The sequence below is a fragment of the Tachypleus tridentatus genome, chromosome 5, assembly GCF_004210375.1.
Source record: "Tachypleus tridentatus isolate NWPU-2018 chromosome 5, ASM421037v1, whole genome shotgun sequence".
Lineage (NCBI taxonomy): Eukaryota > Metazoa > Arthropoda > Merostomata > Xiphosura > Limulidae > Tachypleus > Tachypleus tridentatus.
Window position 1 is genome coordinate 49,925,223 of NC_134829.1, and position 135,209 is coordinate 50,060,431.

At 32.3% G+C, this 135,209-nt stretch overlaps 1 pseudogene across 1 annotated transcript; it reads left to right on the top strand.

Annotated features, from left to right (window-relative positions):
- The first annotated feature begins 63,097 nt into the window (after positions 1 to 63,097).
- On the top strand, positions 63,098 to 105,231 carry LOC143250356 (metabotropic glutamate receptor-like; annotated as a pseudogene). The gene is made up of 5 exons (XR_013028149.1): positions 63,098 to 63,258; positions 86,995 to 88,709; positions 95,221 to 96,280; positions 100,988 to 101,055; positions 104,955 to 105,231. The product of XR_013028149.1 is annotated as a metabotropic glutamate receptor-like (transcript).
- The last annotated feature ends 29,978 nt before the right edge of the window (positions 105,232 to 135,209 follow it).

A 135,209-nucleotide genomic window follows, 5' to 3' on the forward strand; every position in this document is an offset into this window, starting at 1 on the left:
TACAAATATGTCTAATGAAGACAGGTAGTGTATTACACACTTTATAAATATGTCTAATGAAAACAGGTAGGGTATCACACACTTTATAAATATGTTTATAAATATGTCTATATGAAAACAGGTAGTATCACACACTTTATAAATATGTCTAATGAAGACACGTAGTGTATCACACACTTTATAAATATGTCTAATGAAAACAGGTAGCGTATCACACACTTTATAAATATGTCTAATGAAGACAGGTAGTGTATCACACACTTTATAAATATGTCTAATGAAAACAGGTAGCGTATCACACACTTTATAAATATGTCTACTGAAACTGGTAGCGTATCACACACTTTATAAATATGTCAGGTAGCTTTATAAATATGTATCACACACTTTATAAATATGTCTAATGAAGACAGGTAGTGTATTACACACTTTATAAATATGTCTAATGAAGACTGGTAGTGTATCACACACTTTATAAATATGTCTAATGAAAACAGGTAGTGTATCACACACTTTATAAATATGTCTAATGAAGACAGGTAGCGTATCACACACTTTATAAATATGTCTAATGAAGACAGGTAGCGTATCACACACTTTATAAATATGTCTAATGAAAACAGGTAGTGTATCACACATTTTATAAATATGTCTAATAGGTGGGCGTATCACACACTTTATAAATATGTCTAATGAAGACAGGTAGCGTATCACACACTTTATAAATATGTCTAATGAAAACAGGTAGCGTATCACACACTTTATAAATATGTCTAATGAAGACAGGTAGCGTATCACACACTTTATAAATATGTCTAATGAAAACAGGTAGCGTATCACACACTTTATAAATATGTCTAATGAAGACAGGTAGCGTATCACACACTTTATAAATATGTCTAATGAAAAACTGGTAGTGTATCACACACTTTATAAATATGTCTAATGAAAACAGGTAGTGTATACACATGTCACTTTATAAATATGTGTAATGAAGACAGGTAGCGTATCACACACTTTATAAATATGTCTAATGAAAACAGGTAGGTATCACACACTTTATAAATATGTAATGAAAACAGGTAGTGTATCACACACTTTATAAATATGTGTAATGAAGACATAGCGTACACACACTTTATAAATATGTCTAATGAAAACAGGTAGTGTATCACACACTTTATAAATATGTGTAATGAAAACAGGTAGTGTATCACACACTTTTATAAATATGTCTAATGAAAACAGGTAGTAGTGTATCACACACTTTATAAATATGTCTAATGAAAACAGGTAGTGTATCACACACTTTATAAATATGTCTAATGAAAACAGGTAGTGTATCACACACTTTATAAATATGTCTAATGAAAACAGGTAGTGTATCATCACACTTTATAAATATGTCTAATGAAAACAGTATGTCTAATGAAAACAGGTAGGGTATCACACACTTTATAAATATGTCTAATGAAGACAGGTAGTGTATCACACACTTTATAAATATGTCTAATGAAAACAGGTAGCGTATCACACACTTTATAAATATGTCTAATGAAGACAGGTATCACACACCTTTATAAATATGTCTAATGAAAACAGGTATCACACACTTTATAAATATGTCTAATGAAGACAGGTAGGGTATCACACACTTTATAAATATGTCTAATGAAGACAGGTCGTATCACACTGTTATAAATATGTCTACACTCTTTTGAAGATGTCTAATGGTAGTAGCGTGGTATCACACACTTTATAAATATGTCTAATGAAAACAGGTAGTGTATCACACACTTTATATGTCTAATATGTCTAATGAAGACAGGTAGTATCACACACTTTATAAATATGTATAGCGTACACACTTTATAAATATGTCTAATGAAGACAGGTAGTGTATCACACACTTTATAAATATGTCTAATGAAAACAGGTAGTGTATCACACACTTTATAAATATGTCTAATGAAGACAGGTAGTGTATCACACATATAAATATGTCTAATGAAAACAGGTGCATCACACACTTTATAAATATGTCTAATGAAAACAGGTAGTGTATCACACACTTTATAAATATGTCTAATGAAAACAGGTAGTGTAATCGGCCATTATCTTATAAACATGTCTAATGAAGAAAACAGGTAGCGTATTTCACACCTTTATAAATATGTCTAGTGAATGAAGATAGCGCATCACACACTTTATGCATATGTCTGATGAAGACAGGTATGTATCACATTATCTTTATAAATAGGTCTAATGAAAACAGGTAGCGTATCACAACACCTTTATATAAATATGTGTAATGAAAACAGGTAGTGTATCACACATTTGGAAATATGTCTAATGAAAAACAGCGCAGTGTGAACATCACACACTTTATAAATATGTGTCTAATGAAAACAGGTAGTGTATCGTTTACCACCCTTTATAAATATGTCTAATAACATTGTAGTGTACTACACTTTATAAATATGTCTAATGTTAACAGGTAGTGTATCACACACTTTATGTGTATGTCTAACGAAAACAGGAAGTGTAATCACACACCTTTATAAATATGTCTAATGAAAACGGTGTTAGTATCACAATACCCTTATAAAATATAAAATGAATAATGAAAACAGTGTATCATATCACACACTTTTATAAATATGTCTAATGAAAACATTGAGCGTATCACACACTTTTATAAAATATGTTCTAATGAAGACAGGTAGCGTATCACACATTTTATAAATATGTCTAATGAAAACAGGTAGCGCATCACACACCCTTTATAAATATGTCTAATGAAGACAGGTAGCGTATCACACACTTTATAAATATGTCTAATGAAAACAGGTAGCGCATCACACACCTTATAAATATGTCAATGAAACAGTAGCGTATCACACACTTTATAAATATGTTCTAATGAAGACACGTAGTGTATCACTACTACTTTATAAACATGTCTAATGAAAAAACAGGTAGTGTATCACACACCTTTATAACATATGTCTAATGAAGACAGGTAGTGTATCACACACTTTATAAATATGTCTAATGAAAACAGGTAGTGTATCGCACACTTTATAAATATGTCTAATGAAAACAGGTAGGATATTATCACACACTTTTATAAATAAATATGTCTAATGAAAACAGGTAGTGTATCACTACTTTATAAATATGTCTAATGAAGACAGGTAGTGTATCACACACCTTTATAAATATGTCTAATGAAGACAGGTGGGGTATCCACACACTTTATAAATATGTCTAATGTAGGGTACAGGTGGTGTATCACACACTTTATAAATATGTCTAATGAAGACAGGTAGCGTATCAACACCATTAACTTTATAAATATGTTCAATGAAAACAGGTAGCATCACCACACACCTTTACAAATATGTCTAATGAAAACAGGTAGCGTATCACACACTTTATAAATATGTCTAATGAAAACAGGTATATCACACACTTTATAAATATGTCTAATGAAGACAGGTAGCGTGTATCACACACTTTATAAATATGTCTAATGAAAACAGGTAGCGTATCACACACTTATAAATATGTCTAATGAAGACAGGTAGTGTATCACACACTTGATAAATATGTCTAATGAAAACAGGTAGTGTATCACACATTTTATAAATATGTCTAATGAAAACAGGTAGCGTATCAACACACTTTATAAATATGTCTAATAGAAGACAGGTAGCGTATCACACACTTTATAAATATGTCTAATGAAGACTGGTAGGTATCACACACTTTATAAATATGTCTAATGAAAACAGGTAGCGTATCACACACTTTATAAATATGTCTAATAAAAAACAGGTAGCGTATCACACACTTTATAAATATGTCTAATGAAGACTGGTAGTGTATCACACACTTTATAAATATGTCTAATGAAGACAGGTAGCGTATCACACACTTTATAAATATGTCTAATGAAGACAGGTAGCGCATCACACACTTTATAAATATGTCTAATGAAGACAGGTATGTATCACACATTTTTATAAACAAGTGTAAAATGAAAACAGGTAGCGTATCACACACTTTATAAATATGTCTAATGAAAACAGTGGTAGCGTCATCACACACTTTACAAATATGTCTAATGAAAACAGGTAGCGTATCACACACTTTATAAATATGTCTAATGAAAACAGTAATATCACAACTTTATAAATATGTAGGTAGGTATCACACACTTTATAAATATGTCTAATGAAAACAGGTAGTGTATCACACACACTTTATAAATATGTCTAATGAAAACAGGTAGCGTATCACACACTTTATAAATATGTCTAATGAAAACAGGTAGGGTATCACACACTTTATAAATATGTCTAATGAAAACAGGTAGCGTATCACACATAAAATACACAGGTACTTTATAAATAAATATGTCTAATGAAAACAGGTAGCGTATCACACACTTTATAAATATGTCTAATGAAAACAGGTAGTGTATCACACACTTATAAATATGTCTAATAAAAACAGGTAGGGTATCACACACATTTATAAATATGTCTAATGAAAACAGGTAGGGTATCACACACTTTATAAATAATATGTCTAATGAAGACACGTGTAGGCATCACACACTTATAAATATATGTCTAATGAAAACAGGTAGCGTATCACACACCTTTATAAATATGTCTAATGAAAACAGGTAGTGTATCACACACTTTATAAATATGTCTAATGAAAACAGGTAGTGTATCACACACTTTATAAATATGTCTAATGAAAACAGGTAGCGTATCACACACCTTTATAAATATGTCTAATGAAAACAGGTAGCGTATCACACACTTTATAAATATGTCTAATGAAAACAGGTAGCGTATCACACACTTTATAAATATGTCTAATGAAAACACAGGTAGCGTATCACACACCTTTATAAATATGTCTAATGAAAACAGGTAGTGTATCACACACTTTATAAATATGTCTAATGAAAACAGGTAGTGTATCACACACCTTTATAAATATGTCTAATGAAAACAGGTAGCAGTATCACACACTCTTTATAAATATGTCTAATGAAGACAGGTAGTGTATCACCACACTTTATAAATATGTCTAATGAAAACAGGTAGTGTATCACACACCCTTTATAAATATGTCTAATGAAGACAGGAATCAACACGCAGTGTATCACACACTTTATAAATATGTCTAATGAAAACAGGTAGTGTATCACACACTTTATAAATATGTCTAATGAAAACAGGTAGTGTATCACACACTTTATAAATATGTCTAATGAAGACAGGTAGCGTATCACACACCTTTATAAATATGTCTACTGAAGACTGGTAGTGTATCACACACTTTATAAATATGTCTAATGAAAACAGGTAGGTATATCACTCTTTATAAATATGTCTTATGAAAACAAAAATATGTCTATCCACACCTTTATAAATAATGAAGACAGGTAGTGTATCATTACACACTTTATAAATATGTCTAATGAAGACAGGTAGCGTATCACACATGTCTTTATAAATATGTCTAATGAAAACAGGTAGCGTATCACACACTTTATAAAAATATGTCTAATGAAGACAGGTAGCGTATCACACACTTTATAAATATGTCTAATGACAGGTAGCGTATCACACACACTTTATAAATATGTCTAATGAAAACAGGTAGCGTATCACACACTTTATAAATATGTCTAATGAAGACAGGTAGTATCACACACTTTATAAATATGTCTAATGAAGACAGGTAGTGTATCACACACTTTATAAATATGTCTAATGAAGACAGGTAGTGTATCACACACTTTATAAATATGTCTAATGAAAACAGGTAGCGTATCACACACTTTATAAATATGTCTAATGAAAACAGGTAGTGTATCACACACTTTATAAATATGTCTAATGAAAACAGGTAGTGTATCACACACTTTATAAATATGTCTAATGAAAACAGGTAGTGTATCACACACTTTATAAATATGTCTAACAGGTAGTGTATCACACACTTTATAAATAGTCTAATGAAGACGTATCACACACTTTATAAATATGTCTAATGAAGACAGGTAGTGTATCACACACTTTATAAATATGTCTAATGAAGACAGGTAGCGTATCACACACTTTATAAATATGTCTAATGAAAACAGGTAGCGTATCACACACTTTATAAATATGTCTAATGAAAACAGGTAGCGTATCACACACTTTATAAATATGTCTAATGAAAACAGGTAGCGTATCACACACTTTATAAATATGTCTAATGAAGACAGGTAGCGTATCACACACTTTATAAATATGTCTAATGAAGACATAGCGTATCACACACTTTATAAATATGTCTAATGAAAACAGGTAGCGTATCACACACTTTATAAATATGTCTAATGAAGACAGGTAGTGTATTACACACTTTATAAATATGTGTAATGAAGACAGGTAGCGTATCACACATTTTATAAATATGTGTAATGAAAACAGGTAGCGTATCACACACTTTATAAATATGTCTAATGAAGACAGGTAGCGTATCACACACTTTATAAATATGTCATGAAAACAGGTTTATAAATATATGTCTAATGAAAACAGGTAGGGTATCACACACTTTATAAATATGTCTAATGAAGACACAGTGTAGTCTAATGAAAACAGGTAGGGTATCACACACTTTACAAATATGTCTAATGAAGACAGGTATCACACACTTTATAAATATGTCTAATGAAAACAGGTAGCGTATCACACACTTTATAAATATGTCTAATGAAGACAGGTAGCGTATCACACACACTTTATAAATATGTCTAATGAAAACAGGTAGCGTATCACACACTTTATAAATATGTCTAATGAAGACAGTATCACACACTTTATAAATATGTCTAATGAAAACGTATCACACACTTTATAAATATGTCTAATGAAGACAGGTAGCGTATCACACACTTTATAAATATGTCTAATGAAAACAGGTAGTGTATCACACACTTTATAAATATGTCTAATGAAAACAGGTAGCGTATCACACACTTTATAAATATGTCTAATGAAGACAGGTAGTGTATCACACACTTTATAAATATGTCTAATGAAAACAGGTAGGTATCACACACTTTATAAATATGTCTAATGAAGACAGGTAGTGTATCACACACTTTATAAATATGTCTAATGAAAACAGGTAGGGTATCACACACTTTATAAATATGTCTAATGAAAACAGGTAGTGTATCACACACTTTATAAATATGTCTAATGAAAACAGGTAGTGTATCACACACTTTATAAATATGTCTAATGAAAACAGGTAGTGTATCACACACTTTATAAATATGTCTAATGAAAACAGGTAGCGTATCACACACTTTATAAATATGTCTAATGAAGACAGGTAGTGTATCACACACTTTATAAATATGTCTAATGAAAACAGGTAGTATCACACACTTTATAAATATGTCTAATGAAGACAGGTAGTGTATCACACACTTTATAAATATGTCTAATGAAGACAGGTAGTGTATCACACACTTTATAAATATGTCTAATGAAGACAGGTAGTGTATCACACACTTTATAAATATGTCTAATGAAAACAGGTAGGGTATCACACACTTTATAAATATGTCTAATGAAGACAGGTAGTGTATCACACACTTTATAAATATGTCTAATGAAAACAGGTAGTATCACACACTTTATAAATATGTATCACACACTTTATAAATATGTCTAATGAAGACTGGTAGTGTACTTTATGTATCACACACTTTATAAATATGTCTAATGAAAACAGGTAGTGTATCACACACTTTATAAATATGTCTAATGAAGACAGGTAGTGTATCACACACTTTATAAATATGTCTAATGAAGCGTATCACACACAGGTAGCGTATCACACACTTTATAAATATGTCTAATGAAAAACAGGTAGGGTATCACACACTTTATAAATATGTCTAATGAAGACAGGTAGTGTATCACACACTTTATAAATATGTCTAATGAAGACAGGTAGTCTAAGACAGGTATCACACACTTTATAAATATGTCTAATGAAGACACAGGTAGTGTATCACACACTTTATAAATATGTCTAATGAAAACAGGTAGGTATCACACACTTTATAAATATGTCTAATGAAGACAGGTAGTGTATCACACACTTTATAAATATGTCTAATGAAAACAGGTAGGGTATCACACACTTTATAAATATGTCTAATGAAGACAGGTAGTGTATCACACACTTTATAAATATGTCTAATGAAAACAGGTAGGGTATCACACACTTTATAAATATGTCTAATGAAGACAGGTAGGTGTATCACACACTTTATAAATATGTCTAATGAAGACAGGTAGTGTATCACACACTTTATAAATATGTCTAATGAAAACAGGTAGTGTATCACACACACTTTATAAATATGTCTAATGAAGACAGGTAGTGTATCACACACTTTATAAATATGTCTAATGAAGACAGGTGAAAGCGTATCACACACTTTATAAATATGTCTAATGAAGACAGGTAGCGTATCACACACTTTATAAATATGTCTAATGAAGACAGGTAGCGTATCACACACTTTATAAATATGTCTAATGAAAACAGGTAGCGTATCACACACTTTATAAATATGTCTAATGAAGACAGGTAGCGTATCACACACTTTATAAATATGTCTAATGAAAACAGGTAGCGTATCACACACTTTATAAATATGTCTAATGAAGACAGGTAGCGTATCACACACTTTATAAATATGTCTAATGAAAACAGGTAGCGTATCACACACTTTATAAATATGTCTAATGAAAACAGGTAGTGTATCACACACTTTATAAATATGTCTAATGAAAACAGGTAGCGCATCACACACTTTATAAATATGTATAATGAAAACAGGTAGTGTATCACACACTTTATAAATATGTCTAATGAAAACAGGTAGTGTATCACACACTTTATAAATATGTGTAATGAAGACAGGTAGCGTATCACACACTTTATAAATATGTCTAATGAAAACAGGTAGTGTATCACACACTTTATAAATATGTGTAATGAAAACAGGTAGCGTATCACACACTTTATAAATATGTCTAATGAAAACAGTGGTAGCGTATCACACACTTTATAAATATGTCTATACAGGTAGCGTATCACACACTTTATAAAATGTCTAATGAAAACAGGTAGTGTATCACACACTTTATAAATATGTCTAATGAAAACAGGTAGTGTATCACACACTTTATAAATATGTCTAATGAAAACAGAAATACCAAATACCACTGAAAGACTCATATTTGACTTTCCTTTTTAACTGGTTGTTCCTTATCTGTTAGATTTGTTGGGTTTTTTTGTTTTTTTTACTTTTAATACGCCTGTTAAGTTTACTGCTTATAGTGTTTAAAATAGTTTTCATCATTACTACTTACGCTGACGTCCCCCGGTGAGACAGCGGTAAATCTTCGAATTTGCAACGCTAAAATCAGCGGTTCGATTCCTCTCGATGGACACAGCAGATAGCCCGATGTTGCTTTGGTATAACAAAACACAAAAACACACTTACGCTCATGAAAATTATTTTGCATTATTAGTTCATTACGTAAGTTTAGCAATAACCCACTTTTCCCAAGCTAGTACGAACTCGCGAGATACAGATGGAATTACCCCTGAAAACACCACTAATAACGGGTGTATCCTGTTGAGAGGTTACAGCTGGAAACACCACTAATAACGGGTGTATCCTGTTGAGAGGTTACAGCTGGAAGCACCACTAATAACGGGTGTATCCTTGTGAGAGATTACAGCTGGAAACACCACTAATAACGGGTGTATCCTGGTGAGACATTACAGCTGAAAACACCACTAATAACGGGTGTATCCTGTTGATAGGTTACAGCTGAAAACATCACTAATAACGAGTGTATCCTGTTGATAGGTTACAGCTGAAAACACCACTAATAATGAGTGTATCCTGTTGAGAGGTTACAGCTGGAAGCACCACTAATAACGGGTGTATCCTGTTGAGAGGTTACAGCTGAAAACATCACTAATAACGAGTGTATCCTGTTGATAGGTTACAGCTGAAAACACCACTAATAACGAGTGTATCCTGTTGAGAGATTACAGCTGAAAACACCATTGATAACGAGTGTATCCTGTTGAGAGGCCCCTGAATTACAACGATTACCAGTTTTCTTGGATTTTGACTTACGACGTTATGTACTTCATTTCATATATGATTCTGACGGAACATAATAACTGATGAATAAACTGTCACCTACCAGTAATATGGATAAAATAACCCATAAATGCACTACAGACTGCTTCATAATGTTTTATGAAGATTTCCTAACAAATATCATAATGACGAAAGTAGAATAATTAACCATGAAACTAGGTGTAAAAAGTGTAAAAAATATGTTTGTAAGTTGATAAAAAATGTACAAATATGACTTGAAAAAGTGTAAAAAATATGCTAGTGAGTTAATAAAATGTGTAAAAATATGTTTTTGTAAGTTGATAAAAATATGTTTGTAAGTTGAAAATGTAGGCCCCAAAACATAACTAAACCCAGCAGTTTCTCTGTTTTCCTCTAAAGAGGGTTGGCCAAACACTGATGCATACAGTAATGTATCTATAGGAACCTTTTAACTATGTGGAGGCTTTTGATCATTTCTGTACGACTACACTTTGTGGCCGAGTGCGTTATTTTAATAAGCACACGTAACTTTCTTTACATGTATGCAGTCCTCAATAATAAAGTATTTACTGACAATTCCTTTCGTTGTATTATCGGTTAGAATGTGTGAACCGAAATCAAAATTGACTCGATAATTAGATACACATGTGGTTGCATGAGCTGGGACTGAGAACTTATCTGAACTTAATCTTTTTTCAAGATTATGCGTAAGGTTCACTATTATTGATTATTTTGTGTGTTTTTTCTTAAGCAACGTTTCACACAACTGTTTGGTTATGGTTTTGTTGAATTTCGCGCAAAGCTACACGATGGCTATCTGCGCTAGACTAAAGGGAAGGCAGCTAGTCATCACCACCCACCGTCAACTATTGGGCTACTCTTTTGCCAACGATTAGTGGGATTGACCGTCCCATTACAAAGCCCCCAGTGCTGAAAGGGCGAGCATGTTTGGCGCGACGCGGATGCGAACAGGCGACTCTCGGATTACGAGTCGAGTGCCTTAACCACCAGGCCATGCCGGGCCTCACACAATAGAAGAGACAGAAATGTTCGATCTCAGTTCATACGTAATTTGTCTTGAACGTATTTATAATCATTTCTAATGATGACAACCAACACATTCGATAATGTAATGCGAATCACTTCTGGCGATTATAACCTTCACAGACTATACTTCAGGGCCCGGCATGGCCAAGCGCGTTAAGGCGTGCGACTCGTAATCCGAGGGTCGCGGGTTCGCATCCGCGTCGCGCCAAACATGCTCGCCCTCCCAGCCGTGAGGGCGTTATAATGTTACGGTCAATCCCACTATTCGTTGGTAAAAGAGTAGCCCAAGAATTGGCAGTGGGTGGTGATGACTAGCTACATTCCCTCTAGTCTTACACTGCTAAATTAGGGACGGCTAGCACAGATAGCCCTCGAGTAGCTTTGTGCAAAATTCCAAAACAAACAAACAAACAAACAAAAACTATACTTCGATGTCTGCCATTTCGTTTTTCTGCTATAACGGTCACAAATTTTTTCCACGTTGTTTTTTACGTTTTCTAACCACAGGAAACGATGCACAAGCGCAAGTGCACATAGATAAGTAAAAATACCCAGGTGCACATCCTAAGGGTCTATTAATTATGGGTGTAAAATTTCAGTTTCATAAATTTGTTACTCTTAGAGCTATGTCGGATACACACAGACATGCACGTGTATACCTGTTTTTGTGTGATTGCTATTTGTAATATAAGGAACCACTTCTTTTCAATGCGGTTTTTCCTTAACTTATCTCATTAACAAGATGCGCACGCGCACGTAAAGAAGATAAGTAACAATACCCAGGTGCACAACGTCGTGGCTCACTTAACAAGGGCACAAAATTTCAAGTTTATAAGTTCCTTTCTCTTTGTGTTATGATGACAGTCACATGCACTAACATAACGTTTTATTATTTACTAACGAAAGTACCCAGCTTCGCTCGGGTTATTAGATTGACTTATTTTAGAAGACTATGTCAGTGTGTGTATTTTGAACCAATTTTACCATAAAAGTATGATCTATATACTTTTCTTGTTCCTTTACGGAAAGAGACCTGTTAATAAAGGTAACCTTTCTTCTGACTTGTGCTCCGATTTTTAACGTAAATAATAAAAACAGATATTAAAGACAAACCTCTTTAATTAAGAAACCTCTAAGTTAAAACAACAACAAATATCCTGTTAATTATTTTTAGGTTATACATTTTATTTTATACTTTCAGTATATCGCTTCTTAACGACAATATTAAGTTATATTTGTATTGCTAAGCAACATGCTACATATTATGATCTGTTATATAAGGAACCACTTCTTTTCTGTGTGGTTTTTCGCAAGTTTGTCTCACAAAAATATGCTCATGCGGTTGATAAATAATACCTAGATGCATACCCTCAGGGTCAACTTAATATTAGTGCGAAATTTCAGGTTTCTAGCAAGCACATTCTATTATATGAGACGAATCACTTCAAGCGATTATAGCCTATACCCTTTTAACGTATCAGGTGTATCACGTTTTAGCTCCTAGAGTTATGACGGTCGTATATTTCGTTCTGTCCAAAACTCTGCTTGCTTACGTCACAAAAAGACGCGCACGCACGCGCACACGTTGATAAGTAATAATATTCGGGTGCAAACCCACAGAGTCCACTTAGTATGTGTGTAATATTTCTGGTTTCTAGATTCTTTCTTCTTCGAGTTAAGGCAGTTACACAGACAAGTCATTTTATTATTATAGATAATGTTTGTTTTTTTGAATTTTGCGCAAAGCTACATGAGGGCTATCTGCGCTAGCCGTACCTAATTTAGCAGTGTAAGGCTAGAGGAAAGGCTGCTACTCATCACCAACCACTCTTTTACCAACAAATAGTGGGATTTACCGTCACATTATAACGCCCCCACGGCTGAATGAACGAACATGTTTGGTACGACGGAGATCCCAACCCGCGACCCTCAAATATAGATAATGAAGCAAGCTAGCAAAAAAAAAAGACACATAAAAAGAGGTAGTCACAATACGTGAGTGTTTCTGCGTGTGTGTGTTTGACCATCTGGAATCTACAAAGAAATAACCAACAAACCTTAAATTTTGCACCTATATATGTATGCGCATCTCCTTAATGAGAAAAGCTAACAAAAGCCATACAGAAAAGAAGTGGTTCGTTTTATAACTGATAGAAATAACAGATAGCTATGAATGTTTGTGTGTGCGCATGCGCATGTACATCTTTTCAATGAGGCAAACTAGCGAAAATCCACATGTAAAGAAGTGTTTCTTGGCCCGGCATAGCCAAGTGGTTAAGGCACTCGACTCGTGATCTATGGGTCGAGGGTTCGAGTCCCCGTCGCACCAAATACGCTGTCCCTTTCAGTCGTGGGGGCATTATGTGATGATTAATCCCGCTATTCGTTTGTAAAAGAGTAGCCCCATAGTTGGTGGGAGGTGGTGATGACTAGCTGCCTTCCTTCTAGCCTTACAATGCTAAACTAGGAACGCCTAGCGCAGATAGTCCTCGTATAGCTATGCGCGAAATTCAAAACAAACCAAACCTAATATAACAATTTGAAATATATAGAAAAGACAGTTCATTTTAGTAACAATAAATTCGAACAATGAGTTTTATATCATACTTCTTAGCATGGCAGGACGTTTATGATAAAGTGAGTTTAGAATACACACACTGGCGGAGGCATCTAGAATGTATCTACCTAAATACTCGAGCAAAGCCAGATATTTTGGCGACTCTATAATTATAAAAGAGAGTATATGCATATGTGTTCGTCATAACTCTAACAGAAAAGAACTCAGAAACCTGATATTTTGCACGCATTCTTTGTTGACCCTGAGGGTGTGCACCTGGCTGTTATTACATATTCAAGTGAGTGCGCGAGCGCATCTTTTGTGAGGCAAGCTAGCGGAAGAAAAACCAAAAGAAAGAAGTGTTCGTTGACATAACACCTAAAATATAGAAAAGTCAGTGCGTTTACGTAACAATGCGTTCCAACAATGGCTTTTATGCTATGTTGCTTAGCAACAAAACATATAGATTATATTTTTTTGCTAAGATGTGTGCAGAATACACACATTGTCAACCGGGTGCTTTCACTAGTTGCAAATAAATATTCATTGTTGTTCCAGACAAGATTTTAGACTGACCTGTGATTTTATGTAATACATAGAATCAAAATATGGAACTTTAGGGTGTTTGCAATCACGGAACAATAACGAAAGGGCGTAATTTATAGGTATAACTTGTGAAAACCTGAGAAAGGCTACATATTTACTCGTTTATATTTAAATAAAATTTAAAACAAAGTGTTTTGGTTAAACACCAAAATAGCTGATATAGTAGGTTTTGCCTAAACAATGACTTTTTTAACTTTGATTATTATTGAAACAAACTTATATTTAACCCTATTACGCTGCATTGATAAATCAGAGAAGAAATAGATGTTACATTTTTTTTATGTTAGGTAGATGCACTCTCAACGTGCGTCACGAGCCTAAGCAACGAAGTTTAAAACCTTGTTAATTTTTAGTTACGGAACCCGATAGCTCGGGGTTGTCTCTTAACGTTCCATTTCCCCCATTTGATTATGCTCGTTCGAGTTCCTCCGCTGATTAAATGAAATGGCAAATGATTAATTATTGTCTATCTCGACTCGTCAAAAGCCCCATCAGATGAGACTTCTAGACGTATCTGATGAACTACGCACATTCAGACCTGTACTTCTTTCTCAGCTGGAGATGACAATTCGTTCTTACTCATATCTGACACTGATGTAGTTATCAAACCGTTTCAGACGCGATCTAATGTTTCATAAAATTTTAATGTATTGTAGAAAAATCGTTTATATTATTTAACGTTACGAACAGTGAAATATCTCTTGAAATTTTAAACAAAAATAAACTGTGAATATTAGTTGTATTATTTTAACATTTCTGCGCTTTATTAGTAAACGGTAAACTCAAATTAGTAAGCTGTTGTCACAAAAAAAAATACATAAAATATAGTATAGAATACGACCAATCAGGGAATGCACGAGATCTCTACGTCACAGAATGTTTTCATTTAACCCAAGCTAATAAGCTGTTTTCACAAGAAACATGAAACATAGCAAAGGATAGGGCTAATCAGGGAATGTGTTAGGATTTACGTCACAGATTATATTTTCACTTTCCCATTTAGTAAAACGAAAATAAATCTGTAATATACAAATATTAAACATTTTTATTACACTAACACGTAGTTTAAATCCTCTTTCGAGTTCAGTATACTTTGAAACAAAATATAAGCTGATGCATTATGAAAAACCAAATGCGAAACGTAAAAACATCATTGGAAGCTAAATGTCGTAATACTTTTGGACTTTACCACAGACTGACAGGCGAGACTCCACTCTTCAAGAGTGCGGAACTTGGCGGTTTAATCATCGCGGGAGTTTTCTGACTTCGAATTGGCAAAAATGAAAGTTTATTATGAACTGGTCGTGTTTCACCAGGATTTTCAGAAATCATAAAATAAGTATATTTGAAATGGTTCCATAAAAATGCCATTTCCTCCACGGCATCCCAACTTAACGAAATAATATCTGCTTCTACTCTATAATGAAATAACAAAATTTAATCTTCTTACAATCTAGATCTCCCAATGGTTCGGTAGTGAACCTGAGGGCTTAAAACGTTTAAAAATATGACTTCGATACCCGTGATGAACACAATACATATGGTTCATCGTGTAGCTACGCTTCACAACAATCTATTAAACGTACAATGCAGACATGTTTAATTGTTATTACCAGTCTGAAGAAACAGTTTAATATGTAATGATAGATAATTGATTCTAAGTGAATCTTTCACTGCAATCTTAACATGTAATTAATATACGTTTGTTGTGTTTTTTTTTTAATTTCGCTCAAAGCTACTCGAGGGCTATCTGTGCTAGCCGTCCCTAATTTAGCAGTGTAAGACTAGAGGGAAGGCAGCTAGTCATCACCACCCACCGTCAACTCTTGGGCTACTCTTTTACCAACGAATAGTGGGATTGGCCGTCACATTATAACGCCCCCAAGGCTGGGAGGGCGGATTACGAGTCGAACGCCTTAACACCCTTGGCCATGTCAGGCCCATTAATATACGTAAAACAACTAAAACGATTAGGTTGAACTCGACGATAACTTATGGATACAGCTTCGTATTTAATCAACAAGAACTGATTTAATACCTCACTTCCTCACTTCAGGAGTTTCAACATGCTGAACAAGGAAAAAAAACTCTTTTATTACGTGAGTTGTATTTGCGTTCGTAAAACGAGACGTGTATTTGGAAAGCTGTGCCGTATGACAGTTGTGTCGAATTGGTTTGGTCTACGTCTGGAAACTTGAAATGAAATGACATTTAATTAAATGTGGTTTGTTATCGTTGTCTTGTACAATAAAATGGTTCGCCTTCATAGATCCAACGGATGGAGTTGGATTCTTTCGTTAATTAGAGAAGATAGAATGACAATAAAACTCTTTTCAGAAGACATAGCTGTGACAACTCGCTGTATGAAATACGTGATAAAATATTGTTCTTTCTCTGGTACACGTGCGCATAATCACGTGGAAAAACATTGAGTGAATGAAGATGTGCCTAAGGAATCGTTTGTTTTCCGAGAAACTGTTTGTTCGTATGTATTACTACTTTGATTATAGAAACACAGAACTAGTTTAATGCATAACCTGATGGAGACGTGGATCACGTATATTTCATCAATGATGTGATTCAACTTGTAACCTTTCAACTGCATATAAAAGCTGTAAATGGTTTAGTTTGAATTTCGCGCAAAGCCACAAGATGGCTATCTGCGCTAGCCGTCCCTAATTTAGCAGTGTAAAAAAGCAATTAATCATCATCACCCACCGCGAACTCTTGGGCTACTCTTTCGGCGTGACGGGGAATCGAACCCGCGATCCTCGGGTCACGAGTCGAGTGCTTTAACCACCTGGCCATGCCGGGCCGGTTATATATGATAAACTTTCCTCCGGCTGTTCTTGTTTGAAACACTACATTTGGCAATATTACAGTGTGCGTCCGTCATATAATCTTTCTTCTTATAAGACGTATTTCACGCGTATAACGGTGGATCCATACTTCGTAATATTAAGTGTTCAAAACATACGTGTTACCCGTTTTATGCCAAGACAAATTGATTTTTGACAGCTCACCTTCGTTTGTTCCAGTATAGAAGTTTGTGGGCTGTACCCACGCGCCGTCATTGCTTATACGACTGTAACAACGAACGTCAGCTGACGTGTATTAAAATGATTGATTAGCGCAAGATAGTTTTAACAACAGCTCTTATAAGAACTCTAGAATCACTAGAGAGAATAAGGGAGCTTTAATTTTAAAAAAATTCTCTTTATTAATTCGGATGAGGACATAATTCAATAAGTTAACGTTCTATAGTAAATGACTAAAGTAACTTTAAGACCTATTTATAGAAATTTGTGGCGACTTTAGAGACCATATGAATTCTTACTCTATCTTACTTTAGAATACAGACAAATTGTCACCTTTACTTTATTAGATCGTAAAGTACAACGAACAGTGACCGTATTCGGATGGTGCATATGTATGTATATTCACAACCAATTTGAGACATTTGTTTTGTACTTGAAACCAACTCATGCACAAAATATTGTCATTTAATTGGTGTATTGTAACAAAATTGAAATGAACATGTGATCTGCACGTGTATCAACCCAGTGGTAAGTTTTCCTATCAAGTTAATTACTTGCAGGTAATTCTCTTATTTGTTTGAATTTCCTCATACGTCAGTGATTTACATAAAACTACCGTAAAGTTATATATGTATAACAAACCAGCAAAAGACAAAATTCGACAATAGGTTTATTACAAATAAACATTCTCATGCACGTGTCAAGTGTGATACGACTAATTTGATTATTTTTATAAGGTGGCCAATTGTGACCAAATGGTTGGCGTGACGGACCACGAATGAAAAATTCCAAGGTTTAGCTAGCGATAAGACGCTTGACGCTTAATACACTTTTAAACTTGGGACTTTACGTCAATCCTGCTGTTCAGTTAATGATTAGCCAGGAAAACAATAGATGATTCTAATGGTTGAGCACTCTTTCCAAGGTCAGTATTACCAAGTAAATGATGGCTACTCCAGAGGTCTCTGACGAGGTCGTTTAACCCAAGTATTAAATGAAACACCGGGTACTTGTTTTTTTTAGAGTATTCGAGTTTCTCTGAATACTTTTTAAACCTTAGACACTTCTATGTTTTTAACTTCCATATATTCTAAAAGTAGAATGGATTTCATGTTGTTAACCTTTGCTATGTGATAAAAACATAATGAATTATGTTTTGTTAACCTTCACTATCTGGTAAAAGAATGGGTTCTATGTTGTTAACCTTCACTATCTGGTAAAAGAATGGGTTCTATGTTGTTATCCTTCACTATCTGGTAAAAGAATGGGTTCTATGTTGTTATCCTTCACTATCTGGTAAAAAGAATGGGTTCTATGTTGTTATCCTTCACTATCTGGTAAAAAGAATGGGTTCTATGTTGTTAACCTTCACTATCTGGTGAAAAGAATGGGTTCTATGTTGTTATCCTTCACTATCTGGTAAAAAGAATGGGTTCTATGTTGTTATCCTTCACTATCTGGTAAAAAGAATGGGTTCCATGTTGTTATACTTCACTATCTGGTAAAAAGAATGGGTTCTATGTTGTTATCCTTCGCTATCTGGTAAAAAGAATGGGTTCTATGTTGTTATCCTTCACTATCTGGTAAAAAAAATGGGTTCTATGTTGTTATCCTTCACTATCTGGTAAAAAGAATGGGTTCTATGTTGTTATCCTTCACTATCTGGTAAAAAGAATGGGTTCTATGTTGTTATCCTTCACTATCTGGTAAAAAGAATGGGTTCTATGTTGTTAACCTTCACTATCTGGTAAAAAGAATGGGTTCTATGTTGTTATCCTTCACTATCTGGTAAAAGAATGGGTTCTATGTTGTTATCCTTCACTATCTGGTAAAAAGAATGGGTTCCATGTTGTTATACTTCACTATCTGGTAAAAAGAATGGGTTCTATGTTGTTATCCTTCACTATCTGGTAAAAAGAATGGGTTCCATGTTGTTATACTTCACTATCTGGTAAAAAGAATGGGTTCCATGTTGTTATCCTTCACTATCTGGTAAAAAGAATGGGTTCTATGTTGTTAACCTTCAATACCTGGTAAAACAATTTGAATTCTATGTTATTAACCTTCACTATGTGGTAAAAACAGAATGGATTCTATGTTGTTAGCCTTTGCTATCTGTTAAAAATAGAATCATTTCCATGTTGTTAGCCTTTGCTATCTGTTAAAGATAGAATCATTTCCATGTTGTTAACCTTCACTATGTGATAAAAACAGAGTGGTTTCCAACCTTAATATAAAATATAATTATGTGAGACACACTAACACTAATACATATATTTTAAACTTTTTGTTCCACATCTCTGTTTACTACAACATGGTTATTTCAAGTTAATATAGTTTTGTATTGAATCTTTTATTATTCTCTATTTTAAATCTAAAAGCCACTTAATGTTATGCATAAACTAAACGTTCAGATTACAGACTTCAAAGCTCAGTTATATCCATTGCTAACTTAGAACTGCTAGCCAGAGAAAGAGAGCAAGAAATTAGAACACCCATCGCAATTTGATACCTTGGACATTCCGATACACAGGTCGACACGTTAACTCGGTCATTCCTGGCTCTTATGTTGATTGAGAACACTGCATTTGTTCCTGGAAAGATATTCAAGTTCTTTATGATTATTATAAAATATAATGTATATTTTTTAATATAAATTATACCGAATGATTACCTGTAAAAACAGCTCTTTTAAATATTAACTAAAAGTTTTGTTTCTACTAACCCTCTCTAGCTTAAATCTACTCGAATTTAGCGTAATGAAAAGTTGAATAAATCTACAGTAGTGCACTGAATGGTTTTATGTCAACGCGTGAAATTTTATTGTTTGGAAACGTTGTAAGAAACAACAACAACAAATGAACAATTATAAGCTGAGAAATCCTTGAATGTCATCTCTAATATCTTGATAAAGCTATACTACTAATATCTTGATAAAGCTATACTACTAATATCTGGATAAAGCTATACTACTAATATCTCGATAAAGCTATACTACTAATATCTTGATAAAGCTATACTACTAATATCTTGATAAAGCTATACTACTAATATCTCGATAAAGCTATACTACTAATATCTCGATAAAGCTATACTACTAATATCTCGATAAAGCTATACTACTAATATCTTGATAAAACTATACTACTAATATTTTGATAAAGCTATACCACTAATATTTTGATAAAGCTATACTACTAATAATGCGGAAAAATAAAACATTAAAACAATTTATAGTAACAATTTGACATAGTTTATTATAAATCCAAACATTTCAAAGTAGATCAAACAGTATATATATATATATGTATAGATATGTTTTGTGTATATATATATAGATAGATATACTTTGTATACATGGAAATGGATATATGTAGATACATTTTGTGTATATATGTAGATATATTTTGTGTATATATAAAGATATGTTTTGTGTGTATATGTAGATACATTTTGTGTGTATATGTAGATACATTTTGTGTATATATGTAGATACATTTTGTGTGTATATGTAGATACATTTTGTGTATATATGTAGATACATTTTGTGTGTATATGTAGATACATTTTGTGTGTATATGTAGATACATTTTGTGTGTATATGTAGATACATTTTGTGTGTATATGTAGATACATTTTGTGTATATATATATGTATGTATCTTCTCACTGTTGCTGCGATCCACTAGCTTCGATAAATAGAGAAATCTTCAAGATTTTATATTCACTTGTGTACATTCAGTATAGAACATGTATAAACATATTTAATATTTCATTATAAGTAAAAGTTAACAGTAGAAAACAGTATTCCAGTGAGTCCGGTGTTAGAGAATGTTTACGGATATTTTATCTGAAAACGTGCTCGAATTTCTTTTTGTCGAACAGTAACTAAAGACGTTTTGTCTTTTTATTTTACGTTTTACCAGACATAGATTCCTAGTTGAAAAAATTATAGTTTGTAATGGATTCCTCTTCAGTCCGTGAGACAAGTGATGGAAGCGAATACGTAATTTTAGGATTGTGGGTTGAATCCCCGTCGCAATGTATCAGCCGTGGGGGTGTTATAATGCAACGGTCAGTCTCACTAGTCTTTGGTAAAAGAGCAGTCGACGGGTTGGCGGTGGGTGACGATGACTAGCTGCCTTCCCTCTTGTCTTACACTGCTAAATTAGGAATGGCTAGCGCAGATAGTCCTCGTGTAGCTTTGCGCGAAAATCAAATCAAAATAGAAACGCAACACATCGTCTTGCAAAACATGCAGTGCAATAAATAAACCATTGCACGTATGTCTATATATATAGAATGCAATTCATTCCACTACACTATCCATTGTTTGTTTTAGGGCAAAACGGGCCATCTCCTGTATTCAGCGAACATTGGGTTTTAGCGTCCGTAATCTTACCACTGATCTATAATGGGAACTTTCAATAGTAAAACTATAAATGACTGATTACTGGTTTTTAGAAAATTCTAACTAATAGCTAGAGTTTAAAGTTTTTATTTTTTTAAGAACGAACTTGGTCATTTTCGTGCTAACGTAATTTCTTAGGAATCGTCAAGGATGTGAACATGTATAAGCCTTTAAAGTTAATTTGTATATCTGCATTTCTTGTCTATAGCTCGCTTTATTCCTTTCCAGCAACATTATAACTAAGTTTTGTAACATCAAATAACCACTCAGAAATCAGCTTTAATAATGTACAATTTTATACGTTAATATCGTGTTTTGAACGTTTAAAGATATTTATTTTAATAACTTTAATCATTTAATATCCTGAAGAAGTAAAAAAAAGAACAAAACAGTAAAATTAATTGTAGTTAATGAGCTTGGAGCCTTTTATATTAATATATCGGGAATAATAAAAATATCGTAACATCTGGTCTTTCGGAGTGAGCTATTTTTCTTTAATACAACACGCAATCTAAAGTTTTTGTGGGACTTACCGATAATCTTCGCTAGATAGACAAATGTAGTCGCCATCGTTGAGAGATTAAGCTAAAGTGTTCTTTCCTACAGCAGCTGGGCACGAAAAGGAAAACAGCTTCTATGTACTCAACACTTATGCCTCGTGGTTTGGTTAGGAAAGGAACATTAGGCGTTTCGTGGTCTACAAGTATTAAAATCTCAGTGGGTGTTTTGGTAAAATATTATAGAGGAAGAAGCAGAACACAGAGCTTAGTTGTTTACGTTAAACATGTTGCAGTAAAGGAACTTATACAAAGTTGAATATACAATTTCGGTGTGAAAATGAACGTACTTGAAATAACGATATTATATAGTAAAAATATATATATTATTAAGAAAGTGTTTCTATATAAACAAATAGGGCATAAAGTGAAAACGCACATGAAAGAAAAAAATATTAAAATTCAATACAATTCTGTTGTTGTTATTTGGCACAAAGTTACAAAACGAGCTATCTATGTTGTTCCAACCGCTAGTATAGTAACTCAGTTTTATCGTTAAAGTTCTCAGGCGTTCTGCTGAGACACCAGAAGCAAAAGGAAATAGAAAACAGTCTTGGTTCAGGTCATTAAGTTACTAGAAAACAGTCTTAGTTCAGGTCATTAAGTTACCAGAAAACAGTCTTAGTTCAGGTCATTATGTGACTAGAAAACAGTCTTAGTTCATGTCATTAAGTTACTAGAAAACACTCTTAGTTCAGGTCATTATGTTACTAGAAAACAGTCTTAGTTCAGATCATTATGTGACTAGAAAACAGTCTTAGTTCAGGTCATTAAGTAACTAGAAAACAGTCTTAGTTCAGGTCATTAAGTTACAAGAAAACAGTCTTAGTTCAGGTCATTAAGTTACAAGAAAACAGTCTTAGTTCAGGTCATTAAGTTACAAGAAAACAGTCTTAGTTCAGGTCATTAAGTTACTAGAAAACAGTCTTAGTTCAGGTCATTAAGGTACTAGAAAACAGTCTTAGTTCAGGTCATTAAGTGACTAGAAAACAGTCTTAGTTCAGATCATTAAGGTACTAGAAAACAGTCTTAGTTCAGGTCATTAAGTTACTAGAAAATAGTCTCAGTTCAGGTCATTATATTACTAGAAAACAGTCTTAGTTCAGGTCATTAAGTGACTAGAAAACAGTCTTAGTTCAGATCATTAAGGTACTAGAAAACAGTCTCAGTTCAGGTCATTAAGTTACTAGAAAACAGTCTTAGTTCAGGTCATTAAGTAACTAGAAAACAGTCTTAGTTCAGATCATTAAGTTACTAGAAAACAGTCTCAGTTCAGGTCATTATATTACTAGAAAACAGTCTTAGTTCAGGTCATTATATTACTAGAAAACAGTCTTAGTTCAGGTCATTATGTGACTAGAAAACAGTCTTAGTTCAGGTCATTAAGTAACTAGAAAACAGTCTTAGTTCAGGTCATTAAGTAACTAGAAAACAGTCTTAGTTCAGGTCATTAAGTTACAAGAAAACAGTCTTAGTTCAGGTCATTAAGTTACTAGAAAACAGTCTTAGTTCAGGTCATTAAGGTACTAGAAAACAGTCTTAGTTCAGGTCATTAAGTGACTAGAAAACAGTCTTAGTTCAGATCATTAAGGTACTAGAAAACAGTCTCAGTTCAGGTCATTAAGTTACTAGAAAACAGTCTTAGTTCATGTCATTAAGTTACTAGAAAACAGTCTTAGTTCAGGTCATTAAGGTACTAGAAAACAGTCTTAGTTCAGGTCATTAAGTGACTAGAAAACAGTCTTAGTTCAGATCATTAAGGTACTAGAAAACAGTCTCAGTTCAGGTCATTAAGTTACTAGAAAACAGTCTTAGTTCAGGTCATTAAGTAACTAGAAAACAGTCTTAGTTCAGGTCATTAAGTTACAAGACTTTATTTCGTTCTATATCTTTCATTCGTGATTTGTTTTCTGATCATATATCTATATTTTATATATATCTATTTTTGATAAATGATCAAAGGTTAAATAACCAAATTAATTTCGGTAAGATCGTGCTAACACTTTTGGAGTTGAGGTCTATATTAAAAATTAGCAAATATGATTTTAATTGAGACGTTTCATTATCCCCACTAGTATCAAGGCCAGTAAAACGTCTGGCAACAATAAACCTTTTACTGAACGAACGGAAATTTAAACATTAACCTTTGAATTCTGTTTCCTGACTACAGAATTGCATATTAGACGAGAAAACAATTATAGTTCTGTGAGTGTGTGTGTAATAATTAACTTTCAAGTAAGTGTAAAATCGTTGGTGGTCCGGCATGATCAGGTTGTGTTCGACTCGTAATCTTATGATTGCTAGTACGAATACCCGTCACATCAAACATGGTTTCCTTTCACCCGTAGGGTCGTTATAATGTGACTGTAAATCCCATTATTTGTTGGTAAAAGAGTAATTTAAGAGGTGGTGGTGGGTCGTGTTAACTACCGGCCTTTCCTCTAGTCTTACACTTCTAAATTAGGGACAGATAGCTCTCGTGTCGCTTTGCACGAAATTCAAAAAGCAAATTTTAGGTGTGTTTGTTTTCATCATATTTACTATACAGTCTTAATTCAGGTCATTAAGTTACTAGAAAACAGTCTTAGTTCAGGTCATTAAGTTACTAGAAAACAGTCTTAGTTCAGGTCATTAAGTTACATTAAGGTCTGCGGACTTACGATGATAGAAATCGGGTTTCGATACCCTTGATGTGCGGGGCACAGTTAGCCCGTTGCGTAACTACAAACAAAATTACAACACAACTCGGCAAACACTAAATTTAACATTGTTCTCTTTCTAACCTGTTTCAAAGGAAAAAAAGTGATAAATGTGTGACTAAACCCCTAGTGTTAAAAAAAATAAAAATTCGTAACTGGAAACATATACAATTAACACGTAAACTTGTTTGGAGCTGCAATGACTTGTGGCTTGTATTTACACTGACTTGTGGCTTGTATTTACACTGACTTGTGGCTTGCTCGGTAACAGCAAAAACAGAGAAAAACAAGTTATTCTGTCCGTGCAATGTGTCAGTTAATCAGTCAGTGTAGATTAGAAGACTTATTTCACTTACAACCTTTAGTTTAATGTGAAATTAATAACAGTACTTAAGGGTCTGACAAATAAAGATATTAGTGAAAGAAGTAAAAGTTTTTTGTTATTGTTTTCTTCTCGTTATAATTAGGTTAGTGCCCATTACTCTGATGATTTTCTACGGTGTTAGGGTCAAGGTGGACCAACTATAGTACTGGTCAACTTTCTGTTGTAATCTTGCTTCTAAATCTTTTTCTAAAGCGTTTTAGAAGACTGTTGGACAGTTCAGTAAGAGAATGGCTATAGACGGAAGAGAGGTTGCTCCAGTGACCGCTGAACTTGGCAGGTTTCCAGAATTAGGAAATGTGATTTTATAGTAAAAATGTGGTGAAGATGGTTCCGAAGCGCTCCATGTATAAAGATTTATAATGCAGCAGGCACGTGCGTCTCACTGTCCGCAAGATTTTCCAATCCAAATTAATTTCGAAGACATAAAATGATAAACTAATCTTCAGGACTGAATTTCCAGTTTTGTCAGTGGCTGTAATTTAAATCATCTTATTTCAATTAAGTGGATAAACACCCATCAGGGGCAAATATATATATCTCAAAATGTAATAAATACTGTTTAATGAAACGTATTTGATTTTATATAGTGAAACTTATGATTTCATATCTGTAGAAGTGCATATAATTTTATGTAGTGAAACTTATAATTTCATATCTGTAGAACCGCATATAATATTATATGGTGAAACATTATGATTTCATATCTATAGAACTGCACATAATTGTATAGAGTGAAACTTATGATTTCGTATCTGTAGAACCGCATACCATTTTATGTAGTAAAACGCATGGTCTCTTATCTGGTTTAATGCATGAAATATTACGTTAATATTTACTTATGAAAGACATTAGAACCGTTACAAAGTACAATACAATGAAGAAACCAGCGAATACATGTAGTGATTCCGATAATCTGATAACTGAATATGTCTACTGTTTTAATTCCGACAACCTGATAACTCAATATGTCAACTGTTTTGATTCCGATAACCTGATAAACTCAATATGGCTACTGTTTTGATTTCGATAACCTGATAATTCAAAATGTCTACTATTTTGATTCCGATAACCTGATAACTCAATATGTCTACTGTTTTGATTTCGATAACCTGATAATTCAAAAGGTCTACTGTTTTGATTTTGTCAACCTCATAACTTTTAATTCTAATAACCTGATAACTTAATATGTCTACTGTTTTAATTCCGATAACCTGATAACTCAATATGTCTTCTGTTTTGATTTCGATAACCTGATAATTAAAAATGTCTACTGTTTTGATTTTGTCAACCTCATAACTTTTAATTATAATAACCTGATAACTGTTTTGATTCCGATAACCTAATAACTCAATATGTCAACTGTTTTGATTTTGTCAACCTCATAACTTTTGATTCCGATAACCTGATAACTCAATATGTTTACTGTTTTGATTTTGTCAACCTCATAACTTTTGATTCCGATAACCTGATAACTCAATATGTCTACTGTTTTGATTTTGTCAACCCCATAACTTTTGATTCCGATAACCTGATAACTCAATATGTCTACTGTTTTGATTCCGATAACATGATAACTCAATATGTCTACTGTTTTGATTCCGATAACCTGATAACTCAATATGTCTTCTGTTTTGATTTCGATAACCTGATAATTCAAAATGTCTACTGTTTTGATTTTGTCAACCTCGTAACTTTTAATTATAATAACCTGATAACTTAATATGTCTACTGTTTTCATTCCGATAACCTGATAACTCAATATGTCAACTGTTTTGATTTTGTCAACCTCATAACTTTTGATTCCAATAACCTGATAACTCAATATGTCTACTGTTTTGATTTTGTCAACCCCATAACTTTTGATTCCGATAACCTGATAACTCAATATGTCTACTGTTTTGATTCCGATAACATGATAACTTAATATGTCTACTGTTTTGATTCCGATAACCTGATAACTCAATATGTCTTCTGTTTTGATTTCGATAACCTGATAATTCAAAATGTCTACTGTTTTGATTTTGTCAACCTCGTAACTTTTAATTATAATAACCTGATAACTTAATATGTCTACTGTTTTCATTCCGATAACCTGATAACTCAATATGTCAACTGTTTTGATTTTGTCAACCTCATAACTTTTGATTCCGATAACCTGATAACTCAATATGTTTACTGTTTTGATTTTGTCAACCTCATAACTTTTGATTCCGATAACCTGATAACTCAATATGTCTACTGTTTTGATTTTGTCAACCCCATAACTTTTGATTCCGATAACCTGATAACTCAATATGTCTACTGTTTTGATTCCGATAACATGATAACTCAATATGTCTACTGTTTTGATTCCGATAACCTGATAACTCAATATGTCTTCTGTTTTGATTTCGATAACCTGATAATTCAAAATGTCTACTGTTTTGATTTTGTCAACCTCGTAACTTTTAATTATAATAACCTGATAACTTAATATGTCTACTGTTTTCATTCCGATAACCTGATAACTCAATATGTCAACTGTTTTGATTTTGTCAACCTCATAACTTTTGATTCCAATAACCTGATAACTCAATATGTCTACTGTTTTGATTTTGTCAACCTCATAACTTTTGATTCCGATAACCTGATAACTCAATATGTCTTCTGTTTTGATTTCGATAACCTGATAATTCAAAATGTCTACTGTTTTGATTTTGTCAACCTCATAACTTTTAATTATAATAACCTGATAACTTAATATGTCTACTGTTTTCATTCCGATAACCTGATAACTCAATATGTCAACTGTTTTGATTTTGTCAACCTCATAACTTTTGATTCCAATAACCTGATAACTCAATGTCTACTGTTTTGATTTTGTCAACCTCATAACTTTTGATTCCGATAACCTGATAACTCAATATGTCTACTGTTTTGATTCCGATAACCTGATAACTTAATATGTCTACTGTTTTGATTTTGTCAACCTCATAACTTTTGATTCCGATAACCTGATAACTCAATATGTCAACTGTTTTGATTTTGTCAACCTCATAACTTTTGATTCCGATAACCTGATAACTCAATATGTCTACTGTTTTGATTTTGTCAACCTCATAACTTTTGATTCCGATAACCTGATAACTTAATATGTCTACTGTTTTGATTTTGTCAACCTCATAACTTTTGATTCCGATAACCTGATAACTCAATATGTCAACTGTTTTGATTTTGTCAACCTCATAACTTTTGATTCCGATAACCTGATAACTCAATATGTCTACTGTTTTGATTTTGTCAACCTCATAACTTTTGATTCCGATAACCTGATAACTTAATATATCTACTGTTTTGATTTTGTCAACCTCATAACTTTTGATTCCGATAACCTGATAACTCAATATGTCTTCTGTTTTGATTTCGATAACCTGATAATTAAAAATGTCTACTGTTTTGATTTTGTCAACCTCATAACTTTTAATTATAATAACCTGATAACTGTTTTGATTCCGATAACCTAATAACTCAATATGTCAACTGTTTTGATTTTGTCAACCTCATAACTTTTGATTCCGATAACCTGATAACTCAATATGTTTACTGTTTTGATTTTGTCAACCTCATAACTTTTGATTCCGATAACCTGATAACTCAATATGTCTACTGTTTTGATTTTGTCAACCCCATAACTTTTGATTCCGATAACCTGATAACTCAATATGTCTACTGTTTTGATTCCGATAACATGATAACTCAATATGTCTACTGTTTTGATTCCGATAACCTGATAACTCAATATGTCTTCTGTTTTGATTTCGATAACCTGATAATTCAAAATGTCTACTGTTTTGATTTTGTCAACCTCATAACTTTTAATTATAATAACCTGATAACTTAATATGTCTACTGTTTTCATTCCGATAACCTGATAACTCAATATGTCAACTGTTTTGATTTTGTCAACCTCATAACTTTTGATTCCAATAACCTGATAACTCAATATGTCTACTGTTTTGATTTTGTCAACCTCATAACTTTTGATTCCGATAACCTGATAACTCAATATGTCAACTGTTTTGATTTTGTCAACCTCATAACTTTTGATTCCAATAACCTGATAACTCAATATGTCTACTGTTTTGATTTTGTCAACCTCATAACTTTTGATTCCGATAACCTGATAACTCAATATGTCAACTGTTTTGATTTTGTCAACCTCATAACTTTTGATTCCAATAACCTGATAACTCAATATGTCTACTGTTTTGATTTTGTCAACCTCATAACTTTTGATTCCGATAACCTGATAACTCAATATGTCTACTGTTTTGATTCCGATAACCTGATAACTTAATATGTCTACTGTTTTGATTTTGTCAACCTCATAACTTTTGATTCCGATAACCTGATAACTCAATATGTCAACTGTTTTGATTTTGTCAACCTCATAACTTTTGATTCCGATAACCTGATAACTCAATATGTCAACTGTTTTGATTTTGTCAACCTCATAACTTTTGATTCCGATAACCTGATAACTCAATATGTCTACTGTTTTGATTTTGTCAACCTCATAACTTTTGATTCCGATAACCTGATAACTTAATATATCTACTGTTTTGATTTTGTCAACCTCATAACTTTTGATTCCGATAACCTGATAACTCAATATGTCAACTGTTTTGATTTTGTCAACCTCATAAATTTTGATTCCGATAACCTGATAACTCAATATGTCTACTGTTTTGATTTTGTCAACCTCATAACTTTTGATTCCGATAACCTGATAACTCAATATGTCTACTGTTTTGTCATATCATTTTGGTGCTATGATATTGTTTCAATTTTTAAATCAGATTACAACGTGATTGTGCATGTTTTCAAATTTAGTACAAACTCTCGCGCACTTTTAACTAGTTTCAATTTACTAGACGTTGTCTTAAACTAATGAAATATTATGAAACCACTGATCCATTTAAACTTGTTACGTGATAGTTCTATTAATGTTGCGATTGAAACTCTCCTATCTGCATGTTATACTCACTGGTTCTCTTCTAAGTGGAAACTTGTCAATACACTTACTGCTGAAGGGTTCGATTATATAAATTTTATGTTACATTAAGAACAGGGTAAAGTTTGAAAATTTGCAGGTTGGATTTCAAGAGAAAGAGTCCTGTTAAAACGTGAGATGACAGAGCTGTAGTTCATTTTATAATGCATACGTATTATTGTAGAGAACTGGTTCCCATTATTGCCATAAGCAACCAAGAAATTACTTTCAAGGTTCGTTTCATAAGGAATTACTGAGAACTTTTTCCAGAACTATAATTTGGCTTTTTCAAATTTGATCTGGGATTTTCCAAACTGTGCTTTGAAATTTTCAAAGCTATGATTTAACATTTTTAAACTAAAACACGCTTTATGTGACACGTGAACTAAACAACCAGGTCAGAGGTACAAAGGTTCAAGCATGGCCATTCTTTATTTGAGACTGTTCACCAGATGAAAAGCAACAGGTCAATAACACACTAAATTTAACTACTTTTACGTATTTAACAAGATTGACTGTTATTCATATAACGACAAAACTGAAAACGATACATCGTAACTCAGGCCTTTGGGTACGCAGGCGAGCACGTTAGTCATTAGGCCATTTTGTGCCCTTTTAATCCAAGATTGTTCTTACCTCATTCTTTAAAATTGGCATTAAATAGGATTTTTAATTAAAGTCAACACACATTGATAGTCAACAAAGTTTAATAGAGGAAATAGACGTATCCGTAGTGGATCAGCGAAGAGCTGAAAATACTCAAATCCTGGCTTCGATTCTCCGTGGTGGATACAGCGCAGACAGCTCATTTTATACCTTATAAATAAAACCAACCAATCGAAAACAAATGAATCATGAAGAGAAGCAAATAGTTCTGAACGAATTCTAGAGTTGAAGTGAGATTAAACGCGATTGGTGCCATTGTCTGTGTACGTACGTGTGTGCAATCAATGTCAGTGTATGTACAAAGCATAACGTTCTTTCCAAATCCATTTCTTATGTGACACTTGATTTGAGGAAGGAAATAATCAAATGGTTTCTCGAAAGTACAGTTAGTCACAACAAAACTTTCGTCTTCCTTGGACAAGTGGTTGCAAAGAAGGAGTGGAATGGACTGTATACATCAGTGTTTAATTACCCACAGTTTTTATTACTTTATAATTCTTATGAAAACCTATGTGTAAAATTCACTTACGTGTATTGTAATAGTGCGCATGTTTCTCATGTAATTTTAAAAAGCGAATTTTAACTTTCCTACATACATGTTTTAGATTATTATCCTTAAAACGGTTTCTCTCAAACGAAAATAGTGGACGTTTGACAGACATTTACAGTTAAAAACATACCGCGACTAAAACTTTGTACGTGTATATATGTCAGCTGTTTCCTTTCGAATTACTCTTTGTGAATAAAATGTATATGCATAGACTGAAGATTATTCAGGTTTCGAGTTAACATTTCTACATGTTGTATGTGATTTTTTTTTCTTATAGCAGAGCCATGTTGGGCTATCTGCTGTGTCCACAGAGGTAAATTGAACTGCTGATTTTAGCATTGTAAATCTGTAGACTTACCGCTGTTCCAGTAGGGTCCTTCTACATGTTCATAGAATTGCTACTTTCAACTATAAAACTAACAGAGCAAACTTTGTAAACACAAGTGAATTCTACGTTTGGATATTGTTATTTGTGTTTACATATCTTTCAGGTAGTGTCAACAGATATTGTTGTGTGTGTTCTTATGTCGTTCAAGTAGTGTTGACAGATATTGTTTTATGCGTTCTTATGTCATTCAGGTAGTGTTGACAGATATTGTTGTGTGTGTTCTTATGTCATTCAGGTAGTGTTGACAGATATTGTTGTGTGTGTTCTTATGTCGTTCAGGTAGTGTTGACAGATATTGTTGTGTGTATTCTTATGTCGTCCAGGTAGTTGTTGACAGATATTGTTATGTGTATTCTTATGTCGTTCGGGTAGTTGTTGACAGATATTGTTGTGTGTGTTCTTATGTCGTCCAGGTAGTGTTGACAGATATTGTTGTGTGCGTTCTTATGTCGTTCAGGTAGTGTTCACAGATATTGTTGTGTGTGTTCTTATGTCGTTCAGGTAGTGTTCACAGATATTGTTGTGTGTATTCTTATGTCGTCCAGGTAGTTGTTGACAGATATTGTTGTGTGTGTTCTTATGTCGTCCAGGTAGTTTTGACAGATATTGTTGTGTGTGTTCTTATGTCGTTCAGGTAGTGTTGACAGATATTATTGTGTGTGTTCTTATGTCGTCCAGGTAGTGTTGATAGATATTGTTGTTTGTGTTCTTATGTCGTTCAAGTAGTGTTGACAGATATTGTTGTGTGTATTCTTATGTCGTCCAGGTAGTTGTTGACAGATATTGTTATGTGTATTCTTATGTCGTTCAGGTAGTGTTGACAGATATTGTTATGTGTATTCTTATGTCGTTCAGGTAGTTGTTGACAGATATTGTTGTGTGTGTTCTTATGTCGTCCAGGTAGTTTTGACAGATATTGTTGTGTGTGTTCTTATGTCGTTCAGGTAGTGTTCACAGATATTGTTGTGTGTGTTCTTATGTCGTCCAGGTAGTGTTAACAGATATTGTTGTGTGTGTTCTTATGTCGTTCAAGTAGTGTTGACAGATATTGTTGTGTGTGTTCTTATGTCGTTCAGGTAGTGTTCACAGATATTGTTGTGTGTATTCTTATGTCGTTCAGGTAGTTGTTGACAGATATTGTTGTGTGTGTTCTTATGTCGTCCAGGTAGTGTTGACAGGTATTGTTGTGTGTGTTCTTATGTCGTCCAGGTAGTGTTGACAGATATTGTTGTGTGCGTTCTTATGTCGTTCAGGTAGTGTTCACAGATATTGTTGTGTGTGTTCTTATGTCGTCCAGGTAATGTTGACAGATATTGTTGTGTGTGTTCTTATGTCGTTCAGGTAGTTTAGACAGATATTGTTGTGTGTGTTCTTATGTCGCTCAGGTAGTGTTGACAGATATTGTTGTGTGTGTTCTTATGTCGTCCAGGTAGTGTTGACAGATATTGTTGGGTGTGTTCTTATGTCGTCCAGGTAGTGTTGACAGATATTGTTGTGTGTATTCTTATGTCGTTCAGGTAGTGTTGACAGATATTGTTGTGTGTATTCTTATGTCGTTCGGGTAGTTGTTGACAGATATTGTTGTGTGTGTTCTTATGTCGTCCAGGTAGTTTTGACAGATATTGTTGTTTGTGTTCTTATGTCGTTCAAGTAGTGTTGACAGATATTGTTTTATGCGTTCTTATGTCGTTCAGGTAGTGTTCACAGATATTGTTGTGTGTGTTCTTATGTCGTTCAGGTAGTTTTGACAGATATTGTTGTGTGTGTTCTTATGTCGTTCAAGTAGTGTTCACAGATATTGTTGTGTGTATTCTTATGTCGTTCAGGTAGTTGTTGACAGATATTGTTGTGTGTGTTCTTATGTCGTCCAGGTAGTGTTGACAGGTATTGTTGTGTGTGTTCTTATGTCGTCCAGGTAGTGTTGACAGATATTGTTGTGTGCGTTCTTATGTCGTTCAGGTAGTGTTGACAGATATTGTTGTGTGTATTCTTATGTCGTTCGGGTAGTTGTTGACAGATATTGTTGTGTGTGTTCTTATGTCGTCCAGGTAGTTTTGACAGATATTGTTGTTTGTGTTCTTATGTCGTTCAAGTAGTGTTGACAGATATTGTTTTATGCGTTCTTATGTCGTTCAGGTAGTGTTCACAGATATTGTTGTGTGTGTTCTTATGTCGTTCAGGTAGTTTTGACAGATATTGTTGTGTGTGTTCTTATGTCGTTCAAGTAGTGTTCACAGATATTGTTGTGTGTATTCTTATGTCGTTCAGGTAGTTGTTGACAGATATTGTTGTGTGTGTTCTTATGTCGTCCAGGTAGTGTTGACAGGTATTGTTGTGTGTGTTCTTATGTCGTCCAGGTAGTGTTGACAGATATTGTTGTGTGCGTTCTTATGTCGTTCAGGTAGTGTTCACAGATATTGTTGTGTGTGTTCTTATGTCGTCCAGGTAATGTTGACAGATATTGCTGTGTGTGTTCTTATGTCGTTCATGTAGTTTAGACAGATATTGTTGTGTGTGTTCTTATGTCGCTCAGGTAGTGTTGACAGATATTGTTGTGTGTGTTCTTATGTCGTTCAGGTACTGTTGACAGATATTGTTGGGTGTGTTCTTATGTCGTCCAGGTAGTGTTGACAGATATTGTTGTGTGTATTCTTATGTCGTTCGGGTAGTGTTGACAGATATTGTTGTGTGTGTTCTTATGTCGTTCAGGTAGTGTTCACAGATATTGTTGTGTGTGTTCTTATGTCGTCCAGGTAATGTTGACAGATATTGTTGTGTGTGTTCTTATGTCGTTCAGGTAGTTTAGACAGATATTGTTGTGTGTGTTCTTATGTCGCTCAGGTAGTGTTGACAGATATTGTGTGTGTTCTTATGTCGTCCAGGTAGTGTTGACAGATATTGTTGTGTGTGTTCTTATGTCGTTCAGGTAGTGTTGACAGATATTGTTGTTTGTGTTCTTATGTCATCCAGGTAAAGTGGAGAATTGTGAGATTCCTTTCGTATCTGTGGCCACAGGATACTTCAGTTTTGAGTTAAAACCCACTGTATGAACAACAAAGAGTGTTCGAAAATTTATTTGTTACATGTTTGTCCTACAATATTTTAGTACCGGATTAGTAACTTTAAAAATTGTGTCTTTCTTGAACAGGTTACACCATAACTATTTAGTTTTATTCAAAGTGTTTTGAATAAGTCTTATATATATATATATATAACAGCTCATGCATCCCGTTGCCATAACATACTAGTGAACTATTATTAAAAGATATATTACTAGAGGTTAGGGTTGACTATGTCAACATTGAACAAGTTACAACACGTTCAAAAGACATCTATAAGTACAATTACGACTGTTTCGTAATAAATAAAGAGTGCGCGAAACAGTTAGCATGTAATTCAAAAATCGAAATAGGTTTGTCTTTGTTCTTGAATTTCGCGCAAAGCTACACGAGAACTATCTGCGCTAGCCGCCTCTAATTTAGCAGTGTAAGACTAGATGGAAGGCAGCTAGTCATTACCACCCACCGCCAACTCTTTGGCTACTCTTTTCCAATGAATTGTGGGATTGCCCGTTACGTATTAACGCCCCAACGGCTGAAAGGACGAGCATGTTTGGTGTGACGGGGATTCTAACCAGCGACCCTCCGATTACGAATAGAGCCGTCATTCTTTAAAAGTATTGCTCGGGTCAGGGCCATGATACTGTCAAGACAATGACAGCATAAAAATGTGTAATATTAAAAGTACTTCTCAGATACTGCTGAGGTCAGGGCTATGATACTGTCAAGACAATGACTGGTCAGCATAAAAATGTGTAATATATTGTTAATTATTATTATTAATCTTGGACGAATCTTCGATTTATTCTGTTACTTATTACGATGTCAAATAATTGGAAATTTGAATTTTGAACTTAATTCATTGTTAATACGTATTACCAAGACTGATTACCTCTTTTTTTCTCTTAACAGAAATATAGTTTAAAATACAAACAACAACATAATTAATAATAACGGTTATTACAAATCATGTTTTTATAGGAAAGTTTTACAAACTTACAAACATGATTGAGTCTTTTATACAATTTGAAACTAAATATTTTACCAATTTTTCACGGAGAGCAAATTAATTCTAATTTATATGCAGAATTTTTACAAACCTACAAACAATATTAAGTGATCTATCCGGTGAGGAACTGAATACTTTGTCGACTGTTCATGCACCGAAAATTACTTTCATGCTGATACACAGACACACTTCACTTGACTGGAATGCTAGCTGGCTCTATTCTTCATACATGAGGGTTTTTTTCCCCAAAGACAATATCTACTGTCCTCGTAGGAATAGTAACGTCCAAAAGTAGTTCATTGAAGTTTGTAATGTTAGAAACCTATAAACGTTTCTTGTCAATTATCTGTAGTTTTCCGTTTTTCACACTTATAGCTGTTACGACCAAACAATATCCTAAACCTGTCTCTTGGCGCGTCTATTTATAATATTTAGACGAAGTTCTAGAAAGTTTAGTTGACTCGACAATATTCGATGATACGCTAGTGTTTTCGCAAAACATATATTGTTGATTCTTACTCTCGAGAATGTTCTACAGGTTTAGAGGATAGGCGGAACTTGCGCAATACTCAATTAACAAAGTTAACAAGTTGTATACATATCTAAATGTATAAATATATTAAACTGAAACAAAGATAAATAATATTAAATCCGTTACCATATGCTATTGGAAGTAAACAAACTGACATTTTTCGCTCCTTGTATCGTGTGGCTCCTCAAGTTCTTGCAAATAATTAAAAATGATTTTGGTTTTTCTTCAAAAAATGTATACGTTATTGTAACGTCAATAGCAGGTAGGATATTTGTAATGAATATCCAAGCCTACTCTGAAGCATGGTCGTTAGTACATGAGCCAACACCGTGAATATTTTAAAATTCTTTAATAGCTGGTATAATGTTCTTACACAAATAAATAGATAATCTGTAACTGTGAGAATTAATGTGAGTTGTAAGCTACAGCAAACGTTACGTAAATGTAGATAAAATGGTTTCAGAGGTGCTACAATGAGGAGAATAATTATCAGCTGTTACAGAATTACCGACGACGAAAGAAACGTAATGCTAGTTACGAATCTGAATATACCAATCACTGATAACCAAGAACTGTTCAGAAATAAATACGAGCCAATGACAGATACACAAGAAAGGTTCAGAACTAAAAATGAGCCAATGACAGATACACAAGAAAGGTTCAGAACGAAAGATAAGCCAATAGCTAATACACAAGAAATGTTCAGAACAAAAGATGAGCCAATGACAGATACACAAAAAAGGTTCAGAAGAAAAGATGAGCCAATAGCTGATACACAAGAAAGGTTCAGAACAAAAGATGAGCCAATGACAGATACACAAGAAAGGTTCAGAACTAAAGACGAGCCAATGACAGATACACTAAAGATGGAAGTTTTGATACTGATTCTTCTTTGCTGTAATGGATAAAACTATAATGAAATTGGATTTGTGTTTTTCAATGATTACATGTCAATATTTTTACCCCTCTGCGACTTTAAGCATTTTAAAGTTCAGAATACAAGAAAATGGTAAATCCGAACATGTGTTTAGTTGTAGTTCTATTTAGCTGAGTCAGATGTGAAAAGAATTGATTTATCGATTGGACTTGAAACTCCAACTACAGTTCTCTAAGGGTCGTTTGACGTTCTTGGAACACCGAATTTTTTTTTGCAAAAATAGCATAGCAGCAGTATATCCGTAGGGACCATGGAGGCACTGGGGCCATATGAGTCCAAATTTGACCCGGTAGCGAAATGTCCCTTTAGATGGACAATAGAATCTTGTGTGTAAATAACTTGAAAAATCACCATTCAGTTTTAAATTCAATAAATACTGTTAACAGAGCAAATAATGGAAGGCTTCTACCAGTTCGTATATATTCCGTCACTTTTACTGCACGTTTCACTGTGTAAGTTTATCTCAGATTGTTGTATAGAGATTAGTGACTGTTGCATGTGATCTGCGAATTTATTTTTCAAAGTCGAAATAGTTAAAACTTATCTGAGATAATTGATGTCTGGAAATCATCTCACAAGGTTGGCCACGCCCTCTATCAAAAGGAAAGTTGCAAGACGGCTGAATTTCCAGTAAGTTGTCGAATAATTTGGCGGCAAAAGAAATAAGAATTATTTTATTTCAATTACCACATGAAAACATATTCGCATATATATATATATTTCTAAGTATGTGTTTTTTGTGCTTCAGAAAAACGTTACACAGCGTGCTATCTGTGCTGTGACCACCACGGGTATCGAAACTCGATCTTCAGCCTTATAAATCCACAGATTTACCATTGTGCTATTGAGGGGCTTTATGCAAGTAAGAAACTTACCCACCTTCGTACGACATTTATTGGATGAAAAGAGGTTGTACCACAGTGGGTCAGCGATAAGTCTACCGACTTACAATGATGAAATCCAAGGCTCGATTCTCCGCGGTTAATACAGCAAATAGCCGCCTGCGGCTTTACGTAAATAAAACACGCAAATAAAACGGAGAATATAATTACATGATGATTACATGAGTTATAATTTCTGTCCGACAACAGTATCAAATTATAAATACTGATATTTCTTGTTTGTGGAAGAAAAAAGAGGAAACCATCCTTCGAACTTTCTGACATACCTATGAAGTTGATTTTCAAAAGCCGTTAGCCTGTCAATAGTCCCTATAAACCTAACAGAACAAACCCTTCCTTTATTGTCATGACAACTTCGTTAAAACTTTAAACAATACTAAAGGCAAAGTGAACAAAGGTAATTATGAAATAGTTTACTAAACCTTATTTATACAATATATAAAATGAGGGTACTTATGGTAGTTTTTACAATAACTATACGTTTAAGTCCCATAAAACAAGGGTGAATCATGCATATTATTCAAACTATTCAATAATTTCAATAATTAGAGATTTTATGAGTCGAACGTGCAGTATTATAAATTTGCTGGTCTGTAAAAACACAAAAAAAACACAAAATGGTTTCCGTATTTAGGGCCATGAAATGCGTTGTACGAGTGACAGTTAAACCTTATTTTTAATCAGCCAGATTAATCAGCCAGTATCCTAACTGTTTACATTGGATGCTGTTCACTAGTTATTAGTTCAAAATTATTTGCAGCTAGTGTATATAGTTATTGGGTATCTTTGCTCGAACATCCATAAGAAAACAAATTAATATTTTGCATCTCAGAATGTCTGGTATGGGTATTAACACTTTTACTAATAAGGAGAGAACAACGTTTCGACCTTCCTAGGTCATCTTCAGGTTAACAAAGAGAGAGTTTGAATGTGACCGTTGACGGACACATGTCTTAGGGACGAATGTATAAACGGGTACCGGATTGTAGGGGCGTTGCAGGTGGATGTTGAGTTATTAATTAGTTTTGGTATGAAGGTGTTTCTTTCTATTGGTTTAATTTTGGTTTTAGTTACTGTATAAGTAGGACTTCTTTGATCTTACGTTTGTTTATATTTGTTTCCCTACTTACTATCTGGGTGTTTTCTATGGTTATGTTGCGTTTATTTGATTTGCTGTGTTTAAAAACGTGTTCCTGGTTTTTGAATAAATTTGGTGTTTACTAGAATGTTGTGTTTTGTTATAAGTTTTTTTTCCAAAAATTAACATTTTTATTAATTCGAATGCTTGTATTCGTATATTATAATATTAACTACAATTTTCCTTATATATATTTATTATTTATACAAGTAAGTGTAAGTAAAGGAGTACAACACAAGTGGTATTAGATACACGTGCTTTTAGTAAAATGACGTCATGAGTTTCAGAGTATTTTATAAATTAAAGTAGATCTTAAAATGATCTACACCAAACCTTATTTCACCTGTTTCCTCTCCAATTACTACTCAGTGATGCAGTGGTTAGCTTGAACGGGCTTATGACACCAAAATTCGAAGTTCGATCATAGCACTAATGCAGTACAGGTAGCTCAATACGCAGCTTTATAAATTGTACACTGTACCAAATGTACAATAAAACAATTATCCAAAGCTCTACACAATGACTTACAATATGTAAAACTTAACAAAATGTAGCTGTCTCTAAAACCAGGAAGGTTCTAAGATCTTTAGAGAACGAAGAGCTAGAACTTAACACGTCCTTTTTAGCCGCGGCATATCGGCTCATAGAATGACTCAGAGTTTTTCAAGTACAAACATTTAACTCATAGCTCCGTCATCTCTTAACCGATTTGAAATCTAATTACAGTTTTGAAATCAGGAGGTCAAACCCTTTCGATTGATTTATTGGACCATTGATCTAAGGGTAGGCTGGTAGAGATTCTAATGAGCTATATCGAATCGAGTAAACGCAAGCTGCACGCTTGATGTTACTGAAGGATAAAATGTAACTGAATAAAAGGGAGAAAAAAGGCCTCAGATATTAATTTGAAAACTCCGTCTTCTTAGTTGTTGAATATAAATTACAAACAGAAAGATTTTGCTCTAAAGTTAAACATTTCTCTTGCTGTGTTAAAAGTTAACTTATTTGGATCCTAATGTGTGTGTAGATCCAGAGAAGTCGTTTATGACATAATAACCATCACAAAATGCTTGAACACCATTATAATAAACTTAGGATTATATTTTATATTTTAGCCAGTTCGAAAAAATTACTGTAAACTTAATATATGCAGTATTTAAATACACACCATAGTTTTCGAGGAAAATGTCGTCAAATTTGAAGTTTTAACCACATCAGTAAACAATAAAGATTTAAAATAAACCACAATAAGTGTTAAACAAACAAAGACAACAGTGTAACAAACTGGGTTTAGTCATTTACTTTGTTGTGAACAGGTATAGAGAATGTTCTCGTGGAGCCATTTGAATAAACTACAGTCAATTTTCTTACTTAAGTCGTTTAGAACTTGTATTGAAATTTACTGATTTTCTTAAGTATTTACGTCATGACATTTCCCGAGATTTATATGTATATTATTCTTTTATCAAGAATTCAAACCATCGGGGAATGTTGCCTGTTTTCAATGTGCAAAATGAGAGATACGTTATTTGTACTCAGAAGGAAGGGTGAAGATTCACCTTGCACGGGTCCCCAACATACACGTTAAATCTATGTAAGAAGGCGTTACTAGGAAACAGCTGTTTTGTTTTATTCTGAGGACCAGCACGCGAAGTGAACATTAGAGTTTCGTTTCTCACTCGTAGAACGATAGTTCTCAGGTTTTGTCGTTGGTCATAAACTGATGCGTATGTCTCGAGCCTAAAGCAATCGCTACTGTGACAACTATGAAAAATATTCAGAGTGTTTCTTCGTACTCTAGGGAAACGGTTAAGTTTAGTATGTGAAGTTTCAATATATAATTATGTTCTCCAACCAAGAATAATACACATGCGCTGTAAGGCACACGCAGAAGTAATGTAAGTAATGACGTGAGCACTCGTGGATAGATAGATAGTTTGGTTTGGATTTATCTCAAAGCTACACGAAAACTATCTGCGCTAGCCCTCCCTAATTTAGAAATGGTAGAATAGAGGGAGCAACTAGTGAACACCACCAACCGCCAACTCCTGAGCTACTCTTTTACGAAAGAAGAGTGAGATTGACCGTAGCATTATAACGTTCCCCATGGCTGAAAGAGTAAGCATGTTAGATAGATAACCATACACTGTCACTGTATTAAAGTAGGACTCTCGCATCATTGTGGCAAAGAAGTTCACACATAGAAATGTATATTTTAGGCTTAGTGTTACTAATGTACTAGTAGTGCTCTCTTACACATAATACGGTGGTAGTTAATACATGTAAGTGTGATAGTCACATTAGCACCCGTCAGAGTTATAATCTAATGCATAACAGCATGATAACCATATTGACGTATACTAGCTTGATAATGAGGTTAATTGATACCAGTATTATAATTAGCCTCACTCTCACAAACATGATACAAAGATTAACATGTACCAGTGTGCTAGTTCAGATCTCGATTTATTTCTAATCTCTATACTAACACTATTGGTGTTTTAGTGAGGTTCATAAGCATAACGTTTGAACACGTGTGCTAGCTCAGATCTCGATTTATTCTAATCTGTGTATTAACACCATCAGTGTTTTAGTGAGGTTCATCCACATAGCACATGAACACATTTGCTAGCTCACATCTGAAACCACGTGGCTCTTCTAACTTCATGGATTAAGTTATTACAGAAACAGACAAATTAGTTTTTATGTCCGTTTTATACGACATAACGTCTATAATATGGCAAGGTATTTCCAACAGTAATATCATTCAATTTTAAACTACAGATGTGTTGTAGCAGCCATAAAACAACAATAGATCAAATAAAACCACATAAACAGATACAAATAAACGATACATTAACACATTTATGAGTACAATGTTCGAAGTGATTTTGACATGTAACTCAAAACAATCAGCTGGTGCATCATCAATAACTTTAATTGTGATATCTTTAACATGTTAAAAGTTCACTCAACCCAATGAGTAGCACAATATTTTCAACCCGAAGTATTTCATTTTTAACATAACCACCACAGTTGCCTTTCTAAACATTATTACAGCAGATAGATAAGAGATACTTTTTTAAAATCGTAAGCTGATTTTATTCAATAAGTCAACTCATTTCAAACCTAAAAAATATTAAATTACTTCGTTTAGATTCTCTGCCAATACAATGAGTTTAGTGAACAATGAAATTGATTTTGTAATAGATTTATTTAACATGAGTGGACGTACATTGGAAAAAGTTAGTGATTTTAAATTGAAAGTATTTTTTGTTTTAGCGAGACCAAGCATTGGTTTCCAAGAAGTTAAAGACACAATCCAATTGAGTTTGCCAGGAGAAACGAGAATTTTTTTTCTTCTATTGATCTAAAACGGAAATGGTGTTTGAGATATTCTAAACCAAACTAAATCGTGAAAAACAGTACAAAAAATTCAGCTTGATGTTTGTTACGCTAGTGTTTGTTTCAGAGGGGCAGAAAAAAATATTTCCAAAGTACAAGTGAAAAACAAATCACAACTTCAATAGTTTGAGTACTTTTCATAAATGCGTCTTTGTTCTCTTTTATGTTTTGTTTTTGGACTTCTCTCAAGTCATCTTAACCTATTTGTTAACTTATTATACCTGATGCTATAATCATAGAATTCTGAAATTAGGGCATCAGATATAATAACTGGGAACGAGATCGTATTTTTCACAGTACTGACTGGTTATCGCGAACGTATTTTTCACAGTACTGACTGGTTATCACGAACGTATTTTTCACAGTACTGACTGGTTATCACGAACGTATTTTTCACAGTACTGACTGGTTATGGCGAACGTATTTTTCACAGTACTGACTGGTTATCACGAACGTATTTTTCACAGTACTGACTGGTTATCACGAACGTATTTTTCACAGTACTGACTGGTTATCGCGAACGTATTTTTCACAGTACTGACTGGTTATGGCGAACGTATTTTTCACAGTACTGACTGGTTATCGCAAACGTATTTTTCACAGTACTGACTGGTTATCGCAAACGTATTTTTCACAGTACTGACTGGTTATCACGAACGTATTTTTCACAGTACTGACTGGTTATCACGAACGTATTTTTCACAGTACTAAGTTGATATAGGAAATGTATATTTCATAATGTTAGATGGAAATAGAGAATACATTTTTGTAGTGTTAATTGATCGTCTGAAGCATATTTTCCGTCCTCATCTATAGCAGTGGCACAACTGTACATCTGCGAGCTTACAACGCTACAAACCTGGTTTCGATACCAGTAGGTGTGTAGGTTTTGTGCTTAACTTCAAACATGCAAACGAACAAACGTATTCTTCACAGTACTAACCGTTTATTGGAAACGTATTTCACTGTTAGTTAATTTAGCACTGCCATATAAAACAAATACATTGATTAATCCATGTATAAACACGGTGTTATATAGTTAATTTAGCACTGCCATATAAAACAAATACATTGATTAATCCATGTATAAACACGGTGTGTCACATAGTTAATTTAGCACTGCCATATAAAACAAATACATTGATTAATTCATGTATAAACACGGTGTCATATAGTTAATTTAGCACTGCCATATAAAACAAATACATTGATTAATTCATGTATAAACACGGTGTAATATAGTTAATTTAGCACTGCCATATAAAACAAATACATTGATTAATTCATGTATAAACACGGTGTCATATCTTCCCACATCCATTATTCAGGGTGTTTCACACTCCATCTTTGGAAAAATTATGTTAAAAAATGCCACACTACGGTGCAATTTGCTCTTATAACACAATATAATATTCTAAAATGTGTGTTTTCCTGAAGTTATTACGAATATGAAGGAATATTTTTAAAATAAAAAATCACAGTTTGGCTTTAATTTATAATAAGCTCAACTTACAGGAGTCATGAACAGGGTAACATTAGGAGTTTTATAACCTATTGTCACACACTACAATATCGTCATATTTATGTGATACGTAATAATTCTGGATTCACAAGTTGTGGTTGAAGGATATGTGATGTGTAAGTTACATCTTGTATTAAAGTAATAAACGCCTCAAACATAAGTGCCACTGGGCTGGACAGGGAAGACTTTGTAACGCCCTACAGAAGGATTTATAAAGTCCCTACTTTCTATTAACTTTCTCATTGTCTTCTTCAGTGGGCCACAGGGACATTACTACAACCTTTCCACCGCCTCGGTTGACATAAAGACGATTCTCGAATCACAGCAGAATTAGAGCAAAGACAAAATAAACTGACCCCGCTGCTAAACAAGAAATTGACACACAAAGTCACGTGCTTCCTCTTTCCTAATAAAATACGTTTTTTCAAAATGTTTTCTTTGTATGTGTTTTTATTGTTTCTGTACGTTTTAATTCGAGTTACTTTTCCCCATCTAATTTTATTTTCCCTTAGTTTTTATTTCCCTCGTCGCTTCTGCTTCATAAATTCAGTGAAAACCTCGTGGTCTGTGTTAAACAAAACACGAAGGGAAACTTCACGAAAGAGAACAAGTGGTAAATTTGTTGTTAATCTTCAATACTTGACAAATATCCGTTTCAGTTGTTCTTACAAAGCGATCTCATTGTTAGCTCCGTTTCTCTCTCTTGTCAAAATATACAAAATTTCTCTGCTTAAGCCCTGAGGTCCCTACCAAAAGCATTATTATATCGCTAAGGAAATTGCGAAGTTTCTTTAGAAGGTCATCATTTATTGCCTTAGTGGGTAAAGGTTAATAATTCTTCGTGAAACGACTTTTTAAAACACGTGAGAGTATTTCTACTTATACTAGTGTTAAGCCTTACAAAGCTTCTATATTATAACAAACGATCTGGCCCGGCATGGCCAAGCGTGTTAAGGCGTGCGACTCGTAATCTGAGGGTCGCGGGTTCGCATCCCCGTCGCGCCAAGCATGCTCGCCCTTTCAGCCGTGGGGCGTTATAACGTGACGGTCAATCCCACTATTCATTGGTAAAAGAGTAGCCCAAGAGTTGGCGGTGGGTGGTGATGATTAGTTGCCTTCACTCTAGTCTTACACTGCTAAATTAGGGACGGCTACCACTGATAGCCCTCGAGTAGCTTTGTGCGAAAAATAAACAAACAAATGACTTGTTTGTTTATAAGAACAAAGCCACAGAATGTACTCAGAGCGGCAAAGAAACTTTCAATTTTCATCATTGTAAGTTATTAAGCTTTCTACTCAGTCAACAGGAAACATCAATGATTTTTCTATAAATGCATTACTCATACTTATCTGTAGACATCAGAAAAAAACAATTAATAAGTTGACAATAAATGTTTACAGAATCATAAACTGCAACTTTTTTGTCATTAATTAGGTGATGAGTTTCAGTGATGTTTTTAATGTTTCAACAAACAGGATACATATGCCGAATCGGGCCCCAGCATGGCCAGGGGTTAAGGCGCTCGACCTATAACCTAAAGATCGCGGGTTCGAATCCCCGTCACACCAATTACGTTCGCCCTTTCAGTCGTGGAGCGTTAGAATGTGAGGGTCAATCCCACTATTCGTTGGTGAAAGAGTAGCCCAAGAGTTGGCGGTGGGTGGTGATGACGAGCTGCCTTCATTCTAGTCTTCCACTAGAATGGAATCGGACAGTCAGTATGTGTTAAACATTACGTATAGCTCGCATATGTAAACACGTATTTATAACACCACACAAACACACTCATGTAGAGACAAATACACTTTACTGTCTGAGAAACACGAATATATTTATAAACACTTAAACTCTCTCTTCCAGGGGCCCGGCATGGTCAAGCGTGTTAAGGCGTTCGACATTCAGATTACGAGTCGAATCCTGGTCGCACCCAAACATGCTCGCCCTTTAGTTTGTTTATTTTGAATTTCACGCGAAACTACTCGAGGGCTATCTGCGCTAGCCGTCCTTAATTTAGCAGTGTAAGACTATAGGGAAGGCAGATAGTCATCATCACCCACCGCCAACTCTTGGGATACTCTTTTACTAACGAATAGTGGGATTGACCGTCACATTACACCGCCCCCATGGCTGAAAGGGGCGAGCATGTTAGATGGGACGGGGATTCTAACCTGCGACCCTCCGATTACTATCCGAGCGCCTTAAACACCTTGTCATACCGAGCCGGACCCGTAAGTACGGAACACAATTTTGTGGCAACGGGAATCGAATCACGAACGCTCGGATTCCCAACCCAGAGAATTATACAAGAACGGCTATTCTCAGCCGAAAAGTTTGTTTGCTGTTGAATACAAATGTTACACAATGAGCTATCCGTACTGTGCCCACCGCGGGTATCGAAACCAGGTTTGTAGTGTTATATGTCTTCAAACTTATCCACGAGCCACTAGATGGCAGTCGAAACATCGTGAGAAAATAATCTTCGTTTTTGTTTGTTTTATCATTTAGTATTGCTGATTTTTCAATGTTTTCTGCAGCATTCAGTTTTATTAAGCCTTCATATGTTAATTATTTATGTCACTTCGTTGAGAAGCAATTATGATTACAACGCTGGCGATGTTTGCAGTGTTACTGCAAGTGTCTGTTACAAATATTTATCATGTTTAGTTAATAAGTTATAAGTATATAAATACATATGAGTATCTCTCAACTAATAATAGCACTTGTGTTTCTGTTTTAACTCAATATAAAACACCTCGGCATAACCAGGTGGTTAAGGCGCTTGAGTCATAATCCGAGGGTCGAGAGTTCGAATCCCCGTCACACCAAATATGCTCGCCCCTTCTGCCGTGGGGGCGTTATAATGCGACGGTCATTCCCACGTTTCGTTGGAAGCCTAAGACTTGGCGGTGGGTGGTGATAATTAGCTGCCTGACCTCTAGTCTTACACTGCAAAATTAGGGATGACTGGTGCAGATAGCCCTCGTGTAGCTTTGCTCGAAATTCAAAACAAATACAGTAGAAACTACACAAAATTCTTTAAATTCCTAAAATGTGTTAGCTCAAAAGCAACACAACAGTTAAGCCCTTCTATGAAAACTTTTCCACAAAAACGGTTTGTACTAGAAATATCTAAAACTTTAGGCCCAGACACATACAGTTAAAATAACTGTGGAACTACAAAATTTCACGATTAATCGATGTGGGATTGTTTCTTCCAGACGAACCTTTCCAATAGAACTCACCGACTCCATTCTATACTCTCGTCGTCAAGGGCTAAACAACTGATCACGTGCTACACCAACAATGCAAACAAATTGAAACTATTAACAAGTTCCAACTTAACAAATGTTTGTTTTCCGATCGAAAGATAGGCTAAAATATTTTGAACCTATATTTATAAATAATGATATTCATGTACAGAAATTGGTTAGAATAGTAAGTTTCAATTTATCTATTAGCTATTATGTGAAAACTGAAAGTTATAGTTTGTTAAATAACAACGAAACTAATAAACAGAGTTCTGTTTAGAGTTTCTTTGAAAAATGTGGCACATAACAATACTTTTACTGTTTTCACAAATCAGTCTCGACTATTTGCATTTTACTCGTTCTAATTGTGTTATAAAAATCACATGTTAAGCAACGGTATCTTAAAACACAGTTTTCGGTTTTCTTACTGCCGTAAGAGAATAAATAATTTACTAGTCCAGATCCAATTTAAGCTAGATCTATTAAAGTAGATCCGTTATCAAAACGACATATCTATTTTCAACTGCAACATATCCGTTTTCAAGTACAATATAAATCTGCTATCATGTATAACATATCTGTTATCAAGTATACCATAAGTGTTTTCAAAAGCAACATACATGTTTCCAGGTACAACGTATCTGTTTTCAGATACACAATATCTGTTATGACGAACACAATATCTGTTTTCGGTACAATATATATGCTAGAAAGAACATCATATTTTCTCTCCTTGCTGTCTTGTATTGAGGAGAAGAGAACCAACCAATAAGAAATCTTCGTGTCTCTGACCTGTATCGTGGTTAGAGTTACATTCCAAATAAGGTAACATCATAACAACATCAACTCATTACTTGATGTTTATGTTGTTAAATTCTTCATTATTTTGTGGTAAAACTATCTGGTGATTTAATTATAAATGTTTTACCTTAATCCAATGATAATCATTCTTTGTAACTTTTATATTAGTATCTTAGTTTAGTGTTTCTTTTACGGAGTTTCTTTTTAATTCAGTTTTCATACAATTTTATAATAAAAGGTAGAAACTAAACATTATGTGTGGTGAACACTCCTAATAACTGATAATTAACAGTAGAAAGTAAACTTTCTGTGTGATGAACACTCCTAGTAACTTATAATTAACAGTAGAAAGTAAACATTTTGTGTGTTGAACACTCCTACTAACTGATAATTAACAGTGGGAAGTAAACTTTCTGTGTGATGAACACTCCTAGTAACTTATAATTAACAGTAGAAAGCAAACATTATGTGTGGTGAACACTCCTAGTAACTTATAATTAGCAGTAGAAAGTAAACATTATGTGTGATGAACACTCCTAATAACTGATAATTAAGAGTAGAAAGTAAACTTTCTGTGTGATGAACACTCCTAGTAACTTATAATTAACAGTAGAAAGTAAACTTTCTGTGTGATGAACACTCCTAGTAACTTATAATTAACAGTAGAAAGTAAACTTTCTGTGTGATGAACACTCCTAATAACTGATAATTAAGAGTAGAAAGTAAACTTTCTGTGTGATGAAGACTCCTAGTAACTTATAATTAACAGTAGAAAGTAAACTTTCTGTGTGATGAAGACTCCTAGTAACTCATAATTAACAGTAGAAAGTAAACATTATGTGTGGTGAACACTCCTAATAACTGATAATTAATAGTAGAAAGTAATCGTTCTGTGTGGTGAACACTCCTAATAACTGATAATTAACAGTAGAAAGTAAACTTTCTGTGTGATGAACACTCCTAGTAACTTTTAATTAACAGTAGAAAGTAAACTTTCTGTGTGATGAACACTCCTAGTAACTTATAATTAACAGTAGAAAGTAAACATTATGTGTGATGGACACTCCTAATAACTTATAATTAACAGTGGGAAGTAATCGTTCTGTGTGGTGAACACTCCTAATAACTGATAATTAACAGTAGAAAGTAAACATTCTGTGTGGTGAATAATCCTAATAATTGATAACTAACGGTAGAAAGTAAACTTTCTGTGTGATGAACACTCCTAGTAACTTATAATTAACAGTAGAAAGTAAACATTATGTGTGATGAACACTCCTAGTAACTTATAATTAACAGTAGAAAGTAAACATTATGTGTGGTGAACACTCCTAGTAACTTATAATTAGCAGTAGAAAGTAAACATTATGTGTGGTGAACACTCCTAATAACTGATAATTAATAGTAGAAAGTAAACCTTCTGTGTGATGAACACTCCTAATAACTGATAATTAAGAGTAGAAAGTAAACTTTCTGTGTGATGAACACTCCTAGTAACTTATAATTAACAGTAGAAAGTAAACTTTCTGTGTGATGAGCACTCCTAGTAACTTATAATTAGCAGTAGAAAGTAAACATTATGTGTGGTGAACACTCCTAATAACTGATAATTAATAGTAGAAAGTAAACCTTCTGTGTGATGAACACTCCTAATAACTGATAATTAAGAGTAGAAAGTAAACTTTCTGTGTGATGAACACTCCTAGTAACTTATAATTAACAGTAGAAAGTAAACTTTCTGTGTGATGAACACTCCTAGTAACTTATAATTAACAGAAGAGAGTAAACATTATGTGTGGTGGACACTCCTAATAACTTATAATTAACAGTGGGAAGTAAACTTTCTGTGCGATGAACACTTATAATTAACAGTAGAAAGTAAACATTCTGTGTGGTGAATACTCCTAATAATTGATAACTAACGGTAGAAAGTAAACTTTCTGTGTGATGAACACTCCTAGTAACTTATAATTAACAGTAGAAAGTAAACATTTTGTGTGTTGAACACTCCTACTAACTGATAATTAACAGTGGGAAGTAAACTTTCTGTCCGATTACCACTCCTAGTAACTTATGATTAACAGTAGAAAATAAACTTTTTGTGTGTTGAACACTCCTAATAACTGATAATTAATAGTAGAAAGTAATCGTTCTGTGTGGTGAACACTCCTAATAACTGATAATTAACAGTAGAAAGTAAACTTTCTGTGTGATAAACACTCCTAGTAACTTATGATTAACAGTAGAAAATAAACTTTTTGTGTGTTGAACACTCCCCTAGTAACTTATAATTAACATTAGGAAGTAAACTTTTTGTGTGATGAACACTCCTAGAAACTTATAATTAACAGTAGAAAGTAAACATTATGTGTGGTGAACACTCCTAATAATTGATAACTAACGGTAGAAAGTAAACTTTCTGTGTGATGAACACTCCTAGTAACTTATAATTAACAGTAGAAAGTAAACATTATGTTTGGAGAACACTCCTAATAACTGATAATTAACAGTAGAAAGTAAACTTTCTGTGTGGTGAACACTCCTAATAACTGATAATTAACAGTAGAAAGTAAACTTTCTGTGTGGTGAACACTCCAAATAATTGATAACTCACTGTAGAAAGTAAACTTTCTGTGTGATGAACACTCCTAGTAACTTATAATTAACAGTAGAAAGTAAACATTATGTGTGGTGGACACTCCTAATAACTTATAATTAACAGTGGGAAGTAAACTTTCTGTGTGGTGAACACTCCTAGTAACTTATAATTAACAGAAGAGAGTAAACATTATGTGTGGTGGACACTCCTAATAACTTATAATTAACAGTAGAAAGTAAACTTTCTGTGTGATGAACACTCCTAGTAACTTATAATTAACAGTAGAAAGCAAACATTATGTGTGGTGAACACTCCTAGTAACTTATAATTAGCAGTAGAAAGTAAACATTATGTGTGATGAACACTCCTAATAACTGATAATTAAGAGTAGAAAGTAAACTTTCTGTGTGATGAACACTCCTAGTAACTTATAATTAACAGTAGAAAGTAAACTTTCTGTGTGATGAACACTCCTAGTAACTTATAATTAACAGTAGAAAGTAAACTTTCTGTGTGATGAACACTCCTAATAACTGATAATTAAGAGTAGAAAGTAAACTTTATGTGTGATGAAGACTCCTAGTAACTTATAATTAACAGTAGAAAGTAAACTTTCTGTGTGATGAAGACTCCTAGTAACTCATAATTAACAGTAGAAAGTAAACATTATGTGTGGTGAACACTCCTAATAACTGATAATTAATAGTAGAAAGTAATCGTTCTGTGTGGTGAACACTCCTAATAACTGATAATTAACAGTAGAAAGTAAACTTTCTGTGTGATGAACACTCCTAGTAACTTTTAATTAACAGTAGAAAGTAAACTTTCTGTGTGATGAACACTCCTAGTAACTTATAATTAACAGTAGAAAGTAAACATTATGTGTGATGGACACTCCTAATAACTTATAATTAACAGTGGGAAGTAAACTTTCTGTGTGATGAACACTTCTAGTAACTTATAATTAACAGTAGAAAGTAAACATTCTGTGTGGTGAATAATCCTAATAATTGATAACTAACGGTAGAAAGTAAACTTTCTGTGTGATGAACACTGCTAGTAACTTATAATTAACAGTAGAAAGTAAACATTATGTGTGATGAACACTCCTAGTAACTTATAATTAACAGTAGAAAGTAAACATTATGTGTGGTGAACACTCCTAGTAACTTATAATTAGCAGTAGAAAGTAAACATTATGTGTGGTGAACACTCCTAATAACTGATAATTAATAGTAGAAAGTAAACCTTCTGTGTGATGAACACTCCTAATAACTGATAATTAAGAGTAGAAAGTAAACTTTCTGTGTGATGAACACTCCTAGTAACTTATAATTAACAGTAGAAAGTAAACTTTCTGTGTGATGAGCACTCCTAGTAACTTATAATTAGCAGTAGAAAGTAAACATTATGTGTGGTGAACACTCCTAATAACTGATAATTAATAGTAGAAAGTAAACCTTCTGTGTGATGAACACTCCTAATAACTGATAATTAAGAGTAGAAAGTAAACTTTCTGTGTGATGAACACTCCTAGTAACTTATAATTAACAGTAGAAAGTAAACTTTCTGTGTGATGAACACTCCTAGTAACTTATAATTAACAGTAGAAAGTAAACATTCTGTGTGGTGAATAATCCTAATAATTGATAACTAACGGTAGAAAGTAAACTTTCTGTGTGATGAACACTGCTAGTAACTTATAATTAACACTAGAAAGTAAACATTATGTGTGGTGAACACTCCTAGTAACTTATAATTAGCAGTAGAAAGTAAACATTATGTGTGGTGAACACTCCTAATAACTGATAATTAATAGTAGAAAGTAAACATTATGTGTGATGAACACTCCTAATAACTGATAATTAAGAGTAGAAAGTAAACTTTGTGTGTGATGAACACTCCTAGTAACTTATAATTAACAGTAGAAAGAAAACATTATGTGTGGTGAACACTCCTAGTAATTTATAATTAGCGGTAGAAAGTAAACATTATGTGTGGTGAACACTCCTAATAACTGATAATTAATAGTAGAAAGTAAACCTTCTGTGTGATGAACACTCCTAATAACTGATAATTAAGAGTAGAAAGTAAACTTTCTGTGTGATGAACACTCCTAGTAACTTATAATTAACAGTAGAAAGTAAACATTATGTGTGGTGAACACTCCTAATAACTGATAATTAATAGTAGAAAGTAATCTTTCTGTGTGGTGAACACTCCTAATAACTGATAATTAACAGTAGAAAGTAAACTTTCTGTGTGATGAACACTCCTAGTAACTTATAATTAACAGTAGAAAGTAAACTTTCTGTGTGAAGAACACTCCTAGTAACTTATAGTTAACAGTAGAAAGTAAACTTTCTGTGTGATGAACACTCCTAGTAACTTATAATTAACAGTAGAAAGTAAACATTATGTGTGGTGAACACTCCTAATAACTGATAATTAATAGTGGAAAGTAATCGTTCTGTGTGGTGAACACTCCTAATAACTGATAATTAACAGTAGAAAGTAAATATTATGTGTGATAAACACTCCTAGTAACTTATGATTAACAGTAGAAAATAAACTTTTTGTGTGATGAACACCCTAGTAACTTATAATTAACAGTAGAAAGTAAACTTTTTGTGTGATGAACACTCCTAGAAACTTATAATTAACAGTAGAAAGTAAACATTATGTGTGGTGAACACTCCTAATAATTGATAACTAACGGTAGAAAGTAAACTTTCTGTGTGATGAACACTCCTAGTAACTTATAATTAACAGTAGAAAGTAAACATTATGTTTGGAGAACACTCCTAATAACTGATAATTAACAGTAGAAAGTAAACTTTCTGTGTGGTGAACACTCCTAATAACTGATAATTAACAGTAGAAAGTAAACTTTCTGTGTGGTGAACACTCCAAATAATTGATAACTAACTGTAGAAAGTAAACTTTCTGTGTGATGAACACTCCTAGTAACTTATAATTAACAGTAGAAAGTAAACATTATGTGTGATGGACACTCCTAATAACTTATAATTAACAGTGGAAGTAAACTTTCTGTGTGGTGAACACTCCTAGTAACTTATAATTAACAGTAGAAAGTAAACATTATGTGTGGTGAACACCCTAATAACTTATAATTAACAGTAGAAAGTAAACTTTCTGTGTGATGAACACTCCTAGTAACTTATAATTAACAGTAGAAAGCAAACATTATGTGTGGTGAACACTCCTAGTAACTTATAATTAGCAGTAGAAAGTAAACATTATGTGTGATGAACACTCCTAATAACTGATAATTAAGAGTAGAAAGTAAACTTTCTGTGTGATGAACACTCCTAGTAACTTATAATTAACAGTAGAAAGTAAACTTTCTGTGTGATGAACACTCCTAGTAACTTATAATTAACAGTAGAAAGTAAACTTTCTGTGTGATGAACACTCCTAATAACTGATAATTAAGAGTAGAAAGTAAACTTTCTGTGTGATGAACACTCCTAGTAACTTATAATTAACAGTAGAAAGTAAACTTTCTGTGTGATGAACACTCCTAGTAACTTATAATTAACAGTAGAAAGTAAACATTATGTGTGGTGAACACTCCTAATAACTGATAATTAATAGTAGAAAGTAATCGTTCTGTGTGGTGAACACTCCTAATAACTGATAATTAACAGTAGAAAGTAAACTTTCTGTGTGATGAACACTCCTAGTAACTTTTAATTAACAGTAGAAAGTAAACTTTCTGTGTGATGAACACTCCTAGTAACTTATAATTAACAGTAGAAAGTAAACATTATGTGTGATGGACACTCCTAATAACTTATAATTAACAGTGGGAAGTAAACTTTCTGTGTGATGAACACTTCTAGTAACTTATAATTAACAGTAGAAAGTAAACATTCTGTGTGGTGAATAATCCTAATAATTGATAACTAACGGTAGAAAGTAAACTTTCTGTGTGATGAACACTGCTAGTAACTTATAATTAACAGTAGAAAGTAAACATTATGTGTGATGAACACTCCTAGTAACTTATAATTAACAGTAGAAAGTAAACATTATGTGTGGTGAACACTCCTAGTAACTTATAATTAGCAGTAGAAAGTAAACATTATGTGTGGTGAACACTCCTAATAACTGATAATTAATAGTAGAAAGTAAACCTTCTGTGTGATGAACACTCCTAATAACTGATAATTAAGAGTAGAAAGTAAACTTTCTGTGTGATGAACACTCCTAGTAACTTATAATTAACAGTAGAAAGTAAACTTTCTGTGTGATGAGCACTCCTAGTAACTTATAATTAGCAGTAGAAAGTAAACATTATGTGTGGTGAACACCCTAATAACTGATAATTAATAGTAGAAAGTAAACCTTCTGTGTGATGAACACTCCTAATAACTGATAATTAACAGTAGAAAGTAAACTTTCTGTGTGATGAACACTCCTAGTAACTTATAATTAACAGTAGAAAGTAAACATTCTGTGTGGTGAATAATCCTAATAATTGATAACTAACGGTAGAAAGTAAACTTTCTGTGTGATGAACACTGCTAGTAACTTATAATTAACACTAGAAAGTAAACATTATGTGTGGTGAACACTCCTAGTAACTTATAATTAGCAGTAGAAAGTAAACATTATGTGTGGTGAACACTCCTAATAACTGATAATTAATAGTAGAAAGTAAACATTATGTGTGATGAACACTCCTAATAACTGATAATTAAGAGTAGAAAGTAAACTTTTGTGTGATGAACACCCTAGTAACTTATAATTAACAGTAGAAAGAAAACATTATGTGTGGTGAACACTCTAGTAATTTATAATTAGCGGTAGAAAGTAAACATTATGTGTGGTGAACACTCCTAATAACTGATAATTAATAGTAGAAAGTAAACCTTCTGTGTGATGAACACTCCTAATAACTGATAATTAAGAGTAGGAAGTAAACTTTCTGTGTGATGAACACTCCTAGTAACTTATAATTAACAGTAGAAAGTAAACATTATGTGTGGTGAACACTCCTAATAACTGATAATTAATAGTAGAAAGTAATCTTTCTGTGTGGTGAACACTCCTAATAACTGATAATTAACAGTAGAAAGTAAACTTTCTGTGTGATGAACACTCCTAGTAACTTATAATTAACAGTAGAAAGTAAACTTTCTGTGTGAAGAACACTCCTAGTAACTTATAGTTAACAGTAGAAAGTAAACTTTCTGTGTGATGAACACTCCTAGTAACTTATAATTAACAGTAGAAAGTAAACATTATGTGTGGTGAACACTCCTAATAACTGATAATTAATAGTGGAAAGTAATCGTTCTGTGTGGTGAACACTCCTAATAACTGATAATTAACAGTAGAAAGTAAACTTTCTGTGTGATGAACACTCCTAGTAACTTTTAATTAACAGTAGAAAGTAAACTTTCTGTGTGATGAACACTTCTAGTAACTTATAATTAACAGTAGAAAGTAAACATTATGTGTGATGGACACTCCTAATAACTTATAATTAACAGTGGGAAGTAAACTTTCTGTGTGATGAACACTTCTAGTAACTTATAATTAACAGTAGAAAGTAAACATTATGTGTGATGAACACTCCTAGTAACTTATAATTAACAGTAGAAAGTAAACATTATGTGTGGTGAACACTCCTAGTAACTTATAATTAGCAGTAGAAAGTAAACATTATGTGTGGTGAACACTCCTAATAACTGATAATTAATAGTAGAAAGTAAACATTATGTGTGATGAACACTCCTAATAACTGATAATTAAGGTAGAAAGTAAACTTTGTGTGTGATGAACACCCTAGTAACTTATAATTAACAGTAGAAAGAAAACATTATGTGTGGTGAACACTCCTAGTAATTTATAATTAGCAGTAGAAAGTAAACATTATGTGTGGTGAACACTTCTAATAACTGATAATTAATAGTAGAAAGTAAACCTTCTGTGTGATGAACACTCCTAATAACTGATAATTAAGAGTAGAAAGTAAACTTTCTGTGTGATGAACACTCCTAGTAACTTATAATTAACAGTAGAAAGTAAATATTATGTGTGGTGAACACTCCTAATAACTGATAATTAATAGTAGAAAGTAAACTTTCTGTGTGGTGAACACTCCTAATAACTGATAATTAACAGTAGAAAGTAAACTTTCTGTGTGATGAACACTCCTAGTAACTTATAATTAACAGTAGAAAGTAAACTTTCTGTGTGAAGAACACTCCTAGTAACTTATAGTTAACAGTAGAAAGTAAACTTTCTGTGTGATGAACACTCCTAGTAACTTATAATTAACAGTAGAAAGTAAACATTATGTGTGGTGAACACTCCTAGTAACTTATAATTAGCAGTAGAAAGTAAACATTATGTGTGGTGAACACTCCTAATAACTGATAATTAATAGTAGAAAGTAAACATTATGTGTGATGAACACTCCTAATAACTGATAATTAAGAGTAGAAAGTAAACTTTGTGTGTGATGAACACTCCTAGTAACTTATAATTAACAGTAGAAAGAAAACATTATGTGTGGTGAACACTCCTAGTAACTTATAATTAGCAGTAGAAAGTAAACATTATGTGTGGTGAACACTCCTAATAACTGATAATTAATAGTACAAAGTAAACCTTCTGTGTGATGAACACTCCTAATAACTGATAATTAAGGTAGAAAGTAAACTTTCTGTGTGATGAACACTCCTAGTAACTTATAATTAACAGTAGAAAGTAAACTTTCTGTGTGATGAGCACTCCTAGTAACTTATAATTAGCAGTAGAAAGTAAACATTATGTGTGGTGAACACTCCTAATAACTGATAATTAATAGTAGAAAGTAAACCTTCTGTGTGATGAACACTCCTAATAACTGATAATTAAGAGTAGAAAGTAAACTTTCTGTGTGATGAACACTCCTAGTAACTTATAATTAACAGTAGAAAGTAAACTTTCTGTGTGATGAACACTCCTAGTAACTTATAATTAACAGTAGAAAGTAAACTTTCTGTGTGATGAACACTCCTAATAACTGATAATTAAGAGTAGAAAGTAAACTTTCTGTGTGATGAACACTCCTAGTAACTTATAATTAACAGTAGAAAGTAAACTTTCTGTGTGATGAACACTCCTAGTAACTTATAATTAACAGTAGAAAGTAAACATTATGTGTGGTGAACACTCCTAATAACTGATAATTAATAGTAGAAAGTAATCGTTCTGTGTGGTGAACACTCCTAATAACTGATAATTAACAGTAGAAAGTAAACTTTCTGTGTGATGAACACTCCTAGTAACTTTTTATTAACAGTAGAAAGTAAACTTTCTGTGTGATGAACACTCCTTGTAACTTATAATTAACAGTAGAAAGTAAACATTATGTGTGATGGACACTCCTAATAACTTATAATTAACAGTGGGAAGTAAACTTTCTGTGTGATGAACACTCCTAGTAACTTATAATTAACAGTAGAAAGTAAACATTCTGTGTGGTGAATAATCCTAATAATTGATAACTAACGGTAGAAAGTAAACTTTCTGTGTGATGAACACTGCTAGTAACTTATAATTAACACTAGAAAGTAAACATTATGTGTGGTGAACACTCCTAGTAACTTATAATTAGCAGTAGAAAGTAAACATTATGTGTGGTGAACACTCCTAATAACTGATAATTAAGAGTAGAAAGTAAACTTTGTGTGTGATGAACACTCCTAGTAACTTATAATTAACAGTAGAAAGAAAACATTATGTGTGGTGAACACTCCTAGTAATTTATAATTAGCGGTAGAAAGTAAACATTATGTGTGGTGAACACTCCTAATAACTTATAATTAATAGTAGAAAGTAAACCTTCTGTGTGATGAACACTCCTAATAACTGATAATTAAGAGTAGGAAGTAAACTTTCTGTGTGATGAACACTCCTAGTAACTTATAATTAACAGTAGAAAGTAAACATTATGTGTGGTGAACACTCCTAATAACTGATAATTAATAGTAGAAAGTAATCTTTCTGTGTGGTGAACACTCCTAATAACTGATAATTAACAGTAGAAAGTAAACTTTCTGTGTGGTGAACACTCCTGATAAGTTATAATTAACAGTAGAAAGTAAACTCTCTTTGTGATGAACATTCATTGTGACTTATGATTAACAGTAAAAAGTAAATATCATTCAAGAAAACCGTTATATTTAGTGACAAACATGAACGTACTCAATTACGTGTTTACATATCAACAGAATCGGTTCGTTTGTTACTTGAATCATCAGTCTTTTGTTGGTATTTACACTTCCACTTAATCAGATTATTTTATTCAATGTTTAAATAAATACATAATGACTACATTATTAACACAATCCTAGCCTGTTTTTATCGAACCTGCTCAGACATTTTAGACTCGGGAAAAGTTCGGTGCTGTCTTATCTTTATGAATTCTATATTAACTGCTTTTTACTTTATAGAGCTTGGATCATTTATGTGTAAGAAACGTTACGGGCTGCTGAACCACGCTGTCATTGCAACCTCATTATTTTATCCTTTTAGCATTTCCATGTCAGTTTACTGAAAGCACAAGTGACCAACCGTGTTACGTGAGTTACAATGTTGTTAGTTCTATCTTTACTTGACGCGATAAGATAACGACTAACTGACTAGACAGCTTTCCGTTCTTCTAGCTAGACAGTCTTGTTTTAAGACCTTCTCTTGTTATCTGCTGAGATTTGAAACACTCTTTTCATTAATTAGGTGGCCAACCAAAACAAAACAAAAAACAAGAGCAACATCGTATCATATCTTCAGCGTTAAGTAGTGGAAACATGATCGTCGTACGCAGATTTATATCACAACATACAGATCACAGTCTTGGGTCGATGATGTATTAAAGTGTCCAATCATATATTATCTGCCTTCTGACAGCTTTTAATATTCAATTACACGGAAAATTATAAAATATACACCCTAACGTCTCTTTATCGTATTTCTAATTTTTAGTATATTACTTCACTTATCAGAAGAAGCTCAGTACCTAAATACCAAATCTCTAACATATTACTTCACTTATCAGAAGAAACTCAGTACCTAAATACCAAATCTCTAACATATTACTTCACTTATCAGAAGAAGCTCAGTACCTAAATACCAAATCTCTAACATATTACTTCACTTATTAGAAGAAGCTCAGTACCTAAATACCAAATCTCTAACATATTACTTCACTTATTAGAAGGAGCTTAGTACCTAAATACGAAATCTCTAACATATTACTTCACTTATTAAAAGGAGCTCAGTACCTAAATACCAAATCTCTAACATATTACTTCACTTATCAGACGAAGCTCAGGACCTAAGTACCAAATCTCTAACATATTACTTCACTCATTGGAAGGAACTCAGTACCTAAATACCAAATCTCTAACTTATTACTTCACTTATTGAAAGGAGCTCAGTACCTAAATACCAAATCTCTACTATATTACTTCCCTTATTGGATGAAGCTCAGTACCTAAACACCAAATCTCTAACATATTACTTCACTTATTGGAAGGAACTCAGTACCTAAATACCAAATCTCTAACATATTACTTCACTTATTGGAAGGAACTCAGTACCTAAATACCAAATCTCTAACATATTACTTCACTTATTGGAAGGATCTCAGTACCTAAATACCAAATCTCTAACATATTACTTCACTTATTGGAAGGAGCTCAGTACCTAACTACCAAATCTCTAACATATTACTTCACTTATTGGAAGGAACTCAGTACCTAAATACCAAATCTCTAACATATTACCTCACTTATTGGAAGGAGCTCAGTACCTAAATACCAAATATCTAACATATTACTTCACTTATTGAAAGGAACTCAGTACCTAAATACCAAATCTCTAACATATTACTTCCCTTATTAGAAGGAGCTCAGTACCTAAATACCAAATCTCTAACATATTACTTCACTTATTGGAAGGAACTCAGTACCTAAATACCAAATCTCTAACATATTACTTCACTTATTAGAAGGAGCTCAGTACCTAAATACCAAATCTCTAACATATTACTTCACTTATTGGAAGAAACTCAGTACCTAAATACCAAATCTCTAACATATTACTTCACTTATTGGAAGAAACTCAGTACCTAAATACCAAATCTCTAACATATTACTTCACTTATTGGAAGGATCTCAGTACCTAACTACCAAATCTCAAACATATTACTTCACTTATTGGAAGGAGCTCAGTACCTAAATACCAAATCTCTAACATATTACTTCACTTACTGGAAGGAACTCAGTACCTATATACCAAATCTCTAACATATTACTTCACTTATTGGAAGGAGCTCAGTACCTAACTACCAAATCTCTAACATATTACTTCACTTATTGGAAGGATCTCAGTACCTAAATACCAAATCTCTAACAAATTACTTCACTTATTGGAAGGATCTCAGTACCTAAATACCAAATCTCTAACATATTACTTCACTTATTGGAAGGAGCTCGGTACGTAATTACCAAATCTCTAACATATTACTTCACTTATTGGAAGAAGCTGAGTACCTAAATACCAAATGTCTAACATATTACTTCACTTATTGAAAGGAGCTCAGTACCTAAATACCAAATCTCTAACATATTACTTCACTTATTGGAAGGACCTCAGTACCTAAATACCAAATCTCTAACATATTACTTCACTTATTGGAAGAAACTCAGTACCTAAATACCAAATCTCTAACATATTACTTCACTTATTGGAAGGATCTCAGTACCTAACTACCAAATCTCAAACATATTACTTCACTTATTGGAAGGAGCTCAGTACCTAAATACCAAATCTCTAACATATTACTTCACTTACTGGAAGGAACTCAGTACCTATATACCAAATCTCTAACATATTACTTCACTTATTGGAAGGAGCTCAGTACCTAACTACCAAATCTCTAACATATTACTTCACTTATTGGAAGGATCTCAGTACCTAAATACCAAATCTCTAACAAATTACTTCACTTATTGGAAGGATCTCAGTACCTAAATACCAAATCTCTAACATATTACTTCACTTATTGGAAGGAGCTCGGTACGTAATTACCAAATCTCTAACATATTACTTCACTTATTGGAAGAAGCTGAGTACCTAAATACCAAATGTCTAACATATTACTTCACTTATTGAAAGGAGCTCAGTACCTAAATACCAAATCACTACTATATTACTTCACTTATTGGAAGGAGCTCAGTACGTAATTACCAAATCTCTAACATATTACCTCACTTATTGGAAGGATTTCAGTACCTAAATACCAATTCTCTAACATATTACTTCACTTACTGGAAGGAACTCAGTACCTATATACCAAATCTCTAACATATTACTTCACTTATTGGAAGGAGCTCAGTACCTAAATACCAAATCTCTAACATATTACTTCACTTATTGGAAGGAGCTCAGTACGTAATTACCGAATCTCTAACATTCTCACCAACTGGACAAGACTTAGTACATAAATGCCAAATGAGATCGTATGGTTATGCGCAAAGCGAGTCGAGAGCTTTTCTTTATGTTGACAAGGTCTATGTATACACGTTTTATTTTCCTCAAATGACACTAATAAAATTATTTGCACAGGAAGTGTAACTAATTTTTAACGTGCTGTATTTTTTTACTCTGTCAGTTTCGTTTAACATGAGGCAGGAAGAGATGCTAGAAACGAAACGTTCTCTTTCGCGGGAAATTTTAATCGATCACTATTGCGTCAAGGAGATAAAACTCGCTGGTTCTCGCACTGAACTCTAGTCAGTCTGTTTGGCCGGGCTCTGTCGTTAGCGGTGATTCTCTCCTGTCATGCCCGTCACTGGAAAGAACAGCTAGTAACCGTCTCCACAACTGAACACAAGGTAATGGTAGTTGCATTCGTTGTCTCTTAAAGATCGTTTAACAAAGGAATGAATTATTTTAACAAGCGTTGCAACGTAAAGATTAAAAGGACTTAGTAAGCATATTCAATTTGACCATACGAGACATTTCGTTACAAATGATACGATAGTTTATCTAACGTTTTATCCAAGACAGGAAGTGTAGGAAGAGATGTCTAGCTATTAAGAATATCATTTTTTTTAACTCAACATATTTTGTTAAATAGTTTTAGCCTGCTTATTATTATTATCGGTATAAAGAATATCTTATTTAAAGTAAAACCCTGAATAGTCGGAAGTTTCCTTAAGTTCATAGCTTCCTTTGAGTGGTCAAGAGTTCTCCTTGAGAAGTCAAAGCTTTTCGTAATCGGTTAGTTTCTTTGATAAAACCATCAGATTAGTGTTTGTACAATTAGGGTTTAAAAATCATCATTTTATTTATCCAAACCATGAACTGGCAAGTCAGAACATGTTTTATTACCATTTTTTATTAGAATTAACAAACTGTTTTTTACGCGATAGTACTTGTTCTTGTGATATATATATATATAAAATGACAATGACATTAATGACACGACACCAGCTCCCTCTGTTAAGAGCATAATATATCTCTCACTGTCATGAAACTGAGGTTTATTGAGAGAACTGAAAGCTGAACATAAGTGTTGAGAAAAGAGTCGTAAATAAAAATATGAAATATAGCAGTTGATTTGAGACCTAACGTGAGAACACGAAACTGTTCTTAAGTTAGGTCTGCTTGTTATTTGTCAATAGAAAGAAGTGGTACAAGTTTACGTTAGCTTCAGTTTAACCAAAAAGGTTCATAAGCGTTCAAACAATTTTTCTCTTTCTCTCTCGCTACATATACACTAAGTTATTCGTGGGTCCATGACTTTGCTGACTGCATGCGAGGAATATAAAAACGCCAATAAACAAGACATGAATATTATAATTAATTACACTAATTACTTGTGTCGTTTAATAATTTGTTGTTAAGCACAAAGCTACACAATGGGCTATCTGCGTTATGCCCTCCACTGGTAGTGAAACTCCACTTTTAGCGTCATTAAACCTACATACAGATTTACTGCTAAGTTACTAGGAGGTTTTAACTCTTACGTGGTTGAAGTGAGACAAGCTGAGTTTAAATCCGTGCAATAATGCCTGGATTTCTTTACGTTGAACTAAATGAAGCAGTGAGTTCTTAAACCCTGAGACTTCTTTTATAAATAACACAATAAAAAACGAGGCTTAAGTTAAAGTAATTGAGATATCTTGTTATGTTTTTTTTGTTTTGTTTTTCTAAAATGAAAACCAAAGGGTTGAAACACGTGGTCTGTGTTGAAGTAGGTGCAATACAAGAACCAAATTAGGAAACGTTTGTCAAGCAGCAAAAATTCTGTTTAGTAGTAAAATATCAACTTACATTATGCGTTCTTTGTATAGTCTATGTAATACAACCTTGTTGTTTGTTCAGCTAACTGGAAATGTTTTATAGTTTGTTATAAAAATATAATAAACTGGAAATGTTTTATAAATTTTCAAATAAATCCAGCTAATGCAGATGTTTTATAATGGTTGTATAAATCTAGTTAACTGCAAATGTTTTATAATGGTTGTATAAATCTAGTTAACTGCAACTGTTATAGAATGGTTGTATAAATCTAGTTAACTGTAACTGTTATAGAATGGTTGTATAAATCTAGTTAACTGCAACTGTTATAGAATAGTTGTATAAATCTAGTTAACTGCAACTGTTATAGAATGGTTGTATAAATCTAGTTAACTGTAACTGTTATAGAATGGTTGTATAAATCTAGTTAACTGTAACTGTTATAGAATGGTTGTATAAATCTAGTTAACTGCAACTGTTATAGAATGGTTGTATAAATCTAGTTAACCGTAACTGTTATAGAATGGTTGTATAAATCTAGTTAACTGTAACTGTTATAGAATGGTTGTATAAATCTAGTTAACTGTAACTGTTATAGAATGGTTGTATCAATCTAGTTAACTGCAACTGTTATAGAATGGTTGTATAAATCTAGTTAACTGTAACTGTTATAGAATGGTTGTATAAATCTAGTTAACTGTAACTGTTATAGAATGGTTGTATAAATCTAGTTAACTGTAACTGTTATAGAATGGTTGTATCAATCTAGTTAACTGCAACTGTTATAGAATGGTTGTATAAATCTAGTTAACTGTAACTGTTATAGAATGGTTGTATAAATCTAGTTAACTGTAACTGGTATAGAATGGTTGTATAAATCTAGTTAACTGTAACTGTTATAGAATGGTTGTATAAATCTAGTTAACTGTAACTGTTATAGAATGGTTGTATAAATCTAGTTAACTGTAACTGTTATAGAATGGTTGTATCAATCTAGTTAACTGCAACTGTTATAGAATGGTTGTATCAATCTAGTTAACTGTAACTGTTATAGAATGGTTGTATAAATCTAGTTAACTGTAACTGTTATAGAATGGTTGTATAAATCTAGTTAACTGTAACTGTTATAGAATGGTTGTATAAATCTAGTTAACTGCAACTGTTATAGAATGGTTGTATAAATCTAGTTAACTGTAACTGTTATAGAATGGTTGTATAAATCTAGTTAACTGTAACTGTTATAGAATGGTTGTATAAATCTAGTTAACTGTAACTGTTATAGAATGGTTGTATAAATCTAGTTAACTGTAACTGTTATAGAATGGTTGTATAAATCTAGTTAACTGTAACTGTTATAGAATGGTTGTATAAATCTAGTTAACTGCAACTGTTATAGAATGGTTGTATAAATCTAGTTAACTGTAACTGTTATAGAATGGTTGTATAAATCTAGTTAACTGCAACTGTTATAGAATGGTTGTATAAATCTAGTTAACTGTAACTGTTATAGAATGGTTGTATAAATCTAGTTAACTGTAACTGTTATAGAATGGTTGTATAAATCTAGTTAACTGTAACTGTTATAGAATGGTTGTATAAATCTAGTTAACTGTAACTGTTATAGAATGGTTGTATAAATCTAGTTAACTGTAACTGTTATAGAATGGTTGTATAAATCTAGTTAACTGCAACTGTTATAGAATGGTTGTATAAATCTAGTTAACTGTAACTGTTATAGAATGGTTGTATAAATCTAGTTAACTGTAACTGTTATAGAATGGTTGTATAAATCTAGTTAACTGTAACTGTTATAGAATGGTTGTATCAATCTAGTTAACTGCAACTGTTATAGAATGGTTGTATAAATCTAGTTAACTGTAACTGTTATAGAATGGTTGTATAAATCTAGTTAACTGTAACTGTTATAGAATGGTTGTATAAATCTAGTTAACTGTAACTGTTATAGAATGGTTGTATAAATCTAGTTAACTGTAACTGTTATAGAATGGTTGTATAAATCTAGTTAACTGTAACTGTTATAGAATGGTTGTATCAATCTAGTTAACTGCAACTGTTATAGAATGGTTGTATAAATCTAGTTAACTGTAACTGTTATAGAATGGTTGTATAAATCTAGTTAACTGTAACTGGTATAGAATGGTTGTATAAATCTAGTTAACTGTAACTGTTATAGAATGGTTGTATAAATCTAGTTAACTGTAACTGTTATAGAATGGTTGTATAAATCTAGTTAACTGTAACTGTTATAGAATGGTTGTATCAATCTAGTTAACTGCAACTGTTATAGAATGGTTGTATAAATCTAGTTAACTGTAACTGTTATAGAATGGTTGTATAAATCTAGTTAACTGTAACTGTTATAGAATGGTTGTATAAATCTAGTTAACTGCAACTGTTATAGAATGGTTGTATAAATCTAGTTAACTGTAACTGTTATAGAATGGTTGTATAAATCTAGTTAACTGTAACTGTTATAGAATGGTTGTATAAATCTAGTTAACTGTAACTGTTATAGAATGGTTGTATAAATCTAGTTAACTGCAACTGTTATAGAATGGTTGTATAAATCTAGTTAACTGTAACTGTTATAGAATGGTTGTATAAATCTAGTTAACTGCAACTGTATAAACTGTTAACTGTAATAGAATGGTTGTATAAATCTAGTTAACTGTAACTGTTATAGAATGGTTGTATAGTTAACTGTAACTGGTATAGAATGGTTGTATAAATCTAGTTAACTGTAACTGTTATAGAATGGTTGTATAAATCTAGTTAACTGCAACTGTTATAGAATGGTTGTATAAATCTAGTTAACTGTAACTGTTATAGAATGGTTGTATAAATCTAGTTAACTGTAACTGTTATAGAATGGTTGTATAAATCTAGTTAACTGCAACTGTTATAGAATGGTTGTATCAATCTAGTTAACTGCAACTGTTATAGAATGGTTGTATCAATCTAGTTAACTGTAACTGTTATAGAATGGTTGTATAAATCTAGTTAACTGTAACTGGTATAGAATGGTTGTATAAATCTAGTTAACTGCAAATGTTTTATAGATTATTATAGAACTCCAGCTAACTGTAGATGTTGCTTAATTCCATTTAAATACGTGCTGTATTTTTATTCGATTTGGTACATAGGTTTTTCAAAGACTTCTTCCGAACTGTTGTATCTTTTTTTATAGAACATTTAAATGTACTGACAGTAAAATATTCAGCACATAAGTGAATTAGTGACAGTAACTCTGTCATGTAAAAATGCTCACACGTGTATAATAATGTGCTACTAACCTAATTTACACTGGGCAGAAAATGCTGCAACACTTGATGGTTTTTTAACTACCTCAAAGTGGGTTTGACTGTTGTTCCACTCATTCCTACCTTCCACGCTTTTTGTAAGTTAATAATTGTTCATATTGAATGAAAGGTGTATGTCGCTAAATTTTTCTCTTTAAAACAATGTTTCTGCAAACAAGCATAGATACACATATATATATGTTTCTTACGTGACCCTAACGAAATGCATGACATCATAAGAGGGTAATTTAAGGTCGGAAGTAAGGCAATAGTTATACTTATGAGAAACATTATTGCTGTCTGATTGGTATGGAGTACGTTTTGTTTGTTTCGCACAGCCACACGAGGGCTATCTGCGCTAGCCGTCTCTAATTTGGCAGTATAAGACTAGAGGGAAGGTAGCTAGTTATCACCAGCCCCGCAGGTATGAATAGTGAGATTGTCTGTTACATTGTAACGTCCTCACGGCTAAAAAGGCGAGCATGTTTGGTGTGACGAGGATTCGAACCCGCGACCCTCAGATTATGAGTCGTGTGGTTTAACCACCTGGCCATGCCGGACCGGTGAGAAGTAGACCAAAAATATAGCATCATACTTTGTTGGTAATTTTGAAAGAATTAGCTTTTGATAAAACTCAATTCAAGTAAAATCCGACCCAGGAATGGGCAGAACGAAGGCTACATCCACTTTTATGTTGCACCATGTCAAAAATACCAAATGTTATAATGTTATCCAACCCATTTCTACCTTGTTTTCTTACTTTTTGGTTCTCCCTTGTCTATTTCCTAATATTTTTATAAAATATGTTACACATGGTTTATAGTTAGGCCTATCCTTCTTGTACCTATGTTACAAGTGGATCACAGTTAGGCCTATCCTTCTTGTACCCATGTTAAACGTGGATCATAGTTAGGCCTATTCTTCTTGTACCTCTTTTTGGTATTAATAGACCTATCTTTTGACATTTCGTAATCTTTACCGATATCAATGCTATATCTTCCTTTCTTAGTCTAGGTCGCAGCCTTTTCTTTGACTGGATTAATGTCTAAGACTTATTTCACATATTCAGAATTATTGTTTTTAACCTCATCTCTATTCTTGAAGTTAGGGACCCATTAACCATGGCGCAGTTGCGCCAAGATCTCAAGCGATGACGATCTAAACCATCACTTTAACACTCTCGTTTTTCGATAAGTCATCATAATTTATCTGTTATGTGTTCTATTCTTGCTCAGTACAGATTGACTAACTCAGTTTGATCGATCTCCTAACCACCGTAAATAAAGTTCAAAATAATCAAAATTACCATTTTTTTCTTTCAAGAATTACTTCAAATTGTAGCAGTAAGCAACATTTCTTTAGACTAAATAATTTTAAACTTTTTAGAACTGGTTATAATTAAATATTATTGCTTTATTGCGTTTTGAATCGTAAATATTAAATCTCCCGCCATAAAAAGTGTTAAAATATACTAGTAATATGAAACTCATGTTACTCGTGCGCTGTTAGTCCTAGCAATTATACCTCCAAGAAAAATTTATTATTATTATTACCATTATATTTATTTGTATTTACTGTTATTTCTATGAGAAATTTTCTGGATCTTTAATCACGTGACTTGAAAAGTTAGAATTTCAAATTTAGCTTTCGCTATATTCTCGTTGGTAAAAAAATCCTTTTCTGCTCAATTACCAATTTTCTGTAATATCACATGTTATAAAATATAAGCCAGTTAATCAATGAAATCTAAGTATCTATTGGTTACACAGTTAATACTGGTAGGCCTAAGGAAAATCATATTCAAAATGCCTCAAAACTACCCTAATATAATAACAGTTTTTTTCATTAGGACATCGGTATTTCACGGCTGTCAACATCAGATTTTCTTCTTTTCGCTCGTTTAGGTAGTTTGAAAGACATATTATTAAAATGATACTGTTTCAGTACAACCTCAGATGTGAATAACACAGACTTAGTTTGAAAGAAATGTGAAAGTACATTATGTGATTTATCCTTCTTTTCAGGTGGCCCCGGCATGGCCAGATGGTTAAGGCATTTGACTCGTAATCCCTTGGATTGTTACACCAAATAGGCTCGCCCTTTCAATCGTGATGGCGTTATAATGTGACGGTCAATGCCAGTATTCGTTGGTAAAAGAGTAGTCCAAGAGTTGGCGGTGGGTGGTGATGACTAGCTGCCTGCCCTCTAGTCTTACACTGCTAAATTAGGGACTGGTAATCGAAGATAGCCCTCTTGTGCCTTTGCGCGAAAATCTAAAAGCAGACAAACTAACAAACAAACCTTCGGCAAAATATTATCGAACACAGGAATTTTATCTTCTTTAAAGTTCCCAATTATATCTTAACAAGTTCAGAATTATCGTGATTATTTTATTCGATATATTTCACGATGAGGAATCTGGTTATGATTACTCATGAATATAACATTGAATATTAATCTGATTTATTTATAGTTAACATTAAAACTACTCGTACGGTTAATATTTAACACTTATCTGGATTAGAGTTATAGTTAACATTAAAACTACTCGTGTGGATAATATTTAACATCTATCTGGATTAGAGTTATAGTTAACATTAAAAATACTCGTGTGGATAATATTTAACATCAATCTTGTTTATGGTTAAATTTGTTTGTTGTAAGAGGTATCCTCTTATGTTACGTTAAATATTCCATCAGTTGGATTCATATCTAAAGCTAAGTTTAAAAAATGTTCTTGAGATTAGACAAGGTATATCATCCTAATTCCGCACTAACATGCTCTTTAGTGACTCATGTTTAAGTGACGTTTATTATTTGTGAAGTTATGGCGAGAGGAAAGTTAAATATCGGAACATTAACCAAACAAACTCTCTCCGTCTTGAGTTTCCACTATACCTGATGAACACGGAAGTCACTATACCTGAACATTCTCCATTTTTAGCTATCACTTAAAAGATATTTATAAGAAAATTTAAGAGTAGAATGAACTAAAACAGAGAAAGAGTGCACGAGACATTACACCGTTTCATTTCACTCCTTAATATCTTTAATATGTTAAGTAATTTTGTAAATATTAAGCTGCACGTGTTTTTCTATAAGTACTGTCTGCCCTGAATAACTAACTGTACGTGAATATAGTTCCAACACACTCTCTGTGTTAAATAACTGTATGTTAAATAACACATATATTCGTTCTACATATTATCTGTATTAAATAACTGTGCGTGAATACAGTTCCTACATATTCTCTGTGTTAAGTAATTATACATGAATACAATTCCTACACATTCTCTGTGTTAAGTTACTGTACGTGAATACAATTCCTACACATTCTCCGTGTTAAGTAACTGTGCGTGAATACAATTCCTACATATTCTCTGTGTTAAGTTACTGTACGTGAATACAATTCCTACACATTCTCTGTGTTAAGTTACTGTACGTGAATACAATTCCTACACATTCTCTGTGTTAAGGAAGTGTACGTGAATACAATTCCTACACATTCTCTGTGTTAAGTAACTGTACGTGAATACAATTCCTACACATTCTCTGTGTTAAGTAACTGTAGGTGAATACAATTCCTACACATTCTCTGTGTTAAGTAACTGTACGTGAATACAATTCCTACACATTCTCTGTGTTAAGTAACTGTACGTGAATACAATTCCTACACATTCTCTGTGTTAAGTAACTGTACGTGAATACAATTCCTACACATTCTCTGTGTTAAGTAACTGTACATGAATACAATTCCTACACATTCTCTGTGTTAAGTAATTATACATGAAAACAATTCCTACACATTCTCTGTGTTAAGTAATTATACATGAAAACAATTCCTACACATTCTCTGTGTTAAGTTACTGTACGTGAATACAATTCCTACACATTCTCTGTGTTAAGTTACTGTACGTGAATACAATTCCTACAAATTCTCTGTGTTAAGTAACTGTACGTGAATACAATTCCTACACATTATCTGTGTTAAGTAACTGTACGTGAATACAATTCCTACACATTATCTGTGTTAAGTAACTGTACGTGAATACAATTCCTACACATTCTCTGTGTTAAGTAACTGTACATGAATACAATTCCTACACATTCTCTGTGTTAAGTAATTATACATGAATACAATTCCTACACATTCTCTGTGTTAAGTAATTATACATGAAAACAATTCCTACACATTCTCTGTGTTAAGTAATTATACATGAAAACAATTCCTACACATTCTCTGTGTTAAGTTACTGTACGTGAATACAATTCCTACATTTCACATTAAAAACATCCTTCACGTCTTTGAATGGAACCTCGACTGCTAAAGAAGATAATGTCTAGAATCTTGGATAAATTTAAAACTTAACTGATCTAGAAACATGCTTAATTCACACTGTTTATTTTGATACAGTTATATCTAGTTATACAATACTTTAAACATCATATGTATATATTTAGATGCATTCGCGAAACTATACTTGTAAACGCATTTATATACTCGCTAAATTATAAATTAAACACTCAACAGCTATAATTATATTGACATCAAAAAGAAAAATCGTATTACGATTACAACTTTCTATTTTCGGTAATGAATTCATGATCAGACTATATAGAACACTCAAGTAAAAATAGCATAACAACTGAAGATGATGAACAATGATTAGTATAATGTAGCCTAGTAGGAGAGGCATTTGAGAAATAGGGCCACATGAAGGTGGGGATACACTATATATATATACATGTAATAGATCTAAGCTGTATTCTCTCAGATTTTAATAGTCTGTTTTATATGTGTGAAGGTATTTTGGATCTATTTGTTACAATACAGTTTTAAATAGGTAGATTGATGGATTTATGAACGAATGATAGACGGATAGTATATTTTGTTTTTTCGGAATTCTAAGTAAAACTACACTTTAGACTATCTGCGATAGTGATCCTGAATTTTGAACTGTGTGACTTGTGATACGGCCGCTTAGTTATCCTGAGCCAACTCTTAGGATACCTTAATGGAATATGGTAGCTAGGCCATCATTGTTATAACGCACCCACGGTCAGTAACGGGACGCGAACTTTGATAATTTTATTCACAGTACGACATACTAACCTTCATGGCAAGTTTAAGTAAAATACATGTACTTTGATATTATCCGTCTTCGCTTGTCTTTTCTGTATTCTACGCGTACATATTCTGTTATTGTTGAAATACGGTATACTATTGTTAAAACACGGTCTACGTTTAGAAGTACTTGTTTCACTTTTGTATAAATACAGCAACTGACAGTCAGGAAAGTTTCATTGTTGATTACTGCAGTTAGCCACTAAAGAGCATTCTTTTTGTTGTTGTTGCCAGATAATAATATTTTTGCTTGAATTTTTGAGAATCCGGTAACATTTGAACGGTAAAAACACGTGCCGCTAAATTTCTACTTAGGCTGGGAGAAACTCTGAAGAATCATTATTGTTATTCAGAACAAATCTTTATATTGAAGAATAGGTTGTGATGCTATAGAACATTCATAATAGAAAAGAGTTTGGAAAACACAAACGTGTTACGTTTTGTTATATGTATCCGACTTGAAGTGAAACCTAGAATTACAGCGTTAACGTAATATTACTTTAACAAAGACTAAAGCTATATTTACTATACTAGCTACAGACGACTGAGCGGCAATTTTGAGGACTCACGACGCGAAGTTCGAGTTCGATCCCTGTGGTGAGGGCCCAGTGCAGATATCCCATTCTGCAGCTACGTGCTTGAAGCAAACATACCTAGGTACACTATTCAGTCACCGGAACCGGACTTCTTGATTATAGATATTTCATTTCAGGGTTATTTTAGTTACGAAATCGTTTTACTATTTCAGTATTTCAGACAGAATTTCTTCCTTATAAAACTTGCTAAACATCATGGTTAAGTGTTGAGTGTTTTGTTTTGTTGTTGTCGTTTTCTCTCATTTATATTTTCTGTTTTTTTTATTTTAATAAAATGAAATTCAACTCGGAACATGAACAAAGACCCCAGGTTTACCTAATTCTGTTTACTGGATTATTCGTTGGTGTTATTTTGTTCACAGTAACTGCTCGAGGAATCTTTAGTAAAACATGTGTTCAGAATATGTTCCTCATAAATAGTTATTTTGAAATTGGTTAACCAAAAATCAACATACTTTGAAATTTCGAACAAGTCAATCATTGATTGAAATAAGCAAACGACCGACATTTTGTTCTAGGTAATTTCTTTCCATAACAAAAACATTTAATGAACATTTCCATTGAAAGAGTGTGGATAAAACAAGAAGCAACAAAGGTTTGTTTGTTTGTTTGTTTGTTTTGAATTTCGCACAAAGCTACTCGAGGGCTATCTGTGCTAGCCGTCCCTAATTTAGCAGTGTAAGACTAGAGGGAAGGCAGCTAGTCATCACCACCCATCGCCAACTCTTGAGCTACTCTTTTACCAACGAATAGTGAGATTGACCGTCACATTATAACGCCCTCACGGCTGAAAGGGCGAGCATGTTTGGCGTGACGAGAATGCGAACCCACGAACCTCAGATTACGAGTCGCACGCCTTAACCCACCTGGCCATACCGGGTCCAGCTACAAGGGCACTTACCGAATGTTTCCATTATTGGGTAGAAAAGGAATAAAACACTACAAAGGCGGGGGGAGGGGTGATAAGGCACTTACTAAACATTTCAGATGTGGGTTAGGAAGGAAATTAAAACTATAGGAACACTTATTGAACTTTCTTATTACGTAGTCGGGTGAGGAACACCACATTACAAGATATCCATTACGTGGTAGTGGAAGAGAAGTCTCTTTACTTTATTTAATGCAGTGTTCATTATGAAAAATTACTGGAGACTTCGTATGTTCTGAAACTTCAAAAACTGTTCAATGAAAACGTTTTTGCGGTGGTTATTGAGGAAGCCTTAAATATTTGTCAATGGACTGTCTTTGAATGCAGCCCGGCATGGCCAGGTGGTTAAGGCACTCGACCCGTAATCCGAGGTTCAGGGGTTTGAATCCCCGTCACACCAAACGTGCTTGTCCTCTTAGTTGTGGAGGCGTTATAATGTGAAGGTCAATCACACTATTCGTTGGTAAAAGAGTAGCCCAAGAGTTGGCGGTGGGTGGTGATGGCTAGCTACCTTCCCTCTAGTCTTACACAGCTAAATTAGGGACGGGTAGCGCAGATAGCCCTCGTGCAGCTTTGCGCGAAATTTAAAACAAACCAAACTTTTCTGAATATTTATGTCTCAGCTACATCTATAACGGAACGTGATATTTTCGATTTCTTCTTCACAAGGGCCTTATTATGTATCAACTGCTTATACACCTGGTAAGGGCGTGGCTCTAGATCAGGGGTCACCAAACGTTTTTCACAGGGGGCCAGATTACTTGGGGAATGAGAAGCGTGGGCCGCATGATCATTATGTTCAATACTCATAAGTTAGAACGAAAGTTATCTGTAAAAGACTTAACACTAAGTTTAGGATGCCACATTAACCATGTGGGAGTAGCATGCAATACACACATATAATAAAAAACAAACAGAAATACAACCAACATTTTTATTTACCGAAAGGTTATCAAAGAAGGTGACATTAACAAAAACAATCGTCACATCGCACATAGTGAGTACATATCTGAATTCCAATAAGCCGCAAAAAGGTTAGTGAGATTTATGAAATTGGCGTTTGGCTTTCAAAATATCTTCAATGTTCGGTTTTGAATTGCTGCATCCAATCATTAGAATTGCTTTCAAATGTTCATCAGTCAACCTTGTTCACAGACATAAGTTGTTCCGAACACTAATCCCATACCAGATGCGAAAGGCTTCAGCTTTGGAAAACATCTTCAGGTATGCAGCTGTAAAATTCAATAAGTTGCCTCTCTCTGTGTTTTACTTTCAACAAGTCATTTCCTTGCAAATCGATGACCTCCAGCTGAAGTTCCACTGGCACGTCATCAATGACACAATCAAAAGGATTCTGAGAAAGGAGAATGTCACTTTGGATTCTGTCGAGATACTACAATCTCTCTAAAAATGCTTATTTAAATCACCAATAATCTTTTTCTGAAACTCCAGGTTGACATCTTCTGTGATTCCGGCATGAAACTCATTGAAACTCTGAAAATGAGAGAGATTTCCTCCTTCCAAGTGTGCTTCAAACAATTACAGCTTTCTCCGAAATCCTTTAATGATTCTATAGAGATCACAGACAAGGTTATTCTTCCCCTGAAGTTTCAAGTTCAATTCATTCATGTGGGATGTGATGTCAACCAAAAGTGACAACTTTGACAACCAGGTTGGATCCGACAGAAGTGGATCGGCTCTATATTTCTCGATAAGAAATATATCTATTTCTCTTTTCAGCTTATAAAAACGAGACAAGACTTTACCGAGGCTGAGCCACCTCACCTCCGTGTGATAAGGCAAGTCACAGAAATCCGAATCAATTTCTTCAAGAAACGCCTTGAAGTGGCAATAATTAAGTGCATGACCCCGAATGAAGTTCACTGCAGAAATGACTGGTTTCAGTACGCAAGAAATATCTAAGTCTTTTTTCCACAGAGTACTTGCTGATGTATGATGCAGTGTATGAATAGAGCGCTTGGGAGTTGAAGATTTTCCAACTGTTTCCTGATCAGCCCCACCAGACCCTTCTTAACTCCAGCCATGATTTTTCCTACATCAACTGTTACACCTATAAGCTGATTCCACTGAAGGTTATAGTCTTGCAAAGTTTTATGCACTTCCATGAAAATGTCTTCTCCAGTTGTTCTTCCGTGCATGCTGCAAACTGATGCCAACTCTTCCGTGTTCTGAAAGTCCAAATTAACTCCACGAATGAAGAAGAGAAGTTGTGACGTACTCGAGAGATCAGTAGACCCATCCAGTGCATGAGAATACCATAGGGAGTTTCTAGCTCTTTGGCGTATCTGTAATGCGATGTTCTCTCCAAGTTCTTCTGCTCTCTGTAAAACTGAAGTTGCTGAAAGGCTGATACTTTCAAAGAAATTGGCTTTTTCAGGACAGCTCATTTGCTGCTTCCATCATACACTCTTTGATGAAGTTGCCGTCAGTAAAAGGTTTTCATCGCTCTGGCATCCTATGCACTATTTTGTAACTTGTACGAGTGACAGATTCATTTTCAGCAAACTTTCTCGTGAAGAGATTCTTTTGAGATTCAAAAACACGTTTCATGGATTCAAATTTCTCAGAACGGAACTTTCCTGAAAATTTCAAATATGTTGATAGATGTTTTGTTTCATAGTGACACCGAAGACTATACTCTTTCAAAACGGCAACACTTTCGGTGCGGTGCATATCACACAAGTAGCTTTCTGGTTTTCACAAATAAGTGCTTTTCTCCCCATTCTTCACGACACTCAGAGTCCACTTTTCTTCTTTTAAAGAACAGGATCTGAAAATGAAAAACAGAGAACGCTGTGAGAAAAGTATTGTACTGGTCCAAGAACGCACAAACAAAATATGTTGAAACGTACGTTTGCCACGACACTTACCTAAGAACGAGTTACGAAAAACGCATAACCCGACGACTAAGCTTGCTGAAGCGGTAACCCTAGGCCGCTGAATTTACAAGACGAGTCGATGGGACGAGGGTTAAGTCGTACATGTTTTCGAAATCCTAATGCTTTCGTAGATACGATATGAATAAACGGGCAGCAAGGACGAAAAAGAATCTTTTTTACTTAATTCGACTACGCCCTCTATACAGCAGCATACATTTAACCAATTAAAGTATAAATGAACGTTAAAGATAGATTTCATCCAGGCAACAACTGTGTTTGATGTTGCGTTTTTTAAAATTTTTTTATTAGTATGTATTTGTTCTTGTATCGAAGATTCCCATTGTGTTGTCTACAGAATATATGTAGTCTCGTAACAGTGCCAGACACATATTATGGGAACTATAAAAACCTGGGTTACATCCCACCTGATTGTGTTTATTTAAATCTTCGTCTGAGTGTTTATAGGGTGTTATTTAGTAGTCTAAAGATTATTTTATTCCTTTAAAGTGGGTGTCCTTCCCCATTCTCTCCACCCCGATAAAAAAGGGCTTCTAAAATACTGTCCAATTATAAAGATTCATATTTTCATGTTAATCTAATGACTGTGTTACCATAATAATATTTGTTTCATAGAAAGACAGTTTCCGTAATGTCAGTCAACAACTACCTCAAATTAATAGACATTTTAGTAACTTTCCAAACATTTCCATGAGCATATTTTACTATATTTCTGTCCATTTCCTTTGTTTATGGCCCGGCATGACCAGGTGGGTTAAGGCGTTCGACTCGTAATGTAAGGATCGCGGGTTCGAATACCGGTCGCACCAAACATGCTCGCCCTTGTTACGGTCAATCCCCCTATTCATTGGTAAAAGAGTAACCAAGAGTTGGCGGTGGGTGGTGATGACTAGCTACCTTCCCTCTAGTCTTACACTGCTAAATTAGGGACGGCTAACGCAGATAGCCCTCGTGTAGCTTTGCGCGAATTCAAAACAAACCAAACCTTTGTTTCTTGTGATCTCTTTTCCCGTCTCTCTTTATTTATAATCGTTAAGCTTGGATCACAGAGAAAAATCATTATAAAACCAACACTAAAGAAGTTGAACTAATATTTCTCACACAACACCGCTGAAAGCGTTTAGTAAAGCAAAAAGCAATAACATTTCTGAAATAAAACTAAACAAAAAATGTATTTAAATGTCATTTGAATAGGTTATATGTTGTATAATGTTAACACAATTACTAAAAACAGCACAAGATTATAAACTAAACTAGATATAGATATCGAGTTTACTTTAGTAATTCTAGACTTTTCCATGTTAATCAGCTGTGACTCAAAAATGTTTTTTTCGACGAAAGTATAATAGAAGAACTACTCTATGAAAATCGATATGGTTTTAATATTAATATCAAAAGTTTTAATTAAATATAACACTTTAACAAAAATTATTATCCTATAGATTCGAAGTTCTTTTCCATCAAAAGTGGTTCTCCCTTTATCTAAGTTATAAGATTAAGGGGCTTGTTGAACGACACTTTAATAGTGTGAATGAAGCAAACTTAGGCTTAACATTATGCAGACTTGTGTGGTCATTTCCTCACAGAATTAATGTCCTATGTGACTCATAAATAAAATAAGCTCATGCGATATTCGCACATAGAAATTACATATGTATGTATGTAAATGTTCACCAGTTATGCTGCATATAATCTTTTGAAATTCAACGTAGTGTCTTCGGTAACAAACTCAAACTACAGCAATTTTCCTCGTGGTAGCATACATGAGATGGTCTTCTGTGAACACACATTGAATACTAATTTCATGAATTTACGAACTGCCTCAAAGCGAACTTAAGCCCGAAACACTAGGGTTAAGTATATGAAGTGACGATCGTAAAGACGGCACCTCGAAAGTAGGATATATCATTAACTCTAATTTTAACGGTAGCGAGGTACAATATCGATATAACTGTGAAGGCTCGAACCGTGGATAATTCGTTATTGTAATTAATGTAGAATTGGTTACCGTGAAACGTGGATGAAAAAAGTGATATTAGAAACAAAATAAAGAAAGATCATTCTTACAAGTATGTATTTAAAGTGGTTTCCTCTAGTTGGTAGAGAAAAGATATGTTTTTGGGTATGCATTTAGCTTATCAAAAGTAACTGTTGATAGAAGAAATAATTTTTCATGATAGCATTCGTATTTCTTTCCTGGTAGTAACTAAATAATGTTAGTACACGATTGTTACATTAGATCTAAGATAAGTGGGCCCAGTTTCCGAGCTAAGATCTTCAGTAACTGGAGAACTATAAGGATTTATTGACTCACCACGTACACCAAACTCTAGTCGCCAATCTGTGTTATTAATTTACTAGTGAGATTCAATGTCTAAGCTTTTGGAAAAGTAATATTGAACTTTCATACATTGACGTTATGGTTGAGTGTTTAACCATAGTTTATTAGAAACCTGTAACTGGACTCTGGTATTATTCTTCGGACATCGTCACATGTTTCTCTAGTTGTCAAGGTCTAGACTTTCCTGGCTCTTTTAGATGGCGAACCAATTTTGTATTTTACACGCAACATTAATTTCTGATTCTCAAGAAAACCCTTTAGTCTAAGACAGCAAAGCCACAAGCACGTGCAAAAAGCTATGTCACTAAGGAAAAACAATTTTATTCTAACTACTATTAAACCTAGATAGCCCAACATGGGCAGGTGGGTAGGGCACTCGACTCGTAACCTGAAGGTCGCGGGTTCTAATCCTCGTCATACCAAACACGCTCGACCTTCCAGCCGTGGGGCGTTATAAGGTTACGATTAATCCCACTATTCGTCAGATAAAGAGTAGTCCAAGAGTCGGCGGTGGGCGGTGATGACTAGCTGCCTTCTCTCTAGTCTTACACTGCAAAATTTGGAATGGCTGGCGCAGATATTCCTCGTGTAGCTTTGGGCGAAATTCAAAAAACAAACAATAAATCTGGATTGCTTATTCTTGGTGAAGTAATATTGAGCCGTTATATGTATGTATACAGACAGACTCACAGATATCGAAATGAATAGAATGAGCAGTTTTCTTATTATGTAAGAAGGCTGTTGAAATAAGGTAAAATTCGTAATTTAAGACCAAAATATATGAAATGTTTTCATTACCTCATGCATTCTCGAACTAAAAACATTAAGCATTCATTGATCTGTTACATCCACTGTGTGCAACGAATGTTTCTGAGTTTCAGAATCCATTTATAATACGACACCTGTAAATTGTTCAGTAACAAACATTCCACTTCACGAACAAACTTAAGTAAACCTTGTACCTGGATTCTTCAGATATAAAATACACCCATTGTTTCCAGGAATGTTTGATCCACTCAATAAAATTATTTTTACATCCTTTTCTGAATAATTTAATTCATTCTCTAAAATCCCATTTTATTATTTTCAGGAAAAGTCAATCCATTCTTTAAAATCCCAATTTTACATAGTTTTCAGTTTAATTCAATTCTTTCTCTACAATCCATTTTTCCATTGTTTTCAGTATAATTCAATCGTTTCTCTACAATTCATTTTTACATTGTTTTCAGTATAATTCAGTCCTTTTCTACAATCCAATTTTACATTGTTTTCAGTATAATTCAGTCCTTTCTCTACAATCCATTTTACATTGTTTTCAGTATAGTCCTTCAGTCAGTATAATTCAGTCCTTTCTCTACAATCCATTTTACATTGTTTTCAGTATAATTCAGTCGTTTCTCTACAATCCATTTTACATTGTTTTCAGTATAATTCAGTCCTTTTCTACAATCCATTTTACATTGTTTTCAGTATAATTCAGTCCTTTCTCTACAATCCATTTTTACATTGTTTTCAGTATAATTCAGTCCTTTCTCTACAATCCATTTTACATTGTTTTCAGTATAATTCAGTCCTTTCTCTACAATCCATTTTACATTATTTTCAGTATAATTCAGTCCTTTTCTACAATCCATTTTACATAGTTTTCAGTATAATTCAGTCCTTTCTCTACAATCCATTTTACATTGTTTTCAGTATTTCAGTATATTTTCAGTTTTCAGTATTCAGTCTTTCTCTACAATCCATTTTACATTGTTTTCAGTATAATTCAGTCCTTTCTCTACAATCCAATTTTACATTGTTTTCAGTATAATTCAGTCCTTTCTCTACAATCCATTTTACATTGTTTTCAGTATAATTCAGTCCTTTCTCTACAATCCATTTTACATTATTTTCAGTCAGTCCTTTCTCTACAATCCATTTTACATAGTTTTCAGTATAATTCAGTTTCTCTACAATCCAATTTTACATTGTTTTCAGTATAATTCAGTCCTTTCTCTACCTTATTTTTGTTTTCTTAAATACTTTTTTGGTGATGACAGGATGGTAACACGTGAGATTACTGTTTAGTTTTTTTAATTATTTACTGGCCTGGTATGGCCAAGCGTGTTAAGGCGTTCGATTCATAATCTGAGGGTCGCGGGTTCGCATCCCCGTTGCGCCAAACATGCTCGCCCTTTCAGCCGTGGGGGCGTGATAATGTTACGGTCAATCCTACTATTCGTTGGTAAAAGAGTAGCCCAAGAGTTGGCGGTGGGTGGTGATGACTATCTGCCTTCCCTCTAGTCTTACACTGCTAAATCAGGGACGGCTAGCACAGATAGCCCCCGAGTAGCTTTGTGCGAAATTTAAAAAACAAACAAACCAAACAATTATTTACTAACGATAGGGCAGACGACTGTCTTCTTTAAAAACGTTCTTCAGTGAAGACAGGACAGTGAAAGATGGTTTAATTGTCTTTAATAATTACTTATTTAATGACGACAAAATATACCATCGGATAATTGTTTCATAAAGATTTCTTTAATAAAAATAGGATGACGATAATACTTGAGGCAATTGACTTCAAAAATACTTATTTAGTGAAGATAGGACAGTGATATACCTGAAACAACTGTCGTTTTAAGTATATCTTTATAAAGATAGGACAGTGATACACCTAAAACAACTTTCGTTTTGAATATTTCTTTCATGAAGATAAGACAGTAACACACCGAATCAACTGTCGTTTTATATTCTTCATTAGTAGAGATAGGACAGTGACCCACCTAAAACAGCTGTCATTTTAAATTCTTCTTTCGTGAAGATGGGACAGTTAGACACTTAAAACTACTGCAGTTTTAAATACTTCTTTAATATAGATAGGACAATGACACACCTAAAACAACTACCGTTTTAAATGCTTCCGTAGTATAAAACTTGGGCCTGGCATGGCCAAGCGCGTAAGGCATGGGACTCGTAATCCGAGGGTCGCGGGTTCGCGCCCGCGTCGCGCTAAACATGCTCGCCCTCTCAGCCTTGGGGGTGTATAATGTGACGGTCAATCCCACTATTCGTTGGTAAAATAGTAGCCCAAGAATTGGCGGTGGGTGGTGATGACTAGCTGCCTTCCCTCTAGTCTTACACTGCTAAATTAGGGACGGCTAGCACAGATAGCCCTCGAGTAGCTTTGTGTGAAATTCCAAAACAGACAAACAGACAGTATAAAACTCTTCGCTCACTTTTATATTAGAAAATCTACACGTATCTGAGGTGTTTGTGTTTAGATTCAAGACTACTACAAGTGTGTATTATGTCTCATGTGTGTGACTCTAATAGACGTAGATATTGAGTTATGTTCTAAGATTTCGAAGAGAGAGTGTGACGAATCAATATATTCTTTGGAATATAACAGAAGAACAGAAGATAAAGTTGCTTATTTAACTTTAGAACATAAAAATGAATGAATGAATTAATGCTTTTGAGAAATGTTAAAATTACAAGTTGAAATATAAAGAAAGCTTTATGGAAACAGTTGAATTACATACTAGAATGTAGAATTTTTAATTTTAAAATTCATGAAGACAATTGTAAGGGACCGTCGTTGAAACATCAATGTTCTAAACAACATTTCTGTATTTACCTTGACATGTAGCACCAGTTTTCAGATTTCATCACTTTATCTATGTTTTATCGTGTTTGTTTGTCATAGTTTTTGAGATGAGATTAAAACATAATGAAATCATAATCAACTAATTTCACTCCGACTACAACAGTTCTGAGTGATAATTTTGTCTTTCTGTATTAACATGATATAAGTGTCTCATGTACACAGATAATTACTTCTCTTTTGAATTGTTATTCAATGTCCAAACAAGTCACAGGAAAATGTAAATGGACGTATCAGACATGAACGATAGTTGACAAACTAACGTGTCAAGATACGAGTTCGTAAAAGGAGAAACCGACAAGAAATGAATAACAAACCACGTGACAAACTGCACGTACTCAGTTCACGAGATCATCAGTTTCTTTTCATCGTGTTAAAAAAACTAATAACAATTATTCTATTCTAGAATACCTAAAGAAGTTTTACCATACAAATTTAAGATTGTATTATGTAAATTAGAAACAAATTGGGTGCTTAGGAAAATAATAAACTGGAAAGAAACGATAATATTAGTATTATCTTTAACGATTGTATACCATACGTAAGTTAAGATTTTTGAAGACATTTTAAGTACCTTTATTGCTTCGTGTCTAATACACTTTTACTGAAAACAAAGAACCTTGACCTGTATCTACATGGTCAAACACTTCTGAACTACAGTGATTTCATTATTCAAACATGAATGTGAAACTAAGACATTCAACACTAAGATAGAAAGATAATCTGAACTTTGTTGTTTTTTTTTGTTTTAAACAAAAGCTTCCGGAGAACCTCATGAATTACCTACCATGCTCGTCGTATAAATTGAGATGTACGAGAAAAGTTATGAAGTTACACAAAACTTTAGGATTTCCAACAATATGAAGAAGGAAACTCCAATGTTTTGTACATATAATGTGACAAACAATCGTACTGGGGTCAGCTGAGGGAAGTACTTACTGGACTGTACAACCTGCTTGAAATATTCCACGACCAAGGAAAGTGACATTTCAATTAAGAAATCCAAGTCGGTGGTCAATGGATAGATAGACAGAGAGAGAGAGAGATAAACGGGTAGATAGAAAGATAGATAGATAGGCAGACAGAGAGACAGGAGATAGATAGAGAGACAGATAAATAGATAGACAGAAAGACTGGTAGATAGATAGAGAAAGGGAGAGATAGAAAGATGGACAAACAGATAGATAGATAGATAGAAAAAGAAAGAAATAGACAGAGAAAGAAAAGAGATATAGAGACAGACAGGTAGGTTGATAGATGGATAGAGAGACATACAGACAGACAATTAGATAGATAGAAAGATTAATAGGTAGGTTGACAGATAGACAGATGCATAGGTAGATAGAAAGACAGACCACACAAATATAAAATTAAACAATATTTCTAAGAAAGCGTATTTTCACAATGACTACAGTCTAGAAACACAAAGTGGTTTGAAGTTTTAAATACGTGACGTACCCAAGTATAACGGTCATTCTTATAACGCACACTGGACTTAAGCCAAGACCAGATAGTCAGATCTTTTAAGTGAACGCGTGATGATACATTATCTGTGTTACGTCATGAACGTCTAAATATGGATCTGTCCAGTGTCGTGATTTTGTTTGTTGAAATTCGAAACTCATTGTAGGCGCTTCTACTAAACAATAAAAAACATGTGAAATAAGGAAGTTAGCTTGTAAAACTTTTTTAAACACCTTGTAGTCAAGTACCTTATGTTTAATTTGTTTGTTCATAGTTCTGCATTACCAGCATGAGTAATTATTAATTGCAGTACTCATACCTTGTTTAAAATATTTAGCAAAAGTGAAAACTTTCATTTAAACAGGATTTTGTTTTTTAGAAAGTACCTCACAGGAAACATGTTCGGATTCTGTGTTGAAGCCATACACAACTCCCTCTATCAAAATGATTTATGTACAGAGCTCAAAAGATTCATAAATTGCACTGATATGAACTGTAATGTTATATACATATTGAAAGTGATAAAATTTATTGAAAAAATAATATATTTTTAAGAACTCCAGTTCCTCAGTACTACATTTACAAATTACATGAATAAATATATAATTGTGTGTGTGTTTTTTTATAGCAAAGCCACATCGGGCTATCTGCTGAGCCCACCGAGGGGAATCGAACCCCTCATTTTAGTGTGGTAAATCCGTAGGCTTACCGCTGTACTAGAGGGGGGGCTGTATAATAAAGCCCTTATATCAGTCCTAGTGGAACTCGTGTTCTTGTTGTGGGGAGAGTAGTTTTATTTAAAATAATGTTCTATTATAAAGAATGTGCACAGAAGTTTTAGTTACATACATAAGTAAACGCTACGTCCATTGCATTAAGATAATCAAATAAATACAGATCCGTCGTCCTATTTATTTATCAGTTTGGTTTGGTTTGTTTTCAATTTAGCACAAAGCTACACAAAAGCTACCTGCGCTATCCGTCCCTAATTTAGTACCAATAGATGAAAGGTCGACTCATGAACTACTATTTAACCACCAAATAGTGGGATTGACCTTTACATTATTACGATCCCACAGTTGAAAGCATGTTTGGTGTAACGGAGATATGAACATTCGATGCACAAATTGCGCGTCGAGCGCCATGACTACACGAGGCCTAACATTCATTTATTAAAACATTTATTGATACAGTAATTTGAATGTTTTAATTCCTAAGACAGAGGAAACATAGAAAAAAACTATATTACAAGGAAATCCTTCAATATTTAGCAATTAAAAATAATTAGTTTTAAGGACTGGTTATATTAGTTTGATGTAAAAAAAAATCTTTCTGTTAGGTCTTTAATGACTGACACAAAATAAACCTAGATCTATTTTAGTTAAAACTCGTCAACTCGTTGTGTAATTATCTTCAATAAGGAAGTTTCAGTTCTACCTGTTTTTGACGACTCTATCTGTTGAAATACAGATTCTAGTTTAAATGTTTCTAGAAAAAGTTCACTAACCTATTCTGAAACCACTTGCAGAACACAAAAAGTATACCGTAATTATACAGTTGTTACATCGTGTGTATTTTCTTATAGCAAAGTCACCTCGGGCTACCTACTGAGCCCACCGAGAAGAATCGAACCGCTGGTTGTAACGTTGTAAATCCGGAGACATACCGCTGTACTAGCGGGTGCTTGTTACATTCATTTAAGTTTAATTTATGGTTGTTTTCTATCTATATAGTTGTAATTCTAACACCCCTAAGAGAACTCATATTTAAAGTCCCAAATTCGTTGAGTCTAAAAACAAATAATCTAAGTTAATTAATGAATAAATTAATTCACATTTAATAGATTATTATTAGACTATTATGTTCTTTGTCTCTTTCTATGTAATGTTTCTAAGATAATCTAAAGAAACACTGTTATTGGGATATTTTTACATACGATATTTTCATTATAAGTACTAAAGATTCACCTCTCTTTTTTTTACAGTTAAGGGAACGAGTTACTTCAGTAACTTCGAAGGGTGTTATAATCAGCCAGAGATTTCCGGATATTCTTCAATAAATATTGGTTCTAGTTGGTTGTGTGGCTATTTACACCTATTGAGAAAATTCAATAGCCTAGGTGTAAAATTGACTGTTTAGCAGATTTCTAATAACTCATCTAATGATTAATTATTTTCAATGCCAGTGATTGTTGATTCATTCGAGCTGTTATTTATGTAAGTGTCCTCACGTTCATGAAACCAATGTGTTTTTTTAGCTTCTTCACAGTTTAAGAACATTACTTTAATGTCTTACAATTGAAACGTAAAAACTTTAATATTTGCCAACTGTTACTTGATACTTAAAGAACTATGGCAGTATTAAATGATTTCGTGTGGAAAGTGTTGATAAACAGCGCCATCTTGTGCTTGGCTCTGTTAGAGAGCAAAATAAGCGGTCAGAAGGCCCTGGTTCCTGGAGATATACTCTTAGGCGGATTATTTCCTATTCACACCAAGGGTTCCAAGACAAAATGCGGACTAATTAACAAAGACCGAGGAATCCAACGGACTGAAGCCATGCTGTTCGCGATAGATAAGATAAACCAGGACCCTACTATCCTAGGGAATATCCGGCTGGGCGCCATCATCCTTGATACCTGTTCTAGTGACAGCTATGCCCTCAATCAGTCTTTAGAGTTTATCAGATCTTCCATCAACACGGTGGACGCCACAGCTTTCGAGTGCCCTGATGGAAGTTTTCCAAAACTTAAATTCAGTAACAAGGCCATCAGTGGAGTTGTGGGTGGTTCTTACAGTGAGGTGTCTCTCCAGGTAGCCAACTTATTAAGGCTCTTCAGAATTCCACAGGTCAGTCCAGCGTCCACAGGTACCTCTCTTAGTGATAAGACTAGGTATGACTTCTTCGCTCGAACTGTACCTCCAGATACTTTCCAGGCTATAGCCTTAGTGGACCTTGTCCAGAGTTTCAACTGGTCCTATGTTTCACTTGTGTCCTCGGAAGGCCAATATGGCGACTCAGGAATGAAAGCTTTCCAGCAGGAGGCACGTGCTAGAAACATCTGCATTGCTATCAACGAAAAAGTTCCTCATTCAGCTAACAAAGAAATTTTCGATAATATTTACAGGAATTTGTTAACCAAGAAGAACGCCCAGGGCGTAGTTTTGTTCACCCGAGCCGAAGACGCGCGAGGCATTCTTGAAGCGTCAAAAAGCGCTAAGTCGGTGGGCAAGTTTGCCTGGATAGCTAGTGATGGGTGGGGAAAACAGGAAAAGCTCGTGGAAGGGCTTCAAGATGTGGCAGAGGGCGCTATTACAGTAGAATTGCAGTCTCGCGAAATTGAGGAATTTGACTGGTACATGCAGAATTTGACAGCATACAACAATCAGCGAAACCCCTGGTTCAAAGAATACTGGGAAGATGTTTTTTCTTGTAAGTTGCCCAATAACGACGGCGTGGAGAGTACAGACACCAGAGTTCCCCTGTGTTCACCCAACCTCCGCCTCTCGAATGACGTGGGCTACGTTCAAGAATCCAAGGTTCAATTTGTTGTGGACGCCGTCTATTCATTAGCCTATGCTTTACATAAAGCTTGGGAAGTCTTATGTAACCGTCACAGTGACCACTACTGCCAAGCTCTGCGAGACCTGGATGGTGGCGTCCTCTATAAAGATTACCTTCTGAATGTTTCGTTTATAGGTAAGATATTAAACTTGTACATATATATTTGTAAAAGCGAAGTAATAATAAAATATATTATTATGAGGGTTTATTAACAACTTAATTAGGCTCATGTTAAGCGAACTGTCTCTGCATTTAAAGACTTCAATACTGAAACCGAAAGTTTGCACCAAATAAACATTCAAATAATTAGCGGTAAAACATCTGTGTGTTTTCCGTTATTCAATGAGATGTTCTGTTTTTTAACAATCATGTTAGGTGTCTATTAACAACTAAATTAATTATATGTACGGTTGATTTTATCTAACGTTATTTCAGACAAAAGATTTTTATTGACGAGATAAAAATTAATCCTTGTTTTTAATGGCAGTATAGTATCTTTTCGCGATTCCATTAGGTACGTCATAATGTGAAATTTCTGATGACTTTAATATAATACGGTATTATGGGGATTTTATGATGATTTAGCGACATATATAATTATTCATTACTGAAATCCGTAATGCAATGTTACAGCAATATATGATGTGGAAACACCTGCAACTAAATATATGATAATTTACACTCCCAGGTTAAGGCTTTATATAAAATAATATTTTTTTATTGTAATATAGGGTATGACATCGTAAAAAGATATAAAAAGGAGTGATTATTACTCACATTATCGGGTTAAATCTATCTGAATAACATTGTTTATTGTAATGGTAATTTACAAAGCAGTGTTACTATACCAACGATGTTGTGATAAAATATAGTTCGATAATTCCGAACTACAATTCTGAGAGTTCATGGTTCATGTCTCGTTTCCGGAAAACTCGCTAGATATTTTGGGGCGAGGGATGTGCCAGAAGATTTCTCGATGAGTGTTGTTGACTAGCTGTCTCTCCTATAGTCTCTCAGTTCAAATCTGGTACCGCTGTGCTCAATTATTGTGTAGCATTGCGCGAAAGGTCTAAGCAAACCAACTTTCTCGACTTCTAACTACTGTCAATAAATTCAGTAAATTCTTGTAAATAAAAGATCTATCTATTTCACTCCCTGGTAGAAGGCAAGTGTCATTAAACAATGTGTTGTTTTTTTTTCATTATTATTCCTGTAACTTTATTTGTCATGTGTTTGCTCACATCACGATAGCAACGAAGTTTCAGATGTGTCCACGTTACACGTGGTAGTGTCAATATTAACACTATTGCTTTGTTATACCAGTATATTGGGCACTATTTACATTAGAAGGTAACTGAAACAATCATAAAAACATGAAGAAAAACAAGTTAATGTTTAAAAGAATCATCGTTGGTTTAGAAAGAAGCATTGGTGTATTTCATATTACATTTTTTATTCATTCACTACTGCTTACTTTAAATTTTGTTCTGATAATCCATTACTTTGTTTAGGTTTAGTATTCATACACCTACTTACTTTAAGTTTTGTTCTGATAATCCATTACTTAGTTTAGGTTTTGTATTCATACACTACTACTTCAAATTTTGTTCTGATAATCCATTACTTAGTTTAGGTTTTGTATTCATACACCACTACTTCAAATTTTGTTCTGATAATCCATTACTTAGTTTCTTTGTATTCATTACTTAGTTAGTTTAGGTTTTGTATTCATACACCTACTTACTTTTTGTTCTGTCCATTACAGTTTTGTATTCATACACCCTACTTACTTTTGTTCTGATAATCCATTACTTAGTTTAGGTTTTGTATTCACTTACTTTTGTTCATCCATTACTATTCTTACTTTTTTTGTTCTGATAATCCATTACTTAGTTTAGGTTTTGTATTCATACACCACTACTTACTTACTTTTGTTCTGATAATCCATTACTTAGTTTAGGGTTTTGTATTCATTACACCACTACTTACTTTTGTTCTGATAATCCATTACTTAGTTTAGGTTTGTATTCATTCACTTTTGTTCTGACATCCATTACTTAGTTTAGTTTTGTACTTACTTTTGTTCTGATAATCCATTACTTAGTTTACTTTTGGTAGTTTGTTTTGTATTCATACACCACTACTTACTTTTGTTCTGATAATCCATTACTTAGTTTAGGTTTTGTATTCATACACCCCTACTTACTTTTTGTTCTGATAATCCATTACTTAGTTTAGGTTTTGTATTCATACACCCCTACTTACTTTTTGTTCTGATAATCCATTACTTAGTTTAGGTTTTGTATTCATACACCCCTACTTACTTTTTGTTCTGATAATCCATTACTTAGTTTAAGTTTTGTATTCATACACCACTACTTACTTTTGTTCTGATAATCCATTACTTAGTTTAGGTTTTGTATTCATATACCCCTACTTACTTTTTGTTCTGATAATCCATTACTTAGTTTAGGTTTTGTATTCATACACCACTACTTACTTTTTGTTCTGATAATCCATTACTTAGTTTAGGTTTTGTATTCATACACCCTACTTACTTTAAGTTTTTTATTGTTAATTTACTTCTAACTCAAAGTTTTGTTATCATAATCCAAAAATAGTTCAATATTTACAAAATATTACGTTCTCTTAGGATAAGTTACAAAAACTGTGATATTTTAGCATAAAAAATTTATATAACCATGGTTAATGAAATCATGATGTTTCAGTTTGTCAGTGATAATTTTGCGGACTTACAACGGTCAAATCCGGAGTTCGGTTTCTCGTGATGACCACAGAAGCTACTGTGTGACTGAAACATGAAATGAGGAATAAAGTACAATTAATAAATGCAATATATAACTAGCTTTACCGGTTGTTGTTTCTCGTCTTTGAGATCTTTAATAGTTGCATACCATTATTTTAGCCTACTTTAATGTACCCTGATGTTTCTTTTCATTGTAACAATCACAAACAAAGTTTGCACACAACACTGTAATACTATTATTTTAATCTGTGTTTGATGGCATTGTAGGATTTTATATATATCTGTTACATCTAACTCACACATATGTCGCTATAACCTGTATCTTGTTTCAACACAGTTGCTTAATAAAACCACCTGTAGTTCGGTATGGTCAAGTGGTTAGGACGCTTTTCTCACAATCTAAGAATTACCATTCCGCCAAATATGCTAGTTTAGTTGTTTTTTAACTTAGCGCAAAGCAACACGATGACTATCTGCGCTTGTCGTCTCTAATTTAGCAGTGTAAGATCAGAGGAGAGGTAGCTAGTCATTACCACCAACTCTTGGGCTACTCTTTTACCAGCTAACAGTGGGATTGATTATGCTATTACAACGCCTCCACGGCTGAAAGGGCGAGTATTTCTGGTGTGATGGGGTTTCGAATCCGCGATCCTCAGATTGCGAATCGAGTGCCCTAACCATCTGGCCATGGCGAGCCATCAAATATATTCGCCCCTTTAGCCGTTAGGGGCCTATAACGTTCTTGTCAATCTAAGTATTCGTTGGTTACAGAGTAACTAAAGAGTTGGCGGTAGGTGATGACGACTAGTTGCTGTCCCTCTGGTCTTCCACTTCTAAATTAGGGACTATTATCGCAGATATCCTCGTATAGACTTGCGCGAAAATAAAAGAAACATTTTGAATTAACTAATTAAAATTAATTTTAATAAAAAATCTTCAAAACATAAGTCATCAATAAAAGATCTACATGTGGGTTAAGGTTAGTTTGTTAGGTCAGCAGCAAATCTGATGGCTTATGAAGATAAAAGCATGAACCTTTTTGTACACTAATATATCACCCTTGAATAATACATGAACCTTTTTGCACAGTAATATATCACCCTTGAATAATACATGAACATTTTTGCACACTAATATACTACCCTTGAATAATACATAAACCTTTTTTATGCGCTAATACATTACCCTTGCATAATACATGAATCCTTCTATACGCTAATATACCATCCTTTAACGGTAAGCCGTTCAATCGGTTTATCTATGTAAGATGTATCATACTTTTACTAAAACCCATTAAACATTAGCGAAAAAAAAACTAATTCAAAACCTATTAACACCGGTTAAGAAAATCAAATATTTCATGGTTTACTAAATTTTGACTGTTTATGTAAGTTCTTTTGTTGTTAATATAAGTTATTCTTCAAGAGATATGGCAATATAAAAAAAACGTATTTACTAACATAACATAATAACAAGTTGAGACAAATTCGTATTTTACAAATTACACAATAGAGTTATTATTGGCATATATTAAGAATGTTTGTGTTGTTTTAAGCTTTAAATTTATTAGTCACTGAGTTTGTTTAAAGTCTCTGAAGGGAAAAAATAGCCAACAAAAATAGTCTTAGTATTTTTTCACATTGGTTTTATTAATAATAAAACAGCTATTACACGTATAATACAAAGCAGATTGATTCGACACAGTGATTGATGAAGTAACAGCAGTGAAAATAGCCTGATTTGCCTCAAGCGTGGAAAACTTGTAATGATGTGGAAATACCTATTAAGATAGGAAAGAAAATAATGCGAATCTTCCATGAAACACGAGAATGACGTTGAAATAAGTTGAAGTGTTATAATTTATTTTTAAGGTAGAGAAATATGATAAATATAGAGAGAAACATTTTTTTCTTTTTAGTATTCTGATAACATACATGAAACTAAGAGCACCTTTGTACGATATTTAAATCAGTCTTGATTATGTTGATTCTACTAAACCAAATCTATATATGGATAAACAACAATTGTACTGAAGTCAAACTCTATAAGGTTAAACAACAGTTGTGTTTAAATCAATCTCTATATTGTTGAACAACAAATGCGTTTAAATCAACTTCTATATTATTAAACAATAATTGTGTAATTATTCTATAATGTTAAACAATAGCTGTGCTTATATTGTTGGATAACAGTTGTGATTAAATCAATCTCTATATTGTTGGATAACAGTTGTGGTCAAGTCAAGCTCAAAATTGTCAAACAACAATTGTGTTCAAGTTAAGCTCTATATTGTTAGATAACAGTTGTGATTAAATCAAGCTCTATATTGTTAGATAACAGTTGTGATTAAATCAAGCTCTATATTGTTAGATAACAGTTGTGATTAAATCAAGCTCTATATTGTTAGATAACAGTTGTGATTAAATCAAGCTCTATATTGTTAGATAACAGTTGTGGTTAAATCAAGCTCTATATTGTTAGATAACAGTTGTGATTAAATCAAGCTCTATATTGGTAGATAACAGTTGTGATTAAATCAAGCTCTATATTGTTAGATAACAGTTGTGATTAAATCAAGCTCTATATTGTTGGATAACAGTTGTGGTCAAGTCAAGCTCAAAATTGTTAAACAACAATTGTGTTCAAGTTAAGCTCTATATTGTTAGATAACAGTTGTGATTAAATCAAGCTCTATATTGTTAGATAACAGTTGTGATTAAATCAAGCTCTATATTGTTAGATAACAGTTGTGATTAAATCAAGCTCTATATTGTTAGATAACAGTTGTGATTAAATCAAGCTCTATATTGTTAGATAACAGTTGTGATTAAATCAAGCTCTATATTGTTAGATAACAGTTGTGATTAAATCAAGCTCTATATGTTTAGATAACAACGTTTGATTGAACTCAAGCTCTATATTGTTAAACAATAGTTGTGTTTAAATCAAGCTCTATGTTGTTAAACAGTAATTTGTTAGAAATATCAAACTCTATATTTCTAAACAACAAATATGTTGAAGTCAAGCTCTATATTGTTAAACAATAAATGTGTTTAAATCAAGCTCTATATTGATAAACAACAATTTGTTAGAAATATCAAACTCTATATTTCTAAACAACAAGTATGTTGAAGTCAAGCTCTATATTGTTAAATAATAAATGTGTTTAAATCAATGTTTATATTGTTAGATAACAGTTGTGTTTGAATCAAGCACTGAAAGGTTAAACAATAATTATGTTGAAATTAAGCTTTCTAATGTTAAATGACAATTGTGTTTAAATCAAGCTCTATATTGTTAAACGACAATTGTGTTTGAATCAAGCTCTATGTTGTTAAACAACAATTGTGTTTTAATGATGTTCTGTATTGTTAAAGAATAATTGTGATTAAATTAAGCTTTATAACGTTGAACAACAATTCTGTTGAAGGTTAAATTCTATAGTTAAAAGTCAATCTCTGTATTATAACCCAACACTTCGGTTGAAGTTGATCTATAGTGTTAAACAACAATTATGTTGGTTTCAGTTGTTTTGTGGTAACGTACTCAAAGTTATCATTTTTAGACTTTTTAATAAAGTTTCCATGAAGAGACATTGCATATCTTTAAGCGTTTATTAATAAATAACAAAACATAGAACATATTGAGCCCTAAGTCGTCGATGAGACGGCTTACTGAGACACAATAATTTTATTATTTCTCCAGATGTCGCTGCAGGTATATGCACAATTTAATTATCTTCTATGATTTTCTTAAATTAGTAGACATTTCTGGAACTGTACCAGCGGCTTTGTTTTCTTCTGTAGCTGTTTTACTTGTATAGATTTTGCTCGAAGTGTTATTGATGCCTAGCTATTTAAGATTTTCTTATTTCTGCAGATCTCGCTGGAAGTGAAGTGAAATTTGACCGCCAGGGAGATGGTTTGGGACGATACAACATATACAACTATCAACGTATCCCTAATACCTCTTTGTATGAATACAAAGGTATCGGTGAATGGTTCAATGGTTTGCATTTAAATTTGGATGAAGTACTCTGGTCTCAAGGCTCACGTAGGGTGCCGCCCTCTATCTGCAGTGAACCGTGCGGGGTGGGTGAAATTAAAATGACGCAAACTGGTGACGTCTGTTGCTGGATTTGCTCACGTTGTAACCCGTGGGAATACGCGCTGGACGAATTTACATGTGCGGATTGTGGTCACGGGCGCTGGCCGTACCCCGACAAACTTAGCTGTTACGACCTAACGAAACAGCACATGCGCTGGAACTCGATTTTTGCACTCGTGCCTATTGCTATATCATGTCTGGGTATTCTATTGACTCTAGGGGTAATGATAATCTTTGTTCTAAATAACAACACTCCAATCGTTAAGGCTTCAGGTCGGGAACTTAGTTACATGCTGCTATGGGGCATCCTATTCTGTTATCTTATGACGTTCATTCTTCTAGCTAAGCCTAGCCCCGTGATTTGTGGCTTACAACGTTTCGGTGTGGGCTTTGGGTTCTCGACTATATACAGTGCCCTCTTAACCAAAACGAATCGTATTTCTCGAATTTTGACAGTGCTCGTAACTCAGCTCGTCGCCCGAGTTTCATAAGTCCTCGATCACAGGTTATAATAACATCGGTGTTCATCGCTGTTCAGGTTATCGCAACCCTGGTGTGGTTCATGATCGAGATACCAGGCGTCCGCCATTACTACCCGGATGGAAAAAGGAACGAAGTGATCCTGAAATGTCACACCAAAGACTCCAGCTTCCTTATTTCACTGCTGTACAACATGGTGCTGATAACAGTGTGCACCGTATACGCTGTCAAAACCCGAAAAATTCCTGAGAATTTTAATGAGTCCAAGTTCATTGGCTTCACAATGTACACAACGTGCATTATATGGCTAGCCTTTGTACCAATTTACTTCGGAACAGGCAATTCGTTTGAGGTAAATATTTTAAAATCGTTCTAAGTTTATTTTAACGAAAACTGGAATTTATTACGAGGTTTTAATCAACGTGAACAAAATAACGGGTTTTATCTCCAGTGAAATGTGTTTTATTGGCTCCATCTGGGTTAGCCAACAGTGAAATGTGTTTTATTGGCTCCATCTGGGTTAGCGAACAGTGAAATCTGTTTTATTGGCTCCATCTGGGTTAGCGAACAGTGAAATGTGTTTTTATTGGCTCCATCTGGGTTAGCGAACAGTGAAATGTGTTTTATTGGCTCCATCTGGGTTAGCGAAATTATAAGCTATTGATAACTCCTACCGAAATTGTGATGGTGAAATATAGAACAAATAAAGACACGTTCTGGAGATAAAATCGTTACCTTATCTTCATTAATAAATATTTTAACATGTTTATAACCTCTCTCTTTTAACCTCTCTCTAGATTAATAAATCATTTGTTTCGTCTCGCTATATTTCTTATCATTATTCTCTCCCACCTAACGCCATGTATAATAGTTCGTTTTCGTAATTGTTATTTCTTTCTTTTGTTTCTCTATAGTTTTACTAGTTTGTTCAACCGATTTCTTGTCAACTTCCTCTTCTTTCGCCACATTTTTCTTTTGTCACATTCATCTTCATCACGATATTTCTCCTTCTTTCCCATAATCCTTGCAGGTTTTCGTCCGTAACTTTACGTTTCACCAAACCTTTCAAAAAGTTATTAATCACACTTGCTATCCTAATACCAATTACAATAATAGGATAGAGCTCGATCTGTCAGAATATTTTACCATTAAAGTCTTCGGAAGAATCGAGTAACGAAAACTGCGGATCAGTAAGAGGCTATCTAACTAAGTGAAAACTATGAACTAGCAGGAGGCTATCTCACTAAGTGAAAACTATGGACTAGCAGGAGGTTAGCTTACTAAGCGAAAACTATGGACTAGCTTGAGGCTATCTCACTAAGTAAAAACTATGGACTAGCAGGAGGTTAGCTTACTAAGCGAAAACTATGGACTAGAAGGAGGCTAGCTCACTAAATGAAAACTATGGACTTGCAGGAGGTTAGCTTACTAAGCGAAAACTATGGACTAGCTTGAGGCTATCTCACTAAGTAAAAACTATGGACTAGCAGGAGGTTAGCTTACTAAGCGAAAACTATGGACTAGAAGGAGGCTAGCTCACTAAATGAAAACTATGGACTTGCAGGAGGCTAGCTCACTAAGTGAAAACTATGGACTAGCAGGAGGCTAGCTCACTAAATGAAAACTATGGACTAGAAGGAGGTTAGCTCACTAAGCGAAAACCATAGACAAGCAGGAAGTTAGCTCACTAAGCGAAAACCATAGGCAAGCAGGAAGTTAGCTCACTAAATGAAAACTATGGACTAGCAGGAGGTTAGCTCACTAAATTAAAACTATGGACTAGCAGGAGGCTAGCTCACTAAATTAAAACTATGGACTAGCAGGAGGTTAGCTCACTAAGCGAAAATCATAGACAAGCAGGAAGTTAGCTCACTAAATGAAAACTATGGACTAGCAGGAGGTTAGCTCACTAAATTAAAACTATGGACTAGCAGGAGGCTAGCTCACTAAATTAAAACTATGAACTAGCAAGAGGTTAGCTCACTAAATTAAAACTATGGACTATAAGGAGGCTAGCTCACTAAATGAAAACTATGGACTAGCAGGAGGCTAGCCCTCTTAATCATGTTGTTTATAATTTTCTTTTAGAAATTACAGTAAATGGGAATAACTTATGTGAATATAATAATAGTTGCTTAATAGTGCAAACACATGTAACTTAAAACTTAATTCACTTGAATCGTTGAGTGAAGTCAAAATATTAAGTTTTTATTAATCAAAACTGAAACCTAATCGTGCACAATAAAACATTAGCATGACCTATCTTCTAAAGATATATATATAAAATAATATGCATTATTTACCAGATAAACTCATGTTTTGTGTGTATATATATATATGCTAAGTCATTAGTATCAAGTGTTTGTGTTGACCATAATCTTAAACTGATTCTGGCAACTTCTCACTTCATTTACTTTCAATATGACAAACGCGATGTTACCAAACTAAATTAAAAACACAGTGTTAAGTCCATTATAAAATCAGTAATTTTACAGGTGACAGATACACGCAGATACCGTATTCTTGTACTAAATATTCTACAATTACAGTTACGGATGTTGTAGTCTCACTAAGCCTAGATTACAAACGTCAAATCAATAAAATGTCTTTAATCCGAGGGTCCCGGATTAAAATCCCCGTCACACCAAACATGCTTGCTCTTTCAGCCGTGGGGACGTTATGATGTGGCGGCCAATCCCACTATTCTTTGGTAAAAGAGTAACCCAAGAGTTGATGGCGGGTGGTAATGACCAGTTGCCTTCTATTTAGTCTTACACAGCTAAATTAGGGACGGCTAGCGCAGGTAGCTCTCATGTAGCTTTGCGCGAAATTCAAAACAAACCAAACTAAAATCTCCTCTATTCGCAACGTTCTCTGGTTCTTAATATATGTAACTAGACACCTTGATAAAGATAAAATATCAGCTTCCTCTGACGTTACATACTACTATAGGTCATTGTACTTTGTTATCTCATGACGTTTATTCTTCTAATTAAACTTAACCCTGTGATTTGTGGCATTGGGTTCTCCACTATATACGAGATGCAATAAAGATGAAACGTCAGAATTCCTTGCTCGACAGAGAACAAAAGAATGTTGTGAACAAAGGAGACTTTATTAATTAGAGATTGAGAACCGATGTTTAATGAAACATGTTAATCTTAATCGAAATGTTTATGCATGTACACACAGACTATTTATTTCTTGTATTATGTAAACATCGCACACGATGGCGTTTTAACCATAACCCTAAAAATTGTTTGTTTTGTATTTCGCACAAAGCTACTCGAGGGTTATCTGAGCTAGCCGTCCCTAATTTAGTAAGACCTCCCCTAAATATTAACATAAATCACAAATGCTTCTATGTTTGTTTGTTTTTAATTTCGCGCAGAAGCTACACGCGGGATAGCAGCACCAACCGTCCCTAATTTAGAAGTATAAAACTAGAGGAAAGGCAACTAGTTTTCATCACCCGCCGCCATCTCTTCAGAATGCTCTTAAATTTACCAAATAATATACCTCAATCAGGGACTGATCGTCTTAAAATCTTAAATACCTCAATCAGTTCCTTTCTAACTCTTAAATACCTCAATTTTTTTCCTCGTATTCAACACTTCCTTAAATACCTCAATCAGTTCTTCTTTCTAACAATCAGTTCTTCTTTCCTCGTATTCAACACTTCCTTAAATACCTCAATCAGTTCCTTTCTAACTCTTCTTTCCTCGTATTCAACACTTCCTTAAATACCTCAATCAGTTCCTTTCTAACTCTTCTTTCCTCGTATTCAACACTTCCTTTATTTTAGGCACCATTATAGTAGCCTCCCGCTGTATCTCTTCCAACTGTTCAATGTTTTTCCCAAGGCTGAACACAACATTACAAATGTGGCTTCACCAGTAACCTTTGCAGTGCAATTATAACCTGTTCATACTTGTACTCAGTGTTTCTGTATATATCCCTACCACTATAAACAACACATTGCTCGGATGGCTTCAGAGACCATCTTCCATTTATTTGTCCAACTCACTAAATGATTTAAATCCTTTTGAGAAGCACCAGTATTCTCTTCACATTCAGCAACATCCAAGACCTTAATATCATCTACAAATTTAAGTAACTTATTGACTATTTCTTTATCTATGTCACTGATGTAAATGTTCCATGATGTACCCCACTTGTGACATTAATCCAGTTTGACTAAACTCCATTTGTAAAGTCCATTTGTTGGACTTGTCCTTTGAAAAAAAGAAGTTACGTCAGACAACTTTCAACTCCCTGGTATCTGTCCAGTATTCCACAACTGACAATAAAATGGTCATAAGTGGCTCACATATCCAACCTTTAACCTCTTTCAAAACCTTTGGAAAATACCATCTGGTTCAGATGCCTTAGCGTTTATTTAGCTTACCAATGTTTTCAACCGGCTAAGAATTAATTCAATCATCTTGTTTGATCTTGTTCCCATTTATAAACTATCGTTTTTTCCTTATCTCCATATGCAGCAAAACATCTAACCTAATAGAGCACCCAGATGTTCTCCAATCTCCACCCTCTTGATTATTTCTATATTTCAAGTTAACAAAGAATCTAAAATAACATTGTTATTAGTAGGTACATTGCCCAACTGGTGAAGAAATTCATCTTAAACAGTTTCCAAAAAACCTTTCTTTCTCGTGGTTTGACTCTAGCATTTCCTAATCTTTATACCTGAAATTAAAACCACTCATAATCATGCATACACTTACAATTGAAGTTTAACTACTGAAGGCTTCTATTGGAAATGTTCAGTCATTTCTGGGCCAAATTCAACTTATTTCTTACAGTTTGGCGGATCATACGTCTCTGTGTATACGGCAAAGCGACCTCTAAGCAAAAATCTCCTACTAAGAGTATTCCACGTCACCTCTGTATCATATTCAAATTAGAAAACAAAGAGAATTATTACAACATTTAAACTTGTGTCTACTCTTGATTGTTCGATGAGTTTATGTTAGTTTTTTTACGTATTTGTGTTCCATATTTTATAAATAGATCATTTCTTTGTTTATTTGTATTTAAGTGCAAACCTATACAATTAGTTCTCTATGCTCTCCCCATCATGGGTATCGAAATCCAGTCTCTAGCGTCGTAAGTCTGCGGAAATACTGCTGTACTACTAGGAGGCAGAAAATAAGTAAGGAGAAAGGTCTAAGAATAATTGAATTCTGAAGTGAAGTGTACATAGGACAAATTTCTTCCCCGTATAAAAAGAATCCCCCTATTGAGTTTTAAACGATTATTCTCCCCCTTCCCCATTAACTTCACATCCTTCAACTGGTGGAAAGGTTAAGACTTGATCAACGCTGTCTAAGGAAGATTATATTAAACAGTCATGTACAAATGTTAAAGATCTGCGCATGCACAAAACATTGTTGGAACGTTGTTTCACGTGGCGTTTCCTACGTATTTTTATTGGATGTCTGTTCCACCAACTTTTCATGTTCCTGTGCCAATTTCACTACTTCTATACATTTTAAAGTAATTCATTTCAACCAAATGTATTTTATCATTTATTAAGTATATGATTTGTTATCCCTTTAGTCCAACAAATGAAACGACGATTTTCAAAAATCGCGTGACTTTAAGTAATTTACAGACGAGAAAAATGAAACGTTAAATGGAACATTAAAAAATATATGTATATATATATATAAATAAAATACTTCTAAAATTCAAATATACAGACCCTTCATCTACACAATTCCGCGAAAAACGATCTTTTAACAGTAAACAGTACGTGGTAGGAACAGCAGATTCATGACGGAAGTTGTCTGTTTTTCACGTCTGGCATTGAGACGTCAAACATATCTCGAGGGCACGTTCTATGCGCTATGAAACCGATCCTGACTGATTTATGTCCCACCCAAACAAGAAAACTGGATAACTGCTTCAATTACTGACCGTCATTTTAACGTAAAGGCTTAGGTGACAAAAATTTAAAAACAAATAATATTGAATACTTAAATAACAATATGTAATAGAGATGGCGTATGGAAAACGTTTGTAGGGCTTGTGAGACATTTGGTGGTTTTATGATCTTTATACATACATATAATAAATAGTAAACGTGCCACACATTTATCAAGCCTGAATTTAACTGAATGTTACAAAAAAGTAATTATTTTATTAACCCAGAAACGTTGTTTCTGTGTATGTTACTGTTTTACAGTTTCCATACGAGGTATCTAGTTTAGTTGTCACGCCTTTATAAGAAAGATCTTGAGGGTGAGAAAGAAAAAAGATGAAACTTATGGCAAAATTAACCATAATTTAGAACTGATAAGCTTTAAATTATTTTTGGTTTAGATGTGTAGCCTCTTACTCATCATTAATAAGGTAAAATACCGTAGATGTACAGTCACAATTAATTATACATTATTATTTAGCAGACAAACTGGTTCCTTATTTATTTATCTGTTAACTAATAAACAACATGTAATCACTGGCAGGTTGTAAAACATAGAACTTTAAAATTTCATATTGATTTCTACTAGAGAACCATGAAAGAACCATAATCCTAATCTGATGGTTTCGGGGCCTGGCATGGCCTGGGGGTCAGGGTGCTCGACTTGCAATATGAGAGTCGTTGATTTGAGCATCGTTACTAAATGTGTTGGCCCTTTCAGCCGTGGGAGCAGTATAATGTGACAATCAATCCCACTATTCGTCAGTGAAAGAGTAGCCCAAGCGTTCACGGTTGGTGATGTTGACTATCTGCCTTCCCTGTAGTTTATCACGACAAAATTAAGGACAGCTAGCTCAGATAGTCCATGTAGCTCTGCGTGAACTTCAAACCAAAACAAGCAAACCTAATGGTATTACTTTGTTTGATTTTGAAGATAAACAATTAACGCAAACTTTATTTCTCCATCAACTAAACACTTTATTGTCCCTTATCGTTAGTTATTTCACACAACATTAAGTTTTAGGTGTTTGAGAAGAAATTCTCCAGTGAACTATCTTAATGCGAACATCCCAGGATTGAACACTGATTATTCGATACATATCGATTGCAAGAAAAGACTTTGTACAACCTATAAGAGAGTTGTTGTTGTTTTGAAGTAAGCACAAAGCTACACAATGGGCTACCTATGCTCTGCCCACCACGGGTACCGAAACCCGGTTTTTAACGTTGTAAGTCCGCAGACATACCGTTGAGCCACTGGGGGACCCTATAAGAGAGGAATGTCGTTTATAGATGTTGTCTACCAGTGTGGCTTGCATGATATACTGTAAAATCGTTCTGTTTATAGGTGTGATCATAACTTTGTTTATTGATATTGTCCACCTTCAATATTATACATGATGTACTGAAAGCTCTGTTTTCTTATTATTTCCTATGTTATTTAATAACTATTCACACAATATAAACTATTCATTTCAAATACGTTTGTATTGTTCCCATAATAATCAACTATTTCAGAGCAACTGTCCCCACTCTGCTCTACTTAGAGTGATTTCACTGTCCCCACCCTGCTCTACTTAGAGTGATTCCACTGTCCCCACTCTGCTGTACTTAGAGTGATTCCACTGTCCCCACTCTGCTCTACTTAGAGTGATTCCACTGATTTAATGGTTAGGAGACAAAAAGAACTGGAAAGTTACACTTATTCCGGCAACTTAAACTTAAAACTTGAATAAATAAACGTGCCTTGTAACACTTCTATAAATAAACGTGTCTTGTAGCACTTCTATAAATAAACGTGCCTTGTAACACTTCTATAAATAAACGTGCCTTGTAACACTTCTATAAATAAACGTGCCTTGTAACACTTCTATAAATAAACGTGTCTTGTAGCACTTCTATAAATAAACGTGCCTTGTAGCACTTGTATAAATAAACGTGCCTTGTAACACTTCTATAAATAAACGTGCCTTGTAGCACTTGTATAAATATAATCCAATATTTTATGAAGTTTTGCATTCAGAAAACTTTATTAAAATAAGTGTGATGTACTTTGAATTCTGTTCATAGTTTAAGAACATATACGAATGACTTTCATACGCGTAAACCATGATCAGTTACACCTTATTAATTATACCTTAATAATTACACCTTATTAATTATATCTTATTACGGTATTAATTACACCTTATTAATTATATCTTATTACGGTATTAATTACACCTTATTAATTATATCTTATTACGGTATTAATTACACCTTATTAATTATATCTTATTACGGTATTAATTACACCTTATTAATTACATCTTATTACCGTATTAATTACACCTTATTAATTATATCTTATTAATTATATCTTAATAATTACACCTTATTAATTACACCTTATTAATTATATCTTATTAATTATATCTTAATAATTATACCTTATTAATTACACCTTATTAATTATATCTTATTAATTATATCTTAATAATTATACCTTATTAATTATATCTTATTAATTATATCTTAATAATTATACCTTATTAATTATATCTTATTACCGTATTAATTACACCTTATTAATTATATCTTATTAATTATACCGTATTAATTACACCTTATTAATTATATCTTATTAATTATATCTTATTACAGTATTAATTACACCTTATTAATTATACCTTATTAATTACACCTTATTAATTATACCTTATTAATTATATCTTATTACCGTATTAATTACACCTTATTAATTATACCTTATTAATTATATCTTATTAATTATACCTTATTAATTATATCTTATTACCGTATTAATTACACCTTATTAATTACACCTTATTAATTATATCTTATTAATTATACCTTATTAATTACACCTTATTAAGTATATCTTATTAATTACACCTTATTAATTATATCTTATTACCGTATTAATTACACCTTATTAATTACAACTTATTAATTATACCTTATTAATTAGTGCAAGTTCAGTTTACGGTACATTAAGTTTTTTTTTAGCGTCAGTATCACAGTGATTCTTATTGGAGACTAACCCTAATTACCACGTAGATAATAAGTGCTTATTCTGCAGGGCTACCGAGGTTACTAGCACTTTACAACAGCGATATTTCAGGTCCAGTGCTGCTCTTATAATTTCTTCCTTCACCGTCAGTCTCTTCCAGTCAGATGGCCATGATTACGCATTATCACCTGGCGATTCTGTTTCCATGGTAACAAGTTTTTCCAAAGGCCGCTCATCTTGGCAAACATTTCACAGCCCTTTCAGTGTATGTGAACGCCGACTTCCGATACAACATTTAAGCAGGCCAAAGAACAAAAGTCCATGGTTGTACATCAGGATAAGATAAGCAGGCCAAAGAACAAAAGTCCATGGTTGTACATCAGGTTAAGATTACTGTAATTCCAATTTGTTTACCATCTTTCTCACAAAACGACCACTGATTTCGTGGTGTAGCTGTCAACTTGTAAATTTCAAATCTTCGTTTTTGCTCCTGTGAACGGTACCATGAGATATGCCCAGCTTTATTGCAATGTCCTTCCGGTTCTGCGAACATAACCACAGCCATCATTTTACAAGAAAAGCCTTTGCTCCGACCTCGATTTTTAAACCCATTACTGCCATAAACACTCTGCTGAACGAGTTTGTTTACTTTTTTCCCAATATTGTTAGCGTCCTTTGTCAAAATGTCATATCCTCCGATTTTACACTTCTCACTCACCTTACTGATGTGTGATATTAATATCTGTGTTCGGAAAACGTCGTATTTCTTCTCAGCCATTTGGTTGCACTTCATTACCAAATGGTTTGGAATTCGTCGTTAAAAAGATGCATCTATTTATATATATATAATGAATTGCATCTGTAGTAACATTCCATATTCCATCTGGGCACCACGACATACATCTGTGTTGGCACTCCATCTGGGCATAATGACTTGCATCTGTAGTAACATTCCATGTGGGCACCACGACATGCATCTGTGTTGGCACTCCATCTGGGCATAATGACTTGCATCTGTGGTAACATTCCATCTGGGCACCACGACATGCATCTGTGTTGGCACTCCATCTGGGCATAATGACTTGCATCTGTGGTAACATTCCATCTGGGCACCACGACATGCATGTGTTGGCACTCCATCTGGGCATAATGACTTGCATCTGTGGTAACATTCCATGTGGACACCACGACATACATCTGTGTTGGCACTCCATCTGGGCATAATGACTTGCATCTGTGGTAACATTCCATGTGGACACCACGACATGCATCTGTGTTGGCACTCCATCTGGGCATAATGACTTGCATCTGTGGTAACATTCCATCTGGGCACCACGACATGCATCTGTGTTGGCACTCCATCTGGGCATAATGACTTGCATCTGTGGTAACATTCCATGTGGGCACCACAACATGCATCTGTGTTGGCACTCCATCCGGGCACCACCATCTTCGTCTGTGGTAACACCACACTAAAATAAGTACATAGATGTCATTTAAATAAAAAGAGATTTACCATCTGTGGAACAATTTTACACCAGACAAGAATATCAACAACAAATGTTACAGACAGCCTTGAAAAAATAATAATACTAAAACTAATTCTTTCACTTTTGAAACGGTGTAAAATGTTGATTGCATTTTCCCACTTTGTGACAGGCAGATTGTAGTAACTGTGTATTTTGGACAAACACGGAAGTGTACAGTCAGATGTTACTTCTGTTACTGTACCTCTGATGATGAACTAGAAGTGACACGTATGGGCTCATCAAAGAAGACAACGATCCTATTACCTACTTGTCAAAAATATTAATATGGAAAGAAAGATATGTGAGCTGGAAACGTGTGTACACCTCAAATTTTAAACTATCATTCGAGTGTGACAAACTTCAAATTACCTTTTTTAAAAATGAAACTTCTTTTTAATCTATAAATTTGGTTATATCCAGCAGTCCCTCACTGGGAAAACGGTAAGTCTTCGGACTTACAGTGCTAAAATCAGGGGTTCGATTCCTTTCGGTGGACAGAGCAGATAGTTCGATGTGGCGTTGCTTTAATAAAACACACATCATTCAGGGGCGTCCGGATATTATATAAACTTGTTTAAAGATTTGTGAAATAAAGTTTTGTTAACATATTTTTTGGACACTTAGTGCTAGGCTTGGTGTGGAAGAGAAGCTAGAATACTAGACAATGAATCCAAAGATCCAACGTTTGCGTCCCCCTGTCGTAAAAGCACGATATGCATTTTGGGACCAAGAATACGTGATGAGAATAACTGTCAGAACTAACTCTTCCAGTGAAGTAAACCTACAGTGAATGCTATTGATTATGTGTCTTCCCTGTAGCCCATCAGCTCAAAATAATGAATGACTAGAGCAGATAAGCCTGGAGTAGATATGTCCAAATACTCAAAACAAAGAATCTGAACCAATAGTGTTAGAGATTGCGTAAGAGAGATGTAACACTTGTACATCATGCTATACATTCACGAACAAGACCTGTTGACAGAAATTCATCTTCCAACAAGATAACGATCCGCGATATGGAAACAACTTTCAATCAGATCATATCCAGAAATTAAAAAGTGGCTTAAAAACATTCGCAACCAGAGCGTAGCCTGCAAACAGTTACAGCATTAATGTTATATAGACAGCGTGTGTTTATATTAAAACCATTTCACAATGGTACATTGATAAACAGATGATGGCATAAAACCAAGGCACACTGATCTTTTTAAAGGAAATGTTAAGTTCTAGTGTGTTGTAAAATTAATGTACTTCACATTTTGTTGCACTAACGTATTTTACCAAAGTTTAATGAAGTAATTATTTCCAGCTCGCCGATTACCCGTGGCGCCAGTGCTCACTTGGGGAACCAGCAGTTTGTAGGGATGTGAGTGCGTGGCGGCTCTTAGCGATTTTCATTTTGTATAGTAATCTCTGATAATTTTCTTTTCCTTCTCCAAAGACTAAAACACGCCAAATAATCCGTAAATATCGAATCTGCGTGTGACCTCTACAACTTCGTTTTGCTCCACTACGCGCAGCAAATTCAGCTGCCCAATTTTTTCTATACTTTAGATTGGAGAAAAATAAAGTTCTCTGTGACATGAAACGGAGGCGAAATGGGTTTTTGTTTGTTTTGAATTTCGCGCAAAGCTATACGAGGGCTATCTGCGGTAGCCGTTCCTAATCAAGCAGTGTAAGACTAGAAGGAAGGCAGCTAGTTATTACCAACCACTGACAACTCTAGAGCTACTCTTTTACCAATGAATAGTGGCATTGACCGTCACATTATAACGCCATTACAGCTGAAAGGGCTAGCATGTTTGGTGTGACGGGAATACGAACCCGCGATCCTCAGATTACGAGTCAAGTGCCTTAACCACCAGGCAATGCCGGGCCGTCGAAACGGGAAAATCGTGGCCCCTATTGCAAATCTACATGCACACAGAATAAAAATTTCGCGAAGTTGTGGGTTGCACATCGCGTAACAAAAATGTTTTTTCGGTACCATATAAGCAAGAGTTTTGTTCTTGTATGATGATTGCTCCTCGTGTGTATGTTACCAGTGTATTTTAACAATTATTTCTGAATAACCGTAGAAACCTTTGCGATTCTTTAAGCACAAAACTGCACAATAAGACTATATGCACTGTACTGATGAAAGGGATCGAACACCGAATTTAAGCATTATAAGTTTTCGTGCTCACTGTAAATTCAAAGAAGAACAAAAGAGAAAATTAAATGATTTGCTTTGTCCAAGTAGAAATGTAACTTGTCGGATTATTTTGATGTTAGTCGGTTGTTAGAAACTAAACATGTTTGCTTTAAGTTTACTGAAAGTATTTTTCAGAATATTCCTCAAAATGTTCAAAGACACCATAATTTAATTATTGTTTGTTTTTATCGAATTTGTAACCTCCTTAATTACGTAAGCTTGCATCATAAGTGACATGTTTCTAATTGCTCAAACTCCATTAGTTTTAAGAATATTTTGGTTTCAGATTCCCGAAATAAAAACGTATGACAAAGATAGATATAAATATTCTAACGTCTGCTGAAAAACATTGTTCCACAGCTGGATTCAGTAACAAACTTGTGACTGAAAAGGATCGTATTTGTTTTTTATAATTACTGATCCACAACGACTCCTGTACTGCTGGTTAACTAAAACATGTTAAAATATACAGGTTAGAGACGAGTCATCGAACATGTTTGTACAGGTGACTGGTTAGCTAGTCTCATATTTACACTCCAATCAATAGCACAAACTACATTTTCGTGAACTAGTTACCATAAATATAATTTGTAGTAGTGACTGATCAACTGACAGAAGGTAAATAACAGACGTCAGAGACTAGTTATCAAACATATAGTTTCTACTAGTAACTAATCAACTAAAAGAAGGTAAATAATGTATGTTAGCGACTAGTTATCAACTATATAGTTTGTACCAGTGACAAGTAAACTAAGAGATGGCAAAACATGTTAGACACTACTTATCAAATATATAGTTTGTACCAGTGACTGGTCAGCTTACAGAGGGTAAATAATGGATGTCAGACACTAGTTATCCAAAATACAGATTGTACCAGTTAATCGTCAACTAACATAGGGTGAAGACCGGTTGTTAGACACTAGTTATCAAGTATATAGTTTGTTTTGGTGATGTTAGTATATATATAGTTTGTACTGGTGATGTTAGTATATATATAGTTTGTACTGGTGATGTTAGTATATATATAGTTTGTACTGGTGATGTTAGTATATATATAGTTTGTACTGGTGATGTTAGTATATATATAGTTTGTACTGGTGATGTTAGTATATATATAGTTTGTATAGTATATATATAGTTACTGGTGATGTTAGTATATATATAGTTTGTACTGGTGATGTTAGTATATATATAGTTTGTACTGGTGATGTTAGTGGTGATGTTAGTATATATATAGTTTGTACTGGTGATGTTAGTATATATATAGTTTGTACTGATGTGTATGGTGATGTATGTTATATATATATAGTTTGTACTGGTGATGTTAGTATATATATAGTTTGTACTGGTGATGTTAGTATATATATAGTTTGTACTGGTGATGTTAGTATATATATATAGTTTGTACTGGTGATGTTAGTATATATATAGTTTGTACTGGTAATGTTAGTATATATATAGTTTGTACTGGTGATGTTAGTATATATATAGTTTGTACTGGTGATGTTAGTATATATATATAGTTTGTACTGGTAATGTTAGTATATATATATAGTTTGTACTGGTGATGTTAGTATATATATAGTTTGTACTGGTGATGTTAGTATATATATAGTTTGTACTGGTGATGTTAGTATATATATAGTTTGTACTGGTGATGTTAGTATATATATAGTTTGTACTGGTAATGTTAGTATATATATAGTTTGTACTGGTGATGTTAGTATATATATAGTTTGTACTGGTGATGTTAGTATATATATAGTTTGTACTGGTGATGTTAGTATATATATAGTTTGTACTGGTGATGTTAGTATATATATAGTTTGTACTGGTAATGTTAGTATATATATAGTTTGTACTGGTGATGTTAGTATATATATAGTTTGTACTGGTGATGTTAGTATATATATAGTTTGTACTGGTGATGTTAGTATATATATAGTTTGTACTATATGTATATGTTATGTATATATATAGTTTGTACTGGTGATGTTAGTATATATATAGTTTGTACTGGTGATGTTAGTATATATATAGTTTGTACTGGTGATGTTAGTATATATATATGGTTTGTACTGGTGATGTTAGTATATATATAGTTTGTACTGGTGATGTTAGTATATATATAGTTTGTACTGGTGATGTTAGTATATATATAGTTTGTACTGGTGATGTTAGTATATATATAGTTTGTACTGGTGATGTTAGTATATATATAGTTTGTACTGGTGATGTTAGTATATATATAGTTTGTACTGGTGATGTTATTATATATATAGTTTGTACTGGTGATGTTAGTATATATATAGTTTGTACTGGTGATGTTAGTATATATATATAGTTTGTACTGGTGATGTTAGTATATATATAGTTTGTACTGGTGATGTTAGTATATATATAGTTTGTACTGGTGATGTTAGTATATATATACTGGTGATGTTAGTTTATACTGGTGATGTTAGTATATATATAGTTTGTACTGGTGATGTTAGTATATATATAGTTTGTACTGGTGATGTTAGTATATATATAGTTTGTACTGGTGATGTTAGTATATATATAGTTTGTACTGGTGATGTTAGTATATATATAGTTTGTACTGGTGATGTTAGTATATATATAGTTTGTACTGGTGATGTTAGTATATATATAGTTTGTACTGGTGATGTTAGTATATATATAGTTTGTACTGGTGATGTTAGTATATATATAGTTTGTACTGGTGATGTTAGTATATATATAGTTTGTACTGGTGATGTTAGTATATATATAGTTTGTACTGGTGATGTTAGTATATATATAGTTTGTACTGATGTGATGTTAGTATATATATAGTTTGTACTGGTGATGTTAGTATATATATAGTTTGTACTGGTGATGTTAGTATATATATAGTTTGTACTGGTGATGTTAGTATATATATAGTTTGTACTGGTGATGTTAGTATATATATAGTTTGTACTGGTGATGTTAGTATATATATAGTTTGTACTGGTGATGTTAGATATATAGTATATATAGTTTGTTACTGGTATATATATATATATAGTCTGTACTGGTGATGTTAGTATATATATAGTTTGTACTGGTGATGTTAGTATATATATAGTTTGTACTGGTGATGTTAGTATATATATATATAGTTTGTACTGGTGATGTTAGTATATATATAGTTTGTACTGGTGATGTTAGTATATATATAGTTTGTACTGGTGATGTTAGTATATATATAGTTTGTACTGGTGATGTTAGTTTGTACTGGTGATGTTATATATATATAGTTTGTACTGGTGATGTTAGTATATATATAGTTTGTACTGGTGATGTTAGTATATATATAGTTTGTACTGGTGATGTTAGTATATATATAGTTTGTACTGGTGATGTTAGTATATATATAGTTTGTACTGGTGATGTTAGTATATATATAGTTTGTACTGGTGATGTTGTAGTATATATATATATAGTCTGTACTGGTGATGTTAGTATATATATAGTTTGTACTGGTGATGTTAGTATATATATATACTGGTGATGTTAGTATATATATAGTTTGTACTGGTGATGTTAGTATATATATAGTTTGTACTGGTGATGTTAGTATATATATATATAGTTTGTACTGGTGATGTTAGTATATATATAGTTTGTACTGGTGATGTTAGTATATATATAGTTTGTACTGGTGATGTTAGTATATATATAGTTTGTACTGATGTGATGTTAGTATATATATAGTTTGTACTGGTGATGTTAGTATATATATAGTTTGTACTGGTGATGTTAGTATATATATAGTTTGTACTGGTGATGTTAGTATATATATAGTTTGTACTGGTGATGTTAGTATATATATAGTTTGTACTGGTGATGTTAGTATATATATAGTTTGTACTGGTGATGTTAGTATATATATAGTTTGTACTGGTGATGTTAGTATATATATAGTTTGTACTGCTGATGTTTAGTATATATATATATAGTCTGTAGTGGTGATGTTAGTATATATATAGTTTGTACTGCTGATGTTAGTATATATATATATAGTCTGTACTGGTGATGTTAGTATATATATAGTTTGTACTGGTGATGTTAGTATATATATAGTTTGTACTGATGTTGTATATATATGTTTGTACTGGTGATGTTAGTATATATATAGTTTGTACTGGTGATGTTAGTATATATATAGTTTGTACTGGTGATGTTAGTATATATATATAGTTTGTACTGGTGATGTTAGTATATATATAGTTTGTACTGGTGATGTTAGTATATATATAGTTTGTACTGGTGATGTTAGTATATATATAGTTTGTACTGGTGATGTTAGTATATATATATATATAGTAGTTTGTATGATGTTATATATATATAGTTTGTACTGGTGATGTTAGTATATATATAGTTTGTACTGGTGATGTTAGTATATATATAGTTTGTACTGGTGATGTTAGTATATATATAGTTTGTACTGGTGATGTTAGTATATATATAGTTTGTACTGGTGATGTTAGTATATATATAGTTTGTACTGTTTGTGATGTTATATATATATAGTATATATATAGTTTGTACTGGTGATGTTATATATATATAGTTTGTACTGGTGATGTTAGTATATATATAGTTTGTACTGGTGATATTTGATGTTAGTATATATATAGTTTGTACTGGTGATGTTAGTATATATATAGTTTGTACTGGTGATGTTAGTATATATATAGTTTGTACTGGTGATGTTAGTATATATATAGTTTGTACTGGTGATGTTAGTATATATATAGTTTGTACTGGTGATGTTAGTATATATATAGTTTGTACTGGTGATGTTAGTATATATATATAGTTTGTACTGGTGTGTTAGTATATATATATGTTTGTACTGGTGATGTTAGTATATATATAGTTTGTACTGGTGATGTTAGTATATATATAGTTTGTACTGGTGATGTTAGTATATATATATAGTCTGTACTGGTGATGTTGTATATATATAGTTTGTACTGGTGATGTTAGTATATATATAGTTTGTACTGGTGATGTTAGTATATATATAGTTTGTACTGGTGATGTTAGTATATATATAGTTTGTACTGGTGATGTTAGTATATATATAGTTTGTACTGGTGATGTTGTTAGTATATATATATAGTTTGTACTGGTGATGTTAGTATATATATAGTTTGTACTGGTGATGTTGGTAGTATATATAGTTTGTACTGGTGATGTTAGTATATATATAGTTTGTACTGGTGATGTTAGTATATATATAGTTTGTACTGGTGATGTTAGTATATATATAGTTTGTACTGGTGATGTTAGTATATATATAGTTTGTACTGGTGATGTTAGTATATATATAGTTTGTACTGGTGATGTTAGTATATATATAGTTTGTACTGGTGATGTTAGTATATATATAGTTTGTACTGGTGATGTTAGTATATATATATAGTTTGTACTGGTGATGTTAGTATATATATATAGTTTGTACTGGTGATGTTAGTATATATATAGTTTGTACTGGTGATGTTAGTATATATATAGTTTGTACTGGTGATGTTAGTATATATATAGTTTGTACTGGTGATGTTAGTATATATATAGTTTGTACTGGTGATGTTAGTATATATATAGTTTGTACTGGTGATGTTAGTATATATATAGTTTGTACTGGTGATGTTAGTATATATATATATAGTCTGTACTGGTGATGTTAGTATATATATAGTTTGTACTGGTGATGTTAGTATATATATAGTTTGTACTGGTGATGTTAGTATATATATAGTTTGTACTGGTGATGTTAGTATATATATAGTTTGTACTGGTGATGTTAGTATATATATATATATATAGTTTGTACTGGTGATGTTAGTATATATATAGTTTGTACTGGTGATGTTAGTGGTGATGTTAGTATATATATAGTTTGTACTGGTGATGTTAGTATATATATAGTTTGTACTGGTGATGTTAGTATATATATAGTTTGTACTGGTGATGTTAGTATATATATAGTTTGTACTGGTGATGTTAGTATATATATAGTTTGTACTGGTGATGTTAGTATATATATAGTTTGTACTGGTGATGTTAGTATATATATAGTTTGTACTGGTGATGTTAGTATATATATAGTTTGTACTGGTGATGTTAGTATATATATAGTTTGTACTGGTGATGTTATTATATATATAGTTTGTACTGGTGATGTTAGTATATATATAGTTTGTACTGGTGATGTTAGTATATATATAGTTTGTACTGGTGATGTTAGTATATATATATAGTTTGTACTGGTGATGTTAGTATATATATAGTTTGTACTGGTGATGTTAGTATATATATAGTTTGTACTGGTGATGTTAGTATATATATAGTTTGTACTGGTGATGTTAGTAGTATAAATATAGTTTGGACTAGTAATGGTAGTATATATATAGTTTGTACTGGTGATGTTAGTATATATATAGTTTGTACTGTACTGTGATGTTGATGTTATATATATATAGTTTGTACTGGTGATGTTAGTATATATATAGTTTGTACTGATGTGATGTACTGGTGATGTTAGTATATATATATAGTTTGTACTGGTGATGTTAGTATATATATAGTTTGTACTGGTGATGTTAGTATATATATAGTTTGTACTGGTGATGTTAGTATATATATAGTTTGTACTGGTGATGTTAGTATATATATAGTTTGTACTGGTGATGTTAGTATATATATAGTTTGTACTGGTGATGTTAGTATATATATAGTTTGTACTGGTGATGTTAGTATAGATATATAGTTTGTACTGGTGATGTTGGTATATATATAGTATAGTTTGTACTGGTGATGTTAGTATATATATAGTTTGTACTGGTGATGTTAGTATATATATAGTTTGTACTGGTGATGTTATATATATATATAGTTTGTACTGGTGATGTTAGTATATATATATATAGTTTGTACTGGTGATGTTAGTATATATATATAGTTTGTACTGGTGATGTTAGTATATATATAGTTTGTACTGGTGATGTTAGTATATATATAGTTTGTACTGGTGATGTTAGTATATATATATAGTTTGTACTGGTGATGTTAGTATATATATAGTTTGTACTGGTGATGTTATTATATATATATAGTTTGTACTGGTGATGTTAGTATATATATAGTTTGTACTGGTGATGTTAGTATATATATAGTTTGTACTGGTGATGTTAGTATATATATAGTTTGTACTCGTGATGATAGTATATATATAGTTTGTACTGGTGATGTTAGTATATATATAGTTTGTACTGGTGATGTTAGTATATATATAGTTTGTACTGGTGATGTTAGTATATATATAGTTTGTACTGGTGATGTTAGTATATATATAGTTTGTACTGGTGATGTTAGTATATATGTATATATATATATATAGTTTGTACTGGTGATGTTAGTATATATATATATATATAGTTTAGTTTGTACTGGTGATGTTAGTATATATATAGTTTGTACTGGTGATGTTAGTATATATATAGTTTGTACTGGTGATGTTAGTATATATATAGTTTGTACTGGTGATGTTAGTATATATATAGTTTGTACTGGTGATGTTAGTATATATATATATATAGTTTGTACTGGTGATGTTAGTATATATATAGTTTGTACTGGTGATGTTAGTATATATATAGTTTGTACTGGTGATGTTAGTATATATATAGTTTGTACTGGTGATGTTAGTATATATATAGTTTGTACTGGTGATGTTAGTATATATATAGTTTGTACTGGTGATGTTAGTATAGATATATACTTTGTACTGGTGATGTTAGTATAAATAGATTCTGTACTGGTGATGTTATATATATATATAGTTTGTACTGGTGATGTTATATATATAGTTTGTACTATAGTTTGTATATATATAGTTTGTACTGGTGATGTTAGTATATATATAGTTTGTACTGGTGATGTTAGTATATATATAGTTTGTACTGGTGATGTTAGTATATATATAGTTTGTACTGGTGATGTTAGTATATATATAGTTTGTACTGGTGATGTTAGTATATATATAGTTTGTACTGGTGATGTTAGTATATATATAGTTTGTACTGGTGATGTTGTATATATATATATATAGTTTGTACTGGTGATGTTAGTATATATATAGTTTGTACTGGTGATGTTAGTATATATATAGTTTGTACTGGTGATGTTAGTATATATATAGTTTGTACTGGTGATGTTAGTATATATATAGTTTGTACTGGTGATGTTAGTATATATATAGTTTGTACTGGTGATGTTAGTATATATATAGTTTGTACTGGTGATGTTAGTATATATATAGTTTGTACTGGTGATGTTAGTATATATATAGTTTGTACTGGTGATGTTAGTATATATATAGTTTGTACTGGTGATGTTAGTATATATATAGTTTGTACTGGTGATGTTAGTATATATATAGTTTGTACTGGTGATGTTAGTATATATATAGTTTGTTTTAGTGATGTTAGTATATATATAGTTTGTACTGGTGATGTTAGTATATATATATATATATATAGTTTGTACTGGTGATGTTAGTATATATATATATATAGTTTGTACTGGTGATGTTAGTATATATATAGTTTGTACTGGTGATGTTAGTATATATATAGTTTGTACTAGTGATGTTAGTATATATATAGTTTGTACTGGTGATGTTAGTATATATATAGTTTGTACTGGTGATGTTAGTATATATATAGTTTGTACTGGTGATGTTAGTATATATATAGTTTGTACTGGTGATGTTAGTATATATATAGTTTGTACTGGTGATGTTAGTATATATATAGTTTGTACTGGTGATGTTAGTATATATATAGTTTGTACTGGTGATGTTAGTATATATATAGTTTGTACTGGTGATGTTACTGGTATATATATATAGTTTGTACTGGTGATGTTAGTATATATATAGTTTGTACTGGTGATGTTGGTGATATATATATATATAGTTTGTACTGGTGATGTATATATATATGTTTGTACTGGTGATGTTAGTATATATATAGTTTGTACTGGTGATGTTAGTATATATATAGTTTGTACTGGTGATGTTAGTATATATATAGTTTGTACTGGTGATGTTAGTATATATATAGTTTGTACTGGTGATGTTGTATATATATATAGTTTGTACTGGTGATGTTAGTATATATATAGTTTGTACTGGTGATGTTAGTATATATATAGTTTGTACTGGTGATGTTGTATATATATAGTTTGTTGGTATATATATAGTTTGTACTGGTGATGTTAGTATATATATAGTTTGTACTGGTGATGTTAGTATATATATATAGTATATATATAGTTTGTACTGGTGATGTTAGTATATATATATATAGTTTGTACTGGTGATGTTAGTATATATATAGTTTGTACTGGTGATGTTAGTATATATATAGTTTGTACTGGTGATGTTAGTATATATATATATAGTTTGTACTGGTGATGTTAGTATATATATAGTTTGTACTGGTGATGTTAGTATATATATAGTTTGTACTGGTGATGTTAGTATATATATAGTTTGTACTGGTGATGTTAGTATATATATATAGTTTGTACTGGTGATGTTAGTATATATATAGTTTGTACTGGTGATGTTGTTAGTATATATATATAGTTTGTACTGGTGATGTTAGTATATATATAGTTTGTACTGGTGATGTTACTGGTGATGTTATATATATATAGTCTGTACTGGTGATGTTAGTATATATATAGTTTGTACTGGTGATGTTAGTATATATATAGTTTGTACTGGTGATGTTAGTATATATATATAGTTTGTACTGGTGATGTTAGTATATATATAGTTTGTACTGGTGATGTTAGTATATATATAGTTTGTACTGGTGATGTTAGTATATATATAGTTTGTACTGGTGATGTTAGTATATATATAGTTTGTACTGGTGATGTTAGTATATATATAGTTTGTACTGGTGATGTTAGTATATATATAGTTTGTACTGGTGATGTTAGTATATATATAGTTTGTACTGGTGATGTTAGTATATATATAGTTTGTACTGGTGATGTTAGTATATATATAGTTTGTACTGGTGATGTTAGTATATATATAGTTTGTACTGGTGATGTTAGTATATATATATAGTTTGTACTGGTGATGTTAGTATATATATAGTTTGTACTGGTGATGTTAGTATATATATAGTTTGTACTGGTGATGTTAGTATATATATATAGTTTGTACCGCTGATGTTAGTATATATATATATATAGTCTGTACTGGTGATGTTAGTATATATATAGTTTGTACTGGTGATGTTAGTATATATATAGTTTGTACTGTTGATGTTAGTATATATATAGTTTGTACTGGTGATGTTAGTATATATATAGTTTGTACTGGTGATGTTAGTATATATATAGTTTGTACTGGTGATGTTAGTATATATATATATATATATATATATATATAGTTTGTACTGGTGATGTTAGTATATAATATATATATAGTTTGTACTGGTGATGTTAGTATATATATAGTTTGTACTGGTGATGTTAGTATATATATATATATAGTTTGTACTGGTGATGTTAGTATATATATAGTTTGTACTGGTGATGTTAGTATATATATAGTTTGTACTGGTGATGTTAGTATATATATAGTTTGTACTGGTGATGTTAGTATATATATAGTTTGTACTGGTGATGTTAGTATATATATAGTTTGTACTGGTGATGTTAGTATATATATAGTTTGTACTGGTGATGTTAGTATATATATATAGTTTGTACTGGTGATGTTAGTATATATATAGTTTGTACTGGTGATGTTAGTATATATATAGTGTTAGTATATATATAGTTTGTACTGGTGATGTTAGTATATATATAGTTTGTACTGGTGATGTTAGTATATATATAGTTTGTACTGGTGATGTTAGTATATATATAGTTTGTACTGGTGATGTTAGTATATATATAGTTTGTACTGGTGATGTTAGTATATATATAGTTTGTACTGGTGATGTTAGTATATATATATATATATAGTTTGTACTGGTGATGTTAGTATATATATAGTTTGTACTGGTGATGTTAGTATATATATATATATAGTTTGTACTGGTGATGTTAGTATATATATAGTTTGTACTGGTGATGTTAGTATATATATAGTTTGTACTGGTGATGTTAGTACTATATATATAGTTTGTACTGGTGATGTTAGTATATATATAGTTTGTACTGGTGATGTTAGTATATATATAGTTTGTACTGGTGATGTTAGTACTGGTGATGTTAGTATATATATAGATGTTAGTATATACTAGTTTGTACTGGTGATGTTAGTATATATATAGTTTGTACTGGTGATGTTAGTATATATATAGTTTGTACTGGTGATGTTAGTATATATATAGTTTGTACTGGTGATGTTAGTATATATATAGTTTGTACTGGTGATGTTAGTATATATATAGTTTGTACTGGTGATGTTAGTATATATATAGTTTGTACTGGTGATGTTGTATATATATAGTTTGATAGTATATATATATAGTTTGTACTGGTGATGTTAGTATATATATAGTTTGTACTGGTGATGTTATATATATATATAGTTTGTACTGGTGATGTTAGTATATATATATAGTTTGTACTGGTGATGTTGTATATATATAGTTTGTACTGGTGATGTTAGTATATATATAGTTACTGTATGTTGGTGATGTTAGTATATATATAGTTTGTACTGGTGATGTTAGTATATATATATATATAGTTTGTACTGGTGATGTTAGTATATATATAGTTTGTACTGGTGATGTTAGTATATATATAGTTTGTACTGGTGATGTTAGTATATATATAGTTTGTACTGGTGATGTACTGGTGATATAGTATATGTATAGTTTGTACTGGTGATGTTAGTATATATATAGTTTGTACTGGTGATGTTAGTATATATATATAGTTTGTACTGGTGATGTTAGTATATATATAGTTTGTACTGGTGATGTTAGTATATATATATAGTCTGTACTGGTGATGTTAGTATATATATAGTTTGTACTGGTGATGTTAGTATATATATAGTTTGTACTGGTGATGTTAGTATATATATATATATATAGTTTGTACTGGTGATGTTAGTATATATATAGTTTGTACTGGTGATGTTAGTATATATATATAGTTTGTACTGGTGATGTTAGTATATATATATAGTTTGTACTGGTGATGTTAGTATATATATATAGTTTGTACTGGTGATGTTAGTATATATATAGTTTGTACTGGTGATGTTAGTATATATATATAGTTTGTACTGGTGATGTTTAGTATATATAGAGTTTGTACTGGTGATGTTAGTATATATATAGTTTGTACTGGTGATGTTAGTATATATATAGTCTGTACTGGTGATGTTAGTATATATATAGTTTGTACTGGTGTTGTTAGTATATATATAGTTTGTACTGGTGATGTTAGTATATATATAGTTTGTACTGGTGATGTTAGTATATATATAGTTTGTACTGGTGATGTTAGTATATATATATATAGTCTGTACTGGTGATGTTAGTATATATATAGTTTGTACTGGTGATGTTAGTATATATATAGTTTGTACTGGTGATGTTAGTATATATATAGTTTGTACTGGTGATGTTAGTATATATATATATATAGTTTGTACTGGTGATGTTAGTATATATATAGTTTGTACTGGTGATGTTAGTATATATATAGTTTGTACTGGTGATGTTAGTATATATATAGTTTGTACTGGTGATGTTATATATATATATATATATAGTTTGTACCGGTGATGTTATTATATATATATATATAGTTTGTACTGGTGATGTTAGTATATATATAGTTTGTACTGGTGATGTTAGTATATATATAGTTTGTACTGGTGATGTTAGTATATATATATAGTTTGTACTGGTGATGTTAGTATATATATAGTTTGTACTGGTGATGTTAGTATATATATAGTTTGTACTGGTGATGTTAGTATATATATAGTTTGTACTGGTGATGTTAGTATATATATATATATATATATATAGTTTGTACTGGTGATGTTAGTATATATATAGTTTGTACTGGTGATGTTAGTATATATATAGTTTGTACTGGTGATGTTAGTATATATATAGTTTGTACTGGTGATGTTAGTATATATATAGTTTGTACTGGTGATGTTAGTATATATATAGTTTGTACTGGTGATGTTAGTATATATATAGTTTGTACTGGTGATGTTAGTATATATATAGTTTGTACTGGTGATGTTAGTATATATATATAGTTTGTACTGGTGATGTTAGTATATATATAGTTTGTACTGGTGATGTTAGTATATATATAGTTTGTACTGGTGATGTTAGTATATATATAGTTTGTACTGGTGATGTTAGTATATATATATAGTTTGTACTGGTGATGTTAGTATATATATAGTTTGTACTGGTGATGTTAGTATATATATAGTTTGTACTGGTGATGTTAGTATATATATAGTTTGTACTGGTGATGTTAGTATATATATAGTTTGTACTGGTGATTTTAGTATATATATAGTTTGTACTGGTGATGTTAGTATATATATAGTTTGTACTGGTGATGTTAGTATATATATAGTTTGTACTGGTGATGTTAGTATATATATATATAGTTTGTACTGGTGATGTTAGTATATATATAGTTTGTACTGGTGATGTTAGTATATATATAGTTTGTACTGGTGATGTTAGTATATATATAGTTTGTACTGGTGATGTTAGTATATATATATAGTTTGTACTGGTGATGTTAGTATATATATAGTTTGTACTGGTGATGTTAGTATATATATAGTTTGTACTGGTGATGTTAGTATATATATATAGTTTGTACTGGTGATGTTAGTATATATATAGTTTGTACTGGTGATGTTAGTATATATATAGTTTGTACTGGTGATGTTAGTATATATATAGTTTGTACTGGTGATGTTAGTATATATATAGTTTGTACTACTGGTGATGGTGATGTTAGTATATATATAGTTTGTACTGGTGATGTTAGTATATATATAGTTTGTACTGGTGATGTTAGTATATATATATATAGTCTGTACTGGTGATGTTAGTATATATATAGTTTGTACTGGTGATGTTAGTATATATATATAGTTTGTACTGGTGTATATATATGTTTGTTAGTTAGTATATATATAGTTTGTACTGCTGATGTTAGTATATATATAGTTTGTACTGCTGATATTAGTATATAATTATATAGTCTGTAGTGGTAATGTTAGTATATATATAGTTTGTACTGGTGATGTTATGTTAGTATATATATAGTTTGTACTGGTGATGTATATATATATATAGTTTGTACTGGTGATGTTAGTATATATATAGTTTGTACTGGTGATGTTAGTATATATATAGTTTGTACTGGTGATGTTAGTATATATATAGTTTGTACTGGTGATGTTAGTATATATATAGTTTGTACTGGTGATGTTAGTATATATATAGTTTGTACTGGTGATGTTAGTATATATATAGTTTGTACTGGTGATGTTAGTATATATATAGTTTGTACTGGTGATGTTAGTATATATATATATATATTGTGTACTGGTGATGATGTTAGTATATATATAGTTTGTACTGGTGATGTTGTATATATATATAGTTTGTACTGGTGATGTTAATATATATATAGTTTGTACTGGTGATGTTAGTATATATATAGTTTGTACTGGTGATGTTATTATATATATATAGTTTGTACTGGTGATGTTAGTATATATATAGTTTGTACTGGTGATGTTAGTATATATATAGTTTGTACTGGTGATGTTAGTATATATATAGTTTGTACTGGTGATGTTAGTATATATATAGTTTGTACTGGTGATGTTAGTATATATATAGTTTGTACTGGTGATGTTAGTATATATATATATAGTTTGTACTGGTGATGTTAGTATATATATAGTTTGTACTGGTGATGTTAGTATATATATAGTTTGTACTGGTGATGTTAGTATATATATAGTTTGTACTGGTGATGTTGTATATATATATATAGTTTGTACTGGTGATGTTAGTATATATATAGTTTGTACTGGTGATGTTAGTATATATATAGTTTGTACTGGTGATGTTAGTATATATATAGTTTGTACTGGTGATGTTAGTATATATATAGTTTGTACTGGTGATGTTAGTATATATATAGTTTGTACTGGTGATGTTTATATATATATATAGTTTGTACTGGTGATGTTAGTATATATATAGTTTGTACTGGTGATGTTAGTATATATATAGTTTGTACTGGTGATGTTAGTATATATATAGTTTGTACTGGTGATGTTAGTATATATATAGTTTGTACTGGTGATGTTAGTATATATATAGTTTGTACTGGTGATGTTAGTATATATATAGTTTGTACTGGTGATGTTAGTATATATATAGTTTGTACTGGTGATGTTAGTATATATATAGTTTGTACTGGTGATGTTAGTATATATATAGTTTGTACTGGTGATGTTAGTATATATATAGTTTGTACTGGTGATGTTAGTATATATATAGTTTGTACTGGTGATGTTAGTATATATATAGTTTGTACTGGTGATGTTAGTATATATATAGTTTGTACTGGTGATGTTAGTATATATATATATAGTTTGTACTGGTGATGTTAGTATATATATAGTTTGTACTGGTGATGTTAGTATATATATAGTTTGTACTGGTGATGTTATATATATATATAGTTTGTACTGGTTATGTTAGTATATATATAGTTTGTACTGGTGATGTTAGTATATATATAGTTTGTACTGGTGATGTTAGTATATATATAGTTTGTACTGGTGATGTTAGTATATATATAGTTTGTACTGGTGATGTTAGTATATATATAGTTTGTACTGGTGATGTTAGTATATATATATAGTTTGTACTGGTGATGTTAGTATATATATAGTTTGTACTGGTGATGTTAGTATATATATAGTTTGTACTGGTGATGTTAGTATATATATAGTTTGTACTGGTGATGTTAGTATATATATATATAGTTTGTACTGGTGATGATGTATATATATAGTTTGTACTGCTGATGTTAGTATATATATATATAGTCTGTACTGGTGATGTTAGTATATATATAGTTTGTACTGGTGATGTTAGTATATATATATATATAGTATGTTGTACTGGTGATGTGTATATATATAGTTTGTACTGGTGATGTTAGTATATATATATAGTTTGTATATATATAGTTTGTATGATGTTGTATATATATAGTTTATACTGGTGATGTTGTATATATATAGTTTGTACTGGTGATGTTAGTATATATATATATATAGTATATGTTTGTACTGGTGATGTTAGTATATATATAGTTTGTACTGGTGATGTTAGTATATATATAGTTTGTACTGGTGATGTTATGTTATATATATATAGTTTGTACTGGTGATGTTAGTATATATATATAGTTTGTACTGGTGATGTTAGTATATATATAGTTTGTACTGGTGATGTTAGTATATATATAGTTTGTACTGGTGATGTTAGTATATATATAGTTTGTACTGGTGATGTTAGTATATATATATATAGTTTGTACTGGTGATGTTAGTATATATATAGTTTGTACTGGTGATGTTAGTATATATATAGTTTGTACTGGTGATGTTAGTATATATATAGTTTGTACTGGTGATGTTAGTATATATATAGTTTGTACTGGTGATGTTAGTATATATATAGTTTGTACTGGTGATGTTAGTATATATATATATATAGTTTGTACTGGTGATGTTAGTATATATATAGTTTGTACTGGTGATGTTAGTATATATATATAGTTTGTACTGGTGATGTTAGTATATATATAGTTTGTACTGGTGATGTTAGTATATATATATATAGTTTGTACTGGTGATGTTAGTATATATATAGTTTGTACTGGTGATGTTAGTATATATATATATATAGTTTGTACTGTATATGTTATATATATATATAGTTTGTACTGGTGATGTTAGTATATATATATATATAGTTTGTACTGGTGATGTTAGTATATATATAGTTTGTACTGGTGATGTTAGTATATATATAGTTTGTACTGGTGATGTTCGTATATATATAGTTTGTACTGGTGATGTTAGTATATATATATAGTTTGTACTGGTGATGTTAGTATATATATAGTTTGTACTGGTGATGTTAGTATATATATATAGTTTGTACTGGTGATGTTAGTATATATATAGTTTGTACTGGTGATGTTAGTATATATATAGTTTGTACTGGTGATGTTAGTATATATATATAGTTTGTACTGGTGATGTTAGTATATATATAGTTTGTACTGGTGATGTTAGTATATATATAGTTTGTACTGGTGATGTTAGTATATATATAGTTTGTACTGGTGATGTTAGTATATATATAGTTTGTACTGGTGATGTTAGTATATATATAGTTTGTACTGGTGATGTTAGTATATATATAGTTTGTACTGGTGATGTTAGTATATATATATAGTTTGTACTGGTGATGTTAGTATATATAGTTTGTACTGGTGATGTTAGTATATATATAGTTTGTACTGGTGATGTTAGTATATATATAGTTTGTACTGGTGATGTTAGTATATATATATACTGGTGTTTAGTACTGGTGATGTTAGTATATATATAGTTTGTACTGGTGTTGTTAGTATATATATAGTTTGTACTGGTGATGTTAGTATATATATAGTTTGTACTGGTGATGTTAGTATATATATAGTTTGTACTGGTATGTATATATATATAGTTTGTACTGGTGATGTTAGTATATATATATAGTTTGTACTGGTGATGTTAGTATATATATAGTTTGTACTGGTGATGTTAGTATATATATAGTTTGTACTGGTGATGTTAGTATATATATAGTTTGTACTGGTGATGTTAGTATATATATATAGTTTGTACTGGTGATGTTAGTATATATATAGTTTGTACTGGTGATGTTAGTATATATATAGTTTGTACTGGTGATGTTTATATATATATATAGTTTGTACTGGTGATGTTAGTATATATATAGTTTGTACTGGTGATGTTAGTATATATATAGTTTGTACTGGTGATGTTAGTATATATATAGTTTGTACTGGTGATGTTAGTATATATATAGTTTGTACTGGTGATGTTAGTATATATATAGTTTGTACTGGTGATGTTAGTATATATATATATATATAGTTTGTACTGGTGATGTTAGTATATATATAGTTTGTACTGGTGATGTTAGTATATATATAGTTTGTACTGGTGATGTTAGTATATATATATATATATAGTTTGTACTGGTGATGTTAGTATATATATAGTTTGTACTGGTGATGTTAGTATATATATAGTTTGTACTGGTGATGTTAGTATATATATAGTTTGTACTGGTGATGTTAGTATATATATAGTTTGTACTGGTGATGTTAGTATATATATAGTTTGTACTGGTGATGTTAGTATATATATATAGTTTGTACTGGTGATGTTAGTATATATATAGTTTGTACTGGTGATGTTAGTATATATATAGTTTGTACTGGTGATGTTAGTTTACATAGAGTCTGTACTGGTGATGTTAGTATATATATAGTTTGTACTGGTGATGTTAGTATATATATAGTTTGTACTGGTGATGTTAGTATATATATAGTTTGTACTGGTGATGTTAGTATATATATAGTTTGTACTGGTGATGTTAGTATATATATAGTTTGTACTGGTGATGTTAGTATATATATAGTTTGTACTGGTAATGTTAGTATATATATAGTTTGTACTGGTGATGTTATTATATATATATAGTTTGTACTGGTTATGTTAGTGTATATATAGCTTGTACTGGTGATGTTAGTATATATATAGTTTGTACTGGTGATGTTAGTATATATATATATAGTTTGTACTGGTGATGTTAGTATATATATATATAGTTTGTACTGGTGATGTTAGTATATATATAGTTTGTACTGGTGATGTTGTATATATAGTATATATATAGTTTGTACTGGTGATGTTGGTATATATATATAGTCTGTACTGGTGATGTTAGTATATATATAGTTTGTACTGGTGATGTTAGTACATATATATAGTCTGTACTGGTGATGTTAGTATATATATAGTTTGTACTGTTGTATATATATAGTTTGTTAGTATATATATAGTTTGTACTGGTGATGTTAGTATATATATAGTTTGTACTAATGATGTTAGTATATATATAGTTTGTACTGGTGATGTTAGTATATATATAGTTTGTACTGGTGATGTTAGTATATATATAGTTTGTACTGGTGATGTTAGTATATATATAGTTTGTACTGGTGATGTTAGTATGTATGTTAGTATATATATAGTTTGTACTGGTGATGTTATATATATATATAGTTTGTACTGGTGATGTTAGTATATATATAGTTTGTACTGGTGATGTTAGTATATATATAGTTTGTATGATGTTAGTATATATATATAGTTTGTACTGGTGATGTTAGTATATATATAGTTTGTACTGGTGATGTTAGTATATATATATATAGTTTGTACTGGTGATGTTAGTATATATATAGTTTGTACTGGTGATGTTAGTATATATATAGTTTGTACTGGTGATGTTAGTATATATATAGTTTGTACTGGTGATGTTAGTATATATATAGTTTGTACTGGTGATGTGGTGATGTTATATATATATAGTTTGTACTGGTGATGTTAGTATATATATATAGTTTGTACTGGTGATGTTAGTATATATATATATATGTTAGTATATATATGTTTGTACTGGTGATGTTAGTATATATATAGTTTGTACTGGTGATGTTAGTTAGTATATATATAGTTTGTACTGGTGATGTTAGTATATATATAGTTTGTATTGGTGATGTTACTATATATACAGTTTGTACTGGTGATGTTACTGGTGATATATATATATATAGTTTGTACTGGTGATGTTAGTATATATATAGTTTGTACTGGTGATGTTGTTATATATATATATAGTTTGTACTGGTGATGTTAGTATATATATAGTTTGTACTGGTGATGTTAGTATATATATAGTTTGTACTGGTGATGTTAGTATATATATAGTTTGTACTGGTGATGTTAGTATATATATAGTTTGTACTGGTGATGTTAGTATATATATAGTTTGTACTGGTGATGTTAGTATATATATAGTTTGTACTGGTGATGTTAGTATATATATAGTTTGTACTGGTGATGTTAGTATATATATAGTTTGTACTGGTGATGTTAGTATATATATATAGTTTGTACTGGTGATGTTAGTATATATATAGTTTGTACTGGTGATGTTAGTATATATATAGTTTGTACTGGTGATGTTAGTATATATATAGTTTGTACTGGTGATGTTAGTATATATATATAGTTTGTACTGGTGATGTTAGTATATATATAGTTTGTACTGGTGATGTTAGTATATATATAGTTTGTACTGGTGATGTTAGTATATATATAGTTTGTACTGGTGATGTTAGTATATATATAGTTTGTACTGGTGATGTTAGTATATATATAGTTTGTACTGGTGATGTACTGGTGTATGTTAGTTATATATATATAGTATTGTACTGGTGATGTTAGTATATATATAGTTTGTACTGGTGATGTTAGTATATATATAGTTTGTACTGGTGATGTTAGTATATATATATATAGTTTGTACTGGTGATGTTAGTATATATATAGTTTGTACTGGTGATGTTAGATGTGGTGATAGTATATATATATATAGTTTGTACTGGTGATGTTAGTATATATATAGTTTGTATTGGTGATGTTACTATATATATAGTTTGTACTGGTGATGTTGAGTATATATATATATAGTTTGTACTGGTGATGTTAGTATATATATAGTTTTGTATATACTGTTTGTACTGGTGATGTTAGTATATATACAGTTTGTACTGGTGATGTTAGGATATATATATAGTTTGTTCTGGTCATGTTAGTACATATATATAGTTTGTACTGGTGATGTTAGTATATATATAGTTTGTACTGGTGATGTTAGTATATATATATAGTTTGTACTGGTGATGTTAGTATATATATAGTTTGTACTGGTGATGTTAGTATATATATAGTTTGTACTGGTGATGTTAGTGTTGTATATATATATATAGTTTGTACTGGTGATGTTAGTATATATATAGTTTGTACTGGTGATGTTTATATATATATAGTTTGTACTGGTGATGTTAGTATATATATAGTTTGTACTGGTGATGTTAGTATATATATAGTTTGTACTGGTGATGTGGTAGTATATATATAGTTTGTACTATATGTTAGTATATATATATATTTGTACTGGTGGTGATGTTAGTATATATATAGTTTGTACTGGTGATGTTAGTATATATATAGTTTGTACTGGTGATGTTAGTATATATATAGTTTGTACTGGTGATGTTAGTATATATATATAGTTTGTACTGGTGATGTTAGTATATATATAGTTTGTACTGGTGATGTTAGTATATATATAGTTTGTACTGGTGATGTGTATATATATATGTTAGTATATATATATAGTCTGTTGTGGTGATGTTAGTATATATATATAGTTTGTACTGCTGATGTTAGTATATATATATATAGTTTGTACTGGTGATGTTAGTATATATATAGTTTGTACTGGTGATGTTAGTATATATATAGTTTGTACTGGTGATGTTAGTATATATATAGTTTGTTGTGGTGATGTTAGTATATATATAGTTTGTACTGGTGATGTTAGTATATATATAGTTTGTACTGGTGATGTTAGTATATATATATAGTTTGTACTGGTGATGTTATATATATATATAGTTTGTACTGGTGATGTTAGTATATATATATATATATGTTAGTATATATATAGTCTGTACTGGTGATGTTAGTATATATATAGTTTGTACTGGTGATGTTAGTATATATATATATATAGTTTGTACTGGTGATGTTAGTATATATATAGTTTGTACTGGTGATGTTAGTATATATATAGTTTGTACTGGTGATGTTAGTATATATATATAGTTTGTACTGGTGATGTTAGTTTGTACTGGTATATATATATAGTTTGTACTGGTGATGTTAGTATATATATAGTTTGTACTGGTGATGTTAGTATATATATAGTTTGTACTGGTGATGTTAGTATATATATAGTTTGTACTGGTGATGTTAGTATATATATAGTTTGTACTGGTGATGTTAGTATATATATAGTTTGTACTGGTGATGTTAGTATATATATAGTTTGTACTGGTGATGTTAGTATATATATAGTTTGTACTGGTGATGTTAGTATATATATAGTTTGTACTGGTGATGTTATTATATATATATATAGTTTGTACTGGTGATGTTAGTATATATATATATAGTTTGTACTGGTGATGTTAGTATATATATAGTTTGTACTGGTGATGTTAGTATATATATAGTTTGTACTGGTGATGTTAGTATATATATAGTTTGTACTGGTGATGTTAGTATATATATATATATATAGTTTGTACTGGTGATGTTAGTATATATATATAGTTTGTACTGGTGATGTTAGTATATATATAGTTTGTACTGGTATATATATATATAGTTTGTACTGGTGATGTTAGTATATATATAGTTTGTACTGGTGATGTTAGTATATATATATAGTTTGTACTGGTGATGTTAGTATATATATAGTTTGTACTGGTGATGTTGGTATATATATATAGTTTGTACTGGTGATGTTAGTATAGTTTGTACTGGTGATGTTAGTATATATATAGTTTGTACTGGTGATGTTAGTATATATATAGTTTGTACTGGTGATGTTAGTATATATATAGTTTGTACTGGTGATGTTAGTATATATATAGTTTGTACTGGTGATGTTAGTATATATATAGTTTGTACTGGTGATGTTTGTACTGGTGATATATATATATATAGTTTGTACTGGTGATGTTAGTATATATATAGTTTGTACTGGTGATGTTAGTATATATATAGTCTTTACTGGTGATGTTAGTATATATATAGTTTGTACTGGTGATGTTAGTATATATATAGTTTGTACTGGTGATGTTAGTATATATATAGTTTGTACTGGTGATGTTAGTATATATATAGTTTGTACTGGTGATGTTAGTATATATATATATATAGTTTGTACTGGTGATGTTGATATTATATATATATATAGTTTGTACTGGTGATGTTAGTATATATATAGTTTGTACTGGTGATGTTAGTATATATATAGTTTGTACTGGTGATGTTAGTATATATATAGTTTGTACTGGTGATGTTAGTATATATATAGTTTGTACTGGTGATGTTAGTATATATATATATAGTTTGTACTGGTGATGTTAGTATATATATAGTTTGTACTGGTGATGTTGGTATATATATATAGTTTGTACTGGTGATGTTAGTATATATATAGTTTGTACTGGTGATGTTAGTATATATATAGTTTGTACTGGTGATGTTAGTATATATATAGTTTGTACTGGTGATGTTATATATATATATATAGTTTGTACTGGTGATGTTAGTATATATATATATATAGTGTGTACTGGTGATGTTAGTATATATATAGTTTGTACTGGTGATGTTAGTATATATATAGTTTGTACTGGTGATGTTAGTATATATATAGTTTGTACTGGTGATGTTAGTATATATATATATAGTCTGTACTGGTGATGTTAGTATATATATAGTTTGTACTGGTGATGTTAGTATATATATATAGTTTGTACTGGTGATGTTAGTATATATATAGTTTGTACTGGTGATGTTAGTATATATATAGTTTGTACTGGTGATGTTAGTATATATATAGTTTGTACTGGTGATGTTAGTATATATATAGTTTGTACTGGTGATGTTTAGTATATATATAGTTTGTACTGGTGATGTTAGTATATATATAGTTTGTACTGGTGATGTTAGTATATATATATATAGTCTGTACTGGTGATGTTAGTATATATATAGTTTGTACTGGTGATGTTAGTATATATATAGTTTGTACTGGTGATGTTAGTATATATATAGATTGCACTGGTGATGGTAGTATATATATACATAAATTGTACTGGTGATGTTAGTATATATATATAGTTTGTACTGGTGATGTTAGTATATATATATAGTTTGTACTGGTGATGTATATATATATAGTTTGTACTGGTGATGTTAGTATATATATAGTTTGTACTGGTGATGTTAGTATATATATAGTTTGTACTGGTGATGTTAGTATATATATAGTTTGTACTGGTGATGTTAGTATATATATAGTTTGTACTGGTGATGTTAGTATATATATAGTTTGTACTGGTGATGTTAGTATATATATAGTTTGTACTGTGATGATGTTACTGGTATATATATAGTTTGTACTGGTGATGTTAGTATATATATAGTTTGTACTGGTGATGTTAGTATATATATAGTTTGTACTGGTGATGTTAGTATATATATAGTTTGTACTGGTGATGTTAGTATATATATAGTTTGTACTGGTGATGTTAGTACTGGTGATGTTATATATATATAGTTTGTACTGGTGATGTTAGTATATATATAGTTTGTACTGGTGATGTTAGTATATATATAGTTTGTACTGGTGATGTTAGTATATATATAGTTTGTACTGGTGATATAGTTTGTACTGGTATATATATAGTTTGTACTGGTGATGTTAGTATATATATAGTTTGTACTGGTGATGTTAGTATATATATAGTTTGTACTGGTGATGTTAGTATATATATAGTTTGTACTGGTGATGTTAGTATATATATAGTTTGTACTGGTGATGTTAGTATATATATAGTTTGTACTGGTGATGTTAGTATATATATAGTTTGTACTGGTGATGTTTTGTACTGGTATATATATAGTTTGTACTGGTGATGTTAGTATATATATAGTTTGTACTGGTGATGTTAGTATATATATAGTTTGTATATAGTTTGTGGTATATATATAGTTTGTACTGGTGATGTTAGTATATATATAGTTTGTACTGATGTGATGTTAGTGATATATATATAGTTTGTACTGGTGATGTTAGTATATATATAGTTTGTACTGTGATGTTGATGTTAGTATATATATAGTTTGTACTGGTGATGTTAGTATATATATAGTTTGTACTGGTGATGTTAGTATATATATAGTTTGTACTGGTGATGTTAGTATATATATATATAGTCTGTACTGGTGATGTTAGTATATATATAGTTTGTACTGGTGATGTTAGTATATATATATATAGTCTGTACTGGTGATGTTAGTATATATATAGTTTGTACTGGTGATGTTAGTATATATATAGTTTGTACTGTGATGTTGATGTTAGTATATATATAGTTTGTACTGGTGATGTGATGTTAGTATATATATAGTTTGTACTGGTGATGTTAGTATATATATAGTTTGTACTGGTGATGTTGTTAGTATATATATATAGTTTGTACTGGTGATGTTAGTATATATATATAGTTTGTACTGGTGATGTTAGTATATATATATATATAGTTTGTACTGGTGATGTTAGTATATATATAGTTTGTACTGGTGATGTTAGTATATATATATAGTTTGTACTGGTGATGTTTGTACTGGTAGTATATATATAGTTTGTACTGGTGATGTTAGTATATATATAGTTTGTACTGGTGATGTTAGTATATATATAGTTTGTACTGGTGATGTTGGTATATATATATAGTTTGTACTGGTGATGTTAGTATATATATAGTTTGTACTGGTGATGTTAGTATATATATAGTTTGTACTGGTGATGTTAGTATATATATAGTTTGTACTGGTGATGTTAGTATATATATAGTTTGTACTGGTGATGTTAGTATATATATAGTTTGTACTGGTGGTGATGTTAGTATATATATAGTTTGTACTGGTGATGTTAGTAGTATATATATAGTTTGTACTGGTGATGTTAGTATATATATAGTTTGTACTGGTGATGTTGTATATATATATGATGTTTGTACTGGTGATGTTAGTATATATATAGTTTGTACTGGTGATGTTAGTTATATATATATAGTTTGTACTGGTGATGTTTATATATATATAGTTTGTACTGGTGATGTTAGTATATATATAGTTTGTTCTGGTGATGTTAGTATATATATGTTTGTACTGGTGATGTTAGTATATATATAGTTTGTACTGGTGATGTTAGTATATATATAGTTTGTACTGGTGATGTTAGTATATATATAGTTTGTACTGGTGATGTTAGTATATATATAGTTTGTACTGGTGATGTTGGTATATATATAGTTTGTACTGGTGATGTTAGTATATATATAGTTTGTACTGGTGATGTTAGTATATATATATAGTTTGTACTGGTGATGTTAGTATATATATAGTTTGTA